Source organism: Haemaphysalis longicornis, unplaced genomic scaffold (assembly GCF_048455015.1).
Source record: "Haemaphysalis longicornis isolate Haplotype H1 unplaced genomic scaffold, Haemaphysalis longicornis Haplotype H1 scaffold_8, whole genome shotgun sequence".
Taxonomy (NCBI): Eukaryota; Metazoa; Arthropoda; class Arachnida; order Ixodida; family Ixodidae; genus Haemaphysalis; species Haemaphysalis longicornis.
Genome location: NW_027526445.1, coordinates 195,346,562 through 195,490,407, shown reverse-complemented (window position 1 = coordinate 195,490,407; position 143,846 = coordinate 195,346,562). Strand labels below are relative to the sequence as shown.

The following is a 143,846-nucleotide window of genomic DNA, read 5'->3' as shown; positions in this document are numbered from 1 at the left end:
TTGCCTTGCTTATCCTTAAGTGCATACATCTGATTTTTCCCCACGCCAAGACGTCTCTTCACTGCTTTCAGGCTACCTCCGTTCTTTACAGCGTATTCGATCCTCTCCATATTATACTTCCGTATGTCAGCTGTCTTGCGCTTATTGATTAGCTTGGAGAGCTCCGCTAGTTCTATTCTGTCAGCTGCGGTGGAGATTCTCATGGTTTGCCGTTTCCTGATTAGATCTTTCGTCTCCTGTGAAAGTTTACCAGTATCCTGTCTAGCTATAGTGCCCCCGACTTCTACTGCACACTCCGTAATAATGCGTGTAAGGTTGTCGCTGGCTTCCTGCGTCGTAAACTCGGCTTCCTCGTTAAGAGCGGAATATCGGTTCTGCAGCGCGATCCTGAATTCTTCTACTTTACGTCTTACTGTTAGCTTATTTATCGGCTTCTTTCGTACTAGCTTGTTGCGGTCCCTCCTCAAATCTAGCCTAATTCGGGATCTTACCATACGGTGGTCACTACACCTTACCCTTCCGAGCACTTCCACATCCTGCACGACGCCAGGGTTATCGCATAATATGAAGTCTATTTCATTTTTGTGCTCCGCATTCGGGCTCCTCCAGGTCCACTTCCGACTCTCCCGTTTACAGAAGAAGGTATTCATTATGCGTAGGTTATTCCGTTCTGCAAGCTCAACTAGTAGGTCCCCCCTGCTATTTCTACAGCCCAGACCATAGTTCCCAACTGCCTTGTCTCCAGCCTGATTCTTGCCTACTTTAGCATTGAGGTCCCCCGTAACTACGGTATACTGTGTTTTTACTTTAGCCATTGCCGATTCCACATCTTCATAGAGGCGTTCCACTACTTGGTCGTCGTGGCTGGATGTGGGCGCGTAGCCCTGCACCACCTTGAGCTTGTACCTCTTATTTAGCCTAATTACAAGACCTGCTGCCCTTTCGTTAATGCTATAGTGTTCGTCTATGTTGCCAGCTATGCTTTTATTGACTAGAAGTCCCACTCCCAGGTCTCTTCTGTCCTCTAGACCACGGTAACATAGGACGTGTCCATTTTTCAGCACCGTAAAGGCTTCGCCTGCCCTCCTAACCTCGCTAAGCCCTATTACATCCCAGGTTCGCGCGTTAAACGTTGCCAGGTTCAGATTCCATTGGCGGCCTGTCCGGATCCAGTGATTCTTAGCACCCTCTGCTGCGTCACAGGTCTGACCGCCGCCGTGGTCAGTTGCTTCGCAGCCGCTGGGGACTGAGGGCCGAGGGTTAGTTGGCGTATTCATGGGAGGTTGTGGCCATTACTACACCAGGGTGGCCAATCCTGCTCTGGTGAGGGAGTGCATTACCGGCAATGGTCGCCGGGGTCAGGCCGCACCCCAAGCCCCTTTGTGCAATTCCATCAATACGCGGTTTTTTTTTATCCGGTGGGAATTGTCCGGCACCGGGATTCGAACCACGGTCCTTCTGCACGCGAGACGGGTGTTCTACCTCTACGCCATCGCTGCATGAGTGCAATATCGTGCTGCATCGCTGCAATATATAGTTTGCTAGGCCGGCAATGCGCGGCAGTGCCTTTGCAACTGTTACAAGGTAGATTCCCAGTTGATATAATTCCATCGTCCTATTACCTTAGTAGGTGTCCGTCTGTTGACTGGAAGAGTGCTGGATCTGGAATCTGTATCTTTTTGTGGTCTCGCTCTGGATTTCGCTTTTCAACGCTTCATACTGCGAGGTTAGTGTATGAACGTTTTCAACTGATATCACTTTGAATTTATTGACACTGAGACAAGTTGAAACTTGGCGAAAAAAAGTTTATTGACGCCAGCGCTTGTACTGTCTTTTCGTCCGTTAGTCCCCGTCTTTGCGCTGTTTTTCCCCCTGAGTTATTGACGCCACCCACCCTCTCATTTTTTTACTCAATAAAACGTTTTGCCTCCTCCTCCTCCTCCTCCTTCGCAAAAAATTCTATCGAAGGCACGCGAACAACGGTAGAAACATTCCACAATTTTTAGCGTGAAATCTGCATGAAGTACTGCTTACCTATATATATAGAACGGCCGTTTAATTGACTAGTCATCTCTGGGATTGCCAGTGAAACTGCAACGCAAACTTGGGCACTTTCCAGTCCGGTAGCCGCACGGCGTTCGCCCACTGTTTGCGGCGTTCTCCATCGCTTGGGAACCTATAAACGGCGGCGATTGCAAACAAAGGATGAATGCACACTAATGTACAGCAATACTTGTCAGCGAAATGATGCACTAACCGGTGGAAAGTGACGCCCAATTCCTTGGGTACCGATCGCGACTTGCAGCCTGGCACCGAGCATTGCGGCATTGTTAGAGCGAGCCGCTTCGCAAACCTGCTGCGGCCACACTGAATACGTGTAACAGTGTAACCGCGCGTTTAGGTTCACGGTCACGCGCTGCAAAACGGCCTTCTACCTGCCTATCAGCTGATTTCCGCCGGCTCGGCGCTGGCATATGCAGACGACAAGAGAGGCGATACAGGACGGAGGAGGCGGAGAAGGTGCACCGAGAGATAGAGGCAAAAATAGTCCGCCAATGGCATGGAGGACCAATGGTCCGCCATTCGACTTACAGAAATGGCGTTTCCGGCTGCGCTGGGTGTGACGTCAGTGCCTCTCCTAAGCTTTTCTTTCCTCCATGTACAGAACACTTTAGACTCGCCAACTTCACGTGCGTGCCTCCGCTCGCGGGAAGAAGGTCGACGAACCCAAATTCCAAGGAAGGAGTTCCGGGCGCCCCGCGGGCACGGAGCAAGAGTAAAATAGGAGGGGAAACTGAGCTTCCTGGGGCAGCCTGATAACGTCACAAGCACTTGGCGAACGTCAAGTTTCCGGCATCTGGCGGCAAGCGTAGGAAGTGCGCGGTTATCGCCATGGCCAGCGCGCGTTCTGTTCGCGCTCGCCCAGTCCAACCCGGCTGCGGCATCTCTATGGCGGCATCGCGTCGGCATTTCGCCGGGCCGCCGAAACATTCCGTGGCCGAAGCGAGAGTGTGTACGCTCTTCTGCGCTTCCGTTGGCTGAAGAGCCCGTCTTCGCGATTAATTTTCTGTCAAATTTAAACACCGCCGGAACGAGCGAATAAAAGGGGCATTTTCTTTTAATGCGTAAGCAATCTTGCGCAAGCAGCAAGCCCTAAATACAAACCTGTAAATGTGAGAAAAAAAAAGCAATACCTGTAAACGCATGGCCGTATCTCGCGTGCGATGCGCTCGAAGCGAGTTGAGTGCACCGGCCAATCTATTGTTTATGCGACAGTGCACTGAAAAGTGCCAGCATCACCGACGTTGCGGGACGATGACGCGCGCGAGCGCGCTACGTCCCGTCCGAGATAAACGCGCGTTCCGTCCCCGCGTAGCGCAGCAGCTCGAGCGCATAGCGATTCACGCCTTGTGGCGAATGCTGCAAACAACACTATTGCTTTTAACACATTCAACCAGGTGCCGATGTCATATTGTTCGCCGCCGCAGCTGCGGAGCTCCGTAGGTCGCCGTAGTTATCATTGTGACATTATCTGGTCGCTCGATCACGCCGACCGCAATGGGCGTTTCCTCTCCTATATATTCTTGCTCCGTGCCCGCGGGCCAGTGACGGTGGTCATGGCATTGGCGTGGGTCGTCATCTTTTGGGGGGTAAAAACCTGATGCGGTGGGAAAATGGGAGTATAGAACAAGACGTTGAACAGAGAGGCCTGCCGGCTTGAGCCGATAGCTGGCGTGTTTCCAGAGTGTAGTCATCGCCTTGCAATATACGCAAAGTTGTAATAAACGAGTGATGGCACAAGCAATCATGATATCATGAGCCGGAGAGTTCAATCTCGTCTGCATCTTCGGTGCAGCCGCAACGAGTCCCAGTGTCCCCACACAAACAAAGTTGTAATAAACTAGTGATGCCACAAGCAATCATGATATAATGAGCTGGAGAGTTCAATCTCGTCTGCATCGTCGGTGCAGCCGCAACGAGTCCCAGTGTCCCCCTCGGGGGTCACGGAATCTGCACAAAAAAAGAACGTGAATGATATGACGCGATTAAATCAACACAGCCGCTGCTTGAGCTGACGACGAACATAAGTATGTCGTGCCCGCTAATTAAAGTGATGAAAATGACTGGAAAAACAAGCAAGAAGGGGGCCCTCCAGCTGGTATCCGGAAATTTCGGTGTATATGTCGGGGCACGGACATTGCGGTCTGTGGACCACGGAACAACCCCAACGCCCTTTGACAGTCTAAGAATCCCCCTCTCAAAACAACCGCGTTATTTGCACTCGTGTTTACAAACCCTCCTTTCAAATGCACATGTCAGCATTTGCCCCCGTCCGCCCTCTCCTCAATGAAAACGAGTGGGGGCTCGGCTTTTGTTGCACCCAAGAGGAACAAAGGGGCAGTACCATCCCTGCGCGGGACTATACAATGGCCTTCCTCCGCCCCCCACTTCCCGCGCTTCCCCTGACACAACAGCAACAACCGGGTATTCCAGGGCGTGCGTGGGGACGTACAATGCGTGCACGTGCTTTCAGAAAGGTCGGTTCTTCCTCCACGACAATATCGCAGGCTTGTCTGGAGAAAAAACTAGGCACAATAGTGTTTGAAAATTCAGTTTATCGTGACAACGCAGTTTACTTAAAACTTTTCATAGGATTTTCTGCATTTTTGCGGGCAAGTGAATGTTTGTAAAGCTTCTTTCTTTGTAAAGGGAGAGTGCCCTTTATTTTCAGCAAATATCATTTGGAAGGCATTACACCGTAGTGAGCACCGTACAAATGCCTTACTGATTTGCTTGCCGTAAAAAAAAGAGCGAATATAAATTAACGACTCTTTCTGAATAAAAAAAAAACATGTACAAAAGAACTCGATCAGTTTTCTGCATGACAGGTGTTCCTTGAACGAATTATAAAAAAAATATACAAATGCTCCACTTCTAGAATAACTGGCAAAAATCAAACACGGCATCAGCATGAAACTGCAATCACTTCACTAGATTGCTGTTCATAACCCCCGTTATGCGAAAATAAAAAAAATCGGCTTTTTAAAACTATAGCAAGCACCCGATAATTCGGTCGCAGAAAACTTTTCTCACCGAAATGTCCGTCCATTGAAATGTCTGTGGACCGGTATGTCCGTGGACCGATATGTCCGTACACGGATATGTCTGTGCACCGAGACGCCCTGCACCGAAATGTCCTACACAGAGATCCGGACATTTCGGTTTAAGACATTTCGGTGCAGCACTTTTCGGTGCGGACATTTCGATGCACAGACATTTCGTGCACGGACACCAGCCCCGCCTGGCCGTGGTGGGGTGCAGGAGCAAATTGTCCCAGAACAAATGGCCCCGGGACGTATGAACAAGTGACCCGAACTTCAAAGTACGAACAAATGGTCCCGGAACTTATGGCCTCAGAACAAATGGTCCCGGGCATCTCTTCGGGCAAAATGATTTCACAAAACCTTACGTTGGCTCTTTGTTTAAATATGTTGCATCTTGATGAAGTGTTGCATCGCCTTCGGTAACAAAAACTGCCAGTAAACCATCGCTTCATTTTAGTATGCATTTTAGCGCAAAGGCAAATGCATGGCGTAACACAGTTGGCCTGTTTCTTGTTATTTTTATTTGTGTTTCCGCCCTTATTTTCCGGCTTGTCATTTCATTCTTTGTTGTAGATGCTTGAAAATACATTTTTAGTTCTTTAGTTGTTTGCAATATCTTACTTTTTATTTCTTTTGTATTTTTTATTTATTATTTATTTATTTTGTATTTATCAAAATTTCGCACTACAATTTATCTCTATTTACGCTATTGTAACTATTAAAGCGTTACATCCGCTAATTATATATTTTTGCTAGTTCTTCCCACTCCTCTCCGACGTTTTCCTTGTCACAGCAACTACACTAACAACAACTAAGTCCAGGCACGGCCAGACTCCACGCTCCTTTCTCATTCAGGAAGATAGTTTTTGAGTCCGGCCGTGTTCCAGAAAGGCACACCTGTCGCGAGGAGCCGTCGCGAGCAAGAGAGGTCGGTGACAGGCAGAGTTCCGAGACACGAGCATACCTGATTACGACTACCTCGCGCACCATCGGCTGGGCCGCTGGTCTTGCGTGACTATCACGACATTCAGCACCATGACAAATTTCTTCTAAAGAGGGCAACAAGGGCCAGCTCAAGCAAAAGAAATATTCTACCGAAGCGAACCACCTACACTCCCCCCCGCCCGCTCCTTCCTGTTTGCTCTCGCTTTTTAAGGGTCGTCCCAAAAAGGCAAGTCCAACGGCGGGGCGCATCAACTTGCATCAATAGTTGGCTTTTCATTGAACCATGACAAGGGACTGTCTTTGGTTCTCGCAATTTCTGGGAAAGTAAAGCCACCAGAAAGACGAGCGAAAACATGTTTTCGTATTTGCGCAAATATACCGCATATATTTGTACGCAAATGCAATTCCGAACAATAAAGTTTGTTGTTGATAATGGGTGACCAGTTTCGAAGAGCTCACCTGCTGCCTTTAGCGATTGTTATGCTCCCGCAGCACGCCGGCAAAATTAACAAATCATGTTAGCAGCAGTCTTCTAAACCTTGCAGCAAGATACGAGGCGTATTAATAGCTACATTGCATATTTTAGCGAGAAAGAAAAGTATCTAAGCTGCAAGCCGCCAAATTTTCAAGGTCCAAAATCTTTATTAGCGCCGCTTCGCTTGATCCGAATGCCAGATATCCAAGCCTTTCAGATGGAGAGCGCAGTAACGCAGCTTAGATAACGAAATATACCATTCACCGTGTAAAATTCTTTATTGAAATAGCAATAAATCGGCGAGCGTGATGCACTAGTACAGCTCTATGTTGTTTACTATTCAGCACTACCGGCCCACTCACATTTTCGATACTTCACATAACCTAAATATGACTGCCACAATAAATAGGCTCCCCGCAAAGGCTCAAGTGGGACTCGCTTCACAAGTTTTAATAAAGAGAAGAACAAAACAAAGGAAGCGCGGGAGAACATACACGTACGACTACAAATTTGTATGCAGCATTTAACTCAAGTCAGTTCAGCCTTAGCAAATATATTTACAGGGTGATCAAAGTTAAGTCAACAGGTTTTTTTTTTTTTAAATTAGGCGTTTAATTTTACGTGAAGGCCACCTCTGCGGTAAGGTTATGCGTCCAGGGGGACACAGAATGAGGGGCTAAATTTTGATGTCGGTGTCTTAATGAACTAAAATTGAATAATTAACGTTTTTGTGGCTGCAGTAAGCAGGCATGTTTGTATTGAGAAGTTCCATGTAGTTTCATTTGGAAGAATTCTTCTAGCGCATCCCTACTCCGAGATACCGAACTGCGAAGTTTAATTGCCGTTCGCATGATTACGCATGCTAGACAGAGACGACCGGCGCAAAGCTCCTCCCCTCTGTTCTGTTTCGATTGCGGTTCTAGCTGAGTACTGCAGATTGCGACAACGCCAGCCAAGACTGAGAGGATACTAGTTATCACTTTTTCTTATGCCTCCACCTCGTTGTCGAACTAAACATTGTACACAGCAGGCGCGTCACAAAAAGAGAAGAGCTTTGCGCTGGTCTTCACTGTCTAGCATGCGTAATCATGCGAACGGCAATTAAACTTTACGGTTCGATATCTCGGAGTACGGATGCGCTAGAAGAATACTGCCAAATGGAACTGCGTGGAAACACGATTGCCTCTAAATTTTCAATACCGACATGCCTGCTTACTGCAGCCGCTAAAAAGTTAATTAATCAATTTAGGTTAATTAAGCCACGGACATCTATAGTTACCACCTTACTGTGTTCCCCCCTTGGCGCATAACCTCACTGTAGTGGTGGTCTTCACGTGCATCTAAACGTCTTTCAGAATAAATGTCGACTTAACTTTGATCAGCCTGTATATAGACAGATGCAAAATACATTGTGCACAAATACAGACATATAAATATAAATACACTGACCCCTCCCTCCTTTCTTCTCTCATAGAGACGCTCACGCACAGGTGCAGTAGTGGTGGGACCTTTTTTTCATCCTTTGAAGTTAGGACCATTAGTTCCGGAGCCATTTCTTCCGTGACCATTTTTTCCGCGTCTGGGCGTGGTGTAGTAGCGGTGAACATATGGTGCGAGAAAATCAACACGGCCGCTGTTTGAGCCAGCGCGCGTGCCCCTGTCATACCCATGAATTCAAATGTTGAAAAAAAAAAACAAATTGAGCGAACGCGTGCCTCAAACGACCGCGTAATTCGCGGGTCGAGTGGGAGAGGGCAGCAATCGTTGGATGATAGATACTATAGCAGTGCGGGGGCCGGAATTTCTAAGCCCGTCCCAACCCTGCCTGGTAGAGACACGGCCAGGGCCAGGCCCGAGCCCGACAAGACATTAGGATAAAAGCCCGAGCCCCGCCCGAACCCGAAGGCATTTTTTAAAAGAAACCCGAGCCCGCGCACTCTTTTTTAAGCTCAGCCTGAATCCGCCAGACTCCAAACATGAGCCCTCAAAGTTTGGTATTTTAGCCTAAAATAAGCATAGAGGGAGTCTATTGAATTTACAGATGTTCAATACTTAGACCTATACGTGTACAACATAAATATCCTGACCTAAAAAATGTATCTTTACGGAAAATTTTGGTAAAACAGGCGCTGCATTTGCGACAGTCTTCGAACTTAAAGCACAATGAGGATCGCTTAAATGATGCTAAGAAAAGTAAATATTTTTGTTGGTGCATTTCTTGGACAGATATTCCACGTTTCGTTATTTAATTCAATTCGTTTCCCAAAGAACTCTCTTTCCTATTAGTTTTTGACGCTAGCACACCCAGCCGAGAGCTAGTTTACCTAGTACTTCTCTCAATATAATTTGCAAAAGTTCGTTGTCGGTTTGCACCAGGTGTCTCTCCAAGTAGATGCTTCCATGCTCACAAAGTTTTCTACTCAAAAAGTCGCTTTATGGGCAACAAGCTTCAAGAAAGACCCAAGGGTACGTTGTTTATCTTTGGTGGTATGGTCTGCACAAAGTGCGATGTTCATGTCAGATTTGTTCCTTTTGTTTTAGTTTGAAAAACAGAGGAAAGAGAGAATCGTGCACTGTGCTCTCGTTTTCTGACCCTTTCTCTCCCACTATGCTGATGAAGTCTATACGTTTTCTTTTGTTTGCTTGAAGGCTTCTTAAGTGCAATACGTCATTTTGTTATTTTTTTACCATCGCCACGGCGACAGACTGACAGCGCTTCGCTTTTTTTTTGTTTTCATTTTACCCAAACGATCAACGAGCCGAAATTTTGTTGTCAAGATTCTAAATTTGCGGCACACGACTGCCGGGATTCAGGGTCTGCCCGGGCCGGCTCGGCCCAAAAATTGTTTTCGTTCAAGCCCAAGCCCGGCCCGGGCCCGAGAAAATGCATGCTACCCGGCCGAGCACGGCCCCCGGGCCGAACTGGGCCGGGCTCGTCCTTTTGGACCGTCCCGGGCCCGAGCTGTGCCCTAACTAGAGCACTACCCGGGCCGCAATTTCTAGGCCCGGCCCGAACCTGTCTAATAGAGACACGGCCCCGGTCTAGGCCCGGCCCGGGCGTGGAAAACTTCTTGAATGTGGGCCCGAACCAGACCCGAGCCCGGCAGAATTTGATAAAATAAGCCTGAGCCCGCCAGACTGTTGTTAAATGCCCTCCCTAGTCCGAGAGGCTATACACATAAACTCGAAGAAGTTTGCTGTTAGCTTAAAAAGCGTAAGCACAAAGCGAATACGACTCATTTGGATTTAAATTTCGATTAAACTGGGACCGAACTATGTACAACTTCAATATCCTCACTCAGAAACTATTTTTTTCAGTAGTCGTGAAATGCATTTGTCACTTCATTTGCCAGTCTTCGAAATCAAGACACACCGATGATACTTTAAATGATTCGGAGCAAGTGGATAATTTTTTGTAATATTGTAATCCTTCAGCAGATACTGCCGCTTTCGCTGTTCCATTGCTGAAATTTGTGCAGACGATACGTCCGGTTTCACCTCTTCATTTTAGTATTTTCCCCTAGTTACGTTTGCAGCAATATTTTATCGGCGCTTCTGTTTTTTTTTTACCTATCTTCATGGTTTTAAAAATTTTCTTCCCCTAAGAAATCGTGGGCCCTGCTTCACATATTGGTCCTTCAAACTCTGCACATAGTGCAAACTGCAGGTCGTGTTTGTTCTGTTTGTGTTTGCTTGAAAAGAAAAGGGAAAAGACAATCACGTTGTACTGTGTGGCTAGAGTGCCGTCGTTCTCTGGCCCACTCTCTCCCTCCATGCTGATGGGTCCCAGATATGTTTTATTGATGTAAAGGTTTTCTAAGCGCCATCGTCTCTTATCATATCTTTTAACAGCGCCGTAATGAATTTATACTTGACTTCTTTTTATTCTCACTTAACCTGAAAGATCAACAAAAATGTTTTTGTTGTCAACAATTTATAATTTGCGGCACAGGATTGCCCGTCCTCAGGGATAAACCGGGCGGCTCGGGCTGGCAAGGCCCGAAAACATTTTGGTCCAAGCCCGAGCCCTGCCCGGGCCCGAGAAAATGCGTACTACCCGGCCCGAGCCCGCCCTGCCAGTGCACTACGTCAGACTACCTAGCTGTGCCACCGCACCCAACTGTTTTAGTGTTTCAGGGCTGTGCCCTTGCGGTGTGCTGTTTTGTCGTGTGCTGTTTTGACGCCGTGCTATTCTGTCACGTTCGCTTTGGTCGCTGTGCTTATTTGTCGCTGTGCTGCTTTGTCGTGTGCGCTTTTGACGCTGTGCCCTTCTGACGCTGCGCTGTTCTGTCGCGTGCTGTTTTGTCTCGTGCCCTTTTGACGCCGTGCTGTTATGTCCGTGCTGTTTTGTCGCGTGCCTTTTCGTCGCGTGCTGTTCTGTCGGTATACCATAGTTACTCCTCCTCCAGCTGTCGAGGGCGAATCCAGACACCGAGTTTATATCGCCCCGCCTCAACTCTGACCGCACACTCAAATAGTACCTTCAACAGTATGTTTTGAGGCTGTCCATTAGCGGCTGTGCGTGGTTAGCGAGAGGACCGAAGCTAACATACTAGGCTGGCGATTGATCGGCATTGATCCAAAGGCAAACGAGCCTCGCGCCGTATAAAACTCGTCGTCGGTTAGTAGGGCGGTGCGGCAGCTTCCAGAATTTTCCGTTGCCATCTTCTTAATTTTTCACTACATTTTTTTACTCGGAAACATTCTTCGCTCTATACTGTTTGTCGACAACGGGTCACCCGAGAAAAGGTGGCATTTTCAAAATTTCGGAAGAATAAAGTCCCCAAGCGTCGGACCATCGATCTCGGGCGGGCTTAAGCGACGGAACCAGACACAAGCGACAAGCCTCCAGTGGGGCATCAGCAGTACAGAGATTTTACACTGAAAAAAAGGCAATGCCTGCAGTGGTGTAATCAAACCAACAGCTGCAGCAGCAGTAGCCTAGTTCATTTGCGTGTTTCCCAGAGGTTGAGCCTCGGTCTTGTCGCCAGAAGGGCTGCTGGGGGGAGCACCTCGGGGGCAGATTTCTAGCCGGTACGGGGCAGAAACCTTAGCTTTACTATACTAGACTCGTGTCGGGTGATAACTTAGCCACCTCAGAAGGAAGTTTTGTGTGGGAGCTAGCTAGTAAGGACTGGCTCCATTACTGGGCAGCGCCAAAGAAGGCAAAAGTTTCATTTTGAGAGTCTTCCATAAACCAGCCCAGTCGGTGCAGTGATATAGAAGTGCCGTTCACCTTGAGAATTGACTGGAGCCACAGCCAGGGTGATCATGGTACTGCTACAAGGGCTCCTCTGTTTTGTATTTTTCGCAGCATACCCGGTGTTGTCTAGTCATTTAGACACTTCTCAAGTAAAGCTAACTGGTCACAAAATTTTCCACATAGAGTGCATATGCTACCACAGTCAACTACAGCAGTAGCCAGCGTCTAATTAGAGCGATGAAAGCCCCAGGGGCAGTACCCTATAAACTTTATCGTAGGTATAAACTTTTTTGGTAAGGAAACAAGGTTCCATATATTTGCGTCAGTGCCCGTTAAAACGGAAACTAGTTTTAATAGACTAACTTGCCTAGTCTGTTGTTGATCCTGGTACCAAGCGGATTTGGCGGTGAAAGTTACACCCTAAAAATGCGCCTCGCGTGTGTCGTGATAATGTGGAAAGTGCTAGCGTCTGAAGCAGTGCAGCCTAAAACCCCGTCTTGTGCGTTGACATCTCGCTGCGGTATCTGAATGAAATATGTGGGTGGGTGTAAAGCCTCTTTGTTTAAATGTTAATAATGAACGATGGACGCCGACCTTGTAGCAGCAGTACTTGTTATATGGAACACTACTGTCGTCAATCAAACGGTGGCCACGCTGAATTTGCAGACAGGGTGGCCATGCTATTTAGAGAGAGCATCAACTTTTACTGAGCCCTTTAAATAAGGTGTGTGCGCGCAGGCACCAGATGGGGTGGTTCCCTAGTCACGGGACCCATATGTGTCCAGCAGATCCTGGGCCCTGGCCACCAGTCCGTACTGAGTGGCGAGGTCGGGGCTGGACAGCAAGGTCTCCCATCGCTCGAGTGGGTTGGGGATAGGGGTGGGTGGAAGGGAAGGTGGGGGGGGTCTTGAGTTTCGTGCACTCCCCTATGATGTGCACGAGAGTGCCTCTCTTCTCCTTGCAGAACGGGCACGAGCTGTCGTGCTCGGCAGGGTACATCCTGTTCAGGAGCACAGGATGCGTTAGCGACCCCGCTTGCATGCGACGAACGATCGTCTGCTGTCGTCTGTCCAGCTGCGGATGCGGACCGGGAAGCCTACATCGCTCGTTTCGGTACATTTGGACAATGTCTTTGTAGCTCGTGGCGGGGTGCGGTAGCTCGTCCTCGGCCCGGATTGACATTTCTCGGGCGTGGTGGTCGGAAAGGAGGTTGCCTTCCACCTGCGAGTGAGCCGGGACCCACACGAGCTTGATCGCTCGTCCCGGTGGTCTTCGTTTGTTCAGAATGGCTAGTGCCGCGGGAGAGACTCTCCCCCTCCGGTAGCGCGCGTATGCTGTCTTGGAGTCGGTTACCACGGTCTTCGCCTCCGGCGTAGCCAGGGCGAGGGCCACGGCCACCTCTTCTGCTTCGGCCGGGTCCTTTGTGCGCACCGACGCACTGGTGACCAGCTTGTCGATGGTGGTGACGACCGCCGTTGCCTTCGTGCCGTGTTTCGGGAGCGAAGCGTCGACGTAGAGTACCCGAGGGTCCTCTTCCAGCTGTCGGGCCAGAACTTTGGCCCGCGCCGATCGCCTCTCGTCGTGCCTTCCCGCTTGCATGTTACGAGGGAGGGGTTTAGTCTCGATCGATTTTTGCCACTCCTTGGGTAGCGCTACCGTCTCTGGCTGTGGTTCGATCTGCCATCCGATCTTTCTCAGGACGGCCCGGCCGTGCTCGGTCTTGCTCAGCCGTATTCGTTGGTTCGACAGGTGAGCCTCGATCAGCTCTTCCGCGGTGTTGAGCGTGCCCATGTCCATCAGACGTTGCGTCGACGAGTACATCGGCATGCCCATGGCGGTCTTTGTTGCTTTTCTTATGGTCGCGTTGAGCGCTTCCCTGTCCGCCTTCGTCAGTCGGAGGTACGGGGCAGAGTAGGTGATTCGCGACACGACGAAAGCCTGCACCAGGCGCAAGGCGTCTTCTTCCTTGAGTCCTCTGTTGCGGTTGGCAACTCTCCTGATCATGCTCGTAATCTGTTCTGACGTGTTCTTGATTTTTGTCAAAGCCGCCGTGGCCCTGCCGTCGCTTCGCAGTAACAGGCCCAGAATGCGGGTCTGCTCGGTCGGCTTGATGTGCGTGCCGTCGATGGAGATGGTCATGTTCGGCGGCGCCTCCTTCTTCGGTCTGCCCGGTTGCACCATGAGCAGCTCCGATTTCTGTGGAGCGCAGCTCAGGCCGCAGGACTTAGCGTACTCGTGGACGGTCGTTGCCGCTCTCTGCAGCACCTCCTCCGCCCAGGCGTCTGAACCCGCGCGACTCGTCCACACCGTGATGTCGTCGGCGTAGAACGCGTGGTCCACGCCTTCAATCTGCTTGAGTAGTTCGGGTAGGGGGAGGAGGGCCAGGTTGAAGAGCAGAGGCGACAGTACCGACCCCTGAGGGGTGCCCCTGTCTCCGAGCTCCACGGGTTCCGACCGTTCCTCGCCTATCCGTATCGTAGCCGTCCTCTTTGTGAGGAAGTCCTTGATGTAGCCGAAGGTCTTGCGGCCGCATCCCGTCTTCCTTAGGTTCTCCAGGACGCTCGCGTGAGACACGTTGTCAAAGGCCCCCTTGAAGTCCAGTGCCAGTATCCCCCGCGGTGCGTTCTTCGTGGCTCGCTTGACCACTAGTTCGTTCAACTGGACGAGGACGTCCTGGGTGCTGAGGTGTTGCCGGAACCCGTACATGGTCGCCGGCATCTGGTCCGTGTCGTCCAAGAACGCTTGAAGTCTCCTGAGAACCATGCGCTCCACGACCGTGCCCACGCAGGACGTGAGCGAGATCGGGCGCATGTTCTCTGTCGTCAGTGGCTTTCCGGGCTTCGGTATGAAACGTACCTCGGCCTCTTTCCATTCGGCAGGCAATCGCGAGCTCTCCCAGGCCTTGTTGATGTGACTCAGGAGCCCATGCGCCGCCGTGTTGCTCATGTTCCCGAGCAGCCTGTACGTAATACCGTCCGTTCCCGGCGCGCTCTTCTTATTGCTATCATCAATGGCTGATAGGAGCTCCGAGATTGTGAATGGCTCGTCCAGAATTGGGTTCTCGGGACCGTCGTACTGTTCAGGTATCGGGTATTGGCCCTTTTCCGTCTTGAGGTAAGTCTTCTCCAGGTCTTTCAGCAGTCGCTGTCCGTCCCCGTCGTAAGCGTTGAGGACCTTGGCCAGGTTACGGTTGCTCGCAGTCTTGCTGCTCAGCGGGTCGATCAGGTGCCGCAGCAGGCACCAGGTCTTGCGCGCCGTCAGCTTGCCCTGCAGTCCGTCGCACATGCTCAGCCAGTTTTCGCGGCAGAGCTTGCTTGCGTACTCCGCGATCTCCTTGTTCAGGACCGCGATTCGTTTCACAAGCTTCTTGTTGTGGCGTTGGCGCTTCCACCTCCGCGTTAGGGAGTGGCGCGCTGCCCACATGTGTGCGAGTCGGGCGTCCACGAAAGGGGTTTGCGCTGTCGTCACGATCTCTTGGGTAAATTTGTCAAGCGCGCTCTTCTGCGCCCGCGCCCATTCTGCGTACGTTTCGTTGCTGCAGCCTTCCAATTCCTTGGACGACTCTTCGTTCTCTAGGTCAGTCTGCTTGCGCATTCGGTCCCAGTCGGTCACTCTGGCTTTACCCAGGGTTGCCCGATACCTTGGCCAGTTAATCGTTAGGCATATGATGTTGTGGTCGGAGCCCAAGTCCACGTCTTCGCACTGCCAGGTTACCGCCGCCGTCCCTGCGAGCCACGATAGGTCCGGCGTGGTGTCTCGGCTAGCGCTGTTCCCCTTGCGGGTGGCGACGCCCGGTTCGTTCAGGAGGGTCATGTCGTGGTCCTCCATGGCCATGGCTAGGCTTTTTCCTCTCTTCGATTGATGCCTGTAGCCCCACGTTGGGTGAGGGGCGTTGAAGTCGCCGAGGATCAGGAGCGGCCGGCTCCCCGCCAACCTCTTCGCCTGCCTCACGGTCTTGTCAAAATCGTAATGCCTCTGTGACGGCCTGCAGTAGGCGCTCATTACAAACAGGTTCCCTGCATTACCGATCGTTCTTGAGTGAAACTCGACCAGCGTGTGCTCGCAGCCGTGTTGCGCGGTGACGTGCTGCGTTGCGGCGACGTTGTTCCGCACCAGAATCGCCGTGCCGCGCCCCGTCGGGTCCGTGTACGTCACGTATCCCGGCAGGCGCGGTTTGCCGTTAGTCTCTTGCAGCGCCACCACGTCCGGCTTCTGGTCCAGGCTCTCTATATGAAGTAACAATTCGCAGTCCTTGTTGCGTATACCTCTACATTTCCATTGATAAATTATCGTGGTTTCCCCCCCGTGATTATTTTTCTTGTTACTTGTCTTTTTCATCATATTCAGATGTTTCGATGCGACCGCGCCTGTACGCGATAGATTCCTTGATTTTATCCATTCGCTTTTTCCTCATGGCCGCGAAACGGTTTCGTACTGTTAGGTTGGCGACCTTCGCCGCCAGTCTTTCATGCTTGACTGATAGCGTCTCGACCTTTACCTCCACGTTCCCTAGTCTTGCTTCGATGCTCTTGAGCCTGACATTTATATGATTGATGGCCTCGAGTATCGCTGCCAGCTTGTCGCCCTCTTGCGGCGGTGTTGGTTGTCTCGATGTCTGCTGTGCCGGTGCTGCCGTCTCGCGGTCGACGGTGTTTTCGGCGTCCATCGCTTCTTGCGTTCCCGGTGCCTCTTGCGTAGGCTTCGCTGCCTCTCCCCGCGCTAGGCGGGTCGAGGGGGGGTCCCTCCGCGGCACCTTTCGTTGCTTTTCTGTGGCGTCCTCCGACGCTACACTCGCCTTGGTTACTGGGTTTGCCGAGCTACCGCTAGCTAGCGCATCTATTTTGTTCATTAGCGCTCTGATCTGCGCGTTTTGCTCCTGAATTTGGGCGTTCTGCCTCTCGATTATTTTCTTTAGTTCTGCACTTTCGTCGCTTTGCTTCGCGACGTTCTGGTTAGAGAGGGAAGGGGAGGGGTTGGGATTGAGGGGCGGGTAGTCCTTGTCGTTCGTTACTCGAGCGACGGGAGACCCGTTCGTCCAGCCCACCTTTTTCTCGGCGAGAATCCCTCGTCGTCCAGTGGATGCTGCTCTCGAACTGGCCCGAGACCTCGAACCGGCCCGGGACCTGGAGCTTCCCCTGGACCTCGAACGTGAAGCTCTCTGTCTTCCGCTCGAGCCTGGATCTCTTCCGGTCGGCTCCCAGCGGCGGTTGCCGCCACCCCTGCGGCCGGCCGATGATGGCGTTCGGCCGCGGGAGCGGGACCGCGAGCGGCGGCGGCTTTGGCGTGCGCCGCCGCGGGTCGGCGTTCTCGACCGGCTCCGCGACGAGGAGCTGCGTTGGGGTCACCCTGCATGACCTCTCTTCGCTTGTTTACCGTAGCCGTAGTCTTCTTCCTCGGCCCGGCGCCGTTCCCATCGCCGGCGTCGAACCACGTACGGCGTCTTGAACCTCGCCTTGCATTTACGATCGGCGGTCAGGTGCTTGCCGCCGCACAGCGCGCACTTGGGGTTGCACACGTGGTCTTCATCCGGGTTGGCCAGCCACTCCGCAACCCCGGCATATTCGGTCCTGAGGATTTGGGCACACGTCCATTCGGTGGCCGACGCGCCCGCACTGATAACACACGTCGATTTGCTTCCGATGCAGGGTGCACTCCATCAGAGCGTTCCCGTAGCGGACGTAGTTCGGGACCTTGTGGCCCGCGAAGGCGATCACTACGGACATCGTCTTCCCGATCCGGTTCGCTTGCAACGCCGCCGGGTTGTGCTCGTGCACTACCAATTCTTGAATTTCTTTGGCCGTGTCCTCCAACGGGACGCCGCGTATCACTCCTTTTACGGTCCCTCGAGGGGCGGACTCATAGGCGCTCACCGCGTGGGACGTGCCACGTATGTCGATGCACTCCACGGCCGCGTACTTGTCCGCTCGTTCCCTCACCGGCGTGCTCACGATTATAATGTTCTGCTGGTTGTTCAGGCAGATGACATCGTCTCTTGCTTCAATGGCGCTGACCTGCGCTGCCGTCGTGATGGCTCGGCTAACTTCGGGCCGGGATACTTCGCTCACTCGGAGTCCACCGCGCGGCCGCATTATTATCTTCGTGTCGTCGCGCGGCAGGTCTGGCAGCCGCGCGCCCTTCAACAGCTTGCCCTTGTTGATTCATTTCTGCGTCCTCTGACGTAGATCGTTGCCACCGAGGTCAGTGGCCTGGCTGCTGACGTCAGTCGTGGCCTTGGCGCCACCTTGGCTCACTTGGGTTCTACGCGTTAGGCTTGGGTCCACCGCGCCGCTTTGCTTGACTTTCTCGCCCGCGGTTTTCCAACCGTGCGATCGAGTGAATTGATCCGGCGAAATTCCCACGCCATCCACTTCTACGCGCATAGCGGTAGACATCTTGGTTCAGTAACCGTGGCGTAATGTTCCGAAAATTGAAGCGCCGAAAAGCCGGGCGGCCTCGTAGAACGCCTTGGTTCAAGGACGCTATTGCGTAACCGCCGCTGGCCAGCTAACCCTTGATTTAGGGTTAGCGTGGCGGCCGCCGCTTCGAAAGTTCCCGCGCTCGTAAAATGAGACACAATGGCTTGCCTGAAGAAAATTTGGTCTCCCGGTGATCGCGTTGATAATGTCTGTCGAACAGTACTGGTTTTGTGGCCTTGCATCAACTTGGTGCGTCAGAGGACGGGTACTTTGCGGAGCCGATGTGGAGCTCGCCCGCATCGGTTGGCCCCCCGGTGGATCACCCCCGCTATTTAGGATAATTTACCACGGCCGGACTGGAGCAGCGGCGAGCGCGCACTTGCGCGCCCGCCGCTCCTCCAGCCCGGCCGTGAATTTACAGAATACACGATGATTTTACCTTTCTGCGTTCCCTTCATTTTATTTTATGCGCTGGGTGTGAGCCGTGCGCGCCGACGGATGCACAAATGGCCGAATGAAGTTTTTGCGCTGTTTACGCGCATTTAGGCGTAGTAGCAGCAAAGTTTTGTGCATGTGCGGCTTTTGCACGATGTAAAATATCTTTTCTTTTATTTTATGTCAAAACTTTGCCCAAAGAGGATTGGGGGAGGGGGGTGGGGGGGGAGAGGGTTGTGGGCTTTCTCGGGTTCTGCGGTGAGGTCAGTTCGTCATCTTCTCCTCAATGCCATCCCTCGCAGCGTGGTTCCTCCTCGTACCACTTGTTCTCGTCGGAACCGTCGGCCAATTTGTAACGGCTCCTGCGTTTAATTTAGGGTATCTTGTGTAATTATAACAAATGGCAATGCTCTTCTTTTTCCGGAAGGAAGACATTGTGAACTGTGAGGCTGGGAATATATCTGCTGTAACGCCTGTGTAACTACAGTATACCTTCCATCATTGGCAGTGCTGAAACGACCATTATTTAGGTAAGCTTGAAAGCGCCGTATTGTATAATAACGGTAAATTGTATACTTACATACTCAGAGGCATTGCTCTCCTTCCTATCCTGAAGTATCTGGTTACGACCCTGTTAGGCCACATATTTCTGCCTTTTGTTTTAACTAAGCTTTAACGACCCGTCTGTGCGCAATCTAAGCAACTTAAAACCGCCTGGACACCACGCACGTTAACTTTGAGCACGAGAGAGAGGCATATGTCGGAACCAAATTTGAGCATTTACCTGCAGGTGAGATTTACCCTCGTGGTTTTCATCAAAGCTCACCTGGTTGCACCGTCCCTGATCGTGGCCTGGGTGCGCCATTGCCACCCCGTTAAACAATCGCCGCAACGTCGCCCCACCTGCGAGGAGAGAACGAGGAAGAGACTGTGGCGAACCGCGTGCACAACCAGCTTTTGTGGGCTGCGCCTGGGCAAAGGTGAAATATTTTCCGAAAAAAAAAACAAGCACTCAGAACCTATGTACCTGGAAATATGCTCTTCAAACATTCAGTCATGATATGAAAATGCATGGCCCACTCGGTTGCTACGAGGCGGCAGCTGATGACGGCCAAGAATTATGAGTGTAAATGCAACAGCTACTATTTTTAGCCCCAAAGAGTACATGGTACCGCAGAAAACGTAATAGCGCACGCACCAGTTGCATCTTTAATAATGAATCAAGTACCAGTGGTCTGCTCGTTAAAGAGCCTAGGGACGGCCCATCGTTGTCTGGACACGCACACTCCACGCATAACTTCTGTAGTGCACCGACCTTCCATGTAAGAAGGATTCCAGCAATTTGTTGGAAGGGCAGCGGTGTGCTCGCAGGAAGTAAAGCAAGAACGGGTGCCAAATGGAGTCAAACGCTCCTTTACTGTCCAATGAAATGAGCAGAGCCAACGATCCCTCATCACGGCAATCCCGGAGATGCGAGCGCAGGTTGTGCAGCGCCGATGCTGCACTCTGTCCCTGAGTAAAACCATACTGACGTTCGTACAACATCAATATTCTCCTCTTTGCTTTTCTTCCACCAGTATTTTATTCTTCTTTTGCTCACCTCGACTGCCTTGAACTTTACTCTCTTTGTGTGCTACCTTCAAATCTTACGGGTTGGGGAAGCCAAATATTTCCCTCATATAGATTCGGATGCATACGCAGCCTTCCGACGCTGTGTGCCCCATAGTTTCTGTGTCCTTTCCGCGCATCAGGAATATCCCATTATTTTGTGTATACTTCACTACAAAGCTCTTACTTCTCAAGCAACCTGCTCTAACCTGAAAAAGCGAAGTTCTGGCCTTGGAATTATGGGAGAGATTTTTGTTTCTGATGTTCGATTCCTTCGCCCTGTACATCTCCAATGACGTTTTAAGCTTCCAATTTTTAGATGCGAAGCATCTCATCCTCGGGGCTTTGTCCCTCCCTCCCTCGTTGTCGTTGTCCGCCGTCCGCACTCCACTGCGCATGCGCGTCTCTTCGGCCCCGTCAGCGTTTGGGCTGACGTTAGCGCAGTCCACTATAAAAACAAATAGCGAGGCGGCGCCCGATTTCGATCCCGCGACTCTCTGGCCGCAACGGGAGGTACGTGGCGCTCCTCCCACTGCGCTACAAACCGAGACGGGAGCATGTGCTACGAACGCGCCTTATGTCCTTCACTCATTCAAACTACGTCAAGAAGCTACTGATACAACGAAGGCACGCGAACCTGAACGTCAACGGAAACGACGAACTGAAAACTAAAGGGAACTTCAGTCGACTCCATGGCTGCTTCGCGTACTACTCAGGGTTCCCCTACGGGAAGATGCACCAACAAAAGACGCAAGGCAGATAGAAACAAATAAATGGATAAAAATTACATTTTTATCCATTTATTTGTTTCTATCTGCCTTGCGTCTTTTGTTGGTTACCTTGGTTGTCTTTGAATCCCCACTGTTCGTTCCGTATTTCATCATTAGCCTTCTATAGCCTTCTAGTCTCCCTTTGCGACTGCATGTCATCACTTTTCATGTATAGCCGGTATTCAATGGAATGCATGCAGCGCGGAATGCATGCAGGCAACCAAGTGTGCGCCGCCATATCTGTGGCCAAGCGTCTGTTGCTGGGCGATGTTGTGCGCGCGTCCCGCAGACCAGGCACCCCTCTTCTCCTCAATGCAACCGTGTGAGTGCGCCCACGGCCGGGCTATTGGCCGCGAGGCCCACCACTGCAGATGCCGGCGCTGCGATCGTTTTGACGTCACTTGCAGGATCACCGTTCCTATCTTGCTGCGTAGTTGGCTTGCAGCACGTGACACTTCGCTTAGGAAGCGCGTTCTAAAAGTATTTTCGTGTTAATTTCCTTCGTTTGGAGTTAATTCTCAGTGCGTCAAGCGCAGTTCGACCTAATGGTGACTGTATAACCGTATCAACTGTGGTAGAGTATCCGCAAACACCATTAGCGTGGTGGTGTATTACGCATGCGACCGGAGCGTAAGCAGCGGCTTGTTTCCCCGATCAACAATGTGGACTACGATGATCGCCGAGTGAAGTTTCTAGATTTCCCTTGTTTGCAAGAAATGTATAAAGCAGGAAATCGTGAAGCGTTAACTGCTCGCAGAAGCACACGAACCCGCCGTGCCTGCCCGCACAGCCGACGGTGCGGCAGCAACAACTTGTCGCCGCTTTTTAAAATCACACAAGTCGTGGAAAAGAAGTTCCAGATTGGTGAAAGTGGATGTTAGTGTGATGAAAAATTCTGATTGGTGGTGTCATCAGCTGTGGTTTTCAAAGCGATGCTCAAATATCTGCCGCGATTTACGCCGACCGGCCGCGGAGGTCGGTCCCGGCAGCGCCGGCGCGTTCACGCACGGTGCGGCGAGCGGCCGAAGGATGGCCATGCTTGCGCGCAGAATCGGCCGAGGCCGTGCAGGTATCTTGATCGTCGATCGCTTCAACGGAAATCACTGCGCTTACAGAGTTCCTAGCGCGGTGAAACGTTCTGTTAGGGACTGTCACTCGCAACTCTAACGGCGATTAAATATCTGCTGCGACGCCAAGCCTAAAGTTCCCAACATCCGATTACGTGCATCCGAAGCCGGCTGCGAGCTGTTAGCGAAGGCCTTCCCGTCGCGCACGCGCGTGTTGCGTTTGGGTTCCTCTAACTTCTTGGGGGCCCCCAACGCTCGGTTCTCCTATTCTAAATATCCCCATTACCCGAAATCATTAACGACGTGTTTCGCCTCGTACGCAGCCTCGCCTCCTGTGAGCAGTCGTGAGTTTCGAAATTGATGCTTGAGAAATGTCGGCTTACTGTAACATACAAAACACGCTGCAATTATAAATTACCACGCCGAGCACCTAATGAAAACTAAATATAGCCTTGACCGAACCCGCTCGAAGGCGTTAAAAACTCGCGTTCATACCGTTCATACATTGCGGAGAAGTCGCGAAAAGTAAACATCAGCCGTGCAGAGTACAGGCTACGGCAGTGACCGTTAATCAAATCCGGGCATGGCTATAAAAACAACGTAGGGGAAATAGGCACTGATTAAGCCAAACTGCAGATCATAACAATACTTTTAAGCATGTGCGGCGAAGCAATCTGATCACCGTTCTCGCGTCATTCATTTATCAGCCAATACGAGTAGTTCGCGCAGTGAGATCATAAGTGAGCGACGCGTTTCCGTCGCTGTTACAAGATGTTTGCTTGCACACACATGTCCCGTCACAAGTATTTCATAATGAATTTACAGCGTACTTTTCTCGGCATCAGTTGCATCGTCCTTGGCGTTAGCTGGCTGCGTATGTAAGAGCTGTGGGTCGCTATGGTAGCAACTACCTAAACGCGGCGGTGTCGCCGGGAACAAGCGAGTCACTGATTGCTTGCCCCAATTATTTGGTTTACAGACAACTTTTTTGGTAATTTGCATCAAATCCACAAGGAGCGGGCGAGACGGTGGCCACAACAAAAAAACACGCTTCCGCATACGCACGGGGAATGTGTTGTAGCAGACGACAACACGTTCCGGCGTCCTACAAGTGACGTCACTCGTAGGTGGCGCCACGGTATGTCCTCGAGGCCAATAGCAGCGGCGTGCGCGCGTTGGTGGCGGAACTTTACGTCGAGAAGGCTGTATTGTTCTAGCCGCCGCCGCCGCCGCCGCCGCTGCGAAGGCCGTATCAACACAGCGCGCGCCGCCGCTCTAGCCCGGCCGTGGTGCGCCGTCACTCGTTACGTCGGGCTCCGCGGGATGGCGGTACTTGTCCATGCTAAGTGTGTGCGTGTGCAATCGCGTGGAGCACCGCGCGCCCACCGTGAAACAACTTTGTTGTGTTTTCATGCCCCCCTGTGTGTGTGTACGTTTGTTTTTTGTAATACCGGCTGGGACACCCCTTTGGTGTCTACCCGCTACAAAGGGTCAAGCCACTACATCATCATCATCATCAACATCATCATCATCAAGCACGACTATGAAACACATGACTGTTTCACGTTACAAACTCTGCCTCGCCGAACGCGAAGTAATCCCTCGAGTTTAATGTGTGTGTGATTAATAACATCTCTGTTGACGCCACCGTTTAGAATCGGATTGGAACGAAGCAGATGACGCACGCCGGTGTTTTTTTTATTCGGCGTGCGGGCGCAGTGGCCCAAGCCGCGCCGTGTCTTAATTTTGGCGCATCGGCTATGTCTGTGGCCGTTTACAGTATTGCCAGGCGAAGAAATTGACCGCTAAACTTTTCAACGAATAGCACCTATAGGTACCTAGAAATTTGGCTGTCCACATACGTCGATCCATTGCTCTCGAACTCCTCTCAAAACATATTTTATTCTGAGCTGCTCGAACTTCACACGACGCCCAGCTCTACTGCTTGGTTATTGTTTTGCCATGCACTCCTAAAGCCAAGCAGCCTGCCGTTTTCTCGTTCACTTCAAGGCATGAAAGAGAACGTGATTTTAAAGCGGAGCCGGGCCTCATTCGCAAATATGAGGCCCGGGACTATTACTCTTTCCACATACCTATCACTACTTCATATTTCTTTTACCAGCAAAGAGGTCCATGCTTAGGTACGTTTCGCTGTCCTTTATTCTGATGTTGTTCCTCGTCAGTTCTTATCTAGTTGAATACCTGAGTTGTTAACTGGTTGAAACCATTGAAAACTATTTCACATTTCTTCGTGCTAAAGTGCTAAAACGTAATCCGAATTCTGCAGCTTCCTGGTCACTAATATTTATTAGCCGTTGCATATTTCTCTTGTGATCTTCTAATAGAACAATGTCGTCTGCGCGAAACATTCCCGGAGTACGTTGATCTACCCGCATTGACACGTGTGCGTTAGGTAGAACCCTAACTGACTTTCTTCTGGTTTCTTTTCTAACCGTGTCACGTAAAGCATAAACAGTATTGGGCTCGAAAGGCATCCCTGTTTCAGTCCTCGATGGGTGTTTACCTGCTGTGTGCATTCGATCATGCCATTCCCGTGTAATGTGCACTCTGTTATCTTTATAGATTGCTTAAAGAAACTGTAATACCTTGTCATCTAACCCCTGGAGTTTCTGCATCCTTCGCAGGAAATCTGTGTTTACGTAGTCATATGCCCCTTTAATGTCCAAAATGTCACCCATAAAGGTGTATTCTGAGCGTTCGAAATTTCAATGCGATATGTTACCACCAACAAATTATCTTCCAGTCACCTGGCTTGTCAAAATCCATCCAGCAATTCCCCAAGGGTTTCATTTTCTTTCATCTATGCTTGAATTTCTGATTTTATCACCTGCAATGCACATCTTTACACCACTGATTTATAGCTGTATGTGTACTGCGGAAACAGAAGAGAAACCCGATCCGATGGCGGGTAGCCGGCGAGATGTGGGCTCGGCCTGGCCGACGAAATAATTATTAGTGTGTGACCCGGGGAGGAGAATTGAACAGTAAGGCCACTCTAAGACCGAACCGCGAACGCGTAGGTTGTACGTCTCTCACGCTCCGAGAAGACTACATGGCGGGAGCGGAGGTTCGAACACCTGCTACAAAGGGACCGATGGAGAGGTCGCAAGCCCAGGGAAGAAAAAGTGCTTCTGTCCATCCAGTTTTTAATTCAAGCTCCCAGAGGAATTTAGTTTCGCAAGGTGAAGTGAGCTATGTTTGAAACGTTTTCTCATCGTGTATAGCCGCGCCTCGAAATGCTCAGTGGAACAAGTCTGCGCATTAATATACCTTATGGACGACAAGGCAGAAGATATCCTTGCCTCATTCAAGTTGGCAGAAAAACTGAACAGCTACAACAATGTTTTGCAGGCACTCGAGAACCACTTTGTACGTCGTGGAAAAGTTGTATACGAAAGAGTGGCATTCCTCTGAGGAGAAAAACGAGGAGGAGAAGGTGTCGAAACGTTCGCCCCAGCGCTATGCCGACAAGCCAAGTGGCATGCATATGGTTTTTCGGAATTGCGTGGCGAAATGATAAGTAACCGCGGTGTAGTGGGCATCAGGACCGCAAGCTGACGGAACGAATGCAGCTGAACGCGAGGATGACCTTTCAAAAGGTTTTACCGTGGCGCGACAGTCAAGTCATTAAAAAACAAGCTACTACGCTCCACCACCATGATATAGCGAACGTGGATAGAGTTGGCCCAGCTCGTATAGCCACTGTACCTCCAGGCAGTCGAAAGGGGTCTGCAACACGAGATAAGGAGCCGTGTGATTCCGAAGCGAAGCGCTTATGCTTTGTGGCTGCCCGCAGAACACTACGGGGAAGTGACCTGCAAAAAATGTGAGTGCGACACAATTCGCCAAAACGGGCATTTGGCCCGTGTCTGAGGAGTATCTGCCCGCGAGATCGTCCGTAGCAATGGGTGCAACACGATTGCCCTTGTGCGCTGAAGCCCCGTCGCAAAAGCCCCGCGGCGTTAGCCCCGTGTCTCGAATGCCCAGAAAACAATACCCCCGCGCCTTAATCCCCACGTGTCAAAAGCCCCGATGCCAGTTTTCCCGAATCATTATTCCATGCCGACACGAAGGAACGGGATCTATCGGTGGCTAAATTCTTATATAATGCTCGACGACAATCTCAAGAAAGATTTAGAGGGAGTAAAGTGAGCTTAGAAGGGAAGACAAACGAAAGGAGCTGTCTTCCAAATCGCTTATTTCACGTGGTTATCACAACGTAGCTTCTTCCCACCCCCCTTAGGAACTGAAATTGGGATAGCCTGCCTTCCATTCTTACCAGGACTAATTTGGATACGTGGTCCAAGTAGAGGGAATTTTAAGCTAATGGCGGCGCAAATGATAACCACGCAGTGAACTCCGTCATGCCCGCGTCTGTGGCGAAGCTCAGTGGCCCTCTGAGGTCTCGGGGTGTCCCAGCTCGGCCGGCCCATAGCCTCGCCGAGTGATCGCGACATTCAGCACCATGAAAGCTACGTTGCCATGTAGGTTATCCATACCAAAAAAGGGCATTATGCGCTCTTCATACATGGGTACAAGTGTGTCATGCCAACAAGCATGGCAACATTAAGTTGACAATTGCAAGGCACGACCGCATAGGTGGCGAACAGATTCACGACTAGACGAGCCAGCAACCCCAGTCAATTTTTTTGTGTTTAGTTTTCTCCTCCCGTTTTTACTCCCCCTTTCATATGCCGCCCAGAAATATTACAAAACAAAAAAGGAAACAAACGTAGAAATATACCGCCGGCTCAGAATATGAGCAAGGCGCTTAACAAACAGGTCACTGGCGCGGGTTAATTGATACGGGGAACTGTATCAGGGGCTGTGAGTACTAAGAATTTGAAAATGGGGCATGTTGGAACTTTCGAGGAAGACCAGGATGAGGCTGCTGCTGAGCTCAAAGGAACGTACCCGGAAGAAGACGAACATGACTAGTCGAGGCGACAAGATGGCTGTACATTGAACGGTTCTCTGGTGATAATGTAAACATATTTGGTTTTCTTTGACGACGGCCTTATTCCTTGCCTCCCTGGACGTTCTTCCACATGGTGCTGATATCCGGGATGTCTAGCGACACAACGAGGTGAGCCATGGAGCGGCATTTAATTCTTCGACCGCATTGCTCACACCGACGTGAGGAATAGGCATCGAATCAGATGAACCACCTAAAGATTACCCAGAACAGCCTTCTCGAATGGAATCAGAAACTTATTTCAGAAATAACGCCTACTCTGGAGCACAACAAATACGTCGAGGCCGCAGTTTCGATAGCAAGGCTCTAGCACAGGGCCGACCGACTTCCTGCAATTAGCGAGAAACTGGATGCCCTTGCCTGCAGAACCAGAATCAACAGCCAACACGAAAACGTTCTGGAGTCGGTCAAAGGAACGTACAGAATTATTTGTTACCTCGAACAAAGACTTTACGGACGAAAAGCCCCCGCCTATCAGGAGCCACATCTCAGAAAAGAGGACCGAAGGCATTGTTGGAAATCGTAGAGGAAGAAGATGTGGCTCCTGGCTCGAGAGCACGAGTATCATTAACATTTTCATTGCGATTACCAGATTTTATCCCCATTTTTCATGCAGAACTTCTTGCTCTACTCCTTGCAATCCTGAAACTTGATCCGGCGAATTCTTCCGTGATGCTACTCACCGACTCCTTGTCCGTGTGCATGGCTCTCTCCTCAGAAACTTTCCATCCAATTGCCAAAACTTTTTATTCCTGCGTCCCCACTCATGTGCGGGAGATTCGGCTCGTTTGGCTGCCCGGCCACTGTGGGTTAACCCTCAATGAAACCGCTGAAATATTAGCTAAAACAGCTTTGGCTTTACCGATCGTCGAGGTTCTTCCCCCGTTTTCTTGCGTGTTGTTGGCACGCTATCGCCAATACCTGTTCAATCAGGATGCCTCCGACCATGGTCTGAACACTTCTCCTGAACTTGAACACCTCAGGTACCGCTGGGAGAGAAGTTTATGCCAAACTCGCTTGTGCGAAGTATTGATAACTTCTTTTTGTTGTGGTGTGCCACCACTTAATCGGTATTTATTCAGGGCAAATCTGATAACCACCCCTTTGTGCCACTTTTGCCAAGAAATTGAATCCGAAGAGCATTTCTTTCTTTTTTGCCGCCGATTTTCCAACCATCGGAGAAGGCTGCTGGAGATTCCCCTGCTACGTCTTGGACTGCCTTTAACTGTACCGGTGCTTTTGTCGTTTGGGGGGACTAGTCTGGGCCGATGCCATAGGGACGTGTGCAACGCCATCCACTCCTTCATTTCGGAGACAGCTCGTCTACAGTGTTAAAAACATTCCGATTAGGCTGATTTTTACTATAGTTTTCCTATTCTTCTCTCTCTGTTTTTTTTTTTCCTCGTGTTTCCCCTCTCTCTCTTTCATTAACCTAGACGAAATTCTTTCTTCTGCTCCATTATTTTGCCTCGCTTGATTGATTGTAATGAAAACATAACTCTTCTTGGCCAATCCCCCTAAGTGAGTATGCGCCATTTTTCGGGCCACCACCACCACCACCATTGTACACAAGTCGGTCATCGCCATTAAAGAGACCTCCGATCAGGGGTCCCAAGGCTTCGTTTCCTGGCGGCGCACCCGCAACGAGGTGGTCGATCCGCAACATTTGGTACCGAACCCCAAGGGAAAACGAGCGGCTCCCAACGACGTGGACAACGGGCGACGGCGACGACGAGTTTCACCGAAAAATGGCCGCCACAGCAGTTCGTCCTTCTCGGAACCGCATCCAGGGAGACAATGCGCGAACCTGACTGCCTGCCAAGTGAGTGAGCCGTACTTTTTCGCTTAACGATGGACCTACTGAAGGCGAAACGCGCTGCCAGGCGAGCCCAAGCGACAAAAAATTCGACCGAGGCGACAGCACTCATCGAGACCGGCTGCTCTGACCGACTCGCGCTCCGAAAGGTGCTGGACAAGCTCATGGCTAGCCGCGAGGAGCTTACCAAGATCGACGCCCAGGTCGAGGACGCGATTCCTGTCGATGAGCTGGAAAGGGAGTACGAGTCGGCGGCGCATTACAACGACCAGACGCTCGAGGCTCTGACTCGCCTTAAAGGAGTACTGACACGAAATTTTTATGTTACGTTTTTTTCGCTGCTATGCGTGCCTACCAGCCCACTAATCATAGAATGACAGATTAGACGGTCGGGCGCAGCGTAAACATTCATTTACGGCGTCGTTTATTCGTACCAGTTTCGGTTTCGACTGAAAAACGCCGAGCGGCCGCCATGACAGCATGTATAACATGACGTCACCATTCTTGCCGTATCGCTGCCTCTCTGGAAGCGCGCGCGAGCGAGCGCACGCGCGCGCCCAGACCGGCCGAGTTTTTCGCCGTCCCCACAGGCCCGGGCAGCATGACGTCAGTCCCAAAACCATGACGTGTACACACGCCCGAGCAGCGCGCGCCAACCACAGCCAGCGCGTCGGCTTCGTCACGGGAGCCCCGACGTCGGCAGTTTGGGGCACGTAGCAGATGATGTCACGTCGGCCCGCTCTGGGCTTTCTCGTGAAGGCGAAAATTAAAATGGATTTTAAATATGTTTCGCTGAACGGTTGCTGTTGAAACTTGCTGAGAGATATCTCCTGATAAAAAGGAAGCGTTTTACATAGTTATCTCAGCTTTGAAATTTCGTGTCAGTACTCCTTTAAAGGGGCCCTGAGATGGATTTCAAAGTGTTTTTGTTTGTGTCAGAAAACTACTCTATAGTTCTTGTAGAAACAAGTCCAAAAATAGTAAGCATATTCGCTCACTCTAACAAAAGTTATTACCCCGACGAGAAAGAACTATTTGTTGGCTCGGCGGCTTGCGATGACGACATAGTCCGACCTCGTCCGAGGCGAAGCACTCATTTCATGGTTGGCCGCCGGAATGTCCGCGATTTTTGACGGCGGCGGTCGTTGGTTTACAACGTCGTCTTTACCATGGTTACTTCAGCGAGTGGGTCGCACATGAGACGACGACGCCCTTTTTTTTAAGCTACCTTTTCAGTCCTTACGGACTTTGAGCAGGAGGTTCTGGTGATTTCGGAAGTCCACCTTGCAAGCGCGAGAGTGTCCGTGAACGGTAACTTATTTTTACCGTCGCTACATAACGATACAGCGGCTAGAATTTCTAGCGACTGTAACAGCGAGCTCCCTGCGCCTGCGAAATGTACGCTCGCGTCTCGATTAGATTACCGTAAAGTTCCCAGAGAACGCCCTCCCCCGAAACATCGGCAGGAGTTGTCGTTACGGGATGCGCATGCGCTTCCCCTTGTCGCGACCGGCGCAGAGAATCAGCTGCGACAGCGTTTGGGCTTGAACTGATTTATTCAGCCCGCGTGAGCGCACTTGAGCGTGCGCCTCGTGATCACGAGCAGTGCCCGGCGTCGTCCAAGCGCTGCGTGCGGAGCTCCTTCGTCGTCGGCGCGGCGCTCCCTTGGCGCGCCGTTCGTTACCACCTCATAACTGAAACAACGTCGAAGCTACGCTCGAAACACAGATGGTGCAAAGAATCCTTTCGGGTACAGCGTCCAAGAAAGCAAATGCAAAGAAAACTGATGATGTCTAACACCAGACACGGAGCGCTGAGCGATCACGCTGGCTGCAAGCGTCGTTGCTTTTGCGCTCACTGCTGTATCCTTCCGCCGAGAACGGAGGAGCGTCAAGCCCGGTTTGGCCCGGTGTGGAAGAATTGATTAAATCAAGAGCGCACTATTACGTCACGATTAGTTCAAGAAATAGCCGTTGTGCTCCGATACCATCGACCCCCCAAAAACCCCCATATCAGGGGCCCTTTAAGTGCCGGCTCGAGGACGTCAGCGTCGGCAGCACTACGCAGTCTGCACCGTCGGCGGCGATACATACGCTGCTTGCCTCAACGACGACTTCGTCCCAGACGTTCGGACCTCGTCTCCCAACGTTGACCATCAAGCCTTTTCATGGGGACCTGTGCCAATGGACATCGTTTTGGGAACAGTTTAATGGTGCAGTCCACACGAACCACACTCTCAGCACAATCGAAAAGTTTCATTATCTCCGAAACTACCCGTCAGGTGAAGCAGCAGTTGCCATCGCGGGGCTACCCACAACGCGGGCCTGTTATGAAAGTGCCGTCCAGCTGCTCAAGGACAGGTTCGGCGACACGAGCCGGATTATACAGCGGCATTTCCGAATGCTCCGCGGGCTTCAGCACGTGCCATCTGCATCTGATACGAGAGAGCTGCGCAGTCTATATGACTCCGTTCAGCTGAACATCCTCTGCCTGAACGTGTTGGACGTTCCAACGAGCAGCTTCTCCGCGATGCTGTACGACATTTTGCTCGAGGTTTTGCCGCAAGAGATCGTCGTGGCGTTTCACCGCCACGTCCGCCTCCAGATGATATCAACGGCCATGACATCGTCTTCGTCTGGGGACGAAAACAAAACGGCTTGCCGGCAACTGGAGCAACTCTTACGGTACACGCAAATCGTCCTCGAGGCAAGAGAGCAATGTGCTCCAGTGGAGACTCCTACCGAATGGAATGACCCCTTCCAACGTAACGGGCAATCAACATCAACGTCCGTTCTACACGCTTACCAAGATGTGATGCTCAAACGAAACGAGTGCTTTTTTTGCAGATCGCCAAAGCACATGACCGAGGCATGCCAGGCTCCACTGAGCATCCCTGAAAAGAAGCGGCTAGCGAAAGCTATGCCGTGCTATAGATGCACGATGGTGGGCCATCGACCGAAGGAGTGTCGATGAACCCGGGAAGAAGGCCCGCTGCGATTCGGAGGCATCCGAACTTTGGCCTATTAGAAGGAGGACCCCTCGATACCGATGACGGACCCTGGTGATGGCCAGGTCGACGGTGCTACCCGAAGCCGAACAACGCGATGGGCGGACGAGACGACGGTGACTCCTCACCTCCGACGATTTTCCCCGATGACCTCCGGCAGCGATATTCTAAACGGTGAGGAGAACTCCGCTGCTCATCGCACAATGGAAGATTCAGCACCTTATATGCACGAACGGAGTATTCCTCTGTCTATGACGCGGCTTCAGGAACTTAACGCAAGAAGAGAACAAAAGCGTTTGATCACTCGAAAGCTATGCAGAGACGTGAAAGTAGCACTAGAATTCTCCGTAACGACCAGTGATGTGGCCGAGGTGGTGAAGAGTTGTCTGCACGAGTTACGCAAAACTGAAGTACAACTGAGAACATTAAAGGGACAGACAACCGATTTTTTTCGCGTATATGTTCTCTAGCTCATATGAAAGCCAGCGTTTTATATAGCCCGGTAACCACAAGCAATTTTTAAACAAACTGGCGGAAATAATTTTAATTTGGAAGCAAACTTCCTGAAATCGGAAGGGTGGCGGTTCGAAACTTGACACTACAATATGTGTCCCTGTCACGTGACCTGCAAACCTAGCAGCTACTGTAACTGCTGAAACGTTTATTTACGTATTGAAAACCTTTTAACACAAGAATTTGTACAAGCTTAAATAGTATATGTATTTCTAAACATTACTTTGAAAAGTCTAAAGACACGCCGCCCGCCACCGCTGGGTTGCCCTCAGTGTGGCTAACTGAGCCACCATGCCCAGAATCAACGGCAGCGTTCAGCAAATAGACCCAGCGAAGGAGCTTTGACGATTCTGTCTGAGTCAGGGGCGTTTGTTCTGCCAAAATATTTTATTTCAGTCTCCAAATACGCCAACGGCAGCTTAAAAAAAAAAAAACGTCGCGCCCGGGGAGAATTGAACTTCCCGCCTCCACAACGTGAAGCCAGATTCTATCTATCGTCTATCCCAACAGATGGCGCATTCGTGCAAAATAGACCTCTCGCTTATTAGGCAAAAGAGAAGCACCTTTCCGACTCCACACAATGAATTAAATGCTATAGAAGCTCAAATCCTGAGGCAAATACAAACAAACACGTACCCACATAAATCACGACTGGCAAAAATGTTCCCCAATTCCTTCCAAGAAACGTGCACAAAATGCGGAGAGATAGCCACGCTATTTCACGCAACCTGGGCGTGCCCGCTGATCTGGCCCCAGGAAAACAATAGTATACAGATTAATCCTATCGAGACATGGGAGGCAGCCCTTACCAGCTCATCTCTCGAAGATCAGCTACGTCTGATCCAGAGAGCCAAGGTGGGAGCCGTTGCATCTGGAGCCCTGGACGTTGGGCCCCACCCATGAACTCCCTTTCAACTTTTCACCCCTGCCCCCTTCCCCTTTCTTCTCACAATAAAAGTTCTACAACAACAACAAGACCCTTGCATTTAAAAAACACATAAAGGAACAGGAAAGCCAGCGATTCAAACTTTTTTAGCTGGGGACAAGTTTTTAAATATCGTTTTTTATTTCGCATACAGACAAAAGTATGTTGCCGAGCTACTTTATGTCATGGTTGCCAGCATTAGTTTTGGGAGGGACACATACGGCTCGTAGATCAAAAAATTCGATTTAAAAATTTCTAGAGCGTTATCAGCAAAACCGTTTCTCGTCACGGTGCTTTAAGTGATGCCCTTTCATTTGGGATAGAGAATATATACTCGACAAAAATCGGTTGTTTGTCCCTTTAAACGAGAAAATCGAACCGCTCATCGACATTGACCACCTATACGAAGAATGTGCTACAAATATTGACTATGAAGACGACATTAGGCATGTTATGATTCAATTATACTACCGATTCAAAGACAAAATATCTGAAACCAACGACCAGTGCCAGATAATCAAGAAGTTGCATTCCTCAACAAGCTTCAGTGAGTTTTTTACACTGACTGAACTGCTCTGCGCCGCATGCTGTTTGAATGACCCCGAGGAACAAACCATCTTACAAGAAACCTTGCCTCCGTCACATTTATTATCTCAAACCGAATGTGAAAATAAGACCCTCTTTTGGGCGACGCCTGACATCCCATCGAAACATTCGTTACTATCGTGTTCGTTTGAAGAATTGCCCCAGATGACCGAGAAAGAAGTAAGCTGCTTTTCGGAGGCCGTAACGATGACAGAAGATACCTATACCGTATATCCTGAGCACAATGACAGCGATGCTTCTGCTGAGAATTTGAAACGGCAAGACGGCGTTCAAGCGTTTCTAACTTACAACCAAGCGACGCCACAAACCAAAGAAAGGGATCTTGATTGGTTTGTAAGAGATGCAAAGAAGACTGCTGCGGCACGCACCCGACAACGCGCTCGAACGAAGGGAGCACTTGGCAGGCACCGTTCGAACAACCAGGATACATCTCGCTGCGCCAGCCGGACAATTGACTACAGCGTTCGAGAGAGAAGCGGAGGCCGTCAAGGCACTGTTATTAAGCCCCACTGAAAATACCTGAATCCGCACCAGAATTTAAAAGCGCCGTGGACAACGAACGAATTTTAACCTGGTTGCGTGGACTGCGCCGACATTCTATGCGTGAGTTTAAAAGACGGCACCGGCGGCAGTTTCCCCGTCGCACTGCCTCATCGGATCGAACTGGACCGAACTTGAAGTACCGACAGGACGCGGACTCCCCACCGCTTCTTTGGGGCCGCGGAAGATGTAGAAACTTTATGTACAATCCTCGCTGCACCGATGATGATGATCTTTTCGGTGCCTGTCATCTCGCGGGAGCAGCTCAGGCTCGAGCTGCTTCGTCTTCCTCTCATCGCCATGTTGTAAAATAGAACACCACCATCGAATCCCCGGGACGTCTCGGCCCTTGGTCCTCTTAAAAGGAAGCCAACGATTTCAACGATACCGATGGGCATTTCGGTAATCGATCATCAACCACAAGAACCATTAAGCATACTTGCATCACCAACTGCAACCATGACATGTGCCTCTATTAATGACCACTCGGCTGAGACGACGCGCCAGACGACTGTGCATTCCTCGCCCAGAAATGAAGACGCCGTAATACTGGATAACCACACCAGCCACAGAAAGATAGCCAGAATCAATTGAAATTATCGCAATCCACGTTGACTGCATCTGTGCCCAAAGAGACAACTGTGGACGAGGAACCGGCTGTAGAAGGCATCGGCGAAGCCTATGCGCCTGAAGTGCTTGAGAGCCGCCCTGAGGATACAAGATAGGTACGTGCAGACTGTATCCAGGAGGACATTCTGAAGAGGGAAGAGGTGAATCTAGATACTGGTGAGGTACGGACAAGAGAGAAAGACCTACACCGGACAATAACGACTCATCAGTGAGAAGCGTGACCATGTTCCGGATATGTGGCTGCGACAGGAGTGCTTTTACGGGGTGAGACTTACGACCGAGATATTAAGGCAGCCGCTACAACCACACGATGGTAGTGCTACCAGGTACGAATTGTTTCAACGCGCTGCCCGTAAAGACTCAGACCCCGCGACGACCGTACACCTTTATGTCGACTTCAACAGTGCTGCAGACTACGCATCTCCTTTCGCAGGAAACAGGCCAGATGACAACGCGGCCATCGGCATGATGACATCTACGATTTAGCACGCCACTAGACTTTTTCAGAAATCAAAGAAACCCCGAGAATGTGGTACTGCGAGGGTTTACTTTGCACAGGATGTAAAAATTCAAGGTTCCAACCAGTGCGTCAGATATACACGCCTGACGTCAATGAAACTGCATTTTCCGTCAGGGCCCATTCTTAACTACCCAGGGAGATATGACTGTGAACGGACGGCAGACGTGATCATCATAAGCAAACATAGGTCGTAGGTCAGAAAGAAGGCTAAGTCCAGAATAAAGAGAAGACCGAAGATAAGAAAAGAAAATTCCCCCGCACCTCCCCGAGGGGGATTGTGAGGATGCAGAAATGCATTGGGTGCACCGATGAGTGTGATGCGATTAATGGCGAAGAGAGAAGCGAGAGTGTGAGCGTAATCATCTATTTATAAATGCGAATGCATTTATTAGCCGGGGGTTGTCTTGCTCCGTTGGCCGGCGTGCGCCTGCATTCCTCCAGCGCGAGCGCACGTGAGCGCGCGCCTCGTAGTTCTGCCTTCGTCGTCGTCGTAAATGCGAATGCATTTCTTAGTCGGGGGTTGTCGTGCTCCGTCGGCGTGCGCCCACAGGTGTTATCTCTCCGCGCTCCTCCTCGCCCCTAGCAACAGCTGTGGCGCGCCTAGCAACCGGAGCAGGTGGTAGCTCGGGCGGGAGTAGCGGAGGGCAAGGGGAGAGGAGGAGCGCGCTCGGGCGTGTGAGGGCGCTCGCATCGCGGAGCTCGGGCGGAGTAGCGGAGAGTGAGTGGAGAGGAGGAGCGCGCTCGGGCGTGTGAGGGCACTCGCATCGCGGAGCTCGGCGGGAGAGAGAGCTCGCGCGCGGGGCGGGCGTGTTGCGCGGGTCTCTCTCTCCTCTCCGCATACCCTCTCTCCGCTCGCTGCGCTCGGAAAATGTATATAAATGCAGTGGAGCGCACGCCTCTCTCCGTTACTGCTTGCCGCAGCGCACTCATCGGTGCACCCAATGCATTCGCATTTCCGCACGATCCCCTTCGGGGAGGTGGGGGGAGTTTTTTTCTTTTCCCACACCCGTCATTTCCGCTTCGTTATAGAGAAGCGTCTTCGAGACCGCGTTGAGCGCAACCGCCAACTGCAGAGGATCGTTCACGTCAAAGTCGTCGGGAATCGTTTCGAACTCACCGTCAGCATCATCGACGTCGTCTTCCTGCGGTTCCTCTCGTTCGCCGCCGTCATCGAAGTGATCGAGCCGACTCCAATCGACCCGAACGTTGATGGCGCGATACAGCGGGGTGTGTTCCAGGTGCTTGAGCCAAGCCAGGATGTTGCCGCGCTTCACCAACCCGCGCTTGTACGTTGCCGGACTCATCAGCCTCCGCTTGATGTGAACGACGAACGCAACGTCCTCGGGTACCATGAGAGGAAGGCACCGCACAACCTTCGATACGTCGATGGGCACGTTCACCGCCTGTCCCTTGATTCCAAACTGCCCGTTGCCTCGAGTCAGCCGCCTGATGCTCATGAAGGGGAGTCGAGGCGCGATGAGCCGCTCTTCGACCGGGTTCAGATCGGGAAGATGCGCCGGCCGAGGAGGATAACGGTAGCCAAAACTCACGCAGCCCTCCTCTTCGCAGCTTTGTTGTTGTTGTTGTTGTTGCGCCTTTAGGTATGGCACATACCCAATCAGGGGATCGGCCAATCAACAGAGGATGGTTAAAATGAATGGAATTCTTATCTAATTACGAGACGTTTAGGAAAGATAATTTACACCGGTTGGAAAAATTTTTGAAAAAAAAGGACAAAAAAAAATCCTGAAAAATCAAAGCGAGGGTGACCAATCGCAATCATAAAGAGAATCGTTTTGAATTTTCAATGTAGCGCAGGAGGGCAGAGCATACATCCCTGCGGCAGAACCCCGTTTCGGATGCCCCGAACGATAGAATAGCCGGCACTGTTAGGGATATCCCCAAACTGTAAAGCGGCACCTCCAGGGACTGACGTCTCAGTCGGGAAAAACGTCGGCATGTCAAAAGGTAGTGATCGACAGACTCGTCTTCGTTGCAATAGCTGCACAGAGCTGTTGGCGCCAGACGAGACCTGTGCAGATACCTATTTAACTTGGGTACTCGACAACGTAAGGCTGTAATAACCACCTCTAAGTTGCGTGAAGGGCACCATTCAGGTTTCCATGAGAATTTAAGATGATTAAAATCCCTTAATGATAATAAAACGGATTCTTGCTGTACTTGGAGTTTCAGCATCCTACGGTACCTAGCTGCTGTTATTAAAGGTGTCGGCTCTACGACGTCTACTACAGGCCCAGAAAGTGCTACCCTTGCTAGAGAGTCGGCAGTCTCGTTGAATGTGATCCCTGCATGACCAGGAACCCAAAGAAGGTGAATTTCAGTGAAGTGAGGTGGCAGGAGTGACCGAAACGTCCGCAGAAGGGGAGTGTCTTTAGGGGAAGAAAGGGCTAGGCATACAGAAAAAGAATCGGAAATTATCATTGGAGATGTAATTGACACATCCAGCTTTCGTAGCGCCAGGACAATTGCCAGGAATTCCGCAAAGAATATGGGGATAAAATCACGCAGACGAACCGAAGAGGTCCAGTTAAGGGAAAGGGAAAATATTCCGATACCCGATTTTTCTTCTCGTTGAGAGGCATCTGTATAAATTATAGCACCTGGCTGCATAGAGGCCAAATAATCTTCGAGAAGACGATTGAGCAGCCGGGCTGGTAAAAGTTTAGCATTTTGGGGGAAAATTTTCCGGAAATTGATAGAAAGAGGTGAACTCCTGTCAGTATATGGAATAATCTGATTTATTGCTACACCCAATGGAGAAAGGAAGCTCTGTATCAAAGTGCTTTGTGGACATAAGGACCTGGGCCATTGGTTCACCATAAACGCACTAGGTTCAGCAATAAAGATAAACTGCTCCCTGTTCACCTCAGAGCTATAAGCTCTCAGAAAAGTTTCAACAGTCAGAATCCGGAACCTATTAAGCAGAGGAGGAACGCGCACTTCCAAGTAAACTACTGCATTTGCTGCATTCTTAGGCAACCCTAAACAGCAGCGAAGAGCCTGGCGCTCCAGAATAACCAGACGATGAAGCTTATACGCGGCGCACCCGGAGAATAACACGCACCCAAACTCTAAAATGGGGCGAACGTACATTCTGTATATCATAAGAAGGGTCTCTCTGCGCATGCCCTTCTTTCTATGACTGAGACTTCTCAACATCCCAACAGCACGTGCACCTTTGGCCTCAATGAGGGCTATATGTGGGGTCCAGTCAAGTTCACTGGTGTAAATAATCCCGAGGTACTTTACAGAAGGAACCTAAGGAATTATGCACTGTCGGTAACTGAGAGTAATGTTAACAGGACCTGAGTTTGGAAAAACTAATAAGGAACATTTGTTCACATTCATAGAGAGACAAATACTGCCCAACCAGGAGGCAATAATGTTCAGATAAGACTGCAATAATTTGTAAAGAGATTGAATGTCAGGTGCTGATGCAAAAAACGCAATATCGTCGGCATATACATATGTAGAAACACCAGAAACCACCGGAATAGCGCTTACAAGGATGTTAAAAAGAACAGGGGAAAGGACCGCCCCTTGCGGTACGCCCCTAGACTGTGGCCGCTGTGAGGAGGTAACATTAAATTTTGACTGACTTTATACGCACGACGTCGTGTGGTCTGGCGGAAGCCACTATACGCACGACGTGAGTGACGCGCCAACGCGGCAGCCAAAGCAACCGGCGCCGCGCTGTTTCCTAGCGGCTCTATCGCCCTTTTCCGTCGCACCACGGGTCGCGAAGCCGATGGTTCAAACGAAAACCGTACAACGCTCCTCGAAATGGGTTTTCGTTTAGCTTTTGCGCTCCGTATCGCAATAAAAAAAAAGCACAGCTGATGGTATGGATGCAAAGCACGACATAGAACCGGATAATGCATTTATTTCACCTACGATTGCAGCTATGCGACTTATTTAACATGCTCTGTGCCACATTACGTCCTTGACAGACCGACCATATTCCCAATTACCGATGGGAAATTTGGGGCTCTTAAATAACGTTCAGCTCCCTAAAAATAACCTAGGTTATAATTGTCACTCATTTTTTTATCTCTGCTTAAAATCTGCATAGTCAATGCAGTTCAGAAGCGCTCGGGTTGCGATCGCATCGAACCCTAACGGATGGCGGTGCTCTTATCCAGCCTCCGAATTAATACTGCGGGGTGGAAGCACCTGTCCTATATTTAGAATTAACACGTATATGGAGGATTACGTTGACCGATAGCTTAAACAATGCGGCAAATTGTTCTACTCATGCGCGTTAAGAAAGTTACAGGTTCAAGTTCAGTTGCAACAAATTATTAAAAAACGAAGTCAGATGCAGCCCCATTTCATTTTATTCTTAAACGGATTTCAGTGACCACATGCAAGCCAATTTTCACCATTTAGAAATGAATACCTAAATGAATGAATTTAGAAATGAAATGACATTTCATTTCAAGCACATCCACATCTGTGGAGCAATGCTAGCAGCTTTCATGTTTGCTTTGGTCATTAGCCATTTAGGTACACTAAAAGAGTGAACGCCAAGAACTGCTTGGTTTATGCATACGTCGTGAAGGAACTTCCGTCATGTGCGAAGGGTTCGCGAGCCTGACCCCCCTCGACGATATGACGCCGGCACGCAAGAAACAGAAGGAAGCAGTTTATTCCGGACAATAAAACAAAACGGCATGCGTAGAAGTATCAGCGTGTAACATAACAGTCATGCGAGCAACCGCGACACTCAACAACAAACTGCACCGATCGTTCCGAAAATAATTTAATTAACACTCACGGCGATTTCCGAGTCTATTGTCCGATTCTGTTATCGTGATGTCAGAGTCTGTTGTCGCGTTTGTGTACTTCAGTTTCTTTTGCAGTTGTTCAAGTTAGCCACGAATGGACGACGTCCACTGTTTTTGTAGCTTTCACTACGAAAAAGGCGTTGTTCCGGAGCTGAAATTCTCAATGGCGGGATCGAAATCGCTAAAGCAACTAAATCGTGCCCCAGCTTCCAATTTCATGCCGCCTCCGTCGAAGTCGCCAAGGGGCTTGGGGAACCCGCCAACCCGTGTGATGAGGGCGCTTTCAGTTTTCAGCAACTGCCGCGTTGGCGCCATAGTCGCGTCGTGCGTATAATGGCTTCCGCCAGACTTATAGTGAACTAGCGCGAACGGCGAGGAAGGGGTGTGCTCTTCTGTGTAGAAAGAGAGGCGCCGCGGCGGCGCCTCTCTTCGAAAGGCGCCGCCGCGGCAGTCGCTGTACTTCAGGCGATCTGCAGTTGTTATGGCTGTCGTTGTTCCGATGTTGGGTAGTAATTAACCTTTACAAAAAAAAAAAGGCTACTCGCGTCTGGCATCCCCGTACCTTGCTAGGAACATTTTGTTGCAAATCTGCCCGTTTGAGCGGCAGGGAAACGGCTATAAATCGTGTTGTTTGGTGTCGTCTGCTACCTGCGCAGATGATCGATACGAGCGTACGCGTTCGATGTGCTGCCGGCGGACAACTGGTATGTTTAATTCTTTACGAATGGATTTACTTTTTTTGTATTTACTGTAATAAAGCCCCGGCATGAACCTACTCGTGAATTTGCCTCTACAGAAGCAAATTATACCCAGTATTCACGCGTCCAGTAGCACCCGGCTGATTTTTTCAGCATCAAAGTTTGCAATGAACAAATTACCTTTAGAGGAAGCTTTCCCCAGGCACTTAGGGCTGAATGCGGCGTTAGCACGTGCAATACATCACTAAACGCCGTAGCCGTCATGGCCCCTTTGCAGGCCGAACTGCTGTCAGCTTCTTGCAGCACACTGTTTGCAACAGCTGGGGAATCTATTTCACCGCTTCCGCATACCACACTACGAAAAAATGTTTGCGCCGACACTTTGTCGTCATGTGGATAGAAGAGCACGGATTTCTCGTGAAAAACTTCTAGCTTTTCTTCTCTTCATATCGATGTGGTAGCGAAAAGAACGTTTCGATCGCCGGCAAAATTTAGCCGGCACCAGAGCTTTGAAGGAAGCTTGACTTCTTGAAGATGGCTAATTGTGAAAGCATCCCATTCCACAGAACTTGCGCCTTCATTTGATGAGCCCTGCGGAGAAAGAGAAGCCTCGTGGTGTGGCTGGCGCACTTCATCTTTTTCGGGTCTTCAGCTTTGTCGTGGCTTCTTGCTGACTGCTGAAACTGGAACTCTTTTTTTTTTTTTTTTGCGACTTCCGCCTGCATGCTCCGTACAGAATTCGACGCACAGTAGGCAGGATGGTAGGTACAGCACCTGGAGCCAGTGACAACTTCCCGCGTGCAAGTCGCACTTCACAGCCGTTTATTACGTGGATTTAATCCCGCAATATGCACTCGGGCCCAAAGTGGCGCTCACCGACGGCTAAAGATATGGTCAAGAGTTTGTCCAGTCTTCCCCAATTTTGTTCCCACTTTTTGCGCAGTTCATCGTCCATTGGAGCGGCGAACAAAGACGCCTTGGGAGCACCTGGGTAACCACTGCGACAACCCGGAGCAAAGGAATAGGTGTCCGTCCTTCGTTTTGACATCGCGGCTACCCGGCGCCTGTCCAACCTAGATCTATTCGACAGCACTCGCAATAACTATTTTTCTGACGATTAGATACCCGTTGCTTTTGTAGGGGAACATCACGGAAACGTAAAACACGCAGAAAATGAAAGGCCGACCTCGACCATAAACAGACGGAGAGTCTGCCCGACCGAGCGCCGCCAACGCATCGCACATCCCCTCGTGTCGTCTGCGCCGCTAGCAGACGACACAGCGCTACTTTGTTTGTAGCCGTTGCCCGATGGCTCAAACGGGTCTGATAAGCAACAAAACGTTCCTAGAAAGGTACAGGGACAACAAAAGTGAGCATCTTTCTTCCATAAAGGTTAATTACTGTACCACACTAAAAAACGGCAGCGGCAATAGCTGGCGAGCGCCCCAAGCAACGGCCCGTTCAACCGCGGTACCGTTTTCGGAGAAGGCGCAGTGGCGCCCCTGGCGGCGGTAGACGCGCTTTGCTTCAGCCGAACGCGGCAGAGCGCTCCCGTTCGCGCCACTGGATCAAGACATTCTAGTTCACTGTAGCCAGACTACACGACGTCGTGCGTATAAACTCAGTCTTAAATTTTACACAACTGAACTGCCTGTCTCTCAGAAATTCACAAATCCAAGCTATGATATACCTTGGGAAGTTTAAGACTTGTAACCGGGACAACAACACAGGGTATTCGACGCTATCAAAAGCTTTTGCTACATCTAGGGTTACTAGGGCCGAAAACTGGTTAGTGCGACGGGCTAGTTTAATCCGGCTTTCAAGGTCCATATGCGCACTCCAAATCGAACACCCAGGGCGGAAACCAATTTGTCTTGGGCTGAAGATTCTAGAACTGGACACCAATTGCATTATGCGCTGCTGCAAAATCCGCTCGATTAATTTAACCACATTAGATGTCAACGCAATAGGCCTGACGTTTTCAATCAAGAGGCCCTGACCAGCATTCTTAAGTACCGGAAGTATTTTGGCGAGACGCCAGACATCGGGGATCCATGCATGTCGAATAGAATAATTGATCATGTTAAGTAAATGATTGGGAGCCTCGTCAAATAATAACTTCAGCATTTCAGTTGTAATGCCATCTGGGCCAGGAGCTGCAGCAGTCAATTTAGTCATGACGTCAGCGAGCTCTGATAGCGTTACCTCTATGAAGTCGTCTACCACGTCTGGCGGAGTAAATGACATCGCTAAGACGAAAAACGAGCTTGAAGCCCATCAGCTATCGACTCTAGGGACTCTGAGAGTTCACCTGAAGATAGCACCACAGAGTCTGAGATTATCTCAGCTTTGTCTTCTTCTCCTTCTTCTTCTTCAGCGGTTCCCCTACGGGAAGATGACGATGGTGGTTGAACGCGAAGCTATCTCGTGATGGATTGTTTGGTTGGCCAATCCCAAGGGCATCATGCCACAATCATCATCAGACGCGCTGCGGACGCCGGCCAAGGGACGCACGACAACCCCCGACTATAATGCATTTCTGCATAAAAGAAACCAAAAACTCACCGGCTGGACATGAACGGACCGAACAACATCGCAAGAACTCGGACAGTACATTTATCAGTTTGTTTTATCTCGTACACGAGAATATTTGTCGAGCGAGAGAATGTTGCAACTTTCGAGGAAGACGAGGATGAGGCTGTTACCGAGCTCAACGAACGTACCCAGAAGAAGATGATGACTAGGCGAGGTGACAAGACATGTACAGCTAGCTGTGCATTGAACGGTTCTCTGTACATAGTGTAAATATATCTGCTTTCCATCGACGTCGGCCTCATCCGTTGCCTCCCTGGACGTTGTTCCACAAAGAGAGGGGCATCCGGCGTGAGGAAATTTTAGACGGGCGCTTCTGAAATCGCGGCCTCTCGTTGCCCACTCGGTAGCAACGACGGATTTCTCGGAGCCCATCCCGCTGAGATGACAAGTGGATGACTGCAATGGACATCAATGGGTCGCCTGTCACCGTCAAGGTGGACACTGGCGCTGCTGTGGCTGATTTCTCTGAAAAAAAATTACACCATCTCCCCGAAGGGAACTATGTGGTGATGCAAAGCATGGGGGTTCCGTGTAGGTTCCACACCGGAGCAGAACCGGCGCAGGCGGTGTCTCGGAGCAGACTAAACAGCGCTCAGCACGCGCACCTGCTTTTAAATGCAGAGCATTTCAGTAACTCACGCCCGCGTTGACGTCCGTAGTCGTAGTCCGCATCCCCCTACACTATATATAAAAAAATAATACTTACCGGCGCCTGGTTTCGATCCCACGACCCTGCGGGCGGAACGCAAGGTACATGGTCTCTACCCACTGCGCCACAAAGCCGACACAGAATGGAGGGCTACGAACGCGCCTTATGTCACTGACTCATTCAAACTACGTCAAGAAGCTGCTGATACAACGCATTCACTACCTGTGGGCGGAACGCGAGGTACATGGTGCTCTTCCCACTGCGCCACAATAATCATACCCACCTGCTAATAAATGATGTCATACCCACCTGCTAATAAATGATGTCACGTGACCACGTAATTACGTCTCCTCATTTAATTACAATACAACCAACAGCAACAAGTGCAACAACATTAACGTAACGCAAACTACTTAACGTCGTACGCCCTTGGAAATGCTCTGCATTTGATCGTGCCCCTCGCGAGGGGGATGTTTATTGTAACGTGCTTACGACTCGTACTGGGCAGCCGAGTGAAAATTTTATACAGCTGGACGAGAGGAGAATGGAGGAGAGACGCGCATGCGCAGTGGGGGTGTGGATGGCGCAACAAGGGAGGGTTCCGTGTAGGTTCCATTGTGTTGCCGTTATGTCGTTTCATTTATCGGATCACGAATGGGAACGTAGTGTTAACCCCCATGTAGAGACAGAGAAATGTAGAGAAATGTAGAGACAGCGAAGAGACCGACACCGGCGTTGGTTGGTTGGTTGGCGTTACCTGATCGAACACCTCCTGGTTCTCGTCTTTCTTTATTGCGTGCTCACGCTCCTACCCCGCTGCCCGCCCTCTTCGTCCTCTTCTCTGGTTGAGCTGCAAGGCGCGTGGCGCTTCCCGCCACAGCTTTCCCACGGGAAATTCAGCATCCCCCTTTAAAGTTTTCAGTTCGTCGTTTCCGTTGACGTTCAGCTTCGCGTGCCTTCGTTGTATCAGTAGCTTCTTGACGTAGTTTGAATGAGTCAAGGACATAAGGCGTGTGCGCATAGGCGTCCGGAAGGGGGGGCAAGGGGGGGCAACTACCCCCCCTTGGAAATTCGGATATTTTTATGCACTACAAAAAAAGCTGCACAGCTTGGTTGGCCCATAATTAAAATAACTTTGCCCTGAAGGACGGAAGGGAGGAGAGAACGACACCGACGTTCTCTTTTCGCAAAGTTTTTAAAATTATGTACGTGAACCAACTAGCGCAACAATCCACGCTACTGAAATGATTAGCTCACTCAGGTCCTGCGTATCCGTATGGAACGCCTTTCAGGACTGCGGTCAACATTGCACTTAAGACACTGACTAACATTGCCGATCATGTGACGGCAGTAAAACAGACTGCCTGTGCTCGCTATTGAAGATAGCGAACAATTCTGAAAGGTTTGGCGTTTTTTTTTTTTTGTTTTTTGTTTTTTCTAATCTCTAGATTTATGCAGTCCGCAAGAACTTCAGTTTTCGGACAAAGTTGCAGCTACATCTAGCAAAAAATCTTCACCGCTACACCTAGTAGGGAGAGTGTAACATCCTCCCGTGCCGTCCCATCACCTTGTACACCCTTCCCTTAGAAATTGCGAAATGTCGGCATCACCCAAGCCCCAAAGCAAAACCGATAAATCAGCCCCTCAAAACGCTTGTACGCCTGTAGTGCATTGAAAAATCAGGGAGGCGAGTAGTATCGTGAGCCATTTCAAGAGACTTCATCACACATGTCATCTCGCAATTTGCCCAGAAAAACCTGAGGCGTCTGCAGCTGCTATTCAAGGAACATTGACGGAATGCAGTTCTATGTATGCGAATGTATTGTACTGTGTGATGGTGATCAGTTGGCGTGAGTCGAGAACCCTTACGCAGTGAGACTGGTCACTCTTTACAAAGCGACAGTAACTTTTCGCATTTTCTTTATTAACTGTATTTCTTTGTTCAGTAATAAAATCCAATGTATATCCTCCAAGTCTGGTTCTAATTCGCTGTTTGTACTTTTTGTAACCATAAATAGCGCCCTTTTGGTGCTATCCAACCGTACCCCCCCCCCCCCCCGCTATGGATGGCCCCCCTTGCAAAAAAAAATTCCCCCGCATTTCCCCGAGGGGGAGAATGTGAAAGTACGAATGCACGGTTGTCGGCCCGCTTGCGGCGCTTGCGCTCGGCCCCCGCAGCCCACCGCCTCGCCGCCTTCTCTTCCATCTCTTCCATCGGGTTTGTAGTATCACGTGTACACCACGCAGTTATCAAGCCGCTATAACGCCGCTGAGTCGCCAACGCACGCCGCTGACGACGTAGTTTGAATGCGTTAAAGATATAAGGCGCGTCACTAACGCTGATATCACGTCGCGTCCGTGGCTTGGTCGGTAGCGCGTCGCGCTGCGGCCGCAAAGTCCGCGGATCGAAACCTGGCGCCGGATAACAACAGCTCCATTCGATTCAGACGCGATTCCCTGCAACGCCTGCAACGGTGCAGGATGCGCTGCACCAAAGCGCTCGATTCACCGCTGCACGAGTGGTTCCCTGCACCGCGTCGCGCTCATGGTGCGGCAGCGGTGCCGCCGCGGTGCAGAGAATCGCTGCACCTGCTACGGAGGAGGTGCAGCGATTCGGTGCCGTGAGCGTTGGGGCGTTGCGGGTTGGCAGGCGGCTACCGGCAGTTGCGGTAGAGTGTACTTTAGAGTGGCCCGACCGGCCGCCCGGAGAGGTGCTCGTTTCGCGCAGAAAATAGCGGCGGCGCTGTAGTCAACAACAACTTAGGGTGCCTGGATGTTCCTCCTCGCCCGCCAGGAACATCCAGGCACCCTACAACAACTGAAAGCGGCGGCTGGCCGCGCGTACGGCCGCGCGCCCAGTCGGGCCAGGAAACGCTGCTTCTTTACGCGCGGAGCGCTGGAAATTTGTTCTGCGGGACATCCAATTGCTTCAATATACTGTAGGTATAGTGGACTGTGGATAACGAAAGGAATAATAAACGCTGCAGCTCATTTTGCGTTAGTTTTGCCTTTCCCGCTCGACAATTAACAACGAAAAAATTACGGATTTTTCTTAATTGAGCGCAACATCCTTAGCGGATTGTAAATAAAGTATTTGCATCGACATTTTGGCTATTCCAACTTCCCATCAAAATTTATTTTGCGCGAAATTGCCTGATATGAACCAGTTCATGATTGCTTGATGAGTGTGTCCTTATTGTACTGCTTGATGGACATAATTGGTCGACACAAATGACATGAAAAAATATGAGGACTGTGTTGATGGCTTTTCAGAAGGATTTCTTATTTATTGTCACGCACTTTATGCGCCGACTGCAGTTATGTGGGTTAATAACATAGGTTGTGTTTGTTTTTTTATTGCGTGAGTTGTTATTTAAGCAGTGGCCCGCTTGTGATAATTAGGGGTCACCGTGGTGTGAATGCTTTCGCCTGTCCGAACAGAAAATTACACGCGCAAGGGAGATATCTTTTTAAATAAAAAAGGGATAGCCTAGCGGTTATCTCAGTTGTTCCAATCACCGTCTTTCACAGAACTATGCCCACAACGTTCTATTAATCGCACCACCATTCACCTGATTCGGTCAAGAAAGGATTTCAATCAAATTAACACAAATTTAATTCACAAGTATGCTGAGAGTATAATTAGACGCACATAAAACGAAAGCAAAGCATAGATCAGAAAATATATTGACCGCGACAAAAATGAAATATAACACGGGAAATCATACACAAAGTCAAGAAAGCTAACATAGTGGTTCAAATAAACGGAACTAGAACAAAATACACATTGTGTTTTCATTTTCAATAGCCCAGCATATAAAATGTTACGCGGGAAATCATGCACAAAGTCTACACAGGTAACGGTTCGGGAATGACGCTAACAGGGAGATTTAAATTGACATTTTTGGCCAACGCATTTTCATAACTAGCCTGCAATCATTAGCGACGGCTAAGTTTAAGGTGTTGCTCCCGCCTTCGAATGTAATCACGAAACTTGTTTAAACCTTTTATATAGAAATGAATCCGTGTCACAATGTATACAAAACCAACCAAATTTGCTGTCAAGGTCTCGCTGTGCTGGTCGCAACCAACGCCGTTAAGGTGTTTGTTGTGAATAAGGGCTGCAGCACACCCATAACGCTGTCATGGTGGAGCTCCTTGTCGCTGAAGCAACCGGTAAAAACGTCCTAGAGATCGCTAATAAACTTTAAAAATGCACGGAAGGATTGAGAAGTCCCCCAAAATTACAAGCCTGAGGTAGTAAATACAGCGGCATCTTCCCCTGGCATGCAGGAAGCAGTAGTTGGCCCTGCAGACTTATTTTGGCGCTTCGTTTTCAGTACACACTTACTGACCAAGTGCCTGCGACATAGTACGTTAATAAAATAAGAAAGCCCACTAATGACAGTACAAGCATCAACGTTAGGGGTATCTCATAAGAAGGCTCTTAATATTTTTGTTCCAAATAGGGACGTAAAAAAACAGCAAACTTTTTTCAGCCTATAGAATGTGCGCCCCGCCGCTTTTGCTTCACGCGCAGAGTCAAGAAGGGCAAGGGAAAACATTCCTGGTGCCTGTCCATCAAATTAATCCCTCGTTAACTTGAACTCATGCTATCTCAGAATATATTCTCGAAACTTTTTCTTACCGTGTGTTTACCTCCCATAGGAGCATTTGCCCGCTTTATCTCGAAACTTTTTTTTTTTTTTTTTTCGGAGGACCACGGATATATTGAAATACTGGCAGAGAGGACACAAGGCAAAGTCCGCTACAGGCAGCTCTCGCACCGAACGCGGCCGTGAAATGCAAGTTTAATTACGCGGACTACGCGTCCCCGTTACCGGAATGCTGTCTGGCGCGTACATCATTGAGAAAGCTGTGGACGACGCAGCTGATCATGCGGAGGAGGAGGAGCCCCCAGAATTGACTACGACGGCAGATACAACATACAACAACGGCCGATACAACATAGATGCTGCGTCTGCTTCGTAGCAAGGTAGAATGTAGCGGTGGCGACCACCAATTCATACGATGCATTGAGAAGCTCGAGTAGGCTTTTCTGGTATGCAGATGCGAACGCGACACAGCCGAGCACAGAACAGTTCTTTCTTCTTCAATAATAAAAGTTTCTTTTTCCTGCGAATTATTTAGCCTTTTAACGAAATCTCCCCTGTGCAATAGTGGTTTTGTTAGAAGCACTAGCTGCTTTTCAGGGACCTAGCCACAAATTTCCTGCATTTGACTTTGACTTAACTCGAAACTCCGCGCTTATCTCGAAATTTTCAGCTAATTTTACGACTTTGAGTTAACGAGAGATTACTGTAGATCAACAACGTTCTCAGAATACGCATCAAAACTTGAGAAAGTATTTGGGGGGGGGGGGGGGGGGGGGTTAGGTAAATGTTGGGTCGTACTAGTTTAAAATTTGATCAAGCGGAGTCATAAAGGTACGCGTCTACTTTCTAAATCACCAAAGTAGATTTAGCTGACCAAAGGTGCGGGTTTGATTCCCGGCCGCGGCAGCCGTTCTTGCGATGGAGGATAAAAGCGAAAAGCGCTCGTGTCTTCGAGATTTCGGCGCATGCTAAAGATCTCCAAATGGTCAAAATTAATCCGGAGCCCTCCACTACCGCTTGCCTCATCGCCTGTGTAGCACGGGCGCGTTAAACCTCATAATTCAAACTAAATCAGCAGAGCAAGCGCAAAACACCGCAGCGAGCAAAGCAAATCTTGCCGCGCGCAGGTGCCGGGGAGCGTCGGCTGTTCAGTTGTCGGCGACAGCAGCGCCGCCGCTATACCGGTTTTATTTTCTGCGCGAAAGTCGACCCGGCGGAGCAATGGGAAAGGCCGCCACTCGGGCCACTCTAAAACTTCTAGTACACTCTAGTTGCGGCGACCGCGTGAAAATGTCCGTCGAGCTCGAAGATACGCGGGACGAACTTAGCGTCGCCGCTGATGCGTACGACGCAACCCAGATGGCCGTAAACATCCAGTTGTAGAGGACGACAGGCGATGATGATTAGCAGACGACTATGCCTGCACCTCGCTCGATTGTGAACACGCAGGGGCGCTGCTGACGGTGCAGCCGTGATGCACGGCACCGCGGAACCACGCTGCTGCACTGCACCGGCACCACAGAACTTTCTCTGCAACGTTGCCGTGCACCCCTTCTGAATCGAATGGAGCTATGAGCACTGCGGACGCCGACGCCGCCGACGCCGGCGGTGGATGGTTTGGGGTCGCTTATAAAGTGCATTCGCACTTAAAAGTTCTGCGGACGCCCTTGCGTGTGCGCCGCGTACCTCCCGTTGCGGCCAGAGAGTCGTGGGATATAAACCGGGCATTCGCACTTAAAAGTTCTGCGGACGCCCTTGCGTGTGCGCCGCGTACCTCCCGTTGCGGCCAGAGAGTCGTGGGATCGAAACCGGGCGCCACTAACTATTTCTTTTTTTTATACGAGCAAGAGATGCTCGGAGATATTTCAAGGAACTTCATCTGCAGAAGCAAGAAGATGTTTTGAAGGGACCCATTGAGCAAAAGCACCCTGTTTCCGGCTACCGACAGACAGATCATACCGCGAAGCGTCGTCGTAAGAAAAGATTTTGGTCGGTCTTCAGATGCGTCTCCAGTCAGTGAAAGCTAGCAAAAAACTAAGCCTTGTAGAACATCTTTGTCCTGCCATATCATCCAGAAAAGTGAAGCTGTCAACCCAGAGGCTGAGTTTTTTATACTTCTCTTTACTCTTGTTACAATTAAGATCGCACCAGTTAAGAAATACTCCGTACAGTTAGCGTTAATTCCTCCTTGGTTAGGTCCCATACAAATAATGTCGAAGGCCAAGGCAAAACTTAAAATGATGGTTGAGCTTGACGTTATACAGCTTTTTTGAGGAAGCAATACAATGATGTTTTTGAACGGTCATTGTTTAGAAATCTGACCGAGATGTGCGCATATGCGTAGACCTCCCTGAGCTAAACAAGTTCTATGAGCGAGAGGTTCACCCTCTGCCTGTCAGTGAACATGTCCGTGAGCAACTTGCCGGAGCTAAATACTTCTGTAAAGTAGGTGCCAATTGAGGATTTTGGCAGTTCGACCTCGGAGTAAAGTCTTGAAGGAAGATCACGTTCATAGCGTCATTTGGCAGATACCGGTTCGACAGACTACATTCGGAATCAGTTCATTGCCTGAATTTTCCCAAATCCGAGAAGGTTTGGAACTTGTAAAAGCTCCAGGCTCACAAAAGAATATCCACCAAAACTTCTTGATGGATGATGAGGGGAAACATTTAGAAGATATGTAATTGGTTGTGGTGTTTCACGCGCCGACTATACGCATGCGATGAGGCGCGCCATAGTGGAGGGCCCCGGATTAATTTTGACCCCCTGGGGAACCCACGGGAGCTTTTTATTTTCGCCTTTATCGGAAAAACGGCCGCCGCGGTCCGGAATCAAACCCACGTCCTTGGTCTCAGCAGCACAACGCCATATCTACTGGGCCACCACGGCGGTAAACATTTAGGAGACCACACAATGGCGCTAGGGCAACAGAGGAAGTGAAGCCGGGTTCCCTGACGCGCGTCTCGATTTCGCCGGCAAGGAAGGGAGCTGTGAGACCCCCTATCGAAACCTTTAATGGCAAGGACAGAACAACGTTCAAAGATGATGACTGCGTGGTAAAATGTGCCAGGAGTTAAAAAGTGGATGTTCGCGCTTACGCATCCATCGTCTCTTATCTGGTTCCGGGGAACTTGGATGCTTGTTGAATTTTCCTTGACCCAGCAAGTCCACCTCAAATCCCTTAAGTGTCCTTTTTTTGTTATGTGCTGTGCGATGAACACAGCATCTTGAGATAAGGCAATGCGGCTGCTGTGTAGACTCCATGCAGGGTCCCCTTTTAATTCGTAGTTGCGTGGCACTTGAGTACTCAGCACGCAAGTCACTCTCGCCGTTGTCTGATTCGCAGGATTCGGTTCCTGGACAGGGCCTTGAAGCGTCCATCCAACGAGGCCTTCATAGCTTCTAAACCTCGCACTTGATCGCTGCGAATGAAGACTCCTGTCATTATTGTCCACAGCTGGGTGGGATCCTAGGGGTCGCCCATCCTTGGGTAATAGTTCATTCACGAGCAAGTGGGTAGCATACGTTTTGTAGATGTTCCACGACAGCATTGTTCCTTTTCGTATTTGGGCTGTTCGGGCAAATCGTTGGTATAATAATTGCACGGACCACATGCAGGGCGTCATCAAACTTGGTACGTAGTCGCAGCTCAACTATTTTGTGCCGTCTTTCTTTCAAAGGGGCAGCCGATGCGAATGCCTGGAGTTTCCGCGTTGAAGTGGTAACACGTAGTCCTATGCTACTTTGTATGCCTTGCGTATCAGGGCTTCCACCCTGTAGCAAAAACGCCCGTGTGTACGAGATTTAGGCGCACGGTAAAGATTCCCAGGTGGTCAAAATTAATCCGGAGCCCTCCACTACGGCGTGCCTCATCGCCTGCGTTACGTCGGCGCGTTAAGCCCTACAATCAAATTAATCTTCCCCGTTGTCCTTTTCAGTCATGGGGAGTATGGCGTAGGGGAGGAAGTAAGCGACCCTAGATATGACGAAGGTTTGAACCAGCCTGAGTGGATCCTCCTCTCGCATATACCCCTCGTCTTGGTACTCATCCTGCAGGCCATGTTGGAGACCTGCTCTGTTGAGCAGTTGGATGTTCGAGCGATCTGCTTGTAAAGCATGCTCAACATTCTGACTTGTGGAGTGGGAACAATTACAAGGCCATCCATATGTAGGGAGATGGTTAGCGACCGAACAGAGAGTTTTTTTTTCATTGCTGAAACGATCAGCAGCTCCGGTTTCTGGGGCGAGCATTCTAGGCCACGCTGCCGTGAGTATTGAATGAATATGTCATCCGCCTGTTGCAGATTTTCCTCCATTCCCTCTACTGATCCATGAATGATTATAATCTATGGCATATGCCTGGTAGAGCAGCCAGGAGCGGAGGGATACCAGTAAGGGCTATGGTAAATAGCGAGGGGGACAGGATGGCACCCTGGGGTGTGCTCTTGTTGCCGAGGAAAACGATGCGATTTCAGGTGACCCACCTTGAGAATCGCTTTCCCGCCGTCTAGGAAGTCTTGAACGTAGGTGTAGGTACATTGCCCGCAGTTTAGGCCGTCTAGCTGTTTGAGTATGGCTGTGTGGCTGAAATTATCGAATGCCCCTTTTAAATCTAGGGCTAGTATGGCTTTTGGGTGGTCCCGGGAGGCTTAAACACGAACTCTTTTTTAAGTTCAAGGAAGATGTCCTAGGTGGAAAGGTGAATGCGAAATCCACACATGGTATGAGGAAGCATGTTGTGCTGTTCCGAGATCTCTAATCGTTTGTGGATGATGTGTTCCAATAGCTTCCCCAAACACGAGGTTAGGGCGTTAGGGAAATGGGATGTAGATTTTGTGTGCTTGATGGCCTTTTTAAAAGCGCTTGTCACATCAACATTGCTGCATTTGATGCCCCAAATCTACTGCTGTGCTGTGAGGCACACCATATGTTGCGTGCCAGCACATAGCGTGCTCCGAAAGTCAGGCACACATAAGTTCTTGTTTTTTTATCTACATCACCACAACGCCGCTGGGTGAGGTAGTATAAAACCCGCATCCATAATTAAAGGGGGCCTAAATAGGTCGCGATTGCAAGCGCACTATGGCTAGATTAGCCCGCTTTTCTTTCCTACGTGAAGTCTTGCCACTATGCAGGGGAGCTTTGACATAGCTTTTTTTGGTAGTAAGGTAGCTTCTATGACGCAACTGGTGCTGAAAACTTGAAAACTCCAACGCCGCTATTTTCGGGTCGCTTTAAATTCTGCAGCCGATCAACGTTTCCGGCTCTGGGGAAATTCTGCAGCCGTAGGTGGGTTCGGCGGCTCGGGCGGCATGTGCTAGAGGGACACGTCGGCATGGCATGTTTGTGTAGGCACGAATGTCGATCTTTGCGTCAAAAAGCTAAGCTGGGTTTGTCGATATAGCGTCGTTTACAACATATGAATAACGCTCCAAAGAACAGAACGTTTTCTGCAGGCAAAACGCTACGCACGCGACCTGCCTGCACGGTGGAAATGGAGGGCACTCGTATTGGCACACACCGCAGCAGCTAAAACTCGTCGCCGCCTGCAAGATCCGGAATATTGCTGAAAATTAGTTTACTAATATGTGAAGGGGGATGATAGTACGGAGAAAGATTGTACCGGGGATTGTCGTTGGAAGGCTTCATAAAGCGGTGACGGAATAGCCGAATAGCTGCAGCGATGCTGTCTTTTTTGCGTAACCTGGGCTCCGAGAGACCTGTTCCCCACGACAGAGCCGCATGCAAGAAACGCAAGCGGACTCCTCATCGTAGGTTGAAATCTTCAATTATTATAGTGGGCGAGCGTGTTCTTTTTCGGGCATCGTGGCCCTCAAACGTACGTAGTTTGCCCTATGCTAGAACTAACGTACCATCGCTAGAACGGAAGACTCAAATGGCAGCGCCACGCAGCCGGTAGGCTCACCTTTGAGCCCGCTATTGTGGAACATCGCGATTCATGACCTACTGTGCTTTCCTGCACCACCTAGGGTGGGGTGCATATTCAGGCCTACGCTGACGATACAGTAGTCGTAATCATGGGGAGTACACGGCGGGTGCTTGAGAACCTCGCCAATGAGACTCTGGAGAGTATATTAAAATGGACGCGTGCTGCGAAGTTAATATTGAGCCCCACCAAGAGTACATGCCTGCTGGTATCACGGGGACAGAGAGGTGCACAGCGGAAGCCGACCATTAAGCTGTGCGGCACGACTCTGCGGCAAGTCACTGAGCTGAAGCTCTTGGGTGTGGTGTTTGATAGTGACTTGACCTTTGTCGCCCACACGAATCATTTGCGGAACCGCGTCGAGAAGATGTCCGCCACCCTCATCGGTTTTGCGCGTCTTCATTCCTTTCTGGACCGCAGTCACCTTCGCCTTCTTTACAAAAGTGCAATTCTGCCGACTGTAACTTATGCTGCAGCGGCATGGTCGGGTGATAGTCAGCAGCATTTGTTAAAAGCTTAAATTCACTCCTTGTGGTGTTCATCACTCATTGTAGTCACCGGAGCTTACACCACAACCACGGCGCTGAAAGTATTGCAAACTCCCTTCTGCTGTCGATCATCTTGGACATCGAGACAGATCTTTTCGACTTGTTCCACCTGCGACACTTCATTGAGCTGCACGCAATACGCATTTCCCCGGGTGAGGTGGAACATCTTCTTTGGACCTGCTGTCATCCCGCTCTGCGCTTGGTGATTCCACACCACAGGATAGACTGCCGTACAGCTGCGAGGATAAAGTTGAGCCCTGGCTTACATGCGTACATGGGCAGTTCTTTTACCCCGACATCTGCCGGTGCAGCGTTCGTTGTGCTCAGCTTGTCTGATAAGGTTTCGGTGACGCAAAGGTTTTGAATTTTACCACCGACCAGCTCTTATGGCGCAGAAGCTATTGCCTTACACCGTTTGTGCCTCTACCTCAACACCAACAAGCCCTCCTGTCCCGTTTTCATTTATTCTGACTGTCTGTCTTTGCTTTTGGCTTTAGGAGATCCTTTCAACCCCTCAGAAACTGTTCATGAAATCCAAGCAAACTATCACTGGCTTCTTCCGTTCCAGTCTCCCTCTTCCACGTTCCCAGCCACTCCGGGGTGTGGGGCAACGAGCTCGCCAATCTCGTTGCTACAAGTGCGGTAACTAGGGGTGCAGAAGCGGAGGGGCGTACTTCGTAGCGAATTGTAAGAGCACGGCTTTTAAAGGCAGGTCGGCTGGAGTGGCAACGTAGCTGGAGCTCCGACAACACAGACACTGAGTTATTTTGACGGGTACCAAGTGTTCTGGCCATACCGCCACGAAGACTCGCCCAAATTTTAACTGGACATGGACGGTTTCCCCATTATTTCCACCGGGTTGATCTGCTGCATAATACGTGCTTCTGTGGACTCAGTGCTCCTTCCATCAGCCACTATCTTCCGGATTGTGTAAAAACAGTTCCCCTTGTGTCCCGATTAAGACGCGTCGTTCGCCTCCCACTGGAGCTTCCTTATTTGCGTCAGGCACTGAACAACGCTGAACCGGTGAAAATTTTAATAGGACTTGTGGAGTTTGTCGGTTATAGCATGCCGGAGATTTCGCGACAGTGAATCTGTCCTTCAAGTAGCCGGTACCTGTTTGCTCTGCACACAGCATCTGCCTTCCCCTACGACCTTTGAGCGAAGCCAAAAGGCAAAGCAGCCTTTTGCAAAGCAGCCGCCGCGGCCGGAAATCGAACGCTTGACCTTGGTCAACGCTTGACCAAGGGGAAAGTGCATGAAAATATTAAAGTTGACAGTGCGTGAAAGACAAAGGTTCCGACTGGTGTTGACTATGCATTATCGACTGCGGATGGCCGAAAAGTTTCAGCGTGAACCGGTAACCTTTATTTATTTTTTCGGTTCAGTTTCGGTTCGGGTCCAACATGCTAAAGAAATAACGGTTCGGGTTTGGGTTCAGTTCTGGCAAAAATACCGGTTTGGTTCCGGTTTTTGGTTCAGTTCGGTTGCAGTTCGACACCCTGGTAAAAACATAAGCACCTGCACTAAGGTATTGCATCTATTCTAACCAGCCACATCAGCCAGACCACACTGATCTAAGGTTCATTATTGCAAAACAGCATCACCACCGGCATATTGTTCCAATCTCGTGCTTTATTTACAGCAATTTGCAACAACATCCTTGTCTTGCATGGCCAGCCGAAAGCTAAAGGCTCATCGCCATGTAGTAATAATAACACGTTTAATTAAGGCTAGCATTTAGCTTGCAGGCAAGATAGTGGCACAACTTGATCCACTTTTTAGCTGCATGAACGAAGACTCCCCCCCCCCCCAAAAAAAACGCCTTTACTTTCGTTCATTTCGCTCTAACTGCAGTGTTGATTGCAGGCAAACTGTGTCTTGCTTTGCCTGTTTTATGAAACATCCAGCCTCACCTTAAACTGAAAAGAAGAAATTTGTTCCGGTCGATAACATCTGTATAGCCTACTTAATGGCGCACGCCTGTTTGCGCTCTTTGGTTGTTCACTCTTCTCAGTGTTGTATAACTCCGTCGTTGTATAAATAGTCAGAGTTATAACTCCGTCATTGTATAACTAGTCGGAGCAGATTCCAGAGATTACAGTAAACACAGCAGTTAGTTCGGGGCACGAAACAAACATCTATTAAGGAAACTGCAGTACAATTGTCCTCAATGCTGTGGCAACAGTACAAACAGTCCAGGCGTTCGTTGTCTGTCGAGTTCAGTAATCTCACCTCCCAAAATAGTTTTCAAGGAACAAGACGTTGTACGTGATATGCACCTTGACAAAGCCCCCCTTATGCCCTCGGGCGCTTAAAGATTAATAAATGAAATGAAATGAAATGAAACAAACAATCAATACAACGCAACAAGCTAGGTTGAATGTAGCAATCCACCGCTCCACATTTCTTTCCAAAAGAATCTACATACGCAGGTCTCGCAAGGGATAGACAAAAAGAAAAAGCACTGCAGCAGTAATACCCACCAACTCTCTCCGCTATTAGAGAGTTTTAGCCCTCCGTATGCTCTGTCGAAGAGTGCTAAAACTCTCTATTGACTACACGAAGAAAAAACGAACGCGCAGGCTTCCTCGTCATACGAAAATTGCAGCCCAAGATGGCACGATTCCAAAGACTGGGATGGCCGCACTGCCCCACACATCTTCTGTACCACGTAGGAGGCCAGTCGGCAGTCAACAAGTGTCCACTTCTGCTTGAAGCGGTGAGCGTGTAGTGGTTGCACAGTCTAAGAATACAGGGACCAGTCCCAGGGAAGGGTGGCGATGTCAGTGCCGTTTCCACAGGCCCATGGCCCACGAACGCTGGCTGGGGACTTGCTCCAGGGGTGCCTGCTGCTTCTCCTCCTGCATTACAACAGAGACAAGTCACACGGATGCATAGACTCAACTCACGCAATCAGAGTATGGACTTGGCGGCTGTTGAGGAAAGATTAGACGAGAGTAGATAGCACACCATCACCATCACTAGCAAAGAGAATAAGAGGTTGAATAAAGGCGCCCTGAGCAGTGCCAAGGCCTGGGTCTACTTCCTCAAAAGCGGCATGATGACACGTGGTTATAATATAAAGGGACACGAAGTGAATTTGTCAAGCTCCCGTTTTTGCTCGCAGTGCATAGACTGGCTCAAACTAAGTTTTTGTCATTTATTCGGTTGATAAGGCTATACTAATTTTATAAAGCCTGAAAGAAGAGAAACTATTATGTGCAGTCCGCAGCACCCACACCAACTGAAGCAGTGATGTCCGTGCAAGCTGCTACGTGAGCGGATGTTGTCCAAGATTACAATTCAAATGAGCTTCGGTTTTGGTTCTGCGAAACAACGCGCTTGGCATCCGACGCCATCGTTGGCTGGGCATTCTCACCCTTTCAGTAATCGGCGTACCGCGCTTCTGCCACGTTGTCGGCTGTAAAATGCGTCAGACAAGCCTACCAGAGCAGCTTGGAGTCGTAGCAATCACTAGCCGAGGTTTACGCAGTGGATGAATGCCCCTTCTTGATTGAAAAATTTTGCTTGAAAAATCAATTTTGAAAAATTGATTGCAATTTGTTTTTCTTTCCAAGCCTACATGAGATGAACGCCCTCTGCGTCAGTGCAGATGCTCAAATGCGATGCGCTTTTCCCCCACCTTTGGTGCTTGCCTGGCTCGTGCCTGTATCATAAGAGGCGTATTGGCACCAGGCCAGAAGAGGTCGGCCGATTCGAGACTGTGCCCGCAAGCAGTCGGTGCTTACGGCAACAGCACGCCAACGAGAACTCGCCAGCGCGTCAATGTCAGTGCACACGCGTTCTGCAAACGCGCTCTTAGAGCAATGAACATTAGAGCGCAAAATGGTGAATTCAATAGAGAAAACATTGCCCAAAACACAAATAAATCAACTTAAAAAAAAATGCGGTGTCGGGGATTCAAATTTGCGATTTGCAAAACAGTGGATGTATAGCTCCAGACGACCCAGACGCCAGCCAGCGCTGCTGGGAATGGAAATATAAAGCACATTGTATAGCCTGTTTACATTTTTATTTAGTTTTAGCATTCCAAGCAGCTAGATAACTATTTCTCGAATTACGCTCCCTCAAACATCTCACCTCTAAGCGAATGCATTCCTTAAACAGAAAACCGATTCACAAATGTGTGGTCATGCAGCTGGCCGCTGTGCTAGTTCACCCAGCGCAAAGGTGCTTCCCGCACCTTGGTTTAGTGCTGTATGATAAAAGTTTCAGTCGATTTCAATTCCTTAGCACCTATATTAACTTCAATGAGTCTTCTCCCACCTTCAATTGGCCTTAGATTTTTCTACTAGCATACCAGTCAGTGAAGCATAGCGTGTGCGCTTGTGTGGAGCGACTTAGACTTCATGGACTTTACTAAGTTTGGTACAGCCTACAAACTAACAAACTAAGGGCACATTCTTCCAGGCACAAACGTGTCGTCACTTGGTTTCAACTGAGCGAACGAATTGCGGCGACCTGACAGCGACCGGCCGACTAAACGCTGGGCCAACTAGTTCTGTCGGAGGGTTGGCAAGCCGTGTGCAGTTGCACAGTCAAGCCAAGACATCTCGTTTCGACGTCATACGAAACGTCACAAGAAATCGGCAAAGAGGGGCACAGTATCTCCGATTTGATTTTTCTACAGAACAAAGTCGCGTAAACGAAGCGAGAGTGGTCGAAACATGGCCCAGTGATTCCAGACTACAATTTGCGCTACTAATCCCGCAATGTTTACAAATCACTTCAGTGTCCCTTTAACCAGTATTCACCAGGTACAAAACACTTGTTTTCCAGCCTGCTACACATAAGGCAGCTATGGCAATGGTATAGAGCTTATATCAGAGCTTCAAACTTAGACAAACAGAGTACTTCATCCGCTTTTCACCTCGATGCCCTTGCCTGGATTTTGACTAGGGAAATGATGCAATAAACCCCTTTTCATATTCTTCTCAGCAGTCCTGTTGAAGGGACACTAAAGGCCACTGAGAAACCAGTGAAGTTTGTTGGCTGAGGTATGCTGTCCCCGATTCGACCCCCATGGGGTTTGCTTCTGCAAGAAACTTCAGGTGGCAAATAGAGCGGAATCTCAATGATCCGATCCTGGGTGATACGAATTTCGGGATGGTACGAATTTCAAAGAAGTTCTGGTGAAATTGCATTGTTTGGAATGGGCAAAAGTTCGGCTGTTACGAATGGACCTGCGCGGCCCGACAGATGATACGAACGAGCCGGCGAGGTGCCAGACTCCCGAGCGTGCAAGCGACGGCGACATGCGGGCTCTCAATGCATTTGAGGTGTTTGACGTTTTTAAACATTAGAAATTTACCAGCGGCACTGGCTTAGCGGCTAAGGCGTTGCGCTTCTGAGCACGAGGATGCGGATTCGATTCCCGGCCGTGGCGACCGCTTTTCTGATGGAGGCAAAAAGCAAAAACGCCCATGTGTACGATTTCGGCGCACGTTAAAGATCTTCAGGTGGTCAAAATTATTCCGGAGCTCTCCACTCCAGCACGCCTCACTGCCTGCATTGCATCGGCACATTGAACCCCACAATCAATCAATCAAATATTGGAAATTTACGAGCACAAGAGCAATCAAAGTTGGCTCTGCCACACACGACTTCAGGACTTTCAAGCTTCACCAGACGGCATGCTTTCTTGCACGGGCTTTTTCACTACATGGCAAAGCTGGGGGTGGTGGAGAAAAAGAAAAAGACGTACAAGCTACACAAATAATGTGAGAAAAAGCTTAGGTTCAGGCTTAACTCACCCGCTTAACGAAAGACAGCACCTCTTTCATCTGGGAAAATGCCCAAGAAACAGCCTTCTGCGAGCTGCAACAATGCCTGCAAAGCCCTCCTGTGCTCGCGCATTTCGACGAAAACGCCGAAACGGAAATGCACACGGACGCCAGTGATATAAGCTTGGGTGCTGTCGTCGTACAAAAGCAAAGAGGGTGCGAGAAAGTAATCGCCTATGCCCGCCGTGGTCTGTCCAAGGAAGAAAGAAACTACTCAGTCTCTGAGAAAGAGTGCCTCGCGATTATATGGGCCGTTTCAAAATTTCGCCCATACGTGTATTGAAGACCATTCAAGGTTGTGACCGACCACCATGCACTGTGTTGGCTCGCCAATTTGAAGGACCCCTCTGGCCGTCTTGGTAGGTGGAGCTTGCGCCTGCTAGAATTCGACGTTACAGTAGTCTATAAATCCGGGAGGAAACACTCCGACGCCGACTGCCTGTCCCGTGCCCCCGTCGACCCAACACCACAAGACTCCGACGAAGACAGCGCGTTCTTTGGAGTAGTGACTGAGAGCGACCTGGCCGCCCAGCAGCGTGCCGACCCCGATCTACGCGTCATGATCAAATACCTCGAAGGATGCAACGTGGCCGTGCCCAGGGCCTTCAAGCGCAACTTACCTGCATTCAGCCTGAAAAATTCCTGTCCTCGTGAAGAAGAATTTCAGCCCCGGAACAAGAGCGAATTATCTTCTTGTCATCCCAGCAGATCTTCGCGACGAAATTTTGGAAGCGTGCCACGACGACCCGTCTTCCGGACATCTCGGCACAGCTCGCACAATTGGGAAAATCAAGATGAAGTGCTACTGGCCACGCCTTGCATCCGACGTCAACCACTACGTCCGGAGCCGCCGTGACGGCCAGCAACGAAAAACGCCACCGACAGACGCGCCGGACTTTGCAGCCGATCGGCGTCCCCTCTAGGCCCTTCCAACAGATTGGAATGGACCTTCTGGGCCTGTTCCCTACATCCCGATCCGAGAACAAGTGGATTGTTGTAGCGACAGACTACATGACACGCTTTGTAGAGACCGCCGCTCTTCCGAGGGGGACTGCACAAGAAGTTGCAAAGTTCTTCACAAGCCAAGTTGTGCTGCGACATGGAGCCCCGGAAGTCCTAATCACGCACGGCGGAACGGCTTTTACTGCGGAGCTGATGCAAGGGATATTACGCTACAGCAACACGGATCACCGAAGAACGACGGCGTACCACCCCCAAACGAACGGACCAACGGAACGCCTAAACAAGACAATCGCGGATATGCTGTCAATGTACGTTGACGTTGAACATAAGATTTGGGACGAAATGCTACCATATGTCACCTTTGCGTACAACACGGCTATCCAGGAAACTACGCAGATGACGCCGTTCGAGCTTGTCTACGGAAAACGGCCGACTACGATGCTCGACGCCATGCTTCCGCACGTAGAAGACGACGACCTCAACGCCGACGTCCAAGGATACCTTCAGCATGCGGAGGAGGCCCACCAGCTGACTCGAGTTCGTACAACAGACCAGCAGCTGGTGGATGCCGGGCGCTACAACCTCCGACGCCGAGACGCCGAGTACCACCCTGGGGATCGTGTGTGGGTTTGGACTCCCATCCGTCGACGCGGACTAAGTGAGAAGCTTCTGCGGCGGTATTTCGGACCCTACCAGATTCTACGACGTGTCGGCCAACTTACCTACGAGGTGATCCCCGATGGTGATTCCGGAACATCACGACGACGCACGCGGCCCGAAGTCGTCCATGTGGTTCGCTTGAAATCTTACTATGCAAGATGACGGACTTTTTTTTGTTGTTGTTCGTTCGGACCGTCTTTTATTTTAGCATCGGGTCGATGCACTCTTAGAGGGGGGGTAATGCCACGAACCATGTATGGGTTCGTTTATTTATTGTTTGTTTTTACTGCCGGGCCACGCCCGGCTATGTTATCTGCGTTCCAAACGAAGCGAGTCTTACATTCTGTACTTTTATGCCGCACGGGCTATCACATTCAGATAAGCAGACTGTTTCGCCCTAACGTCACTAGCACGGAATAATAGTCTGTGATCTACAGTGTTCTGGATGTGAATCGACGGTTCCAGAAACACTCGCTCCGAAAGATAAAAAGGCTGCAGAGCAGACGCCTCGGCTTTCGATTCTGCGACGCTCGCCGACGCAAGTCACTTTGTTGACCGCTGCTTCGCCGCCTCAGTATTCTTTTGAGTTGTTAGGGGAGCACAAGTTCGCTCCAATAAACTTGTTTCTCCTTCAAGACAACTGCGTTGTCCTTGGCTTCGCGTCAATATATTTTGTATGTATCTTCAGTACAGCACCCCCCGTGTTCAACAAGTCAATGTCCTTAGTACCCACGTTCATTAAAACACGTGCCCATTTGCAAATTTCAAACCATAAAAGTTTTCAAATAGTGCTATTCAACTTGAAGCTAAGTCGAACATTGTATTAGTGACTTCATTATACAAGAGAGTTGAATATTCGCATACTCTTACAATGAACTATGTTCTCTTCCAAACACAATGCTTTCTTAGGAGTGGCTTTTGACTCTAATGTAGCGCTGTTACCCGGTGATTAAAACCCTCACCTGCAGTTTCCTCTGGTTCTCCTTGAAGGCCTCCAGGGGGTTGTCAAACTGGCTGTAGTAGTCCAACACTGTCCGAACATCCTCCACCTCACTTGTGGCAATGGCTGCGTTCAGAGACAGAACAATGACAGGGTCAGACGCTAACCTAGGAGGCAAAGTTAAAGGTGCCATGAAGACAAAATGCAAGTTTGGTTCATTCAAAAGATTGCCTCGTTAGAATCATGCTGACACCACTTGTAACGAAACTTCGCTCAAATAAGCTGTATAATTAGGAAAAAAGGGAATGGCCATGCCACCCACTAGCTCATTTCCGGCAACAGAACCTGTGATGTCATACCAGCCAGCTCTGTGATTGGCTGAGGCGGGTAAAGGCAAACGCAAATTAGGCAGAGCTTCTAAGCTTGTCAAATGAGCTATTTGTGTTTAAATTTAGGGCACATTCTTTTTAAATTTTAAAGCAGTAAGAATGGTGGGACCGACAGTGGAAGTTACGAAAGCATACGTAAACAAAGAAGTACCGATGCGTACTGCTGTTGGTACTTGTGCACTATGCTTGGTTTAGCTGCACAGGACTGCGGAGCTTTGGGGTAGCTTTAGACGACACTGGCCGATTGACACAAGCGACGGACGGTGTCTTATGTGACCACATTTGTCAACCGAACACCATGTTTCACGAAACGATTATTTCCTCCATGAACAAAAACAAGCCAGGTTTAAATACAGTCACAAACAAACCAAAAGCAGAAAACGGCTTGCTGCAGTGTGGTGGCACCATCTAGGTTGACTAACAGTAAACAAGACTCCGCTCCCCACCAAGTTTAGCTTAAAGACCTGCTCTTATGATGTCTTTGCAAACATCGTTCAAACACACGCTTTGGTGTGAGAATCAAGATTTTCACTTAAATTTATTACTTTTGGAGTAAATAAAGCATTGTTTGCTTCCGCACAAGTGCTGGGGCACTATAGAACACGAAATTTTCAAATAAAACAAACTTGTCTTTTGTCTTCACGGCCCTTTAAAGTGCAATCCCCTACACATTTGATAAAAAGGCCTCAAAGCAACTTGAAGTAATAAAAAAATAAAGGGGGACACTGCTGCTAGTGGCATCTGCTAACCACGGTAAAACAGCTTGTTTCTCTTGCTAAGAACAGCTAAATAACTGGCTACAGTAAACAAATACCTAAGAAGCACTAGATCAGCTACCAACAATTTTGCCCCACATCACTGCATTTGCACTATTTTAATGAACATTATAGCTCACTTACAAGCACGCAGTTAACCGCTGCCAATCTCTACCTTGTTCCCAGGGCCAACAAAGCTTGCACACTCAAATGGGAAGCTCAAGGGCAATGGGCATCCACCCCACCACACCAGCCACAAATCCACTGATACTAGGGTGTAGACAGGAATTGTTTCCCTACAAGAGAGGGTCCACAAACGGAGTCATAGAAGCCCTAAACCATTGCTTAAAGATAACCAAAAGCACCTCCTGTACCACCAATTCAATTAGCAGACTGCAGCAACAGACATCGACACAACTCTGTCCACCAGTTTTATAGTACCAGGCTTTCAGGCGGCTACGGCCCTTCAGCACACTCTGCTCAAAGCCACCGTTGTGTTGATTTTCTACAAGGGCAAGTTTCTTGTGAGAGCGTTGACAGTGAAGCTTGCTGCGAATGACTAACATTTATTCAATAACACCTCAAGGGGAATCTGGCCCCAGTGTTAATAAAAACTCCGAAATGGCCCCTATTCTGCCAGAACGATGGGTATTGGTGGATGCGGACTGCTTAGGCTCAAAACATTGCTATGGCAGCAGAAGTAGTGGGTCTTTTTTTTTTCTAGGTAAACATGCAATAAACAATCACTGCTTACAAACTACACTGCACAAGAAAGATAGTCGCTGGAAAAAGGTGTTGTATGAAACAACACAGCACGTTCAAACAAAAAGCAGACATTCGGGGTACAGTTAAACCTGGATGTAACGAAGGTGACAAAAGTTCGCAATTTTTCGTTACATCCAGGTTTTCGTTACATGCAGGTTTCGAATTAAGGCTTGCGGGAATGAAGCAGAAACAAAGCCGAAATGCGAGAAATCAGTGAAGGTAAACTCACTCTTCATGGATTTATTTAACCGCAAAAAAAACTGCGTGAGTTGTTCCTCCTATTTTGGCACGAGCTCAGGCACTACTACACGGCACTCCAAAAAGCAAGGTCACTTAACTCCGTATTAACAAACGTAACTTAAGTATCACTTAAGTCACAAGAACCAAACTTTTGCTGAAAGGGTGCCTCTCTGCGAACTTGATGCTGTTTACCGCCCTAAAGATTGTTGAGAGGGTGTGAGCTGGGATACTGTACCAGGCGGCAACATTCTGATTTCTCGCCAGCGGAGACGCCATTTAAAATCGGGCCCTTTTCTTGAAAAGACACAACTTTTCGGTTTCTAGCAGCAGTACTCATCACCGACGAACCGATACCACAGATAGAAGTTGAGACGAGCGAATACACGCCGACAGGATTGCCCAGCACCTCACAATTAAAGTCTGGAAGCGAAACTGCACTCACACGTGGAAACGCACGGTAGTTAGCGGTGCGGGTAAACAAAAAATAGCGTGAAGGGTAGTTACTCTTTCTAGCTGGTGTGGTGTCACGCTACACAAGCAAAACCAGAAGTGACTGCTACGTTAGCCACCAGATGGTGGTAGCCCCACCGTTCCTCATCAACATCATCAGAATCATCATGATGAATTTCGTGTTAAGGCGATTCCAGACGTTTTCACTGCTGCTGGCTCCTTACGGTGGTGCTAGTATTCGCTAAATTAGCTCATTTCTCCAGCCGATTGTTGAGTAAAAGTGCAGAAAACAAAAACTGATCAGCTCGCCGACTTTGTTATACCAAGGTTAACCACCGCGATGTTTCGTTACGTAGAGATCGCAAACACATGGGCTTCAATGGGGGTGGCAATGGAGAATTAAAAAACTTCGTTAAATCCAGGAATTCACTACACAGAGGTTCGTTACATCCAGGTTTAACTGTACATCCACCATTGACGCCAAAAGGCAGGGGGACCGGAACTTATGGCTGTATTTTGAGTCTTTCCTCCAGTAGCGTTGTTCCTTCAACTCGGCTGAGTCGCGGATACCACAATGCTTTTGCAAGCAAAAATCACTTTCAAAGACCTGCTCAACTGGACGCTCGAGTGGAGGAATTCAGAATACCACGATTAATATATTTGGGCATCAGGGCCCTAACACAAAAGTTTAACCCTTTCAGACGCCGCTCGCTATTTTCCCCTACAAAACTTTTTTGTTGTTGTGACCCCAACACAATCTTTGTTTATTGTTTTTTTTTTTTTTTACAGTCATGTACAGAATTGTGTACATAGCGTCACAGAGGTCACGAGTGTCGTGTAGCGCTGAATATTTCCACATACGTTTATATTTGTGTGATATTCATTGTTTCTATATTTTTTTAGGACCACAAGTCTTGTGAGAAAACGTGGAGAGAGTTTAAAAAGCTCAACCGCTGAAGCCATCGCGTGCGCTGCCATTTTGTTTGTTTACACCCCTCGTAATCTTACCAGCCACCAGAGGGCCCTAAAATCTGCATGTTTAGACGAAGGATACAAAATTATGCTAAACTAGCAAAAGTTTTCAGCTGTGGTATTTCTTTTTGTAAAAAAAACAGAGGATTGAAAGGCACACAGTTGTGTACATAGCGTCTGAAAGGGTTAATGGAAGCAGAATATATCAATGACACCAAACAATATGTGTGGCACCTTAGGAATACCTAACTGCTATCGTCTGCTGTATACGCACCGTCCTTTCTGTCTCAATCATTTTCCATGCTTGTTCTGTCAGCAATGAATTGACAACAACCTGGCAGGCTCACAAGTTAATGACCAGTTCCTTACCAAAACAATGCAATCGTGCGTGTGTGACATTCATTTCAATAGAAGGCGCATTTCCAAATGCTTTCTGCCTACACACCGCGTATGACCCACGCTCACAAATGCAAGCTAGCAAGACCGCGAATAAAATGAAACTGGCTGTAGAATTCAATCCATAGCACTTTTCGCAAGCCACCGAGTGTCAATCTGAATCCATCACTACTTATCACCCCCATCAAAGTGAATGATCACAGTGTGAGATTTCTACTGCTGTATGAAACTCAATGACTGACCGCACTGTTAATGTGTATGGATGCATTCCCCCTGTTAAGTTTGAATGAAGACTGCCAGCAGCTTAATTACCATTGCGTTTAGCATGTTTCACTTTCCATCGTTTTTCTAGGAAGGCCAGGGTGTTGCGTGCGGGCAGAGATATGCCGGCTAAGGTTAGAGGGCGTCCTCAATTACCGTATTTACTCGCGTAATCCTCGCACCCCTAATGTGAGCCACCAAAACTTGGATTTTTTGGTTCCCCGCATAATCCTCGCACCCCCAACTTTGCAGCGGCGAAAGTTGCCTGCTCGCGAAACCCGCATGGTGCACGCGCTCATGGAGGAAAGAAAAGTTTAGGAGGGAGCGTCACGTGACAATCGTGAAGCCTAGTCATAAAAAATAAAAAGGAAAGACTGATGGGAGATGTTCTATTCACGTGACCGGCAAGCGGTAGTTCTTTGCGCCTCATGTGGCCCTTCGCTGACACTGCGTGCGTGCGTCTATCCGTTTGGTTGCCGGGCCGTCCGCGTATTCGAGTTTCGGCGACGAGTCGTTGCGCGCAGCTCTGCCTGCAACCCGAAACGCGCAGCAGCCTGATCGTGCGGGCAAAGTGGTCGGACGGGAGAGGCAGAAAACATCTTTGTTTACTGAGCTTTCGGGCCCGACGAAGTTCACGCCGCAGTCGGAGAGTTGTGTGCCGCCGCCGCGTGCAGAAGTGGAGATGATCTCAGGCAAAGTTGAAAAGATCGACCATTTCAACCCTTTCTTTAACCATTTATTGTCAAGGCGCAGTCAGTCCACAATTCAGCAAGGTCCCTCCCAGGCATAATCTAGCATTCGTTTTTTTTTTTTTTTTTTCATATACGTATCGCACCGATCGAGCGGCCCTCCGCGGACAAACAGCCGGCGTACTGCTTGCGACGCGAGGTGGTCACACCCAACAAAAGGGTTCTCAACCCTTTGTTTTCCAGTGCACTGAAGTAGATAAAAACGTACCACCACGCCGGAGCACCGAAAAGGCGAACGTATGCAAAAGCGCGCGCGAGCGAAACCAAAGCTACTTTCACCACCTCCCCGCCGACACGACACTCGTTACGCGCGATAACTCAGCAGAATGCCAAACGCAATCGTCACAGCACACCTGGCAAACACCGCGCAGCTGTAGGCCGCTCCATGCTTGTGAATGTTTACGGCGGCGCGTTCGAGCGATCCAACGTCAGAAGTGAAATTCGGCTTGCAGCTCGTGAGGGTGCTTCGTAAGAATGCGATCGAAGTCTCGCCTTGCTTTGAACAGCGACAGCGGCAGTACTTCCACGATACGAAGCTTGGAGCGCAACGCTGGCGAACAATCTTGTACGGCGCCTTCGGCGGCGGCGCTCGCCTCCATCTCCACCGGCAGCCAGCCGCAGCCACTAAACGCTACCGCGGGCCTGAGCGTGGCGGATTTTCCATAATGCATTGCGCGGGAGGAGCCCGAGGAGAGGAGAAAGCGGCTTCAGAGGAGGTTGGCTTGCCGAAGCTGGGCCGCCTGACGTCATGCTCCCTCCTAACATTTTTCTTCCTCCATGCACGCGCTCTCCAACGCGCGTCCTCCCCCGCCGCTTCTCCGTTCGGCGGAGAGCGCTGTGTATCCAAGGCCATCCAGGCGCCCTAACAACCTGCTTCCACGATACGCAGCTCCCTAACAGGCGCCCTAACACGCTACTCAGTCTTTGAGCCGGTTTCGCGCATGTTTCGCGTGCGCGCAACTATACGGTGTTCGCACAGCCCGCTGTCGTGTCGTCGTGTCGCCGTCGCGGTCCCGTCGTTGAGCGGCAGCAGTGAGTGAGTCACTCGTGTCAGTGGTGGATAGCTCGCTGCCATTTTGAGAACTTTTTGATCTCTTTGTTTTGTGCTTGGTGCCGCTTCGCCATGGGGAGGAACGCCAGCTACACTGCCGCTTTCAAATTGAAAGCGAAAGAGTACGCGATCGAACACGGCAACCGTGCCGCAGGCAGGCACTTCGGCGTCACCGACTTCAGCGTGCGTTACTGCAGTAGGGCACGCACATACGACGACGAGATAGGGCGCGCGCCAGAAAGCAAAGGCGGCAATTTCATGATCGCTGATCGACGGGAGACTGTTTACGTTGTAAATAATAAAATAAAAAGAAATAGCTGCTGTTGGCAACACTGAGCTTACATACAAAAAACGACCGCTACGTTCAGTGGGATTGGCATAAGGCAAATTGGCAACACTGTGCACCGGATTTTTTTTATCCCCGCATAATTCTTGCACCCCTAACTTTGCATTGACTTTTCCGAAAAAAAAAAGTGCGAGGATTATGCGAGTAAATACGGTATGAGTCCCGGATCGTCCACGGACTGACTGAGATGCAACCCGGCGCCCAATTTTCCCATGTATTCCAACGGGACTTCCGGTCCAAACGCAGTCCTCAGACTGCACTCAGACGGTCCAGGACTGGTGAATCAAGGAGGCCCAGAGATATTCGCGGAGTGGAAAATGCTGTTCTTTTTCGCAGCCTGAGCAGAACCACTTTTGTAAATCAACTGCACATTTTTCGAGTAGACTGTCATTTGACAGGCACCACTGGTCATCGGGCCACTCATCATCATCTTCGATTACGAGCCACTCATCTACCAACCTAGGGTCATGTCCTCAACACCCTACCCCCCCCACCCTGCTGCGGTAACTACATGGTGCCTTAGCAACGAAGCAAAAACAAGAGAGGCGTGTGCTCACTGCGCAGGAACTGGGCCAAGTCGATGAGTGTGCGGTCGTCGTCGCTGCCGTTCCATTTGGGCAGCCTGAGCGCGTTGCGCGGTTGCAGCGACGATGCATCGGCGCTCCAGTCGACCAGGATGACGCGGGAGAGGTCCCGGTTGAGGCACGACAGGTCCTGCAGACGTCCCGAAATGGCACCAAAATGGTACATGGCCACATTTTTACCCATCTAGACTACTTCAGCAAATATTCAGACAGAAGGCGACACGTTTACGTCGACGGCTACAGCACAGCAGGGTTTCCCTAGCTGCAAATGTTTGCGAAATGCTCGACACCTGTCTTATGTGCTCAAACGGCTCATCTTCACAGCAGGTCAAACGAGAGTGTTTGCCCACCCGCCGCGGTGGCTCAGTGGCTAAGGCGTTGCGCTGCTGAGCACGAGGTCACGGGTTCAATTCCCGGCCGCGGCGGCCGCTTTTCTGATGGAGGCAAAAAGCAAAAACGCCCGTGTGCATGAGATTTCGGTGCACGTTAAAGATCCCCAGGTGGTCAAAATTAATCCGGAGCCCTCCACTACGGCGCGCCTCATCGCCTGCGTTGCGTCGGCGCGTTAAACCCTACAATCAATCAATCGAGAGTGTTTGCCCACACAGGTAGCCTCCAATTAATATTATTATCATTATAAAGAATACAGAGGAACCTGATGATATATCCCCGGTCTTATGACGACCACCTGCTTCTTACGATGAATCACCACGGTCCCAGCAAACTCCCAATAAAAACAATGGAATAGAAACCCTGACGATATGACATTCGGATGAATGCAGTCCACTTCATACGACACCCCAGCGGGGATAAACCAGCATTTCCAATCTTTTTACATCACTTCACCACATCACCCCGACCTTTCTTTATTCTTAACCCTGTTTGACGTTGCTTGATGTGCAAAGGTCCGCACGTGGGCCAGACCACTGACTGAACAGACGCAAGCAGGCGGGTACTAGCAGGCGGGCGTTTACCTTCCTCGAACCCACGCACCAACCGCGAGAAGTTGAAGCCAGAGCACGAATTTCAAGCTCCCACCGAGCTGACAAACGTGAAAACACATGACACAACCCCACTGGCAACGACCAAATGGCCACTTTTTTCGCCCGCTCAATCCAAGTTTCTTCTTTTATGACCCTCTCTCCCCCTCTCTCTGCTCCCTGCTTATCAGTGTCTTTCAAAGCCGCGTTGACGCTCCGTTCCTTTCTTTCCCGCGTTTTTTAAATCGCCGCCTCGTGCTATCATTTGTTTCGCTTGGCCTTGGAAGCTTCACACTCTCGCCTTTCCCCTCTCAATTTGCACAGCTCTGTCAGCCTTCCCAGCTTTTCTCGCACACGCAAGGCTAAAAGGCTAGAGCTCACGCCATAGACGGGAGGGGGGCACAAAACAGGCGTTATTTTTTTTGGAAACTTGAAATTTTAGCTAAAGGCTTGCAAATTACGCGAGGACACACTAAATATAGTAGTTTAATTAGGTTCTTAGCCTACCTGTCATGTGAGACCATCTACTAGGCTGGCAATTACCTGGCCCCAATTACATGACACCCCGGTCATACGCTTTCGCACGGTCCCTTGAAAGACCTACTATCGAGGTTCCACTGTAATAACTTTTCCACAATGCCTCACGCCAAAGTAGAGGAGCAGCATGGAGGGTATTATATATTATTGCGCTATTTCTAATCAACGTAGGGGACTCGATGTAGGGATGAAAATATGGGGAAAGGATGGATTCGGGCATCACAAGAGGGGGGCAAGGGAGTCTATGATGATAACTATATGCCCGGATAAACGCTGTCAAATTTTGCAACCTGAAAGGACCAGTGAAATCTGTTCAATTTATCAGAGCACATGCTTGACCAGAAACGGAACTTCTTGAGGGGTTCTTTTATGAGAGCAAATAACTCTTTGGCGGCCCTATTACCGCAGCCGTCTTGTTAAAACTTCTCTATGCAAGTTGGATGAAATTGGCGAGTTTTATTTTGCTAAAACAGCATGTTTCTCGTCCCCCATCCAGGAATGCACTGTTACAGTGCCCAGGTAAGCACCCTCATTCACTTTTTTCTTGTGCAGTGGGCCCTCAGCACCTGTCCTCGGAACCCCTCTTGTCCTCTGCCTTATGACGCGCTGGTTCGATGAAATGAATATCAACCAACTCATCCAACTTATCACTCTGATTCCAAAAACCGACACCTGTGTTGTTCCACTTGATACAATTCATTCTGGGATAGCTGCTGATGAATGGCTCAGACATGCAATTGCTTCGAGCTATTCCACTCCGTCAAGGTGGGTGACCAGGGAAGCTTTTTAGTACACGGCACAGAGGTGACAGCAGGGCCGCAGACAATTTTCTTCGGAGGGTGTTATGGATTATCAAAAGGGAGGAGTTTCTCGCTTGTGCACTGCCTTGAAAATATTTCGGAGGGGGTTCGAATCCCCGACACCCTTCTCCCGTCGAGCTATGTCCCTGGGTGACACAAAATTAAGACAAAAGATATGAGAGCACATTTAATTCATCTTCAGCCTCAACGGCAGTCTCAGAATACGCATCTCTCTTTCTTACGGCTGCCTGCAGTCACTGCTCAGTAGAAACAAACGTTGCTCGTACCTTTCAAGAAAGTTCTGTGTCATATCTATGTTTTCGGTGGTCATCCACCTTCAGAAGGCAGAGTGGCTCAACATTTTGAGCCTGCTGTTCGCTGGTGCTGTTTGGCGCCCGATGCCACCAATTAATTACATTGTTGTCTTCATTCATGTGAAGACGACAATGTAATTGTCGTAATGTAATTGGACAATGTAATTGGTGGCGTCGGGTGGCAAACAACAAAGGCATGGTGCTCCTGGCAAGTGCGTACTATACGTGGCCTCCCCATTACGAGAAAAGAGAAATAAAATCCACAATGGGGGACGGCACCTTGTCAAGTTGAAGTAAGCGCTGAGCCAGAAAGCATGCAAACAAACAAATGAACTCACACAAAGGCCTTGTAATTCACTTTGGAATGGCATGCAACCTTGGTGGTAACTGCATGTTAATAGCACACATACCGGAAAGTTTGCCTTCCAACACCTTATACTTCAGAGACACGTCACGCCTTGTGAGAGTTCTTGGACATCAAGGATACATGAAACTCTAGCCATCCAAACTTTGCTAAAAGAAAAAAGCCCACTCTGCTTGGAATCCAATAATGCGGACAGTAGGAGATGGTTGTAAGCACAAACCAGCTCTGTACTCGAGAACAAGTTAAGAACGGCAATAGCTCATAGACGGTATCACTCCGCCTAAGCGACGGACCCGGATGACAACGTGCGCGCGCGTTTTGCAGATGCTATGAATGCATGATATCGTCTGCCTTTTCTCGCATAGTTTTCCTGCCGTCGCTGCAGTACTTTATAAGTATTAAGCACAGAAAATCACGGAAACGGCTCGTGCAATGTTCAAAATATTCTCAGTAACGCACTACTTGCGGCGCGCGGAGTAGCATCCGGCTGCGGTGATGAGGCACAGCGGCAACTTCAATTGCCGTTCTTAAGTTGTAACCGAGTATAGTCAGTCTCCGGACTGATGAGGCCAGCAGCACTTCCAAACGAGCGCACCTTGATGTGGTGTCCGTTCTGGTACCGCGTGGCATCCCGGAAGAGCCGGTACATGATGTAACCCTGCGGGTCCAGGGTGTCCAGGATCGGGTAGGCCGTCTGCATAGGGGTGGTGGTGGCACCAAGGCAGCTTTAAGGAGGGGACGGTGAGCGGCACAGTCAGGCAGGAGGCAGGAAGGAACAGTGGGAATTTCGCATCCACCTTCTTGCACTAGGGAGCTAAAGAGGGTCCTGAACACTGCCTTTTAGTCAAGATGCAAGCAGCGAGAGAGAGACAGGGGCCATTCTGAGGTATGCCTTTTAAAGCCAGCAATCTTTTCCAGGCCAAATGCTGAGCCTGAGTTGCTTCACTTTCCTGTGCTTCAAATAACACCCGTTCATGGTAAACCAAGTCATGCGGATACCGTGGCGGTGGGTATATTGCTCTCAAGAAAACAGTGTAGTAGCAGGCGATGCTGACACAGGAGAGAGCTTTTTGCGCATGCGAGTACTCTCACCAATTTCACCAGCGGACACCCAGTGATAATGAGCTGAAACGACGAGTTGTCGCTCCCTATTAAATATTTGGCACGGTGTACCTAGTGCCTCCCAGTATGGCCCGTATATAGTGGGAAAAAGCCTATCTTCTCAACCTGGTGTACCTAGTACCTCCCAGTATGGCCCGTATATAGTGGGGAAAAGTCGTCTTCCCAACCTGCCCGCCAGCGCATTGTGCCCACTGTGGTTCAGTTCTGCTCTGGCTCCATAAAGTTCTGCTCTGCCAAGACTACCTCACAGCAAGTTTGTTGAAACTGTGCCCATGGCAGTGTGTAACATTAGCTGAGTCTGAACTGGAGAGGGGTTAATACTATTTGGTCGCACTTTCAAAGTACTTTAGCCCTTGTGATCTTTAAAAATTACAGGGGACAATTAGAACCTACTAAGAATGTGAAGGCGAACGCTTCGTAGGACCTTCTGTTGGTCTGCTGTTGAACTTTCTGCTTACCTTTGCGGCTTTGCCCGTCACCCCCTGACCAGCCCCCAGGACACATCATTTTGTTTCATCCACGATACAGAAGTGAAAGACCCTAGTGCCATCTACTGGTTTGCCTTCAACACTAGCGACATTCTTTTGACCAGCTGCTAATGAGGGCCTGCCGCGTGATCTTTGTGGCTTTGAAGTAGAGTCTTTGCTTCCTATTGCACCCACCTATATTTGAACCCTAGGAAAGCAGCGTTCTTTCGTTTTTTTTTTTTTTCAAGCCGAGATATTTTTGTGTAAAAATGTTTGAAGTGAATATCTGTATCCATTTTCCCATAAATAACAATGGTTCAGTATGTCTTAAATTGTGTTAGGCAATGTGCCACCTATCACCGTCTTCAATTGATGCTTTGCATCATGCAGAAACGGCTGCGTCTGTACGCTAGATGAAAATGGAAAGCCACCGCCTGCACAGTCCCTCCGAAGCTCCTTCCGCTCGCCATCGTCAGGGGTCACCTGCTTGCCCCCGTCGATACCTCCACCTTTTGAGGCAGCTTGTATAGCACGTGTGGCAGTGGCCTACAACAGAGGAGATCCTGGGTGGCCGCTTCACTTTCCCAAAGCACGCTTTGTTGCAATTTCTCAAAAACGTCCTCCAGCCCTCCTGTTTCTCTTTCCCGGTGCATGATCCCCGTTTTACACTCCGATTTCCCGTGCCATTCTGTGTACCTCACAACGATTTTTTGTACCTCACGCGTTAGATGGGTTATAGAGATCTACGGCTTTCACCTAAAGACACCATGAAGACAAAATACAAGTTTGTTTTGTTCGAAAGAGATCGTGTTCTACAGTGCCCCAGTGCTTGTCCGGAAGCAAACGATGCTTAAGTCACTGCAAAATTAATCAATTTAAGCTGAAATTTCGATTCTCACGCCAAATGTGTGTTTGAATGGTGTTAGCAATGACATCATAAGAACAGGTCTTTCAGCTAAACTTGGTGGGGTGCGGACTTGCTTACTGTTAGTCAACCTAGACGGTACCACCACACCGCAGCAAGCCGTTTTCTGCCTTTGGTTTGTTTATGACTGTATTTAAACCTGGCTTGTTATTGTTCATGGTGAAAATAATCATTTTGTGAAAGATAGTGTTCACTCGACAAATATGGTCACGTAAGACACTGTCGCTTGTGCCAATCGGCCAGTGTGGTCTGAGACAACCCCGAAGCCCCGCAGTGCTGTGCATCTAAACCAAGCATAGTGCGCGCAGTACCAACAGCAGTACGCATCGGTACTTCAATGTTTACGTGTGCTTTCGTAACTTCCACTGTTTACCCCACCATTCTTACTGATATACAAAAAATGTGCCCCAAATCTAAGCGCAAAGAGCTCCTCCAGCAAGCTTATAAGTTCTGCCTAATTTGCGTTTGCTTTTTCCGGCCTCAGCCAATCGCAGAGCTGTCACATATGACATCATAGGGTCTGTTGCGGGAAATGAGCTAGTGGGTCGCATGGCGATTCCCTTTATTCCTTAATACACACCTGACCTGAGCGAAGTTTACGTTGAAAGTGGTGTCAGCATGATTCTAACGAGGCAATCTTTTGAATGAACCAAAACTTGCATTTTGTCTTCATGGCCCCTTCAAGAGAGATATTTTGTACGAGCACAAAATGCGTTCAAATAAGTTTCTCGCCAGAAAGAGGGGCGAGTGAGAGCTGCGAGGATGCCCGGGTAAGCAAGCAGGGACTCCCTGACCATCCCCCCTACCCTATTCCAACGGAGCAACAAGGAGCGAGGAGTGACACTCACGAATCCCTGCTCCGAGGTGTAGACGACAACCTCGAACAGGGGCGGGCCGACCTGCTGCAGGAAGTGGTTGACGCCGGGCCGCTTCTTGAAGCGCCAGCCCGTCTGGTACGTCCAGTCCGGGTGCACCAGCACGCCCGTCATCTCCAGCACCAGCGTGTAGGGCGGCTGGTAGTAGGGCTCCGTCAGCGGGTCCGGCAGCAGCTTGTCCCTCGAAGGATCCTGGATCATCTGCGCATACGGGGAGGGGAGACGAGGACGCCAACTGAGAAGCCCCTACTACATCTGGGTTGGTTGCGGAGGTGTCCAGACGCCCTGCTTCCACCTCACGGCGCCAAAAGGCTTTGTAACCTTTTTCTTGAGACAGCTTTGCGATCCACATCACCGCTGTTGATCTGTGTCCTAGATACTAAAATGCAAATTTTGGGGGTTTAAAGGGACACTGAAGTGAATTTGTCAAGCTCCCGTTTTGGCTTGCACTGCGTAGACTGGCTCAAATGAAAGCACTTTTCATAGTTTATCCGGGCGACAAGGTGGTAATCCTTTTATAAAGCCTGAAAGAAGAAAAACCAGCATGTGCGGTTTGTGGCGGCCGCACCAACTAACAGCAGTGACGTCAGTAAAAGGTGCTAAGTGATTGGACGATGTCCAAGATTAGCATTCAAACAAGTTTCGGTTCTGTGAAACATGCTTGGCATACGACGTTATCATTAGATGGGCATTCTAGATTTCTTAGTAATCGGAATACCATGCTTCTGCCATATTGTCGGCTGTAAAATGCGTCAAATAAGCCTACCAGCATGGCTTAGAATCGTGGCAATCACTATCCAAGGCATACGCAGTGGATGAATGCCTTTTCTTGATTGAAAAATCAATGGCAATTTTCTTTTTCTTTCTGGCCTGCATACTGTGGCGCTCATTCTAAGATCTAAAGACATCATGAATGCTAAATCACAGCCTCCTGTATAACGCCTTGTGCGTGCTCAGTGCCAGAAATTCAGCCGTTCTCTCTGGTGGCACCCTAATCCCAGGTTCTCCTGTGTTGGCGATGGCATGGTCAACATTTGTCTTCACACCTGGCAACAATCGGCAGTTTAAAAAAAGTTGTCAAGGCCCTTTGCAAACAAAATATACGTGTTGTATAAAGGAGGTTCTGGCTCTAGCACTGACGGGCAACTCCTGTTTCAGCAAAAAAGGTATAAAAATTCACGAGGCCAGAAAAAAAAACTATCTAGTAAGTGGCTCGGCAAACACTAGAACATGACAGTGGTAATTATGAAAGAGATGGTCTTTCTTGGCCTACCTTGTTCGCTTGTAAATAATTTAACGCAAAAGCTTTTTTTTTTTGCATTTCACTCAATTCAGCCAGACATGTTATGGGTGAGTGCACTAGTGGGTTAGTGACCCACCGAGAATTAATCGGTTTTAAGTGCGAATGCACTTCTTAAAGGAGCCATGAAGAGAAAACACAAGTTTGGTTCATTCAAAAGATTGTCTCGTTAGAATCATACTGACACCACTTTTAACGTAAACTTCGCTCAAATAAGCTACATAATTAGGAAAAACGGGAATGGTCATGCGACCCACCAGCTCATTTCCCGCAACAGAACCTGTGATGTCACATGGGCTAAGCTCTGCGATTGGCGGAGGCTGGCAGAAGCAGACGCAAATTAGGTAGAGCTTACAAACTAGACGAACGAGCGATTTGCGCTTATATTTAGGGCACATTCTTTACAAAGCAATAAGAATGATGGGACAAACTGTGGAAGTTACGAAAGCACATGTAAACATAGAAGTACTGATGCGTTCTGCTGTTCGTACTGCGCACAGCATGCTTTGGTTTAGCTGCACAGCACTACGGGGCTTGGGGTTGTCGCAGACGACACTGGCCGATTGACGCAAGCAACGGTGTCTTACGTGACCCCATTTGTCGAGCGAGCACTGTTTCAGGGAACGAATATTTTCTCCCAGAACAAAAACAAGCCAGGTTTAAATGCGGGCGAAAACAAACCAAACGCTTGCCACGGTATGGTGGCGCCATCTAGGTTACGGAACGTAAAGAAACACGGGAACAAACCAACACCGCTGTACAGGGTGGAGACAGTTTTTGAACGGTCCCGTGCCGCCGCAATTGGGCCAACGGGCTCAACGCGTTATTCTTTTCGTTTCCCACGAGACCTAGCAACGCGAAACAGACAATATGATTCAAACTTCTTCAGTAAACCGCGTTGCGGCGATAATTTTAGCACGGTTTTGACACAATGACTTGCTTCGGCGGCGAGCGAGCAACCGAACATGGCGGCGCCAGCGTTACGTGTCTCTACCCTGTACGGCGGATGCGTGAATGAAGGTACTCTAGGCTGCAGAGCGGTCGGTTCCTGTGATGTCACTTGGGACCACGAAAACGCACGATTGGGCGGGAAAATCAAAATTTTAACCTAAATTGTTTAATTTCTCAGTGAATAAAGCACCGTTTGTATCCGGACAAGCGCTGGGGGCACTATAAAACACGAAATCTTTCGAATAAAACCAACTTGCATTTTCTCTTCATGGCTCCTTTAAGCGAGCCTGAAGCGTCCGCCGCCGTCCGCATAGCAACAGCTGCGGGTGCGCGCGCTCCTCGTCTTCCTTGGCAACGGGGGGAGATGGGCGCGCGCTGCCTGGCCGCTGACATGGCACATACCCACGTGGGGGATTGGCCAGGAATCTCCTCGTCTTCCTTGGCAACGGGGGGAGATGGGCGCGCGCTGCCTGGCCGCTGACATGGCACATACCCACTTGGGGAATTGGCCAGGAATCGGGCGTGAGAAGGGCTAATGCACCCGCTTAAAGGAGTACTGACACGAAATTTCAAAGCTGAGATCCGCTCTAGCAATCAAGTACAACGACAACACAAATAGGTGTCTGTGAATAAATGCATCTTTCTTTCTTTGTAGTTGTGTGTGTGTGTGATCTCTCTTTCGCGAACATTACCGAACCGCGCAAATTCAACTCATGCATTCGCACTTTCACATTCTTCCCCTCGGGGAAATGCGGGGAATTTTTTTCGGCATGTGATTGGTGAGGGAAGAATGAATGTAGCGGGGAGAAGTAGAGAGAGAAACAAGTTAAGTGCATGCTGAATGTTTGTCCTACGCTTATATAGGGGCCCTCAAATACTGAGCATCGCCTTGGGCTAAAGCTTGAAGTCGTCACTCTTTGCGCAGCAGCCTGGCATTGCCGATTACCACGTGTTGTCAATAGATCTACTACATGCGCAATGGCACCATTTCGTGGAGCAGCGGCGACGAAGAAATAGGGGGGGCGGGGGCGCGTACCTTATTGGGGACTGGAAAAAATATTAGCAGCAGAATAAAACTGAATGGACTCGTAAGTATAAAAGGGGAGCTCAACACCTAGGACTTCTTTCAACAAAATTTAATTAGTATGACTTAATTATCACTAAACACCGAATCAAGCATCATTATTTTTCGCTTATCAACTCCCATAGAGCGGGAAAATAGTTAACTGGCTCTTATCACAGTGACTGCCGCGAGGACATGTATACATTTTGTTGTGAAACTCGCGTAGTGAACCCAAAAGGGCGAGCGTGCCGGCGGGAACAGTACACTGAACGCCGTTTAGTAGCTCTGTGACGCCACTCATAAAGTTTCGGTCTTTACTACAGTTGAACCTCGTTATAAGAGACACTGATGTAAGAGACAAATGGGTATAACAGAGACTATTCACCCACATGGCTGCCCTATCTTTCCTATTGAATTGACCTCTTTTATAACAGACATCGGATGTAGAAGACAGTTGGTTATAAGGGACAAGTCATCCTTGAACTTTAATCAGTAATCACGCTTGTAACAGACATTTTAACTTCAGATGCAGTGCCACCAGTCACTAATTGCAGTTGCTTCCATTCTGGAAACACAGGTGGACAACAGACGCCTGCAGTCGCTATTTATTATAACTTCAGCAAACACACAGTCGTTCAGTCAGCTATGAAATGACGATGAGAAGCCCTGCCAATGGAAATGTAACTTACAGAAGTGGTTGAAGCTTACTACCATCCATTGAATGGAGCGTGACTGCACATGCGGGCTCTCCCACTCGTGTAGCTCCCAGTCAAGAAGCATCACAGATGTTGAATCCTGCAAGCGTAATGAATAGCCTGAGCACACAGCGGAAGAAGCTGTGCCCTCTGGCTATTCATCAGGCTTGAGAACTTAACATCTACGATTCATCTTCCGCAAACAAGGAAAGAAAAAAAAAAGCTTATAGAATCGGTAGTAAAAAACAGTGTAAATACAGTCATGAAGCAAACAAAGATTCAGAACTGTTTCATAAATTCTGGGGGCCAAACATAAATTAGAATGAATTTCTTGCAACATGCTGTAGCATTCTTTTGAGCTTATTTTAGTCATACGGTGCCCACATTGAACTGGGGTCTGATTAGTAAGTGAAAACATGGTTCCCTGCTTATAAGAGACATCTCATATAAGAGACAGAAACTGCTCCCCAGTACGTGTCTCTTATAAAGAGGTTCAACTGTATTGGCTCATGAAGACCAAGCTCGCCGTTTTGCGGACTTTTTAGCTGGAAGACGCCTTCGCATAGCAGACGACGCCGAGGTGCGTTTCAGTTGTCCTCTGCTTGAAACAGCAGTACGTATCGGCATGGCCATCGAAAAACCTGGGAACTTGGCGCCGGCACAGTGAATGGGCTCCTCCAATGGGTTTCGGGGCGATGGGCGATAGAGCAGGCACAGTCAGTTATACAGGAGGCTATGGCTCAACAAACACTGTACTAAGTTCACACAACTTTCCTTTGAGCTCCGACAAATTTATTTTGTAAATTTTTTTAAAAATTCACGCGAGCACGTGTTGGCCCCTACCTTGTTATAGAGCTTCATCTCCTTGTACGTCCTGTACAGGTGGGCTTTCCAGCGAGGTACTGCACGGCGTCACACATTCAGCGTCGTCCGCTAATCGAGTACTCACCGCAGCGTCACTTACGGTGGCTGAACTCGTCCTCGATCTGGAAGCAAGCAAGCGGTAGGGCAGGCATTAAAGCAAGAGCTAAAGGCTACAAACGAATTTTGCGGGTATTTCCAGCCGGTGGGGCTTTGCGACCCCATAAACATGATTGCCAAATTGCGCCGTTAGTCGAGCACTCTAACATATATGGAAACCTCACTTCAATCTACACAACACAAATGGTGACAACACGGCTACCACGCTAGTTGTAAACAGACACCAGTGCAAGCGAACGTATTTTTCAGTTCGGATGTGAACGCTTGGGTCTACGAACTCCCACAAGTACCTTCATCATGTCACATCAGACCAGGCAAGGGCCGAATGTGCACTCCGATCGCTACTGTCGCGTGAGTAAACAGGACAGTTCGTTTCACGCGTGGAATTAGAACTGTTTCCCTCACCTCCTTGCCTTTTTCATCCACGGGCGGCGCACCTGTAAAAGAACGCAGTGAAAGACTTCGCCCGCACTCCCCACCGAAGTGCACGCACCCCACACGGCAACCAGGTACCCTCCAACTCCCGTGAACATCGCGCCGAAAGCCACGAAGGTGTACTTCATCGCCCGCTGGGAAAGCTCGCCAACTCGCGGCGGGGGCTTGCTGCCGGCGTTCCCGGCGTCTGCTAGGCCGCGTCGCAGGTCCCATCTCGTGCGGAGACTGGACCACCGGTTTGGATGTTGCTTTGACGCTGGCGACCATGAAGACCAGCTTCGGGCGGCCGATGAGCCGTTGCAAGCTGTGGGCGCGAGTTTGGGTAGTTTTGGTCGGAGACCATGCCACAAGCACATGCACGCTCGGCCAATCGCCATTTTGTAACTGCGGCTGTGCTTGGCTTGTTTCGGCTGCGTTTGGTTTTTAAAATCGAAACTGGCTAGATTCTATGCGCACGCTTATGTCTTGAAATGGCTTCTGCAGGCACACAGGGCGTATGTACAGTCGGCCAAATCTTGAACTAGCGTGTGCGAGCGGCGATTTTTCAGTATGATGGCGGTCTTAGGAAGGAACAGCCTAGCAGACTAGTTATTTGGCCCGCTGTACCTCTACTTCTGATGTAAGAGATGTCGAGAACAGTCTTAGGTGCGAATCACCTTAGGACCTCGCTTTGTCCGTGCCTTGGCGTCCGTGTACACAGCGTTGCGCATGCGCCATAGAGAAAGAATCTATGCATGCGCGAGGAGCATTGGATAGGATTGAATTGGATTGAAATGAATTGGATTAAATTGAATTGTATCGGATTGGATTGGATTGGAATTGTATGCATTGTACTGTACACACGTGTTGTCACTCATTTACATGCGCGAGTAGACAATGCCACGGGTAATTTACGGTAAGAACGTCATAATTCACTTCGTGGAGATGCGTGAATTTTTTAGCTGTAGTGTCACAGAGCGTCATGAGCTCCGGAAGCCGAACCCCCCTGCTGTCGAAGAGATATGGTACTCAGGAGCTGGTCGACCTCATGGCTCCGTAGTTTTTTTTTTTTTTTTCGGACTAGTGGCCGTTTTATTTGTCAATGACGCTTGTTCTTTACTCGTTCGCGTCGTGAGCGTGTTCCGCACTTTTGGGACCAACTTCTGGACCCTGCGACCATCGGACTGTAAATATCGCCTTGGGCGATTGATAGATTGCTGTACCCATCAATCGATTGACGCGTTAATCGCGATAAATTTTTTACCAGTTAATCTACGAGCACATTAAACCAGAAATCAAGCTCCCCAAAACTCTAATTACATTACCTCGCGCTGTTACCTTACATCATAACAGCCCGCTCGTATAATGCAATAATTAAAACCGCAGGTATGAAGTGGCAACGACGAAAAGCTCCGGCCTCACGCGTTCCAGCCACAACTTCTGCGCGAGGGTCTGTTTAGCACGCCATCTGAACAACCACCCACATGGACGATGCAGTGTGAAAGACCCCATAACAACAACAACAAAAAAAAAACTTCTAACTCAAAAGGTGTTTTTTGGCACCAACCGATTAACTATCAATTAATTGATTAATGCCTCTCGATTAATCGGATTAATTTTTTTATCGATGTGCAGCCCTAAAAAGAGCATGCTAGCAATGCTAGCGCATGACGCGCCGAATAACCTAGCCACAGCCAGCGCACATATCTAAATTTGTCAGATCAGCTGCCCGTCGCTAGGCTGAGCTCAATGCGCCGAAAGCCTCGCGCTTTGTGTTCGCATTTATTTATCGCGATAGTATTTGGGGTGACGACGCTTCTCGCTGCCGACGGCGCGTTCGATGTGAGGCGTACACCACCGCGTTTTCCCGTTTGAATTGGGCGCCGCGGCGTCCTGGAAACAAACAACGCGCCTCCGTTGCTATAGTAACATGGCGCATGCGCAGAGAGCAGTGGGGGTGAGATGTGAGATCAAGCCAAGGAGGTTGGATCAAGCGGATCAAGCGATCAAGTGCGAGAAACCGCTCCCGCGCAGAAGCAACCACTGGGGCAGGGGTTGGACAAGGAGGTTTTGCACCACTGCTTTGCGTTCTGCCGTGGATCGCATTGCTGTTTGCACTGTCGTTCAAGTGTTCGTGGAGAGTGTCAGCGCGGAGAAGTGGAGGTGCGAAAATGAGCTCCTGTTAGTGCCTCACTGCGACCGGACGAACGTTGTTTATGCCTGTGAAGAGGCCCGGTGATTTCGTGATCCAAAGCATCGGTGTGGCCCACACAGCTGCGTCTCGAAAGGCCTCCGATCGTCGTGTTGTTCGTGCTGCCTGCATTGCGGAGGTCCGTGTTACCGCTTCTGACGACTACCCTGAAACCGCAGCGGTGTGTAGTGTTTGTAGTTGAGCGGAGTGGCATTCGGCAGCGACCCGCAGGCGCCGGTCCGGCCTTCGTTGAAAGTGTGATTGCGCCTCGAGCATTTACGTGGAATACAGGTAATGTTACTCGAGTGCCCGTGGCCATTAAACATGTCAAACATGTCACTGCAGTTGTTCGAAGCGAACCTAAAATATTTAGCCACCACGCACAAAGCTACGTCGAAATGAATCCAGTACGGTACTTAATCAAGTTCGCTCCGCCAGGAAAACAGCCGGCGCTGTCGGGATTGATCTTGAGTGGTTATAAAGACGCAATGAAAGTTTGCTTAAATCAAAAGATTGCCTTGATAAAGACTCAATGCAAGTTTGCTTAAATCGAAATAGCGCTGACACCGCTTTTAACACAAAGTTAACTCAAATAAGGAACATACTCAAATGACTTCACTCAAATGGGGAAAGCAGAGAATAGTCATGCAACTCACCACCTACCTTTCCGCACTGAACCCATGACGTATTATGGGCTGCTCATTGTACGTGATTGGCTGAGGCGCACAAAATCCATCTCAAACACTACATTTCTAGCAGTAACAGTGGTGGGGTAAACAATGGATGTTAAAAACGCACACGTAAACATAGAAATCGTGCGGTGCCTACTATGCCAGTGCACAGCCGTCAGGCGCAAGGCATAAGCGAAGTCTCCACGTGACCCTGTTTGTTGAGCATACCCAATCGTTCACGATTACTATCAACCGTAACAAAAGTAGTCCAGGTACAAATCTAGTCAAAAACAGAGCAAGTGCGGACAGCAGTCCTTGAGTGGTATTTCGCGCCATCTATGTATGAATGGGAACAGTAAACAAGGCAACAAAACACGGTTTTGACATTTGCAGCTGCCGTAGTCGACATTATAACTTTATTTAGTGCTGAAAGGGAAAGAAAAGTCCATAAATGGATGGTAAGTTGCTTTGCAAAGTAAAAACTTATCAGTTTACGTGCTGATTGACCTGGAGAGGCACATCTGGTGGGCGAAGGCTGTTTTCGTCATGGGAAAATAGCCGTCTGCTTATTACTGTTGGCGTTTAGTATCATTGAGTAAATTCTTACTAGGTGTTCCGTTTCGCTTGCAGACGACGCTGCAATACCAACAACGAGCATTGCATGGTCAACACCATCGATTCCGAAGAGCTGTGTAATGACAATGTCTGCGTATGCATCCCAAAGCCAGGGCACATCCTGCAGCCAATACGTGCAGGCGAACAATACCTCGAGTTCCATAGGTACCATCCTTGCCCTGTCCAACCACTGGGCTGTATGCGGTGCTGAATATGCATTTTGTTTTCAGGCTTGCAGTGTGACCTGTTCTTACGTAGCACTGAAAGCTCCCAAACAGAAGGGGAATTCCCAGGTGAGAATCCAGATTTTTCCTCCAATAAGCACCCAAATATGAAGCAATGAACACAGTGCACAAAAAAGTTTATTCTAATGTACATCATGGATAATTTTTAAGCAACTTCATCTCTTCGTATGGGATGATAATCAAGCCACTGAAATGTTTTAACATGTGAAATTAAAGTGCAGCAAGCATGCTACTTTCACTATGGTATATGGTGTGGTCTGCAGAATTGGTATTTTTATGGGTATGTATCAGTAGTAGTTGTGCTATGGGTTATATGGAATTCCAGAAACGACTGTGCCACTGGTTTCTTCAGCAGAATACACTCATTGGTTTATACAAGCAGATTAGCATGTCTGGAATGTACAACTTGCACCAGCAGCTGATCCTTATTAACAGGATATGCTAAAAATGTGAAAGCAGGTATTGATGCCCATGAACTTCCTGCACAACAATTCATGGCACCACGAATCTTGAATGTATGGGCAAATGGTATTGATGGAGCTTTTCTGAGCATTTTTCTGAGAAACCCTGAGGCATAGACATGTGAAATATAGTGAGCGCTTTTGTTGGTCATGAAGTCGCAAACCTCAATGAGCCAACACGAAATGTGATGCTTCAGCCCAGGTGGTAGGTTTTGTGTAAGTTTTGATTTGGTTGAAACGTTTCACTTTGCATACAAGAGCAGTCAATACAGCATGCATACAGGTAAATGCGACAGCCTGCAGTACCTACTAACCACTAACATATATAGCAAATCAGAATGGCAGTCAAGAATGCCAAAGAGAGCAAAGGGGAGGATGCGGTAGGTAATTGGAACAGATAAAGAATTTCGAAAGAAAGAAAGAAAGTAGAGAAAAAATATCTGCCGGGTGGAATTCGAACCCACAACCTCCAGAATATGCGTCTGCTGCGATGACCACTACGCTACCGGTGGGGCTGTTTTTACCCTCCACTTTCTCGGGTATTTAGGTTAAGGGATTTGTTGCCTGCGCTTAAAGGAGTACTGACACGAAAATTTTATGTTACGTTTTTTTCGCTGCTATGCGTGCCTACCAGCCCACTAATCCTAGAATGACAGATTAGACGGTCGAGCGCAGCGTAAACATTCATTTACGGCGTCGTTTATTCGTGCCAGTTTCGGTTTCGACAAAAAAACGCCGAGCGGCCGCCATGACAGCATGTATCACATGGCGTCACCATTCTTGCCGTATCGCTGCCTCTCTGGAAGCGCGCGCGAGCGAGCGCACGCGCGCGCCCAGACCGGCCGAGGTTTTCGCCATCCCCACAGGCCCGGGCAGCATGACGTCAGTCCCAAAACCATGACGTGTACACACTCCCGAGCAGCGCGCGCCAACCACAGCCAGCGCGTCGGCTTCGTCACGGAAGCCCCGACGTCGGCAGTTTGGGGCACGTAGCAGATGATGTCACATCGGCCCGCTCTGGGCTTTCTCGTGGGGGCGAAGATTGAAATGGATTTTAAATATGTTTCGCTGAACGGTTGCTGTTGAAACTTGCTGGGAGATATCTCCTGATAAAAAGGAAGCGTTTTACATAGTTATCACAGCTTTGATATTTCGTGTCAGTACTCCTTTAAGGGTGGTAGCCAGTGCCACGCGGACTACTCGGGGTGAAGGGAACCTTCTTTTTTACCCCTGGGCCGTGACTCGAGCGTCTACGACATGTCGAGAGTGGTCGACCAGTGTTGAACCCTCTTAAGCTATATATATGTGTATATATACACATAAATATATATTTTTTCAACACCTATTTTCAGGCAATACTACCGCCTAGGAATTCGTGGGAAAGTGTGGCTGACTTTGCTACTATGTTACCACACAATGATGGTATTAAAAAGGCCCTTCCTTATTGGCTTCCAATGTTTGCGACAGAAGGGAAGCCAATAAGAACTGGCTTTCATGAGATGGTGACTATCAGTCAAGCGTGGCTTGCTCAGGCACTTTGTGACATGGTCTCATGCGTGATGAAAAAATGGAAGGGAAACGGCCAAGAGAAATGCCGGCTTCGTTTATTTGCTTCTCAGCAAACAAAGCGTCGTTGGTTGTCGAACAAGAGCCAAGAGAGCTACAAAATGCATGCTCTTCCAGTTGAACAAAAGTTTGTGTTCTCTAGAGGACAGCTGGTATTCTACATTTGGCTGCAGACTTCTGTAATGCTGTCTTATGAGTCAATAGTAGCTGTCATGTGCAAAACTCAGAACGTAATTTTTTTTTTTGTGCTGGTAAAGGTGAAAGCCTCACCAGTGTAAGGATTTTTACAGACCTGCTGAACTTTACTATTGGTTGCTGTGTGCCTGAAAACAAACAGGGAAGGCTATCAATAGAATGTTCACTCTATGCTCCTCCCTCTGTATGGAAATTCCGGAGTGGCATTGTCCAATAATGCATTAGAGTGTATGCACTCGGCCTCTTTAAACTAGGTATAATTACTGTACACGTATGCATTGCTGCAAATACATTTTATCAGGGGCAGTCAAGCAATCCGATATGCTCTCGTATCCCTTATAGGGCACTGTTCACCAAGCCCCTTGAAATTTGGCTTTGCCGCTCAATACACAAGCTTCCTGCTGCCGTAACAATCTATGCAGGCAGTATACGCAATTAGGTATGAAATGAAGAAGGCCGTAGGGCCTATTTTACTTTGCAGAATAATTTTTATAATGCTTTGTTTTACACATGCGTGGGAGGGCAAGGTTTCTCATTAATTAGGCGTAGGAATGCTTGCCTGTGTTAAGAACACGTAATTTGTACTTGGAATGTGCATTGATTTCTCCAACCTACTTTTAGAAATTTAGTTACAAACCAGTAAAAAAAATTGAACATAAAAAAGAGAAACAAGGTACAACGACAGTCACTGTACTAACAACAGTTGGCTTATTCAATAACCCCATTAAATACTTTTGCACTCAACATACAGTATGGGCACAGGGTACAGCCCCCTCCCCTTCAAGAAACAAAGGTCATTGGAGAACCCTTCACACTTAAACACGTGTCATCCTGGGGTGCGCATTAAAAAACGTGGCTTCTTTATCACTTCGTGCCAGTGGTGGTTCACTGACGCATTTCCCTCCTTTCTTGATCAAAACTTCCTCTATCAGCTCTCGTTTGTGCATTGGTGCCCCCATCCCACAATAGAGATGCTTTCCAAATCTGGAGTGCTGTTGCACTTGCACACATGCTGCACCAAGTTACTGCCTGTGCCATTGTTGACAAAAACGACTACTATGCCATAGGCTTTCTTGATTTAAGATTGACTTTTGGCGATGAAGACACCTGTTTTATGTACTTACCGTGTTCCAAGTGTCAAATACGAACCGCGTTCCAAGAACAAACGGTTCTGTGCACTGTAAGCTTGTCAGATGCAGCATTGCCAACATGTTCTTTCACCGTGCTTTGAAAAACAGCTGTGTTCACTCGGTGGAGCGGAGCTTTGGCCAACAGGTGGGACACCCGATACCTGTCAGGTTTCATACCCAAATGTTGCATGCAGTGGCAGAAGCATTGTCCAGAAAGTTAAAACAAACCACAAGAATGCCCGAGTCAAGAGAGAATGTGCGAAAAAAAAAAAAAACAAAAAAACATTGTAGTGCTGTACTACCATGCTCTTTCACAACTTGAAAAGGGTGCCCCTAAGGCACGGTGTACGGTTAGTATTCTCAGCCCCTGAAACAGTGTTGCCAGATGGTGAAATTGGGCACCAGATACTGAGAATCTGGTGGAATTTGGGGGCTACTGGTGTTAACGTGTCAGTACAGCTACACCAGACAATATCTGGTGAAAAGTGAAGAAACAAATTTGTTACTGCTTTGAACCATGGTTTTCATTTCCTAAATGGAGGTATCTCCAGCTCCTAAACATGCAGTATGACTCACATTATAGGAATGCATGCGTGTTTTAGCGTGCTTGAAAATGTTTTTTGGTTTTCACCAGCCCCCGAAGGTAATAATACTCAAATGGGACATATGAGTAAACAAACCACACCGAACAACATCCTTCGAAATTCTTCATGGAGGACGTCCTGCCAGCGTTTCCTCACTAACTTGTTTTGTATGACACGTTGATGGTACGGTAACCAATGAAATGTTGAATGCGCTCATAATAATTTGAGAGAAATATACCTTGCACCAAGTCCTAGACAAAAAGTACAGTCTGTGCAAGCATGCCGAAACAAAATGGAGTAAGAGTTCTTTTAACTGTTACTCCGACAGATATGAATAAAAAAAATTTATTTCGCTCAAACCTATTTTGCTGTAATCAAAGTCGCCCCTTCCGTGATGGGATGTAGAAAAGCAACAAAAACGCCACCTTAAAGACTAGGCTCCAGCAAAACTGCATGCGCAAAGGATGCAGGAGCTGGGAATAATTTATAACGGCCGTACTTTAGTGCTCGTGAAATCTGGTGAAATTTATACCGGCAGCTGGTGTTGCAACCCTTTTCCAATATGGCAACGCTGCCCTGAAAGCTTTCAGGCTTGTGCGCGTGCATTGATATGAAGGAGCCTGAGAAAGGTTCCAGTACATGCAGTACTGTACTGAGTCAACTGAATGCACAGAAATAATGGTTTATTCGGTCCCCTTGTTGTGCTGTTTTACATCAGTCAGATGGGCAGTGTATTAGTGACCGTATCCGTGAGCACTGTACAAGCCTCACCAATGGCACAGGCAGTAACTTGGTGTGGTATGTGCACCAGTGCAAGAGCACTTTTGATTTGGAAAGTGTCACTGTTGTGGGGCAAGGGCATCGAAGCATGAACAAGAGCTGATAGGAGCATTCTTGACTAAGAACGGAAGAGAGAAATGCATCAGTGAGCCTCTAGTGGCACTAAGTGATAAAGAAGTCGTGTTTCTTGATGTGGGCCGCAGGATGACGCATGTTTAAGTGCGAAGGGTTCCGTGGGGATTTTTGTTTTTTGAGGGGGAGGGTGGTGTACTATCCACGTATAGCGTGTCACTGGAAAAGTATTTAATGGGAGCTCTTTTAATAAAAAAGTTGTATGTCCACTGACTGCCCTTTTGCCTTCTTTCTTCTGTTGGTGTAGCGTTTTTGCGCTGGTTTGTCTTCAAACAATTATGAACCAACAGGTCCTGACTTCCACATTATTTTTAAGAGGTAATAAACTGAGAAACTAATACTTCAAACTGGTTGTGTATTTTTGAGACATTCGGTGATTTGTATGTAGTCTGTTCCAGTGCATCAAAATGCACTGCTGTATGACGGACCCCCACTTGTCGGAAGTGGATGCTGTCTTACAAGTCCGTCCTTACTCTTCATTTGCATTCTGATCTAGTGAAGGTGTCTCTGTATCCTTTGTGATCATTAAGTGGCAACAGTGAAAGCGCGCTGCTTACCTCCTATAAAGGAGAAGCAGACAGTAGTAAAAGAGATTTTCAGTAGTCTTTCTGTGAACTTTTTCAAGATTCGGTTAGGGCACCTGTTTCATGAAGTTTTCACATGTTCATGCCGTGCTGCTCTTCCTTATGCCACTAGCAGAATTGATGCCTGCATAGACTGCTCTAGCTTAATGTCTAAAAAAAAGCCAGAATATATAAGTTGCATAAGCTAATGAGCACTTCTTGATTGCAGCCATTTTTCCTGCAAAAAATAACAAATAAAATTAGTAACTATTGTGTGCCTGCAGTAAGTAGGCGGCTGTTGGGAGCATGCCATTTAAAGGAGCACTGACACGAAAATTTTATGTTAGACTTTTATTGCTTTTATCGATGCTTAATGGCCTGGTGAACCCGAAACAGCACTTTAAATACTTCAGCGCGCGATAGTTAATTACATTGAACGGCCTGAAAATCGTTTGTTTCAAATTCCCGCGCTTTCATTCCGAACGGCGCATATGACAGAATCCCGGCCTGACCTCACTGCTTCGTGCGGACGTCACCGGCGCCTGCTTGAGAGGGCGTTGTGCCCATTCGCCGCTCGTGGGGCCACGCGCGTGAAGTGACGTTACGAGTTTCTGACGAGCTTTGTCGCAGCACTTCTTTTGGCTTCACGGGGTGATGTCACGCTGATGTCCATTTGCTGAGTGCCGCTCTACCCGCTGCTCTGTCGGCGCGATAAATGAGATTGAATTGAACTATGTTCTTCGCGTCGCAGGTCGCTCATATTTCAGCCAGGGTATTCTGTTGAGTGAAGGAAGTGAACTGTGCAATAATATTAACACCGAAAATTGGTGTCAGTGCTCCTTTAAGGTAAATGGATATCTAACATAACTAGGCACATTTGCCTTTGTGTAACAAAACAAATTCTGAAGTGTGGGGATCCTGACGCCCAAGCCATTGCGCGATCACTGGGTTTGTGGCGTTGCGCGGCGCTTTTCCCCTCTCTCCCCGAAATGCCGGCTCGTCTCGGCGCCACTGTGCACAGCCGAGCCGTCGTCTCAAACTCCTGCCCGAGGTGAAGGCTTCAGCGACCGTTGCTGCGATAAAACACTGTCACGCAGCGGGCGCTCCGCCCTGGTAGCGGAGCTAACCTCACCTCATTGGTCCGTTTGAACGATGCCTGAACCCGACTCTCGCCGGGACGCGAACGCGCGCCCTGCGCGGGGGTCCGTTCGGGGGGACGCTTCCAGGACGCCGAAGGCGTTGGCCGAAGGTATGTGACGCTTTCTTTACCAGCCGGCTGCAAGTCTGTTGCGCTGGCGAAAGCCCACCAGCCCTTCCGGCTGCGGCCCGTGCCTAAGGCTGCCCCTCTTGCCCCTACGCTTGCATATAGTAAGGCCGTGCCTACCACTCGACGAACACGCCGTGCGGTACGCGCCTGTGAGCGAATGGTCCCCGTCTCCCTCGCTGCTGCGAGCTGATCTGGCCAGCACAGCGATGTGCGCGCGCACAACGTGCGTGCACCCCGGAATTTGCCCTGACCGAAGAGCCTACTGGCTTTGCGCCGACGACGCGCACACTTGCGCGTGGCGCCCCATCGCCCCTTTCACCTAACGGGAAGTACGTACCTGTACTGTAAATTATGTAATTTGGTCTGTAAAATATGTGACTAGAACGTTAGTATAAAATAAACGTCTTCCCTCCGTGCCCTGGGCATATTCCTTTGTCGCCACTACTCCACCTGCCCAACAGAGGCGGTGTTGTGTTGGCGCGACGGCGTTTCAGTATCGTGAGTGTGCTCAGTTAGCTCGAACCCACGGTGGTTCCTCGCAGTGTGCATTAGTGCCTGCTTTGTGCAATGCTAGGGTTATGCATACTGTGAGGTAGAGAGACCACAAAACATAGCTGCTTGCGGCACATCACCGTTATCATTTGCTCCGATAATTGATGGACCCTACTTCCCTAAACCCAGCAATAAACAGTTTGAAGATTTTACAGCAGCCAGGGCCTTTAGCTTTTCTGAGATTTTTTTTTTTTTTTTTCAGTTTGGGATGTCTGCAAAGCTCAAGATGGCTCCTCGGAGAAATTCTACACTTCGGCAGATGGTGCTGATGTTGCGGCAGAAGCTGGTCCTCTCACCTGCTGCTGCTCCGGCAACACAGGGTATGTTGCCATGCTTGCACTGTTCTTGCTTGTTGAACACAAACATTAGGGACAGCCTGGGCCTAATCACGATACCTTTTTGCTGAGTTCTATAGTGTGTTGTACAGATGAAAATAAAAGCAGCCTGTGGAACGCTTGATGCAATAAATAAACTTGCACTTAATATGGGTGTGAGTATTATCACAGCCAAGGTTTTTAACACCAGAACTGGCAAAAGGTTTTATCTGCATATACAGGTAACCTGCATCATAAGGAAGTGGGCACTAAGGCGGTGCACTAAGGCGGTGATTTGGGTGTTTTTTTTTTATGTTTATGAGAATTCAGAACTGCTAACTATTGATCAGTGACTGGCAACAGACAGCGCAACTTGAACTCAACTTTTATTTTTACGGGCTGTTCAATATAGCAATGAAGGAGGCAAGAAAAGGGGGAAAGATTAAGACTATGAATACAAAATAAAAAGCCATGCAAGTGACACGGAACATGGGGCAAGCATTGAAGTCAGCCACTTGCGTGGGCAACAAATCTGTCAAGCATGAACATAAAGCACATTGTTTTGTCATTTCATGGACACCCTGATCGCGCAGTGGTTTCCTGCTGTCTATATTAAGTATGCCCCATCTATATACCGTAATTACCCGATTCTAACGCGCCCCCGAATCTAACGCGCACCCGATTTTCCAGGCGAAAAACCGAAAAAACTTGCACCTCTGATTGTAACGCGCAAGGAATTTTGTGAGCAAGAAAAACTAATGCGAGAGAAATGGGCGATTTATTTCCCGAAGTAATCTCACTGATCTCACTCCTCGTCGCCCTCCGCTGACCGCAGCATCTCGTCATCACTGCCGTCAAGTGCGTTCGCGATGCCACACTTCTGGACCAACGTTCAACCATGTTCGATGGGGTCGTGGCCCACGCCTCACACACCCATCCCGCGAGCTTCTCCAGAGGCGTACGCTTCAGCCAACCGCTCGTTGTGAACGCGTGGGAGCCGCTCGTAAGCCGCGGAAGCGGTGCACCTTTGTTGCCGCTGCTGCCATTGCTGTTATCAAGCACGAAGTGGAATAATTTGACGATTTGTGTGAATGCCGAAAGAAAAGCCTAGGCGCCTAGATTCGAAAAATCTTGAGATGGCGATGAGTGGAACGAAATTTAAGCTGTTTCGGCAGTTTCGGTTTCGTATCCGATTGTAACGCGCGTGCGATTTTTCGGCCTATTTTTGTGGAAAAAATGTGCGCGTTAGAATCGGGTAAATACGGTATTCCTCCTGGTGCCCCTTGTGAGCTTTTGCAACTGACGTGTCTTGATGAATGGGCGAGCAACCCCAGTCATGGCAAAGGGTGCCAATATTAAGGACTGTGTCCGTTGTGGGGTAGTTTGATATTCACACAACAATTTCGGCAGCACGCTGTGTGACCTAAATCAGCTTTCTGCGTGTGAGTGGAACGTCACTTGTTAGACTGCACTGGTACAGTGTGAAAGGTTTTATGTTTTTTGCACAAATGGCGCCCGTCAGCTCTTCCGAGTTCTTGCATCGGCTGAGACGAGTAAGTCAGTTTGACGCAAAAAAACACCATGTGGATGCAAGCACGTTCTACCGCTTTCTGTAGCATATGGGAAATCATTTGTATATATGGGACAGCAGTTGTTTTTAATGGTCTTTGTTTCCCCGTCCCCTTGGCTTGGCTTTTGCGCACTTCCTGGGGATACGTGCACAGCCGTTAACCATGGCCCCACTGAAGTCCGCCAACAAAAGACACTTGATCTGCTCTTTAAAACTCAGGTGGATTTCCTGAGCCAGAATTTTTTCATGCTATTTCTCAAGGCCACCTAGGCAGTGTTCCCTTTTAGTTTTTGGCTGTGTGAATATAAACGCCTGCATTGATTGGATTCACAGAGTGGTAGAAGGGAAGCACCCGAGCTACATCAAAGTTAAGAGCTAAGTGGGCTCACATCAAATTAAGCCTCGTAGCTGGCTGTGGCCAAGGCCTGCTGGCCTTGTCTACAACCAGCTACGAGGACTTCCCGCCTCGCATCATTGTGTCCAATCAGAGCTTTTAGCAGTCTCCTCAAGGTCAGTTTCTGCAGAGGTTACATTCAGTGAACAGTTGACCACATTTTGCTTGTTAGAAGTACTAATGATAGATCAGGCAAGTTTCAAAGTTACTGCCATTCTAAAGTGCTTGGTTTTTTCTTTAGGTACCAAAAACCTACACTATTCCCTGCCACATGCTGACTTTGTGGAGGTCGTCACTGAGCGAATAGACCACTCAGTAGTATGGTTTGCCTCCATGGCCTTAAGCCATGCAGGCAAAATGCAAGTTTTTCTTCGAAATATTTTGTGTTTTAGTGCCCCCAGCACCTGTCTGGAAACAAACGATGCTTTATTCACTGAGAAATTAATCAACTTAAGTTAAAATTTTTATTCTCCCGCCAAATTGTGGGTTTTCATGACGTCCGCAATGACGTCCCAAGAACAGGTCTTCAAGCGAAACCTAGTGCGCCATTTGGCTCGGCAGCCGACTACGGAGCCTTGTTTACCATCAGTCCTCCTAGATGGCGCCACCATACTGCGTAGGGCCGTTTTCTGCCTTTATCTGTGACTGTATTTGCACCTGACTTGTTTTTGTTAAGGCAGAAAATAATCGTTTCGTGAAACATGCTGTTCACTCGGCAAATATGGCCGCGTAAGACACCATCGCTTACACCCATCGGCCAGTGTCATGTGAGGCAACCCCAAAGCGCCGCACTGCTGTGCAGCTAAAACAAGCATAGTAAACTCAGTACCAAGGGCAGTACGCATCGGTACTTCTGTGTTTACGTGTACTTTCGTAACTTCTGCTGGTTATTCCACCATTATTACAGCTATCAAAAGAATGTGCTCTAAATTTAAGCACAACTAACTGGTTCAGCAAGCTTATAAGCCCTGCCTACTTTGCGTTGGCTTATGCCGGCCTCAGCCGCTTGCACAGCTGGACATGTGGCATAATAGGTTCTGTTGTGGGAAATGAGCTAGTGGGTCGCATGGCCACTCCCTTTTTTCCTAATTATATAGCTTATTTGAGCGAAGTTTGCGTTAAAGTGGTGTCAGTATCATTTTAACGAGGCAATCTTTCGAATGAACCAAACTTGTGTTTTGTCTGCATGGCCCTTTTAAGCTTCCGAAATGTCTGCAGAATGAACGTCAGCATTTCCTGTGGCTAGGGTGTTCATTTGTCACAACATTGACATACTCATGCAGATTATGGTTTTGAAACTCAGTGGGAAGTGCTGCTAATGCAAAGGAAATCGTCGGTTCCTTGTAACTTTTTTGTTTCAGTTGTGTTCACTTTGATCTGGAAGTTTTTGCCTGGGAGCTTTAATTTTTGCGCTTGATTTAGAGTGAGGTATAGTTTGTTAAATGAGAATGATGTAATTTATTTTTATCAAGCCCCATGCTTGTATATTTCCAGCCACCCTTATATCAAATTTGTACATCATCAATCGAGACAGTATTTTTAAATGTAAGGCTCTACTGTCAACACACTGAAAGAACAGGTAGCCTTCGTAGTCTTCGGGTAGCCTTCATTTTAGCTGCAAGTTCTGGAGACTAAGATTCTTGTGACAGGTCGACAGTGAAATTTTTTTGTACGTATTAGAGATATTTAGCCACTTTATTGAAGTTGTATTCTGTAAAGTTTCGCACGCATCGGCTGCTTTCTACTGTGACACAAAAGACCTTCAGACGCCGATGGTAGACCTGCAAGTAACCCGCCGCGATGGCTCAGTGGCTAAGGCATTGCGGTGCTGAGCACGAGGTCGCAGGTTCGATTCCCGGCCACGGCGGCCGCTTTTCTGATGGAGGCGAAAAGCGAAAATGCCCGTGTGTATGAGATTTCAGCGCACGTTGAAGATCCCAAGGTGGTCAAAATTAATCCGGAGCCCTCCACCACGGTACGCCTCATTGCTTGCGTTGCGTCGGCGCATTAAACCCCTACAATCAATCAATCAGTAGACCTGCAAGTAAATTTTTTGGGTGAAAATAGCGCAACAATATGGGATGGAAGGAGGAGAAAGTTGACAAACACATGCAGCTTACAGCTGAACTGTTTATTGCATGTAGGCAATATAAGAAGCTGAAAGAACAAGAAAACGTTAAAGTTCAGACTGCAGATAAACTATGACTCTTGGTAACAAGTCCATTGATGGCGTGGTAACACAAGCACCTGCGCTCTCGAGCATAGAAAGCGCTTAAAAAATCTCGTGTGTATGTTGGTCATTGTGGCACATCAGGACATACGACACTGCTCAAACAAGGGCTTGCACATGCACTACGTAAAATGCGCAGCAAGGGTGGTGGCAGTAGTGGATTTGATAGCATGCATGCTTACAGGTCTAGTCTGAAGAACGCCGTGTTCATGTTGTGCCACCACAAGGTAGAGGACATGTTGCAAAGCCCAAGTACAATGCGTGTGCAAATTTTGGGATACCTTGATGATCTCATCCGCAGCCTGTCCAACAACTTACTGACTGAGGAGAGGGTAAGAACATGTCCATTGTGTGCAAGGACTTGAGGGCCACGAAAATTGTTCCTCTACATTCACACCCGCCGCGGTGGCTCAGTGGCTATGGCGTTGTGCTGCGGAGCCCAAGGACGCTGCTTTGATTTCCGTCCACGGCGGCCGCTTTTCTGATGGAGGCGAAAAGTGAAAACGCCCGTGTGTTTTAGATTTCGATGCAGGTTAAAGATCCCCAGGTATTCAAAATTAATCCGAAGCCCTCCACTACGGCACGCCTCATTGCCTGTTTAGTGTCGGCGTGTTAAACCCCCATAATCAATCAATCAACCAATCAGTCAATCAACGGGGGTGTCCTGTTGCTACAACAAGAGCGGCGCTCAGGACCTGTGCCGCGCCGAGGATTTTTGGCGGTCTTCTGGCGTACCTGAAAAAGCCAAAACTGCGTCCCCGGTCAGTGATTCAAAAGCAACTAGTGAAGAGCTGTGAACTGTCATGTGTAAGCGCAGTAGTGGAAGGCCAGAATGTGAACACCAGCTCGGCAGTAGAAGCTAGTGGCAATCAACTCTTACGCCAATTTGGTCGCGGCGTTACGTTTCTTCAGTCGTATGACGCTGCGCTATAGCGGCTGGCGGCATTGAAGTGCCTCTAGGACTGAGTTTGCAGCATCCAGCAATAGTGGACACGCAGATCAGGCTTACCAAATGGAAGTGGCACTGTGTTCATTTTCCGAGTTGCAGGCGCTGAGGGCGCAGCTTTGCAGTAGAAGGCAATGTCTCAAGTGGTGTCATAAGCTGCTTGCTAAGATGAGACTGTGGGCAAACAAAAACGTAAGACTCGGAGAAAACCCGGAGAAGCTACCCATTTGCGAAACCTTTCATACATAAGTTATATATGTTGTATATAACAGCTTCTACTTCTTGTTCAGAGCGTTTTTTTCTCGCTACCTTGTGCGTATATAAATCATGTTGTCAACCTCTCTCCTTATCACATGCACCTAATTGAATATTCCATTCATAGTGTTCGTCTGTTTGCTGAAATGTATATCACTAGCACTGCAAAATTTCAGATTCATGGCATGCTTGAAACCTTGAACCCTCCCCCCCCCCCAAAAAAAAATGTGATGCAGTGCCTCAGCAGGTGGCAAAGGTAGCTGAGCCGAGAACTGGCACCATAAAGGAGCCTCTGGAATATGCCGCTGTACTTCGATGTGAGCTGGCACCAGCCGGTACCAACGCATATTTGCTCGTGGGTTATCAGCTGGTAATAACATTAGCGAACGTCACGCACTGCGGGTATCCCGCATACATTGTGAGAAAAGATGAGATTGATCAGATGTTAGGCATGTGAAACTGATGCTTAACTCGTCTCCTGACGTGCCCCCTTAAGAAACACCCTAATTTTCCACATCCTTTTGCCACCCGCATACCGCATGTTGATACCCTCCCGATCCTCGATCTCACCTCGCATTATGCGGGCCACTGGTACCGACTCTGCGGACACTTCACAGTCAGGTCACACAACTCTCACGTCTCTTCCACTGAGTTGCTGACTGAAGAGCTGGACTGCACGAACATCACCGGCTCTGTGTCGTCGTTTTTGTTACGTCTCGGGGGCTATGCACACTTCTCTACTTGCAACCCTCACCTTCTCAGCTCTCGTTCCTGGAGGCCCCACTCCTTACACTTTACCACATCGCTGTGGGAGTGCCCTCCTACGGCCCCAACGCCACCCTTCTGGAACTCGGAATATACAACACCCGTGAAGTACACACCGCGTGCCATTCGGCAGGCCCAACTCGAGCGCCTGCAGACTTCAGCCCAAGGCCGCACTATTCTTGAAGCACTTAACTACCCCACTTCTGCATAGCCCCCCATACAGCCGGAATTCCCTGCCTGGGCCACTTTCACTAATTCACAGGTCGAGTCTTTGCCTCGCAGTGTAATCCTTGATCGACACCCTGCTCGTCATGTACTGCGCATTCAGGCCCTCTCCAAATGACTTCATTTTCTACATTCTCACGGTTCTGTCGTTTACTTTACTGATGCCAGCAACATCCCCTCAAATTCAACAGGCATGACTTCATTTCTCCAGCTACCCTCTTATGACACTGCCTCGGTTTCTTCTTTCCCCACCTAATCTGACCTCTTTCGAAGAACACACCATAGCACTTGCAATGAAGCATGCTACTCTCACCGTTTCTACCGCCACGCCAGTATATATGTTCTCAGACTGCCAATCAGCCCTTCGTAATTTCGCTCACCATGAAACCCACCCATATACCGCTGACTTTGTTACTTCAATAGTTGCTTCGAATTTTGGGCGACAGTTCACGCGGTCTTGGGTTTCTGGCCACGCGTGCATGGACAGCAACACCCTAGCAAATGTGCTAACTCGAGTAACCTTCCTGGGTCTGCCGATCTGCTGGCCAACCCTAGCCAACCCTGTACCACCTGCCAACAAATTGAATTGAAAGTACGCTTGTTTTTGGAGCCGCTGGACGTGCCATGTGTGTGAATGCCCCCTTCTACTGGACACATTGTTAAATGGGGCGTGAAGGCAAAATTCAAGTGTGTTTAACAACAATACCAGTTTTATCAACAATACCAGGATAACAACAATGCCAGTTTTGTCGCAAACTTCGAACATATTATCCGCGTAATAAAGTAAACATTAAACAGTGGTGACTCCCCATCCACTTTCTGGTGACTTCTTTGTGACGTAACGGAATCTTTTTTGTGCGGTTGGGCGCCGCTGACCTAAGCCACCGGCAGGAAGCATGACGGGGAGACCGTAGCGGGGCCTCTAGTTGCGTGTTATCATATCACTCGAGTGCTAACGTGCAGTTAGCACTGATATAAAGGCTTAGTGCTGTTCCATATTGTGTCAATCCTGCCCATGTATGACTAGCACGAAATTTAAAAGTTTTAGTATTGACTGTGTATTTTTATTTTAAAAAAACGTCTTTTGTGACTGGAATGGAGCTGAGTGAGCTACGAAAGTTGTCCCAACCTTTAAACTGAACAATGTTGTATTTTGCCTTCATGGGCCTTCTAAACGGCGGGCCCACCCAGCAGTGCCTCAGTATGCATTGGTGCGCTCTTTTGATTTGCAGGCAAATGGCTCAGCGAAAACTGAGGGACAATTTCTTGCCCGCTTGCATGGCAGTGAATTGGGTGGCGTGCGTCTAAACAAAAATGTATAGCTAATTTGTACACCCATGAAACCTTCGCAAAAAATGTGTCCACTAAACTGCTGCTAGTGATGGCGCTATTGCGCGGAAGACTGGCTCCTCTTTCACTGGCTGTTCTCTGATTTGGAGGAAGGTGCAGCTCCTCAGATGTTGATTCATGAAAAATAACCCCAGGGAGGTTCTTTCTGAAACATTATTGGGGCCAGAAATACACACGTTCAATTTTACACCACGACTTTAGCATTACAGCCGGCAACTATTGCATCTTTAAATCGAAATGGAAATTCCAGGCACTGACAAGCCTCAGAGCATTTTCTGATTACATCGAACGTGCACCGGCCAAAGTACAAAGTTGGCCACGAAGATGACCTACCATTTCGGTATTCACCTTGCTGTGTAGAACAATTGGTTGCTTTCACAGCACAGCACTTGTCTACGTCGACGGGTCCTATGCTGGTTGTTGATCCGATTGGCCTTGAAGTATTCTGTTCATGCTCCGGCACGCACACAACACATTCCATCATTGTGAAACAGATGCGTGCACCGCACACGCGTCAGGAACAGTCCTGGTTGGTCTTGTTCATGCATTTCTTGTATGTACGTCTTTCAAAAACAAGGTGGTTCCTTTGAAAATGCACGCGACAGGCTGTGTTTTCTGTACCAGAGCTTGCTGTCACCTTGCACATTCATCCATAGCGGCGGCCTTCGTGACGAATGTCTTTTCTTATGCACCGAGATCTCGCCTGAGGCTCGTTATTTTACTCCATTGAGACGCAGAGGTAATGCCCCAGACGCAACTCCTCAGCCAGAGTTTTTTTTTGCATGGTAGTGCATTTTATGTTAACTCCGTAACTTGTGCAAACTTTGTAACGTATGTAAACTTATGTAAACTCCACTCTCAGTCCGAGTAAAATTATCTTATGACATCGTATTTACGCAGCCACTTCGCTGTCGTAGTGTTTGAACGTGTGTTGCTTAGTACACTCTGCAGTATGGAGTATAAGTTGTACTGCTGGAGGATTTAACTGGGCATTCACCCAATGAAACTCGCCATCTGGCTTGTTTTCATTGACTGTGTACTGCCAGCACCCTTGCAGCGTCAATGAACATGGCTGCAATGACGAACATGCGAGATTTTCCACACGTTTTCTATGCACAAGCACGCTAACGCATATGTTAGCAGGCCATCGTTGGATTTGTTTTCCGAACAGATAGTTTATCTGTGCTCTTATAACTTTAACTTTTTGTTGCTACTGCGAAGCAGTATATGCCTCACCCACCCAGTTTTCATTTCGGTGAAGCTGATTAACTCGGTTGAAAGCAACTTGCCCCGTTGGAACGCCGGCGTGAGCACATCATTCTTCTTTAAGGTTGAAAGCCATTCCTAGCGACATTGTCGCGTCGGTGGCACTCGTTGACCAGCTGGTTATAGTTCTTCTGGCTGAAGAATAATAGTAGATCTTAGTATGTCCGCATATAAAGTTTTTCTCCCTCCGCCGGTATATTTTGCATCTAATTATGCGCCCATCTTCAGTTGCCGGTTTAGGCATGCATGGGTTTGGGGTGGAGGGAGAGGCATGCACGCACAGCAGGGCTTAATGTTGCTACCAGTGACATACCGGTTGTGATGGCGGGAGATTTGGACGTGGGAGTTTCATGGCTCAGTGCGCCCTGTCACTTGTCCTCTGCAATCGAGCGGTTTGGGTCTGGGTTGGTGTGTTGCGCAGCCAATAAGATGCCTACGTCTGGGCAGCAAAAGGGGCACCCACATGCATGTGTGTCTGCTAGAATAAAAGTTGAGGACTTCGAAGTGTTAACTAGCCATGGGACGGAGGCATGTCGTTCGCTTGGGGAAAGAAAAGTGTAAACTGAAGAAAAATCAGCTTGAAAAGAAGCGTGAATGGGAGCGAAAAGAACGGAAGGCCGCTGCCACCGCTGTTGCCGCCTCTAGATCTAAATGGTCGAGTAGGTGTGAATCCCTCCCGCATGAGCAGCAATTGGGCCGCTTGGAACGCCGCTGTGGGCCAATATCAGTTCAGCTTAAAGGACTTTCAGAGCGACATGTTAAACAGTGTCTTTCCCTTCTAGGCATCTGCTCATGACCGGTCGCCGGTTTATGCGTGCAGAGGTTGGGAGTGGACAAAGGGGGGCGGGGAGGCGGGCACACGAACCTATAAGTTTCATGCCCTTTGTGATGACATGTCCATTGTGTTGGCGTGAGGTTTAAACAAGGCCATCAAACAACCCAAGGCAGCCGGTCCAGTGCCCTCAGCAGCAGAGTGGATTAGGTTGGCAGGTTACAAAACGGTAAGATGCTTGCGACGTGGAAGGGAAAGAAACAGCTCTACGTTTTTCCGCTTGGATAATGCTCTGGCATTTCCGAATTTCATTGGGGTAATTGGCTAGGAAGTATGCTCAGTGTGAATTACAAACAACTTGTTTTGTTTGTGCGCTCCGTGGAGGGCGTGCTGCTTCGCAGGTCATCCATTTTCACAGAGTGGTGCTTTCTGCTTTTTCCATTATTACCTACATGCAATCAGCTAATTTAGTTGTAAGTCAGAGCCTGTGTTTCTGAACTTCAGTGTCCTTACATCCTGTTGTGTTGCGCTGCTTTTCGCCAAAACTGGGCACCAACTAGTCCGCTTTTACACCTTAGTAAAATAAGCTGGATAGCTTTAGGTACGTTTGGTGCGCAAGTAATACCAGGTAATTTATCAAACACCAAATAACACATTCCTCTTTGACCATATATTTAAGAACCTGTGATTCATTCAGGGAGGTCACCTGGCATTTTCAATGGATGTGTTTGTGATGGCTCAATTGGAGGCACTTTGGTTTGATCAAAATGAAAACACTGGATTTGGAAGTGTAATTTGTATGCGTAGGACCTGTAGCCGGGCGATTTTTTAGTTGTCAATAAATCTGTGAATTTGGGTTTAAAATGCTCACTAAATTTTTTGGCATCTTTTGCTTTCTGGGCTGTGTGTAGTGCGGGAGTGTGTGGCACAACGCTGCATTTTTAGGATACAAAACTTGATTTTTAGGTGAAGTGGTGTGTCTTGAGCTTGTCTATTGCCTTATTCTCACAATTTCTTGCTGTCGTCTTATTTTGCCTATTTATGAGTTTGGTGACTTACAGCAAGAAAATGCAGTTTGGAGGGAAGCTGCATTCCTGTCTGTCCTGTCAACAACGCAACCACCAGACCACTCATGGGGAAGCCTGTGCGACTAAGGTGCCCTACGTCTGCAGTGTTTGCAAAAAAACCTTTCGTAAAAAATGCAACTTGGACATACACATGAGACTGCACACTGGTAAGAATCTGCACATGTGTAGCAACTGTGATAGGAGCTTTACACAGAAATCCAAACTGATTGCTCATGAAAAAGTTCACTGCGGCGGGAGGTCCCATGTGTGTGGCACCTGCCAGAAAAGCTTTTCTTTAAAGAGAAACTTGGTTGCTCATGAAAAATTGCATTTTGGTGAGAGGCCGCATGTGTGTAGTGTCTGTCAGAAGAGCTTTAGTAGAAGAAGCCACCTGGTTTCTCATGAAAGATTGCACTCTGGCGAGAGGCCCTACAGTTGTAGATTCTGTTCAAACACCTTTACTCAAAAACCGCACCTGGATATTCATGAAAGATTGCACTCTGGCGAGAGGCCCTATCAGTGTACCATCTGTCAGGAGAGATTTATTTGTAGGTCCCAGCTGGTTCACCATGAATTATTGCACTCTTGTGAGAAGCCTTACGCATGTAGCACCTGTCAGAAAACATTTTCTGCAAAAAGGTCTCTGGTTGATCATGAGAAAGGCCACTCGGGTAAGAAACCCCACGTATGTAGCATTTGTCAGAAGAGCTTTACTATTAGGTACGACCTAATTTGTCATGAAAGGGTGCATTCTGGCGAGAGGCCCTATGGGTGTAGCACTTGTCAGAAGAGCTTTGCTGACAAACGGGCACTTGTCAAACACGAGAAAGCGCATACCAGCAAAAAGAGTTCGTAATGTGTCAGAAAAGTTGCCTGGAAACAAACTGGCTAGTATGACGGATTGTACATTTATGAAACTGTACAATCACGAAACCGATTGTAGGCAAATCTTTGACTGGAAATAATATAACAGGGTGGCTACCCATGGTGTAAAGCCAGTGGGCTGTAAAAAATTACCATTGTGTATTCACAAAACCTATTGTAAACGAGTTTCCCACTGGGAATTATGTTGTAGTGCAGCAAAGGCACTGTAGAGTGGTGTAAAGCCAGTGGGCTGTAAAATTTGCAAAGGCTTTTGTCACTAGCTCGCCTTTGCCATGCATGAGGTGAAACAATGACAAGGGGCGCCATGTCTTCACTATCTTATGGAGGGCTTAAAAAACCTGAACTGGCCTATGCAAAGTGACTGCAGTCCATGAAAACCACTGTATCGGTGTTATCAGTTATGAAAGCTATGCTGTTAGACACCTGGCTTGGCAGGAACCTTGACAGAAACACAAACGGAGAACCTTCAAAAAACACTAGCACTTTAAATACAAACTTGTTTTATAAAAAAATTATAGGTTCCTGCAGCACCTGTCAACATACGCTTGTAAAGTTAGGCCTAACTAGGCATGAAAAATTGTATACTGGAGAAAATTTCAAGAGCAACGAACAGAAAACAATTCCACCATGTTAAATGCAGTGATCATTTTTTAGTGTTGTGTTTCTAAGATGCACTTTCTAGAAGTGATAACTGACCTGGGTGCAAATTCGAATTTTAGCTTTTGAGGCAGTAAATATTTCCTTTAAATAATTTCGATGTAAATGATTTGAACAGTTTGAAAAATAGTGACAGGCCACAGACAAGATGTAGCTGCTAAGTTCTATCTTAACCCAAGCATTCAAAAATTTTATTGACGGTTGCAAAGCAATTTTCAAGACACCAGTTGGAGTCAGTAAAATTTATTTGCATTTGATGCGGTGAACAATAGCCAAAGGGAGGATTTTTTAGCAGTAAGTCCAAACTGGTTTTTGCTGTATATCAGTCTAGTCACCAAGAACAGCTTCCCCTGATATTCTAGCAGCCAGTTGACGACATGCAGGTGCACTAAGCAGATTTGAAGAAGGCAAGGAAACCAGTAAGTGCAGGGTTCTGTTCTTGAATTCACCAGCCACAACCAGCTGATTTTAAATGCTAGGCTAATGTTGCTGTTGCGAGAAAATGGCTTTACGGCTTGTGTAAAAATGCCATTGCATACTCACTATCCTGACACTTTTACCCACCCGTTCTATCTTGTGTCTGTACGTCTTTTGCATATCTGCTAGTATTCTAACCCGCATGTTTGTTTGTACGGTATTTGCTCACACGTGACAGACTTCAAATGTCTCCACGCAATAAATACATGCCCTACACTGGTTGTGCATTCTTCGGCTTTTCTTCCTACTGCTCAACGAATATATTTTCTGTTTCGGCAAGACAGCTTCACCTGAAATGAGTCATGTCACACAGATTGCCCGCACTTGGCTGCTGGGCTGTGATTAGCGTCACTAAATGAAGGCTTTTAGAGTATCGGCACTCTTTTCTCTCATTGTTATGTGCCGCCAGGATATTCATTGGTCGGTCGGCACCACGTGATATTTGTTTACATATGGGCGCAGCCATTTTGTTTCTGGGCGCGCCTCTCTCTCTCTCTCTCTCTCTTTCTCTCTCTGCTGCGGGGACGCTAGAGTGGCTGGTTGCACTCTGCCCGTCACAACTGGCGGCGGTTTCGTTGGGAGAGATGGCAACACTGCAAGCCAGAAACAAAATGGCCCCCAGACGCTTCCGCGTGCACGAAGTGGCGGTACTCTTAAGCATAGCTTATTTAGTGATGCTAGCTGTGATAATTCTCCCACATATGCCAGCACTGCGCATTTTCGTTCTCGGAGTTTCTCTCTCTGGCACTGCAAAGCCTGACCTTCAAGCTGCGAAAGGGTGCCAGTGAAAGATACAGGATTGTCCTGGGGAAGAAACTTGGCTTTAGTAAAGGGTGCCGGGTAGTTCCTGTCAAATGGAAGGATTTTGATTTCTTTACATAATTTGGGATTTTGTACAGTCGTTGAGCATGCCCATCTGGTTGTACGCGTTCGCACTCAACTCTGCTGAATACAAGTTGAGTGCATGAAGTATGCAATGCAGATTCCACACGCAAAAAAACAAAAACAAGCAGAATGACCACCTTTAATCTGCCAGGTTTCGAGGAAAACAGCAGCCTAACCTTCACAAGTTATTACTTCAATACTATGAAATGTTCCTATACTTATGCACAAAGTTAATCGCAAATAACATCAAGGAGTACAGACACAATTTCAAAGCTAAGGTAACCATGTTTGCTTAGGATATAGAGATATCTCCCAGCAAGCTTCAACTGTAACCGTTCAGTATAACATATTTTAAATCTATTTTAATCTGCGTGCACAAGAAAGCTCAGAATGGATATCCTGTGGCAGTCGGCATCAGCATGACACCATCTGCTCCTGTGCCGAAACTTCTAGCCACCATACCGAAACTGTCGAGGCTCCCCATGACGTGCCCCATGCACTGGCTGCGGTTGCTGCGTGCCGCTGCAGCATGTCACGTCACAGTTTTGAGACTGCGCCATGCCGGGTAGTATTTCGGCTGGCGCACCCGCAAATTTTATGGCGGTGTCTACCATTGCAACGTCGACGCTGCTCCACCCGTGCCACCACCGGCTCTGCCCGCCGTTGTTGCTTCGTCTATGCTTTACGCAGTAGCTCGCTGCATGCGTGCTCTGCTGTGAGAGAATTAATAAAACCACCCAGTACCTTTCTCCTTCCTTCGAGCTCCTTTCCAAACCGGGTTTTTTCGCGCATGCACATAGTGTTGTGTCAGAGGAGTTTTTTTTGCGTACATGGGTCCACCAGATTTTTCTTTTGCCTAGACATAATAAAGTGTCGCTTTAAAGAGTTTAGCCATGAGTTCATGAAAAAAATATTGTTTAAAAACCAAAGACATTTATGCGAGCCATCACAAATTTTGTACAGCGATGGGGGCGTAATGCTCCAGCGTGTAATGTAACGAGAGTATGCATCCTCCAGCATGAACACTTCTGCAGGCTCCAGAAGAGCAGCAGGCACCTCTGGCAGGGGCCGGCTGCTCATGGCATGAGTAGGGGACAGGTCTTTTCCCGGATGGTAAACCAGCTGGTAGCCGTAGTCCGCAAGCATCAAGGCCCAGAGTACCACTTGAGGTGATGCCTGCACAGCAACAGCCTTGCCAGGCCCCATAAGTCCCAGCAGTGGCTTGTGGTCCGTGACCGCCTCGAATTTCCGGCCCCACAGGTATACTGGTGAAAGTGCTCGACCCCGAACGTGAGGGCCAGGCCTGCCTTGTCCAGCCGGCTGTACTGCTGTTTTGCAGCATGAAGCAGACTGGAAGCAAATTTTGACACGGCGTTCCTGGCGATTCTTGTTCCGGTGTGCTAGGACGGCTCCCACACCGTATGGCGACGCATCTACACTCGAAACGACAAGTTTGGCTGGATTGAAGTATACCAGCACTGGAGCCTTGGAGATAAGCTCCTTGCTGTGCTGCAAGGCCACGTCCTGTTCCTTCTTCTAGGCCCACTGCTGTTCATCTTGGAACAGACGATGGAGAGCGGCTGCAGATAAAACGAGTTTCGACAGAAAACTCTTGTAGAAGTTGATGAGGCCGCGGAAGCTCTGCAGCTCCTTCTTCTGGAGCTTGGGCACCTTGAGCACAGCCTTGACTTTGCGGTGTGCCGGGGCCAGGCCGGCCTGGGAAATGACGTGTCCTAGGTACTCCACAGTGGGGGCCAGGAAGACTCACTACTCTAGCTTCAGCTTGAGACCAGAGTCCTGCAATCGTGCCAGGACGTTGTGTAGGTTCTGCAGGTGGTCCTCATCATCTGTGCCTGTAACCAGGTACAAGTACACCTCATGACCCTGAACAGGTTGTCCATCTCCCTTTGGAAAATGGCTGGTGCTGAGGCCACGCCAAACGGTAAGCATGTGTACTGAAGAATCCCAGCTGTTGTTCCTCTCTCTCTCTTTCGCGATCAGAAAGGGAGTATGTCAGAGATATACCATCGCTCCAAATCTATTCACAGTGTCTACAGGGGGTATTTAGGATGCTTGACTAGGACAACGCAGGATTATGTCAGGGAATACTATTTGAGGTTCGCAGATGACATTGTCCGGCTCAGTGAGTAGGCAGAGCACCTGCAAAAAATGCTCGAGGAACTGCTATCTGAAAAAGTGGCCGTGAGGCTACAAATAAATATGAATAAATCTAAAACTAATAATAAATAGGCATACAGAAAGCGCCCCGTTCAGCATAAAGGAGCAGTGATGCGGAATTTCAGAGCTGAGATAACTATGCAAAATGCTTCCTTTTATCAGGAGATACCTCCCAGCAATTTTCAACAGTAGCCGTTCAGTATAACATATTTTAAATTCATTTTAGTCTCTGCCCGCACCAGAAAGGCCAGAACGGGCCAGCTGCCAGCATGACATCATCTGCTCCTTGCCCCAAACTGCCGACGTCGGGGATCCCATGACGTAGCCAACGCGCTGGCTCCGGTTGGCGCGCGCTGCTACACTGTGTACACGTCATGGTTTTGGGACTGACGTCATGCTGCCCGGGCGCGAGGGGATGGTGAAGACCTCAGCCGGTTTGGGCGAGCGCGTGCGCGTCCAGACCAACATAGTCTAGGTGGTGTTGGTCCAGACCCGCAGCGGTGCAGCAAGAATGCTGACGTCAGGTTAGAACCCTATTTATAGTCGGGTGCTACCGCCTGTCATGGCGGCCGCTCGGCGTTCGTTTTATCGAAACCGAAACGAATAAACGACGCTGTAAATGATTGTCTAAGCTGCGATCTACCGTCTTATGTGCCATTATATGATTAGTGGGCCAATAGGCACCCATAGCAGCACTAAAAATGTAACACAAAAATTTCGTGTCAATCTCCTGTAAGTAATGCAATGCTAAAATAAGTAGAAGACTATACTTTGGACAACTTGTCAGTGTTTATCTAAACTACGAGAAAGAAACCCGGGACAGTACGTGTAAGAACTGGAGTGTATTGGGAAAGCACTGAAGAAATAATTAAAGTAAGCCCCTTTTGTCACTGAACCCAAAAATGCATGCAGCCAGAGCAGAAAGAAAAAGGACTTGGGCTGGCCATGTAGTGAGATGAAATGACAACTTGTGGATCAGAGGACAACAGAGTGGCTATCGAGATGGCTGTAGAAGGCCATTAAATATATAGAGGGACAAAATAAGAATTTGGAGGCAATGAATGGATTCGGGCAGCGCAGGAGCAGGTGGAGGTCAATCAGAGGCCCTCATCCTGCCGTGAACCTACATTAGCTGATGAAGATGATAGTGATATTCAAATAATTTACATCAAATTATACAAAGAAAGTATTAGCTTCAGAAGCTCAAATTGCAACTTGCGCACTGCCCAGTTAATCCATTTCTTAAAGTGCCTCAGAGAAAAAACATTGACCAAATGATCACTGGAGTTAACATATATAGTGGAACAGGAGATTTTTAGGGAATAGGCTTTTTGGTTGTACACATTAGACTTGTCAGCACTACACAATTCTTCACTGATGTTAGATTTCTTTTTAAAAAACTTTTCTGACAGGTGCTGCAGGCAGGTTTTACTTGAGCCTAAGCTTCCAAGGAGAAAGTTTGATTTATGATTAATTTTTAACAATTTCTGCCTAGACGGCTTTTTGAAGTCCGGGAACATTGTTGCTCAGCAAATATTTTGTAGCTCGACTCTTTCAACTGATAACACTAATACAGTAATTATCGTGAAGTGTAGGCACTCATGATAGATCTGTTGAGTTCCTGAAAGCCCTTCCAAGAGACACTAGAGAAATGGGGCCTCTTGTCACTGCTCCAACTTAATGCATGACCAAGGTCTGCTTATGAGCGAGCTTCTGTAAGATAAATGCGTCAGAGATAAATGTGTAAAAGATAATGCATGAAAGATAAATGTGAGCACGCCCCCGCTTGCGCTCACCGAAAAGGAATTTTTTTTGGCCGCCGCATCGTCGGGCGTTTAATCTCTTTTGCTTACGCATGCATAGTCATTCTTTGTGAAGTTTATAAGGTTCACACAGTGGAACAATAAAATGTAGTTGGAAGTCTGCGCCGTGAGTGTCTGTCTTCACTTCGTCCATGCCTCCCCTTTTTTCTGCGCAATTATTTAAGTTAGTCATGGAGTACCAACAAGCCCAGCTGCTACCCTTATTAACTTCTGTAAGGCATACCACTTATTGAATTTACACCAGTGTGCAACCAGTCACAGTGCAAATTTCTCACCAACCTTTTTCGTGACTGTGCTGTCATTGTGGTTTACGAATGTTTCTCTTTAGGCAATCTCTCCGACGCATGAAGTAGAGTGTTTGCTACCTGCCTTTTCTCATGTTTTACAAGCGACCGTTTGTCAGCAACGCTATTCTGACGTGCTACAGCTGTGAGGCCTCTGGTTCGAGTGTAATATTTCATGACAAAACCGGGCCTCTTTTTCAAGTAAAGGTTTTCTGAGAACTGCCACATACATAGGGCCTCTCGCCAGAGTGTCATATTTCATGGTTAACCAGCTGGCATTACTAAAGATGTTCTGGCAGATGCTGCAATGGTAAGGCCTTTTGCCAGGTTGCAATGTTTCATGCCTGTCCGGGTGTTTTCTTTGAGAAAAGGTATTCGTACAGAAGGTACACATGTACAGCTTCTGGCCCGAGTCCACTCTTTCATGCCTGTTCAAGCTGTATTTTCCCTTAAAACTGTTCTGACAGATGCTACAAACATAAAACCTTTCGCAGAAATAATATCCTCTTGAGCAACCAGGGAACCTTTCTGAGTAAACGTCTCCAGTGATGACACACGCATAGTGCGTCTCAGCAGGGTATGACATTTCCTGTAATCAGAAGGCCTCTGTAAATAAAGCTCTCCTCACATACACACATGCAACACGTTGTCAGAGCGCAATTTTTCATCAACACTGGTGCATTTTTTGACACGTTACACACAAAGGCTTTTAACCATTTAACCAGACTGCTATCTTCCAAGAACGAACAGGTTGCTCTTTTAGCAAAGCTTTTCTCACAGAGCTTCCACCCTTAGGACCTCTCAGCAGAGTGCAATGCTTTATTACAAACCGGCTGTATCGGAATGAAGTTCGTCCAACCTGCTGCACATATAGCGCCTCTCACCTGACTGCAAGCTTTCACGATTAGCCGGTTCATGTTTTTTTAAAGGTTTTCTGGCAAAAAAGTGGCCGCGTAATTGCTCACTTCGTTGCAGGTGTCGTCTAAAGACGATAATCTTCTGCCACGTAAATGCCTCCTTTGAGCAAACATCCTAGAGGTTTGGTCAAGTCAGTTCAACTTTACCACGTTCCACGGCTCCACATGCCCCCTAATGGCACCCACCGTCACTGTTTAACACCTTGGAATGCCACCAGGAGGGGCTAGTGTTGCGGGCGACCATAATTCTTTGGGCATTTTAGTTATTCAAGCACCCATGTATTTTTCACTAAACACTGCAAATACCACTCCTTTCCCGATGTTTTCCATCAGATATGCGCAATGTTTTAATGTTGCTCAACAGCGTTGACAAGCAGGAGCACTGCCACTAAATTAAGACCAATCCTAACCACCAATCTTAAGTAAATTAAGATTTTTAGAAGTCGCTATGCCTATATTAACATCTCCTTCAACTTTTGCCTGAACTTAGGCCAGGCAGCTGAACTGAGGAACAGACAGACAGACAGCGAAACAGAAATACACATAGGCCAAAATTTCCTCGTTCAAGCAGCCCAAGAAAGTCTATCGTCTTTAATAGTACACATGTAAGGCACCTTTCACTAGACTGCAATCTTCCCTGACAAGCCAGTTTGGCTACTTTTATTAAAGCATTTCTCACAGATGCTGTATACATAGGGCCTCTCTATAATCAAACCAGTACGCTACATGCACCAAAACACTTTTTACACATACTCCACATGTAAATTTTATATGCCAGAGTGCAATCTTTCATGAACAATCATGTTATGCTTTCCAGTAAAGCCCTTCTGACAGACGGAACACGTGTAAGGCTTTTCACCAGTGTGCACCCTTACATGATATACCAGGTTGCGTTTTTCAGTAAATCTCCTTTCACAGATGCTGCACACATAGAGAGCCTCGGAAAAGTGACATCTTTCATGAGTCGCCAACTGGCACCTTAGTGCAAAGCCCTTCTGACAGACGTTACACATGTAGGGCCCCTCGCCAGAATGCAATCTTTCATGAGTGACCAAGCTGCTTCTTTGAGTAAAGCTCTTTTGACAGATGTCGCACACGTAGGGCCTCTCACCGGAGTGCACTCTTGAATGAGTGATGAGGTAATCTCTCCGAGCAAACCTCTTTTCACAGATGCTACACACAAAGGGCTTTTCACCAGTGTGTACTCTTTCATGAGCAACCAGACTGTATCGGTCGGAAAAGTTCTTGTTGCAGGTGCCACACGTGTGTGACTTGTCAGCGTGCACTCTCTTGTGGACGATCAGGGTGCATTTTTTATGAAAGGCTTTTCCGCAAACAGTGCAGACGTAGGAAGGACGAGTGGCACACACTTCCTCATCAGTGGCCTGCTGGTCGTGCTGTACACAGGATGGGGCAAAGTACAGCTTCTTTCCAAATGGGACATCCTTGCCGTCTTTGCAAAAATTCCTAAGTGGACAATGACACACAAGATTACACGAAATTCTGCAAAAATAATGAAAGAAAAAGCATAACGCTAACAGAATGAACGAATGAATTTTAATTTTATTGGCGCAGCAGACAGATTTTGCTATAATGCACCAGACACAAGGTTTTGAACACACTACAGTAAAATGCTCATGTAAAAATGTAGTGACATGGTAAAATCAAAGTTTCTGCAAAAGCTTGATCGCACTCAAAATTTAAAACCCTTTTCCAAGGGTTCATTACCTAGTAGTAAAACAGGGTGCAATGGAACGTCAAATTTATAAAAGTGGGAAAAAAATTCACGGCGCTTGCTTTTGTAACTGGGGCACTTTACAAGTACGTGTATTACGGTTAGGCGCTTGCCACATTGCCAGCATTCTGGAGGGTCTTCTCCTAGCAAAAGGAAGTTGTGGGTTAAGCGCGTGTGCTAAATTCTTAAGCGGCATAACACCACCTCTACGAATCTTTATGTCTGCAGCTCTGCCACTCTCTCACGTGCGGCTTCACAAGGTGGACGTTTTCATTTAGTTCTGCCCATTCGGACTGCCACTTCGTAAATGATTTCAGTCTCCTTCTGTGGTCCTGGTAGGGTAAACGAGTTCGCGTCACCTCGAGCTCTGCTGTCTGGGCAGTGACGCCATCTGACTTTTACTTCCATCAATTTCTACATGACTCGGTACCCAACAGAAACTCACGTCAAGTGATTTTTGCCACAGTCCATTAGTTGATTGAGCACTTGTTGAACAAGCGGATTTTTGGTTTTTTTTCTCCTAAACACAGGGGCTGCTAGTGCGCTAAGAGAATCACAGAAGATGATTGACTGCGAAGTCCTTTCAGTGCATACTTTGTTTAAAGTGAACTGTAAGGCATGCAGTTTGGCAGTGAAGACAAAAAGCTAACAGCCTGACCTAGTAAACCCTTTTGATAACAAACCAGCTTTGTGTAAAAAAAAAATGTTTTGTTCGAATGAACCCTCCACAAAAACAGGCCAACTTTACCCAAATTTAGAGAATGACTGACAAGCTGAAAATGCCTTGCAGGCCACATTCCAGGCCCATTGCCCACATTTTCACTGAGGAAAAGTAAGTTCCAATTAGGCCATTACACGCACCTATTAAAAGTGCAAGTCACCTTTCTAAATGAAACCACTGGCATCCACGACTTAGCAGCAGGATTCTCTGTAAAAACTAGAAGGGCTGAACACGAGTGGTGACAGCAGATCTACGAGTGGGAAGCGACGACATGGAAGTGGAGAAGTTGATTGCAGCCAGAAATCAGCTAGGCCTTAGGGATGCTGAAGTACAAGAATGGGTTAAAAATGAGCAAGCCCGAATGAGAGAAGACAGAACCGCTGAACTCGAAGTGAGTAGACTAGCAGCGGAGCGCTCTTCAAATGCCACAAAAGCAGCAGCAGAACAAGAGGTGGAGATTCTCCAGCCGAAAGTCAGACTTCAGGAGTCTGGTAGCTGCCATCAACAAGAACCGTTAGTTCCAGCGGCAAGCAGCATGATGATCAGTCCCCATACATTAATCTCTTCGTTCAGTGAAAGACGGGATGAACTAGATGCCTATGTAGTCAGATCTAAATGAACCACTTGTTTTAAGAGCTGGCCAAAAGTGAAATGGGCTGTTGCTTTGACAATGTGTCTTGCAAGCGAAGCCTTGACCGTAGCGGGAAGGATGGCAACCGAAGACTCGTTAAACTACAAGAATGTCAAGCTTGCTCTTCTGCAGTGCTTCCTATTTACAGCTCAAGGGGACAACGAAAAATTTAGACAGGCACAAGCAAAAGGCGGCAAAACTGGATTCAATTCCTTTCACGGCTCTCAGGATACTTCGATCGGTGGATGGAGATGGCCCAAGTACCAAAAACGCACGAAGTCCTACGAGATAAAATGATAGCTGAGCAATTGGTAAAGGGCTTTCATTCCAAACTCGTTACCTTCATGAAGGAAAGGAACTGCGAAAATTCGAGAGAAATGGTGGAAACATGTGACCATTTTTTTGAGGCACAGTCAATGACCAACTTTGGCAAAGGAAGAGACGAGGACAGGAAAGAAGCAGCTTCGAACCCAAGTACCCCACCAGTACCAAAGGGCCAAGCATGTTTTCTCTGCAGAAAAGTAGGACCTCGTGCATCTGACTGCCGATCTTCGGGCACGCCCGTGAGTTGCAAACCAAGTGTGGTAAAAACGGCCATAAAACTGAAAAATGCCGCCCTAAGGACTTAGTGACAAGACAGATTTTGCATTGCATGCTTACCAAACATCGGCCGTAGAAGTACTGATTTCAGAGCTTCATGGAGACCACAGCAAACTCGACCAACCCGACAATGAGACCGCCAATAGCAAGAAAAAAAAATGCCATTTTTACGCGACAACCTACCTGTGGTGGTGGGAAAACAGCCACCATGTTGCGAGACTCCAGCAGCAACACCATTATTTTAAGGCAGACCCTCATGCCCGACATATGCCCTACCGGCCAAATGACAAATGTGCTGTTCCTAGACCACATCTCGTAACGACTTTGAGTAGGCATACATCGAAGTGGATACACCATACTTCTCAGGGAAGGTCCTAGCAAAGTGCATGCCAAACCTGCTCTTTGGCGAAATGCCGGACAACATCCCAGGAGTCAGAGACCTGGGGAACACAAATCTTAATTGGCAGCCGGGCCTGTTGGAGACCGCTGCCGCAAAGCCAGAAGTAGGATTATCTGATGACAATGGAGGCACCCCCAAAACCAACAGACACTCTGGTAGTGTCTGCTGTCAAGCGTCCAGCACTACTGACAAGTGAAACCACGATAGCCAATGTCACCAAAGCGGAGTTGAACACAATAGAAGAGCATGACGGAACGCTGACAGAGTGTTTTCAAAAGCGAGGGAAAAAGTGCACGACAAGAAGCTATCACTCTGCCGTAGACGACGGGTTGCTGTGCCGGAAATACTATTATTTGGGAGGTCCTTGAAACAAGTGATTGTACCTTGTTCTTTGATTACCTGAGGTATACTTGGCTCGCGAAGGCCTCATAGCTGGCCACCAAGGTATCCGGAAGACTACCGACTGAATTCTTGCAGACTTTTACTGGCCGAACATGCATTGTGAGGTGAAAAGATCAGTTAGATCTTGTGACGCTTGCCAGTGGACCACGCCCAAAGGGAAAGCAGGAGTCACACCGCTGGGCAGCATGCCGATCATTAGCACACCATTCCAGAGAGTCGCTGTAGATCTTGTCGGTGCGTTCAGGCCAACCTCAGAAAAGGGAAACAAGTTCATTCTGACAATGATTGATTTTGCTACCCGGTACGCCGATGCAGTAGCCTTGCCCAGTATTGACAGCGTCCAGGTCACAGAAGGATTGCTGGAACTGTTTTCGAGAGTTGGTCTGCCGAAGGAAATTGTTACTGAGCGAGGCACCACTTTTACGTCAGGATTGATGAAACAAGTAACCCGACTTCTCGCAATGAAATCCCTCCGGACAACTCCCTACCATGCAATGGGCAACAGGCTCGTCAGAAAATGCAAGGAAACCTTGAAGACCATGCTGCGCCGGACGTGCGATGAGAAACCAAGATCGTGGGATCGCTACCTGTCTCCCCTTCTTTTTCGTACACAGATGTACCTCAATCAAGCCTGGGTTTCTCGCCGTTTGAATTGATTTGCAGCCGACACGTCCGTGGCCCAATGACTGTTTCGAGGGAGCTCTGAACCGATGATAAGATCGATGAACCATCTCACACCCACCCCTTACACGTATATCTCGTCGAGTCGCACAAGCGCCTTGAGGATACATGCAGGGCAGCACACGCAGAGCTGCAAAAAGCTAAAATCAAGCAGAAATCGTATTATGACAGGAAAGCAGTTTCACGACAGCTCAAACCGGGTGAACGTGCCCTCGTTTAGCTCCCCACCGAGGCCAACAAACTCACAATGCAGTGGAAGGGGCCCTTCACCGTTTTGTGGAAGCTAAATGAAATAGACTATGAGGTTGACCTTGGACACAGAAAAACCGTATAGTATATAAGTATGCTTACAAAGTATGAGGAGCGACAGTCAATATCTCCCTGTGTGGCGGCTGACAACACACGCGAAGGTGGAATTGATGGGGAAGAAATTCCATTCTTGGCCGTAAAACAACGGAAGACTTTCAAAGATATATGTGTTTTGTCATAATTGCCACCTGAATATCAACAGGATGTGCGACATCTCTGTAAAGAATACCAGGACATTTGCCGATATATATCTGGTAAAACCAACCTTGTTGAGTGTCGTCTAGACCACACCAGTACGTATGGCGGTACCCCACACGTCTCGCACTGGAACAGCCCATCGAGACAAGCACAAGAGATGCTGCAGTTGGGTGCAATTGAGAGGTCATGCTCGCCGTACAATGCCCCTTTGCTCCCAGTCAGGAAACCAGAGAACACCATACGCCCCTGTTAAGGTTACCGTGAACTGAACAAGCTGCTATTTCTTGACAGTGAGCGATTTCTTGAATAGATGTTGTCTTGGCACAGGTGGGACCGAAGAAGATATTTTCTACATGTGATTTCACCAAAGGATACTCGCAAGTCCCAATGGCAGCTGAGAGCCAGAAGACCACTTTCTCGAACAAGTCTGTGGTGTACGAGTTCAATGTATGCCTTTTGGCATAAAGGCCGCACCTGTTGTATATACCAGACTTATGAGAAAGGTTTTTGAAGGCCTTGCAAATGTATTCACTACTTCCAGGACATTCTTGTAGCGACAGAAACTTGGACTCAGCCCGTCAGATTGCTACGAACAGCTTTGCAATGAATAAATCAGGCCAACTTAACCGTTAAACCTAAAAAGTCGGAAAAAGGCCAGGCGACAGTCTTTCTTAGTAAAAGGGTTTCTTAGGACACACGGTTTCTTAGGACACAAGATTGGAAATGGGAAAGTGCAACCCATGGATAAGACCCTTGAAAAGATTATTGGTCAACAAGGACCACAAACCAAAAAGGATATTCGATCTTTTCTTGGAATCACAGGTTATTACCGCGAATTTATCTCCAGCAGGGGTGAGACAGCCCAAAGAGATTTGGGAGCAGTTTTCGGAGCAGCAAAATTTCGATTTTGGAGCAGAAGAATCTTGATTTGGAGCAGGCAGGGACATTTAATACATCGTCTTGTGAGCTTAAAAAATCACAATTTCAGCAATTTGAAGGGTCAAGTACACATTCCAATCAGTTTTGAATACACAGAACACTGAAACAGCCTTACGCGAAATAATTTTTAAAGATTATCGCAAAGTTCTAACTGCACTACCTTTTTCCTAACTGGTGAGATTGTGTTGTGGCTGTACGCAACATGACAACAAAACTGCCGTTAACATTATCAAATTTAAGGGCTCTGCAATTGTGGCGTGTTTTTTTTACCGTTTCAGTGCTAAAATTATTATTTTTGTAATCCCAGGCGGCGTTGTACGAACGAGTGTAGTCACGGCAACAGTTGAGCAACTTCGAGCTAACGGTCGCATAGCCCAACCAGCCTACCCGTAACCCGTTGCAGTCCGTGGGGCGCACGTCCACCCGGTGATCATTTGAGTAGCGTTACTGTTTAGCCACCTATATTTGGGCATTAAATTTCACTTCGCATACATCAAGTGTTATTAGTCGCGTGCTATGGCAACCATGCAGTCCTGCAGCTATAGGCTCCCTGCAATGCAGTTTGAGGAGCAGTTGGCGCCTTCTGGTGGCTCAATTTATAAGCTTGAAGGCGCTCGCTCGCGCATGCCCGCGTTCGCTGCTGCTGCGTGAGCGTGGACTATTTGGTAATTTGATCAGGTTTTTTTTATTTCGCGGTGATGTTTCTGCAGCTGACGGTTTGATGGCGTCATCGCAATCATGCGGCGACCCCAAAGTCGCAAATAAAAAAAATCTGGGCACAAATATTGTGGCCTCAAATGCCCCAGTCAGGTGGGCACGCGAGGCCCGTATCTTTTTACAGCTTCCCGTCGCAGCCGTGGGAGAAAACGTGAAGACAGAAGTGGATTGTAGCCGTGTGGCGAGTAAAGTAAGTGAACTCTGTTAGTTCGGGAAATCACGGCATGTTACGAAAGCCATTAATTAGCGTCAGTCTGCATTTGGTACAATGCGGTCGCCTTGACGTCGTAGCTTACCGTTTGTGTAACGTCTGGTGGTTTGTAGTTCAATGACCTAATTTAATTGACAAATATCATACTTTGCCCTACTTTTCGACTCCGTGTGCTCATTCTTGTGGCTTGTATATGTATTCGAAAGTAATGACCCAACCACTCGTCGTGACGTGCTTAGCAAATGTGCGTGTTCGCCGGAAGCCATCCTCTGTTTCTTCATTGTGCACGGTTGGCGCCTGCAGTCGAGATGTGAACTGAACACGGTCCGGCGCTGTTGCTCGCGTTTCTTATTCGTGGACCACTTCGCTGTTCATTCATGCAGATTGAAAAGAACTGCAATATTAGTGAATAACGCGTGGTACATTATTTAAGATGAAAACATATGCAACGTTCAAGCAAGGGAGAAAAAATGTATATCCGCAGTGTATTTTGTTTTTAGTCACGTTTGTTGTATGACACAGCTTGGTATTACTGCACTTTGACATCATTCCTCATTCTCAGTTCAAATGATTCTTCAACCTGGCAGCCCAGTCGGGGATCAAGTGTGTACTCCAGTCATCTTGTAAATGTCATTCAAATAAAACGCAACTGCGGCAAAGTGCTTGCTGTGCTGCATCGACTCACGCTGCCGCATCACCAAGTGCACTTGCAGGAAGTTTAATTTTCCGGGGTCTCACCGTCAGCTGCAAAGTATAAGCTGACGCAAACGGCGAAACGAAATAAAAGCGCGTGGAGTACTAACAAACGTTTAACGCCAGCAATACACGACTAATGTTTTTCTCGAGCTTTGAACTGAAAGATGGGAACTCACGAGCTAAAGGCCCGTTCCCACTGCGACAAAAGCGACCAGAATTCTGTCGCTTTGTCGCGCGACGACAAAAATTGGTCCCGACCATTCGCCAAAAACAGTCATCGCGCGACAAAGCGACGGAATTTCCGTCGCTTTCGCTCGCTTTCGACGCAAGTGTGAACGCGCCTTAACAGCTGCTGGGCCACGCTGTTTTGGTCACTTATTTTCAGACCAATGTAGTACACGCGTCATGCTCTGTTGGTAAAGACGTGTTTCGGTGACTTCAGATTTGTACACTTCCCGGATCCCGTAAACATGCTTGCTTTCGAACAAGGGGCGTTCTTCCTACTGTATTTATGGCTGACTTGAACGCGTAATGCAAGCCTCGCGACACGGCGGCTAGCAGTTTTTCACCGTATGCTGCTGGGCTATAATGGCAAATCCAAGTGTAACGCTTGCTGCAAACGTAGCAGAAAGATGTCCTCGGCAAAATCTAGCGCCGCGCGCCGTTAAAACGCTCAAATCACGGATTCCCCCATCACGGAAAGCAACGCTAACACGGCCGCAGCCCCGCGCGGAGCGCCTGAGTGTTTAGCGCCGCCGGCGTTGGCGGCGCGCATGTCAGCTCGACGGAGGCGCCGCCCGACGATTGCAGGGTGCCTATTGGGCGCTGCCTGGACATGTCGCGGCGCCGCAGCGCAGCCCGCAGCTTTCGTGCCGACCGTTCCCTCCCGGGCCGAGGCTCGCGATCGCGCTTCGAAGCATAGCAACACCTTAGCATTTTATAACACCACAACGAGCCAAAAAGTTCAATTAACGAACCCGATTATAGACGCACGCACCGCGTTTCGCACTCAAGGACAAACCACGCCGAAGTCGTACGCCCCACATTTCAAAACTTTTTTTACGAGCCGCGCAACTTCTCGTAATCTCGCACCAATCTCAAACAATATCCCCGCGTTACCGTCACTGTTCAAAGCCACAATTGATAGAATGAATAGACTGGAACCCAGCTGATAGCGTAAAATAAACCAGGGAAAATATCGGCGATACGCAGTGAGCGCGTGAAGTAGCCAGTAGCAGGCAGATCAGGCGGCGGCCATGTTTGTACCCACAGCGATGCCTAATCGGGAATGCCGTTTCAGCGAACCCGGACAGAAAGCCAATCGTGTTTTAGAAGCTATCGTTTGCTTCATTTCTTCAGTCTTTCTATTTTGCCATTTCTGTGTTTGCAATTGACCGCCAATAAAAGCGGTCACCGGGATGCGCGAGGCTTTCGTCCCCGCCGGAACTGACATGAGTCTCAAAATCCGTGCCTTTCAGGCTCTTCTGGAGCAGTTTGGCGCAATTTTCGCAATTTTCGTATCGTATCTGTTTGTTTTATGGCGCAAGGGCAACGATGGCCAAAGAGCGCCAATGCAATGGTTGATCATTTTGAATGATGTTTTAATAAAATGGTGCTGTAAATGTGACGATTTTAAAAGAGGTTAGTGTGGGGGGTGTATACAGCCCCTCATTTAAAACAACAATAAAATTGGGGAAATGGGAATGGCAGGGTAAGAATGTAAAAAATAAATAGACACTCATAGCGTCCTCCCACTCTGAGAGGCCCCGAGGTTACACGTGGTATGATATGCGGTTTAAAAAGCCAATGTCTCCCAGGTAAGCAAAAAGGCGTTTACTTGGAATTAAGGGTTGATCAGCTAAAAACATCGAGGGATGAAGAGGAATCATGTGAGTGTAAAGTTCCCGGAAGTGCTTTTTCCTTGCCTTGTGGAAGTACCCACACTCAACTAAGACATGGCTGACGGATAGGCGATGTCCGCACCTGTCGCATTGTGGCGGTGGTTTGCCCTGCAGAAGGTGCGAGTGAGTAGCGTATGTATGACCTATTCGTAATCTGCACATGTATACTTCCGTTGTTCTGTTGTGTTTTTCAGTGTAGTAGCTGCCTAATTGGGGTTTTATAGTGTGGAGTTTGTTATCTGTCTGAGTGTCCCAGTGTTGCTGCCAGCGTTGTCGGATTGCCCTTCGAATGAATGGTTTCCAGTCAAGATAGGGAAGCTGCTGAACGTCGACGCTGCAGCGAAGTGCTGCCGCAGCGGCGCTCTGGTCTGCGAGTTCATTACCAGGAATGCCACTGTGTCCAGGCACCCAACACATGACTATGACCTGTTTTAAAGCGTAGGCTGCCATTATCTCTTTAACTAACCTGTTCAGCACAATGTTCCTACTAGGTTTTCCATAATGCAGTGCTGTCACAACACTCAATGAGTCTGTGTATATAATGGATTGTTGTGTCTTTGTTTGTATTATGTGTTCTAGCGTAATTAATATAGCATGTGCCTCAGCCGTAAATATACTTGTGTTTCTGTTTAGTGTCCTTGTGCTGGCAAAGTTGGGACCGTGTGCAGCACATGCCACAGCAGTGGCAGTTTTGGAGGCATCTGTGTAAAAGGCAGTGTACGGGAATTTGTTTTGCAAGTGCAGGAAGTGTTGTCGGATGAGTTCTGCGGGTGAATGTTTTTTGTAAATTTCCTTGAACGACATGTCACAGGTGACAGGGCGCAGTTGCCAAGGCGGCATGAACTCAACGAAGTCAGCTTTGTAAGATTCTGATAAAATAACCCCAAGTTCCTCCGCATCCACCTTCACTCGGATAGAGAAAGGCAGAGGAAGCGACGGACGGTTCAAAAACAGCCTTTCGGACGCTTTGTTTTCAAGAATAGCATTTAGCGGATGACTATTTAAGGATGTTGCCCTTACGCAGTACAAAAGTGCCATGTATGTACGCTGGTGCTCTAAGCACCACTGATCCGTTTCTGCATAGAGGCTTTCAATAGGACTCGTCCGGAAAGCCCCGGACGCCAGGCGGAGCCCCAAGTGCAGCACTGCGTCCAGCATTTTTAGAGCTGTTTTTGAGGCAGACCCATACACTACACTTCCATAGTCTATACGGGACCTGACAAGACTGTTAAAAACACATAAAAGGCATGTTGTATCTGCACCGTATGACTGGCGGGAAAGGACTTTTAAGATGTTCATAGTCTTCATGCATTTCATTTTAAGTTGTTTAATGTGTGGGATGAATGTAAGTTTATCATCTAAAACTACTCCAAGAAACTTGTGTTCTCTTTTTACGGGTATGTCAACTCCCTTAAGTTGTATGGTTGGTTGCAGATGGATCCCACGCTTTCTGGAAAAGAGAACACAAGTGCTTTTCTGCGGATTTAGGATAAAACCATTTTTGTCTGCCCACTTGGCTAGTCTGTTCACAGCAACTTGGATCTGCCGTTCACAGATAGAGGAGTTGCATGACCTGAAGCTGATGTGAACATCGTCTACATAGATTGAATAAAAAATGGTGGGTGGCAGTGCTCTCCCTAACGTATTCATTTTTACAATGAAAAGTGTGCAGCTAAGTACTCCACCCTGGGGAACGCCATTTTCTTGTGTATATGTCCTGGATAATGCTGCACCAACTCGTACCCGGAATGTTCTATCTGATAAGTAGCTTTCCAGTGTGTTTAACATGTTTCCACAAATGCCGAAAGATTTAAGGTCATGCAGGATGCCATACCGCCAAGTGGTGTCATAGGCCTTTTCGATGTCAAAAAATACAGATATACAGTGTTGCTTATGGGCAAAAGCTTCTTTAACATAAGATTCAACAGCTATAAGATTGTCAGTTGTTGACCTGCCCAAGCGAAAGCCTGCCTGGCAGCTGTCAAGGACACCATGATATTCCAAGAAATAGATAAGCCGTCTATTGATCATCTTTTCAAAGAGCTTGCTCAAGCAGCTTGTCAAAGCAATAGGGCGATAGCTTGCCACAGAAGAGGCATCTTTCCCCTCTTTCAATATAGCCAACACAATTGCCTCTTTCCAAGCGTGAGGAAAGTACCCAGCACACCATATCTTGTTGTACAAGAAGAGAAGAGTATTGAGGGTATCTATGTGCAGGTGCTGAATCATTGTGTATGTTATTTTATCAGCTCCTGGCGCCGAAGCACGGCATGTGTTGAGGGCTACCATAAGTTCCTGCAGCGAAAAAGGAGAGTTATACCCATCATTAGATTTCTTGTGGTCACGAATAGGCTTTCTTTCAATAGATTCTTTGTATCGCAGGAATGTTTCAGTGTAGTGGGAGGAGCTGGAAATATGTTCAAAGTGCTGTCCCAGGGTGTTTGCTTGGTCTTCAAGTGTATCGCCAGTGGTGCTGACGAGAGGTGTGACATATGTTTTCTGCCCCTGCAGTTTCCGTATCCTGTTCCAAACTTTGCGCGCATCTGTATAGGAATTTATTGATGATAGAAAAGACCTCCAACTATCTGTTTTTGCCTGACGTCGGATTCGCCGTCCCATGGCTTTTGCGCGCTTGAAGGAAATTAGGTTTTCTGTAGTAGGATACCTGCGGAGGACCCCCCAGGCCTTATTCTGAGCATTTCTGGCCTTCTTGCAATCGTCATTCCACCAGGGCCTCTGAAGATTACGTGTGGTACCGGAGGTCTGGGGAATAGAAACGCTAGCAGCATCAAGTATATGTGCTGTGATGAAGAAGCACGCTTCATCAATACCTAAGTGTGTTATTGATGTGTAAGTAAGTTTCGACATCTCTTTAAACGTTGCCCAGTCGGCACCAGCTTCTTTAAACTTTTCACGTGAGGTGTAACTGTAGGGGCATTTTTCTAAATATCTGAGGCAATTTTCGCAATTTTGATGCTTTTGGAGCAGCTTGGCGCAGGAAAATGGAATTGTATCAAAAAGGCACAATATGCGCAGCTGTCTCACCCCTGCTCCAGTTATGGCAAGAAAAAAAAGTCTGTGAGCGTTGCACGGGACCAAACAGTTTTGAGCCGTGGTCGGCAATAGTTACATCAAAGGATAACCAAGCGAAACCAAGACTCAACCAGACTAAGCCAAGCTTTTGCTTTGCATATCCAGGGTTAGCTGAGCTAAGCTGCAGCCATTTTTTAAGTGAAACATCGTGGATGCGATATTAGGCAGTTTTAGCATATCGTTACCGTGTTTGCGTTACCGTTTACCGTGTTACCGGAAGCCTGAGTTTCCATTTACCGCTGAAAACGGTAGGACACGTTTTAGCGCACTGTTTGCGGTTTGCGTATTCCGGCCGCCGAGGCGCAAGTAGCGACATCTGATGAATTAGTCTCAAAGCAAATCACTCATAATTTTCTTGCTCATATCTATTTGCATTCGTTTAAAGTAACCTGAATATTTCACTTTTGAGGTAAAGCATTCAAACTAACTGTAGTTATTTTGAGGATAGTGCAGCCATCACCTGTAGAGCTTTAAAAAAAACGAGTTGGTGGCGCCATCTACTGAGGAGAGTTAGAATCAAGGTGAAATAGAATTTGTCCCCGCGCTAATTATTTAGGCAAGAAATGAGTAAAATATGACGTAGCAATTATTCAATAACCTACACTACCTTGCCTAGCACAAGTTTGGAGGCCTAAATGCACTTTGCGAGCTCAGAAACATATCTGAACTATTTGAGGCGGGCAAGGCTTAGAACCAGTAGGGACGGCCATTTTGCTAACCCATCTTAGAAAAATTGTCTATTGTCGCTTTCCTGAGCATTATTTAGCAAGAAACGCGTAATAAACAGCATCAGGTAAGATTACTTTATTCGGCCGTACCAAGCATAAAGCGCCGACCGCACTGCATTTGCTGTAATCAATACGCGAAGGTAAACTTCGTCTGCTCAGGAAGCTTGCTGGCAACGGTAAAGCCTGTGCCGGTAAGTTACCGTTCACAGTAACTCTCGCGCATGCGCAGTCGACTCCCGCAAATTCGGTAAACGGTAACGAAAACGCGGTAACGATATGCTAAAACTCTCTATTACTGACAGCCACGTTAGGTGTAGGTATATTTGCCGCATTGAAAGTTCCAAAATGTTTCTATTTTCATTTGTACAAGAGCATACACATGTAGATCTGACGCATTAGATGTATCACACTTCTCAAACTGGATTTCCGTTCTAGGCCTGTGTCCTCCATATGTTGCAAAAGCAATACGCTACACACACTGCAACCTACCCTGTGTTCCCAGAACAGGTGCGAGGACCAGCTTTTGCCACAATGTAAACACCATCTCCCGAAGCAGAGAATTTCCCCGAGGCGTCATCTTGAGTCTCGTCCACATCCCGAACTGAAAAAAAAAAATGAAGGAAGCTCACACTAACGCACAAGTCCTGTAGGTAGCAAAGCTGCACGGAATCTTCACGACCATCACGATGGTTTAAGTCCATGATTGCAACCGATTTGTCTCTTCTTCGCTGCCGCAAAGACCTTTACTCCATCTTTGTTGCTATAATGATGAATAAGAAGCAAGTCGAAGAAGCAGAACGAATGGAATGCGCACACTTAAACTAGGCGCCCATAGGTGCAACGTGTACCCCATCACGTGTTCTCCGTCCAGCAGGCGGCGTGATTCCTCTCCCGACACTCACAGCTGAGTGAGTAAGCCATTTGACTCATCTGTACTAACTCATCACGGTGGTAGCCAAGTGGGCATGACGACTGTATTTAATTCTGCTAATCTACCAGACAGGCTTGAATCCTGCCAGTGGCGGTTATTTCTTTTCCTTATACTGTTATACTGAGTATTGTGAAACGCCACAATCAACAAATTGCTAAACAGCTTCCCTGTTTAAAAGAAAATCAATGGCCAGTGCAACCAAAGGCAATGAGTGTTGTACAATCACGCGACAGACTTTTTATTTGAACGGTAGGAAGTAGGGTTATTATGAATCATCAAAATGAGCTAATACAGTGACACGTCCCAAACAGCGTGACTGCAACGTGAGAACTATTATATGCCTTGCTTGATTTTTTTTTAGGATCAAGCGTTAGTCCCAGAATCCAGTGCTGGCTTCGTAAAAGTTTGCAGATGAGAATGGAGGTGTGATATATCACACACACATGATATCCCAGACCACATGCTATCAGCGGCATGCTTAATGCAATTTGTATTCTGCACAGGAAAAACACACGGCTTCAGGATATCACTAGAGACCGGAACTTTAAGCACGAAAAATTACGGTTTTAGGCACCTATAATAGGCACTGAAAAGTGTCGTTTAGCCATTTATAGGCACCAAATATTGTCGTTTAGGCACATATAGGCCCAATTTATATTTGCTTGAGCAGCATATTGTGCTGCAAATTTCTGACTTGCAGTGAAAACTGCGGACAAATATTGTAGAGTGGGAAAGTAATTTTATTTTATTCGTGAAAATAAGTCACACAAGAGTTGCTATTTTAACAGATTTACGTGAAATGAAGGGTGATTCGACAACAAAAGAAAAGCTTAAAAGCAATGGCAAGCCACACCCATCGCAATTATTTGCGGCTTAACAACACTCAACTATCACTGAAGTTGGAGGAGCGTGCTTGTTCTTAGGGACGCTTCATGACCTGATTCCATCTGAAATATCACTATGTTTGGTGCTCAGGACCTTCGGCAGCTATTTTAGCGCAGGGAATCCAGGAATGTTATGTCAGAGAGAACGGCAGTTGTCAGACAGGAATGGCTCTATCAGGAACCGGTCCTTTGGGGATTGCGGCAAGTAAGTCCTGGACCTCTGAAATAAGCTCAGCATTCTTAGTCAGAGTGGCGCCGAAGTTTTCAGCTGCGGAAATGCTTTTTTGCTAAGAGTGTGACATAAGCACACAAATGTGCTAAGTAACGTTCATGTGTGGCGTGGTGTTAACAATTTCGGCTGCAATGCTTTTGTCGTTTGCGTTGCTGTTAGTAGCACCGGCGAGTGTATTTGTAGCAGTTTTCCACCCATAGCCGAGATTTTACGTTGTAGCAATGGGCTGTGGTGGAAGAGGGACAATCGGTAACTGCTTCTTGAAGACAGAACTGTAAACCGAAGAAAGATCTTAACTGCAGGTATATATTCGTTGACAGAGTAGAACGACCTGTTCAGCCCTTCACAGCACCATTGAATCCCATAGATTCATCAGTGCCGTGGTGTTTATTGCGTTAGCAATGGATGGGGCATATGGACAAAAGTTCTCGCCGTTGGTCCGCGGACACAGTGCGTCAGAAGGACATAGAACAAAACAGCTCGTGTGGACAACGGTGACCTCGGTGAGGTTGGCTGCGGTTGGCTGCGTACGGGCATCTGGCGGTGTGGTCTATGTGGTGAGGTCTAGGTGGCGGTAGCTTGTGCACGGTTTGCGTTTCTGGCCTTGTTTGGCACGGCACACGGATTTATTTAATTATTTATTTTTGCAAACGGGGTGTGACAAAGACTTCATTGTGGGCCTCTGAAGCGAAAACAGTCCGTGCAGACCACCAACTCGAAAAACCAAAAAAGCATATATAACACAGAAAGGCATTTTTAGGGGCTAAAAAGCCCATACAGGCTTATATAGTCAAAATAGGCGCTAAAAGCCCATATAGTCAAAATAGGCATTATAGGCACAATAAAGTATTGCTTAAAATGCTCCCCTTCCCTTAGTTCATGCTTGTATTTTAAATAGGCTTGATACGGACTCGAGGAAAAAAATAGGCATTTTGCCTAAAGTTCCGGTCTCTAGATATCACCATGCACAACGACAGAAGAAAGGGTGCAAAAAGACAATACACTAATGCATTTTTTTTCTTTCAAACCAATTAATACATACTGAGATGCTCATACAAGAGCAAGAACCTGAACTCTAACCTGGAAATTCCTCTTCTGTTTGGGAGCTTGTGCTGATGACGAACCTAAGGGTGCATTGTGTACCTGCAAATAAAAGTCGTCTGTAATGCATAAATATTGGCACTTGTATCGAATTTGGCTGGTACCTATGGCATTGGTAGGAACGGCAGCTTGTATCTTTTGGCTGCAGGATCCAACCCGGCTGGAGGCGGCATCCACAGACGTTGCCACAACACAGCCCTCGGCACTCGACGTTGCACGTGGTATGCTTGCTGTCAGCGTGTGCATACTGGAAGTGGAAAACACAACCACCAGAAGACATTCAGACATACAAACACCAAGACGGCCAGCTGTAAACCGATGGCATGCATACTTTCTGGTCACCAGACTTGACTTCTGAAACAATTGGTTAAAAAGCCATTTCCTTGTTATGCAAAACAACCGAACAACCAAGACCCATGCATGCATTTTTTTAGTTCCTTTTTAGGGAGCCTGGATTGCAGGAGCTGTCAGGCCATTACTCTTCATGTGCCACGCGCATGTTCTGTTGCAGGTTTCTTGCAGCCATCAGTCCAGCGAGTTCTTTTTTTGTTGAAAAGATTAAAAATGCTGAAGTGTCAAAGTAATAAACATGCAGAGTTTAATGAACCGCCTTTTTTATTTTATTGTGAAGCGCATTATTTTTATGTGAAGCATTTTTTTACCATATCGAATACATCATAACAGTTGTGGTAAGTGGAACATGTGCAACACAAGCACACAACACTTGTACAAAGAGTCTAGGCACCAATATTTGTTGAAGGTTGTGCCTTAACGGTGCTACTTCCAAGGCTCGTGTGCTTGCAAACCCCAACACAAACATTAGCTTCTACGCAGTGTCAAGTTGGAAGCTGGGCAGCATATTTTCCATTTTTCATGGCAATATTCAAACGTCACCCATTGCCGCAGCCAGCGATGCTTCATTCCCATCATCATCTGTCATGGCTGGTTGCTGCAGTTTTTACTGGCTAGGACGGCCCTAGGATCCTAGCCAAGATTGAAGGTAGCACTCATTTCAATCGAGCATGCCTGAACAAGTTTCCGGAGCGTCCTTCCTAGGGCCCCGCACAAGTAAACTTGCATTTTTCAGCTGGTGTCAGAGTTCAAGCGGCCAGGATGACAAAATAAAAGTTTGGTTTATTAAAAGGACGGTTTTCTCCCAACTACAAATATACCAACTGTATCACAAAATTCCACCAAATATTAGATATATTAGGGAAAACATGAACCAGTGGCGCCTCCCCAGCGGCTCTCTGGCAGCTCCTCTATGATGTCACACAATCTTGTTCCCATGACCAGGGGCCATCTGCCCAAGCCAACACCAAGAAACATGACTCGGTGACTGCAGTGAGGCCTTAAAGGGACACTAAAGGATGAATGAAATTTTGTTTTATTCAAAAGATTTCGTGTTCTATAGTGACCCCAGCGCTTGTCCAGAAGCAAATGACGCTTTATTCACTGCGAAATTAATCAATTAAAGCTAAAATTTTGATTCTCACACCAAATCGTGTGTGAACGACTTTTGCGATGACATCATAAGAACCGGTCTTTCGGCTAAGCTTGATGTGGAGCGGAGACTTGTTTATTGTTAGTCAACCTAGATGGCACCACCACACCGCGGCAAGCCATTTTCTACCTTTGTTTTGTTTGTGACCATATTTAAACCTGGCTTGTATTTGTTCAGGGAGAAAATGATCGTTTCGAGAAACATAGTGCTCGCTCGACAAATATGGTCATGTAAGACACCGTCGCTTCTATCAATTGGCCAGTGTCGTCTGAGACAACCCCAAAACCCCACAGAGCTGTGCATCTAAACGAAGCATAGTGCGTGCAGTACCAACAGCAGTATGCATCGGTGCTTCTATGTTTACGTGTGCTTTCGTGACTTCCACTGTTTGTCCAACCATTCTTACTGATATAAAAAGAATGTGCCCTAAATTTAACCACAAATAGCTCGTTTGGCAAGCTTATAAGCTCTGCCTAACTTGCGTTTGCTTTGCCAGCCTCAGGCGATCGCAGAGCTGGCTGGTATGACGTCATGGGTTCTGTTGCAGGAAATGAGCTAGTGGGTCGCATGGCCATTCCCTTTTTTTCCTAATTATATAGCTTATTTGAGCGAAGTTTACGTTAAAAGTGGTGTCAGTATGATTCTAATGAGGCAATCTTTTGAATGAACCATACTTGCATTTTGTCTTCAAGGCCCCTTTAAAGGGACACTAAAGGCTGAATGAAATTTTGTTTTAACTGAAAGATCATACGTTCCGTAGCACTCTCAGCTTTTGTTTGATGAGCAATGATAAGTTATTTCCTAAGAAATAAGTAAATAAACCTGGAGCTTCTCTCTCCCTTTTCCCTTTCATTTTTTCTTGACGTCACCATTGAGTAACAAAGTGGGAGGAAAGCACAGGTGCGACAGTGGTGTATACATCTGCAAGCTATGGCCGACATCAACGATTCTCTGGCCGAAAGGGCTGGCTTGGACTTTTAAGTGCAGAGCACTTGAGGGGCTCGCCTTGTCGTGGTAGTTCGCTCACTGGACCAAAGTAGAGCCACGCGGCGTTCTGTTGTAGTGGCTATCGTTGCGGCGTAACCTGGAGGCTTCAAAAGCCAAGCGGTTTATATGGTCGTAAGCATTCAAAACTCATGAACCGCTGGTGCTTGTCATACATCTCCTCGTTGTTTAGTGCAAATAAAACTGCAGGCGCATTTGAGGCAAAATATGCATAATTAGCTGGCAGCGCCCGCATTTATTTAGCTAGGAACGATGATTGGGTTGGTTTTTGCAATAGTGAACGAAAGAAAGTGGCAGTGTAACGCCGGCACACACAGGAGGAAAAGCAAACATAAAAAGAACAGAACTCCTGCTGGTACAGTTTTAGGCAGGGGCACGGGAGCACTGCAAAGGCGGGAAATTTGAATTGCATTAGGTGGTAGCAGTGAGGGGATAACGGCGCTACAGCCCATTATGGCGAATCACTGCTCTGCACTTACGACAGCTGTCACATTGAGTGGAACGGCTTTAATTTTTATTATTTGCTCCTGACTAAATGAGGAATGCCTTTTGACGTATCGCTGCCCATGGCAACAACCCCGCATCAACTGCTGGCCACACACCTGTGAGGCGATATGTGAAACGGGTACGCCATGTGAGCTTTTTCCGACATTGATCTGGCGAGCTCCCACCTGCTGGAGCCTTCCCGGCGCGATAACAGTGTGTCAGTGAAATGCGCTCACTTGCATCCACACTCCCTGCTTTGAGATCTGGAACTCGATAAGCTGACAGTGAAGGTGTCTTTTCGTACAGTCGAAAGCTTTGTGACAGTAAACACGGGAGCACGTGCCGCACTGTACATGCAGAGCGGTCTAGCGATTGGATGGCCGACTTCCGTAGCTCGTACTTTTGGCGGATCTACTCCAGGACAACGGTTGATTACGCTATTGTCTGCTGCGGTAGCTACGTCAGATATCTAGACGGGATTCCGGAGAATACATGTGCAGATGGGGGGCCTTTTATGAAGCGATAACGTCAGCGAACACATTGAAAAGTTTGCTTTTCGCTGCCCGATTGCTCATAAAAAAGGTGTTATCCTCACACCTTCGTATTTCCATATGCCATGACGTAAATAATGCAGCAGGAAGCCAGGCGATAATCATTTTCAGGGGGTGCGTCCGCTAAATGCACAAACTACGAAAGTGCACCAGCCTCTCACCAGAGCGCTCTGCATGTAGTGAGCGGCACGTGCTCCCATGTTTACTGTCGTAAAGCTTCTGACTGTACACTCGTTGAATAAACCACCAGCCACATATTTAGGCCTGTTAACATTACAATTGAGTAGGTTTGGAGCAGTAAAAGGGTAGTTTTGGAGCTGCGTTGGAGCCCCAAAATCCGAATTTCGGAGCAGGGAAAGTGTGTGATGTTTGCTATGTAAGCTGTGCTGAAATAAGGGCCGCGCTCGCACTTTCTTCATATCAAGGTTGTAACGCCGTATTGTGTCGACGATTTGGCGAATGCATGGCCCGGCTCCCCCGGGCCCAAACGTAGAGCTATGAGACGCTTACGGATTATCAACAGCAGCTTGCTACGACCGGGGAAGCACAAGGTAATTACAGCTTTATCTTTTATAGTCGATAAGGTTCGAACAGGGCGCGGGCACACTTCACCGACAGCAACATCTGCATGCGGAGAATGTAAGGTTACAGGCTCAGGCGGGTCGCTTAAACATCTTGTTCCTTTAGCCGCTTCCTGCCGGGGTTATTGCTTGCAGAAGCTCAGGTGTTCACTGACACAGGTTACTGACTTCATTAATTGTGCACCAATGTAGAGCACATGTCTTCTCTAAAATGAAATTAAAAACATTATGGCCGACCCTGAACTGTGACAGAAGCACCTGTCTCGGAATGCATAAAAGCTGTAGCCTGCTTTTTAAATAAGAGGAGCTCACAAAAAGTGTTGACTTACATTTAATTCATGCGCTCAACTACCTAAGAACTGCCTCTGTCAGAAAAACCTTTATAGATGCTTCTGCAATGATCTCTCGTCATTCGCAACTTTCGTGATGTCATAAACCGTAGTACCCGAAATCGTGCTGAAATTACTGAAATTGGACAATTAAACAGAGCACAGAATCACATTTCGGTTTTTATCAATATTAGAATAAAGTGCTTGCTTAGGTTTTTCCGTTTGTTTTATTGTTTTTTTATTTTTGGTCCGTCACGTCGTCCCCTCCCTGCTGAATTGAAATCCCGAGTACTTCACGATGGGGGCGCAACAGATTCGCAGAAAATTTTTGCTACTTTTGCTCTCAGTGCATGCTCCATTTGCCTTGGCTAGTTTTAATGTTTTGGGTGCGTATACAGGTTTGGAGTACGTTCCTTAGCGGTATACTCCAATTGTCATAGGTTACTATTAAAGACTTCCAAAGCAACTGTTAAGAGCCCTTTAAAAACACGTGCCAGAGAAAGAACATTGTTGGATAACACTCTGCGAACTGAAGATCACCAGGCAGACTGGGAACGAGCTTATTTGGGGAGGAGCAATGAGATCTCACATAAATATGCATAAACTGCACGAGAGCTTGCCAGAAGCTAGCAAGTGGAACATTGGGGAACTGTGTCAGAGAATTTCACAATCCACTGCAGCAAACGGTAAAAGCACAATTGTAACACTTGAATGCACAAAGAATAAAATGTTCCAGAGTTTGAGCACCAAAGACAAAAAAAAATCATTTTTTGACGTGGTTGAAGCAGTCACATTACTTTACTCGTGCAAAAAAGCATTCCAGCTAGGGTAGCTTCATATTCGGAAGTGCTTCCTCGACAGTTTGCGTAACTTATTGACTTGTCATTGTCGTCTGACTCGAATGGAGAAGTTAATTAGAGGGATTCTGAGAAATGTCTCAGCAATAAAACTTCCCGACCGCCTTTTATGGCTGTTGTCAACAATTTGAGGGCAGCTCAACACAGGCATGTGTTGACAGTAATGTTAACAAGTAGTTGTAGCACTTCAAAAACATTTGCGCGGTGTGGTGCGTGCACTGCTGCTACCACACAAAAGTTGAGGATCCCGTCTAACAGAGTGAGAAACTACGACCTCCAGTAGACAAGTCCGATCGATCGATTCTTTAATTGTAACCAATAGGCCATGGTGACGAGTGGCAGATTTAAAGAGGGGCGGTTAGAGTGGCCGCTCCCCCTATAGACGACTTGATATAGCCACAGATAAAGGCTAATGTGCACAATTTTCCTCACTCTCTGAAGTGAGAACATGCCCTTGCTTTCTCAGAATCCCAAATGAAAGCCCCAAAAGAAAGATTTCAGCAATATGAACCACGTAAAGGCCATAGGCATAGCCTTTGGGGATGCGCAGAAAGCCAGGCCCAGTGTACCATCATCCACTAGCATCAAGGCATTGTTGGTATCACACTGCGTCAACTGCTTGAAGCTAGGGCTCCGTCAAGCCTGTTAATTCTAACCACTGATTCAGATTAAGCGACTTCAAGCAACATGTGAAAATTAGTTCGATTTGATAAGCCACCTCAAACTATAATCGTTTTGTATGAAAGCCCTTTCATTATATACTTGTGGCTAATTTTTTTGTATGCGTGCGATCATGAACTGACGCACAGTTTATATAATTTTGCCTTGTTCGTTTGACGGACAAAAGCAGTGGTACGTGCATTCACACTTAGTTTGGAGACATGTCCTCGTATGTTGCTACTTCGTACTTTTGTACATTATAAATGGTAGTAAAGACATTTTATTACATTAAAATAGTACAATAATGTAGATAATAGTTATAATGATCGTATTATCAATTACTGTTTTTTAAGCGGCAGCCAGAAAGGCCAATCGGCTGTCCTTGGGTGCATATGAAAACATGGTTGCATAATATATTAATATTATTAATACAACAACAACAACAACAACAATAATAATAATAATAATAATAGTAACATTGCTGTATAGTGAAATATCATCATAATCCCCGCAAGAACTTCCCACGGCCTCCCCCTACCTCCTCCACTAAGGCGCATCCACAAATCAGCCGCTGATGGCAACCGGTGAAAAGCGGTGCGTGGCTTTGCAAACACCGACTTAAAATATCGTTGAAGCCCGGGTGTCCAGCATGCCGTTTTCACTGCAATATAACGCTGTGTCCAAAGGTACGTTCGACGTACCCGCACAATTTCTTAAAAGATACGTTGGACGTACCTGCAAGGTTTCTTAAAGATACGTCAGACGTACCCACAAAAATTTCTTAAAGATACGCCGGACATACAGCGCCTAGAGTGGCTCGAAACCAACGTGGTTATCTTGAACCATTGATCGCTAAAGGGTCATGCGTTTAGTGCAGGGGCCATGGATCTTTTTTTCTCAAGTTCTTGAGTTCGACCAAAAGTTACTTGGACGGAAACGGATATAGTGCCGGCAGCCAACGATGGTTAGCCTTCACTGAGGTCTTAGATCGAATGCAGCAAACTCGCACCCTACCACTGCAGCATACGGCACCTGTGTCATCGCTAGCTCTACGAGCTTAAGAACATCGAATGCAGTGAAAATCGACTGAGGAAGTCGGGCAAGCAAGTACAACTAACGCCAATGAATGTTATTGACGAATCACTGGCAGTACTCCGGGCAGGTCTGGAGGTCGATCCGGCATCATACCTCTAAGACTTCCTGCAGGCCTGCTCTGCGACGACAATGGGGCTCTTGGTACATCAGTCGTGAACTTACCCTGGATAGTTTGCGCATAGTCCGAAAGCTGTCCTTATCACCGAAAGAAACGTTGAAATAAAGAGAACGAACTTCGGATTGCTTCTAGGAGATTGCACAATGAGCCCAAGGGCCCAAGTGCTGCTTGTTTGCTGCAGCAGACACAGCAGAATCTTCGGCGCACAATGCTTGGTTTAAAATCTGAACCGTCTCATCCTTGTGCAAGTATCTAGAACCCTGACTGGACCATGAAATGAACGTCCAAGGAATAGCACCTTGAGGGGAGAAACTGTAAATATATGGTAACACATGGACGTGCTGTCGTGGCATGGGCTGACGCTAGAACACCTGTCGCACTTTGGTCAGATTTTTTGGAAGTGTGTAGTGTACCGTCCAGACGGATGGGAAAATGAAGTGCCAAGTTCTGTCCAGATGCAATCAAAACCAGCTGAAAACCATCAAAACCATTTGCCGTTGTGTGAGTTTGTGTAGAGGTCACGCCTCTGCTTGCAGATGTTTTATTCGCGGGTTCAAATCTCGTGTAGTGTTTCTTTTCGTGGTTAGAACTTTTTAATAGCTATATTTCCCGCCCATTTTAGAATTCACGCAGTGAGAGCAGCCGGTCTTGATATTTACTCAAACGGCAGAACCGCTACCGCTCACCGAAGCCAAAGCTAACATAGCCGTCACAAAAGTTACGTACAATCATCTACAATTGTTAATAATGATTAATAACTAACAGTAACGCTGTCCAGTCAGTGGGCAGAAGCGGTTTGGGCGGTTGGGTGAAAATCAAGAAAGGCTGCTGTCACCGCGCGCCAGTTGCATTTCCTCAGGACGGAAGTTTATATAGTGACGGCTGGCATTAGAGCTACTGGATCAGCTCGCTATGGTGGCTCGATGTTATAGATAATCGCGGAGGTCCGAGTGCAACCGAATACGTCGATGCATACTTTTAAGAACTTTTGCGGATACATCAGACGTGTCTTTAAGGAATTTTGCGGGTACGTCTGACGTACTTTTAGACACAGAAATAATTAACAGAGCTACCAAATATAGGAGCGCTGTTAAATCCCATAAGCACGAACGTTGCGAAAACAGCCCGCGCGCGGGGAAAGCGCCTGCAGATGGCCCCGCGAGGGCTCCGGCATACTACGGTAGGCTCGCGTAGCCCGAACGCGGAAGGCGGAGGCACTGTAACAACTGTACGCCGAGACTGGCTTGCACTGTTCTCGCCTCCGCTCTAGCCCGCCGTGTATACAAAGCCGACTGAAGGCATCTGCGGATAAAGGGTGGCCGTCACCGACGGAACGAACACGTTCCGCGCAGTTGATGAAGCCAGCCGAGCTGCTAGAAACAGTGCACACAGGACTCCCGACAGGGGAGCACATGTTCGGCACAGAAAGCAAGGCAGAAGAAGCGACAAGCACCACGGGCTAAATATGAGACAGACCTCCTCGGAAGATGCTGTAGGGCCCGCAGAGATGTTTTCACAGAAGCTCACGCGTCTTGGCACGCACACACACAGCGGTAGTGAGCGTGCTTTCTGGTGTGTTGTGAACTGCACGTTCCAAAGCAGCTGACTTTCATGTACGCACGACAACCAGCATGAAAACGGTGCCCATGGGTGCCCTCAGAAACTGTATGCAGACCAGAACGGAATACGATCGAAAAAAACCCAATGAAAACCCCTTGCAAACCATAGGTCTAGTAAACATCTTAGTGTGGAGTGTCGTTTCTAGTTCTAGTGAGTGGAGAGCAAGGCGGGACCAGCGGCGCTGCAAGCGTACGTTCTACAAACATCGCTTGTCCCTATCCGCACTCCTAGCGCAGATAATTTTAAAATTGTTGGCACTTTTTTAAAATTATATACAGCACGGCGATACAGCACGGCGGCCAGCTAGATACAGATACAGCACGGCGGCCTGCACTGGGAGAGGTTTTTCGCAGTTTATCTCACCCCACTGTTTTCTGCGCATGCGCAGTGTTGTTATAGCAACGGAGGCGCGTCGTCTGCTTCTACGCCGCCGCTGTCGCTCTCCGCGGCCCCCGGAGTCAAACGGGAGGACGCGGCAGCGGGAAGCGTTGCCGCCGCATATCCGATCGCGATTTTAAAATATTCGAACGTGGAGCGCCGGGCCAAGCATTTGACGCACTTTGCTCAGCTTATCTGAGCAAAATTTGTGTCGGATTTCGATAAGCGCAGTCTGTAGCTAGGCTAGTGGGCGCTAGCATGGGCTTTCATAGATATATGGTCGCTTGATACTCCTTGGCTGTGCGCGATATCGTTGTAGCGCGTGCTTCAGAAACCCCTTGATAGTGTTAAATCTATGCCTTTAACGCGCCGACGCTACACAGGTGATGAGGCGTGCCATAGTGGAGGGCTCCTGGTTAATTTCGACCGCCTGGGGATCCTTAACGTACGTGCGCCGAAATCTCGAACACACGGGCGTTTTTGCTTTTCGCCTCCATCATAAAAGCGGCCGCCGCGGCCGGGAAACCGACTCCACGATGCAAGCACGATATTGTTTATGGAAATGATGTACTTTGATGAGTCAAGGAGCTCGTGATACCTACTGATAAAATAAACCATGAGCGTGTTAATTCGTACATCTGTAGATTTAACAAAAAAAAAAACGTTTCTCCCCGATTATAAGTTTGAAAAATTGCACCCGATTTTACCCCCCCCCCCCCTCCCGTTTAAAATCATATATAAAACCCGAAAACAAACAACCCTGCGCACCATACGTATATGATCTCTGCAGAAGCACGACCGACGTGACTAAACAATGGTGCTCACAGCAAACAAGAAATCCTGAAAAATGTCTCCCTCCACTAAGACAGCTTCGTGTGAATCCAGGCCCACACCACAAATGAAATCTACATGACATGCACAATATTACGCAAGATATGGAAGCAATACACATAATAATACACTGATTGTTCTACTGACTCTCTCACCAAAACGCACATCCACTATGTTTCCAAGGGCATTGACACCACAACATCGCCTACACTGGAAGACCGCTTGTTCAACCTACCAGAACGGCTTCTCTAGTGTGACGCCTGTTTCTCAGAAACAGGACCAAAATTTATGACAGATAAAACTGCAAAGAGCCAAGCACGACTCATTTTCTTTACATGTGACCAATAGCACCAGTTTTGTTGAATATACATGCTTGGGATACACAGCGTATACAAATGTATTACAACCGGAAGCTGCAGCTGCTTTTGCTGACTCGCTAATTAGTAATGACTAAATCAGAACAGCCACGGGTACGTGGATTGTCTCCTTTAGTAACTCCATGACACTGACCATACCAAAAAACCTGCTTGTTGAACAACTTACCAGAACATCGCTTTCCCTTACACAACACACCTGTAACAGAATATCTCAGTCAAATGAAAACAGGGCAAGGAAAACAAAGCATACAACCCTTGCAAATGACAATATCGTGCTTGCATCGTGGAGTCGGTTTCTGAAGCACACACTACCAGGATGGGGTGGACAGCCAAGGATATCAAGCGACCATTGTGACGGAAGCTATGGAGATGGCCGTTTGATAGACGTACCCTATACGGATTAATCGATTAATGCATTAATCACGATAAAAAATTACCAGTTAATCGGTTTAACTCACGTGAGCGCATTAAACCGGAAATTAAGATCCCCAAATCTCCTCGATAGATTATCTCACGCTGACGCCTTGCACCATGAGAGCCCGCTCGTACAATAATTAAAACCGCACGTTTCTTCAAGTGGCAACGCGGAGGGGCTCCGGGTTTGCTTCTTTGAGAAATAGTGACCCTAAGCACGCGTTCCAGCCACCATACGCTAGCCATATCTACTACGTGAAGGTCCGGTCAGCGCTCTACCAGACAACCACACACACAAACTATAGCCTAAAATCCAAGAATGCATATATGTTTTTAGTCTTCCGTGTGGAAGACCCCATAGCAAAAAAAAAAAAAAAAGGTGGGGGGGGGGGGGACTTCGAACTCTAAAGGTAGTTTTTGGCACTAACCGATTAAGTAACTGATTAACACCTGTCGATTAATCTCATTAATTTTTTGATCCATGCCCAGCCCTAAAGAGCTCATGCTAGCGCCGATTAGCCTACCCACAGCCAGCGCAGATCGAAGTTCTGCACGAATCGTCAGTTCAGATGTTCGCTGCTAGGCCGAGCTAAATGCGCCGAATGCCTCGCGGTTTACATTCGTATTTATTTATCGCGATCATATATGCGGCGACGACGCTTCTCGCTGCCGACGGCGTGTTTCGACGTGCGGCGCGCGACTCCACCGCGCCCTCCCGTTCGAATTTGGCGCCGCGGCGACGTGCCTCTGTTGCTATAGCAATCTGGCGCATGCGCAGAGAGCGGGGGGGTGGGTGGGGGGGGGGGGGTGATATTGATCAAGTGCAACAAAAAAAAAAAAGTGCGCCAATCCACCAAGTGCAGGTGGTTGCAAAGCGATCGCTGTAAACGTCACCCACACGTCACCCACCCACCTGGCTCTACAAATCGTGAAACCAGAGTCAAGTGAAATGTGCTACACCCCTTAAAGGAGTACTGACACGAAATTTTCGTGTTACGTTTTTTTCGCTGCTATGCGTGCCTACCAGCCCACTAATCATAGAATGACAGATTGGACGGTCGAGCGCAGCGTAAACATTCATTTACGGCGTCGTTTATTCGTGCCAGTTTCGGTTTCGACAAAAAAACGCCGAGCGGCCGCCATGACAGGATGTATCACGTGACGTCACCATTCTTGCCGTATCGCTGCCTCTCTGGAAGCGCGCGCGAGCGAGCGCACGCGCGCGCCCAGACCAGCCGAGGTCTTCGCCGTATCCACAGGCACGGGCAGCATGACGTCAGTCCCAAAACCATGACGTGTACACACGCCCGAGCAGCGCGCGCCAACCACAGCCAGCGCGTCGGCTTCGTCACGGGAGCCCCGACGTCGGCAGTTTGGGGCAAGTAGCAGATGATGTCATGTCATCCGCTCTGGGCTTTCTCGTGCGGGCGAAGATTAAAATGGATTTTAAATATGTTTCGCTGAACGGTTGCTGTTAAAACTTGCTGGGAGATATCTCCTGATAAAAATGAAGCGTTTTACATAGTTATCTCAGCTTTGAAATTTCGTGTCAGTACTCCTTTAAGCTAACTCAATGCATGATCCGGGAATGGTGGTTGGTTGAGGTCTCTTTTAAGTGCGAATGTTAAGCGAGCCTGAATCCTCCGCCGCCGTCGTCCGCATAGCAACAGCTGCGGGTGCGCGCGCTCCTCGTCTTCCTCCTCGTCTTCCCTAGCAACGGGGGGAGATGGGCGCGCGCTACTCTCCTCCTCCTCTCTCCGCTCAGTGACTGCGGGTGTTGGGCGCCTCCTCTCCACTTCGGGCGGGAGAGCTCTCGCTCGCGTAGCGGGCGCTCCGCATTCCGACGCGTGAGGGCGCTCGTGTAGCCCTCGCCGTAACGGCGGGCGCTACTCTCCTCCTCCTCTCTCCGCTCAGTGACTGCGGGTGTTGGGCGCCTCCTCTCCACTCCAAGATCACGATATCCACCGTGATCGCGCAATCAACAACCGTGCATTCGCACTTACACACTCTCCCCCTCGGGGAAGTGCGAGGGAATTTTTTTTTATATAAAATTCAAGGAAGCTCAAACCTGGTGTTCGACTATCCCACTTCTCCTCCGTCTCTTCCGTCGCCGGCGGCGGCGACGAGATCGGCGGCAAAGACGGAGGAGAAGAGAGATGTCATGCGTTGGTGTGAGCTTCCTTTAATTTTTATTAAAGGGGCACTGACACAAAATTTTGAAGGCGAGATAACGTCGGAGATAGATTGGTGGGAACACATATACATCATCTGCAAAATACCAGCGGCGAATACAGCCTAGAACATATTTAAAATCAATTTTGAAGTGTGCGAAACGCAACCGAGCAGCCAGCAGAGGACCACGCGCAATTGTAAATAAACAACATCCAAACACGTCACGAGTTTGTGTTTGCCGCTTCCGCACTACCGGCGTTTTACGCGGGCTCGCCCGGCTCGCCGCTCCAATCGGAGGGCCCGAGGGCGGAGCTTCTGCTCTCGAGAACGAACGACCCGATCGTTGGCGGCGGAGGCGCCGTGATTTCGTCAGCTAATCGGGCAGCTGGCCGCGACCAAAGTTCTACAGCGATTCCAGGCACTCTGTTTCTATTACTGTTTATTACCATTGGATGCGAAAACGCGCCGGAGGCACGAAAAGCCCACTGAGCTAGCCGCACGGTCGCTGTGCAGGCGGCGGCCACGGCCGCGAAGTTGCCCAGGCCGGCGCAGGTAGCTCGAGTGATAGCTTGTTACCGCTGCACGAAATTGTCCCCAAGTCCCGACCATAGTGGCTTAAATGAGAAAGGAGTTAATGATGCGATGGCGGGTTGCATTAAAAATTGTCATCTGCACCGCTTACGAGAGCGGCACTCGAATATCCGCCGCAGTGCTGAGCCGAACACATCTGTAGGCGGACCTGTAGGCAGACCGGCCGGCTGCTCCCAGCGCGCGTCTTGCCACCCACCGCCTCGAGCGTCGCGCGTCGTTCTTTAGCCGCGGTAGCATTTGCACTCGCAGCGCCTGCGTCACATCCACGGTCGCTTTTTAATTAAGCGCCTCACGAGATCAGTACGTGGGGGCATTCGCAGAAACTGCTGTCGATGCGGATTCGACAGTGCTACGGCGGCTCTGCTCTGTGATATCCCTCCGACGGTCACGTGGTCAGCTTT

General features: G+C 48.3%; 3 protein-coding genes across 6 annotated transcripts; 1 reads left to right on the top strand and 2 right to left on the bottom strand.

The window, feature by feature from the left end:
- Window positions 1-57,053: 57,053 nt before the first annotated feature.
- On the bottom strand, window positions 57,054-83,042 carry LOC144149980 (mitochondrial import inner membrane translocase subunit TIM50-like). Its single transcript, XM_077681742.1, has 9 exons — window positions 82,634-83,042; window positions 82,546-82,577; window positions 82,124-82,145; window positions 82,003-82,061; window positions 77,124-77,351; window positions 74,357-74,455; window positions 70,740-70,896; window positions 63,831-63,934; window positions 57,054-58,302 (listed from the first exon to the last, which is right to left on the bottom strand). The coding sequence occupies exons 1-9, from the start codon at window positions 82,950-82,952 to the stop codon at window positions 58,225-58,227; spliced, it is 1,098 nt and encodes a 365-aa protein (XP_077537868.1). The 5' UTR covers window positions 82,953-83,042; the 3' UTR covers window positions 57,054-58,224.
- A 667-nt stretch (window positions 83,043-83,709) lies between these two features.
- LOC144149977 (uncharacterized) lies at window positions 83,710-107,506 on the top strand. Of its 3 annotated transcripts, none has more exons than XM_077681741.1 (5): window positions 83,710-84,926; window positions 86,047-86,196; window positions 86,262-86,324; window positions 93,709-93,826; window positions 104,655-107,506. In XM_077681741.1, exons 2-5 carry the CDS (start codon window positions 86,112-86,114, stop codon window positions 105,514-105,516), a joined length of 1,128 nt encoding a protein of 375 aa, XP_077537867.1. In that variant the 5' UTR covers window positions 83,710-84,926; window positions 86,047-86,111; the 3' UTR covers window positions 105,517-107,506. The 3 variants fall into 3 exon arrangements, with proteins under 3 accessions (XP_077537867.1, XP_077537865.1, XP_077537866.1); XM_077681739.1 differs by having other exon boundaries at window positions 83,711-85,036; XM_077681740.1 differs by having other exon boundaries at window positions 83,712-84,884; window positions 104,655-107,505.
- Window positions 107,507-113,111: 5,605 nt separating this feature from the next.
- LOC144149974 (uncharacterized) lies at window positions 113,112-139,034 on the bottom strand. Of its 2 annotated transcripts, none has more exons than XR_013318397.1 (5): window positions 138,539-139,034; window positions 129,981-130,123; window positions 129,856-129,935; window positions 127,218-127,329; window positions 113,112-114,233 (listed from the first exon to the last, which is right to left on the bottom strand). XR_013318397.1 is itself a non-coding variant. In XM_077681737.1 (5 exons), the coding sequence occupies exons 2-5, from the start codon at window positions 130,120-130,122 to the stop codon at window positions 113,534-113,536; spliced, it is 1,017 nt and encodes a 338-aa protein (XP_077537863.1). In that variant the 5' UTR covers window position 130,123; window positions 138,539-139,024; the 3' UTR covers window positions 113,115-113,533. The 2 variants fall into 2 exon arrangements, 1 of the variants encoding a protein (XP_077537863.1); XM_077681737.1 differs by having other exon boundaries at window positions 113,115-114,233; window positions 129,856-129,918; window positions 138,539-139,024.
- Window positions 139,035-143,846: the final 4,812 nt, after the last annotated feature.

Bases quoted from the DNA above. Each gene is read 5' to 3' on its own strand.
- LOC144149980 (XM_077681742.1), bottom strand. From the start codon at position 82,952: ATGGCGATTGGCCGAGCGTGCATGTGCTTGTGGCATGGTCTCCGACCA. The intron at 82,146-82,545 runs GTGAGGGAAACA...GCTTGCTTCCAG, and splicing joins TGGATGAAAAAGGCAAGGAG to ATCGAGGACGAGTTCAGCCA. The intron at 74,456-77,123 runs GTGAGTGTCACT...ACCCCTATGCAG, and splicing joins ACACCTCGGAGCAGGGATTC to ACGGCCTACCCGATCCTGGA.
- LOC144149977 (XM_077681741.1), top strand. From the start codon at position 86,112: ATGACAATGTCTGCGTATGCATCCCAAAGCCAGGGCACATCCTGCAGC. The intron at 86,197-86,261 runs GTACCATCCTTG...TTTTGTTTTCAG, and splicing joins CAATACCTCGAGTTCCATAG to GCTTGCAGTGTGACCTGTTC. The intron at 86,325-93,708 runs GTGAGAATCCAG...TTTTTTTTTCAG, and splicing joins AACAGAAGGGGAATTCCCAG to TTTGGGATGTCTGCAAAGCT.
- LOC144149974 (XM_077681737.1), bottom strand. From the start codon at position 130,122: ATGCACACGCTGACAGCAAGCATACCACGTGCAACGTCGAGTGCCGAG. The intron at 129,919-129,980 runs GTACCAGCCAAA...TTTTATTTGCAG, and splicing joins CGTTCCTACCAATGCCATAG to GTACACAATGCACCCTTAGG. The intron at 114,234-127,217 runs GTAGGTTGCAGT...TTGTCCACTTAG, and splicing joins ACCTGTTCTGGGAACACAGG to GAATTTTTGCAAAGACGGCA.